At 39.5% G+C, this 136,655-nt stretch overlaps 2 protein-coding genes across 3 annotated transcripts; one reads left to right on the top strand and one right to left on the bottom strand.

Moving 5' to 3' along the window:
* The first annotated feature begins 16,474 nt into the window (after positions 1-16,474).
* On the top strand, positions 16,475-59,390 carry GTF2A1L (general transcription factor IIA subunit 1 like). The gene is made up of 9 exons (XM_025932131.2): positions 16,475-16,600; positions 18,891-18,992; positions 19,384-19,507; positions 27,789-27,844; positions 30,105-30,189; positions 32,020-32,606; positions 51,008-51,268; positions 51,984-52,073; positions 59,136-59,390. Exons 1-9 carry the CDS (start codon positions 16,580-16,582, stop codon positions 59,241-59,243), a joined length of 1,434 nt encoding a protein of 477 aa, XP_025787916.1. The 5' UTR covers positions 16,475-16,579; the 3' UTR covers positions 59,244-59,390.
* Positions 59,391-66,835: 7,445 nt separating this feature from the next.
* On the bottom strand, positions 66,836-122,649 carry LHCGR (luteinizing hormone/choriogonadotropin receptor). Of its 2 annotated transcripts, XM_025931980.2 has the most exons (11): positions 122,477-122,649; positions 103,572-103,643; positions 101,565-101,639; positions 98,563-98,637; positions 96,392-96,466; positions 96,226-96,303; positions 86,700-86,768; positions 81,601-81,675; positions 77,604-77,789; positions 74,242-74,322; positions 66,836-69,031 (listed from the first exon to the last, which is right to left on the bottom strand). In XM_025931980.2, exons 1-11 carry the CDS (start codon positions 122,638-122,640, stop codon positions 67,879-67,881), a joined length of 2,103 nt encoding a protein of 700 aa, XP_025787765.1. In that variant the 5' UTR covers positions 122,641-122,649; the 3' UTR covers positions 66,836-67,878. The 2 variants fall into 2 exon arrangements, with proteins under 2 accessions (XP_025787765.1, XP_086557269.1); XM_086701143.1 differs by lacking the exon at positions 81,601-81,675.
* Between the last annotated feature and the right edge of the window lie 14,006 nt (positions 122,650-136,655).

Genomic DNA, 136,655 nt, shown 5'->3' with positions numbered 1-136,655 from the left:
GCTGGAACTCCTGGACCACGAGATCATGACCTGTGCTGAAGTAGGACACTTAACTGACTGAGCCACCCAGGTGCCCCTAATTTGCATTTGTATGGACAAGGATCATGGACATTAATACCAGTTTTCTAAAATTTACAGAGTTGGACAATAACTCAAAGAAAATGAAAGATGTTGATAACCTGGATAAATGAGCTAATAGGCACCTGCTGATGAAAGAAAGCTTTTCCTAGTGGCTCCTGGGTGGTTAAGTCCATTAGGTGTCTGACTTCAGCTCAGGTTGTGATCTTGGGGTCAGTGAGTTCAAGCCCAGGTCATTATCTGTGGTGACAGCTCGGAGCCTGAAGCCTGTTCAGATTCCGTGTCTTATTCTCTCTCTGCCCCTCCCCCACTCACACTCTGTCTCTCAAAAATGAGTAAGTCTTAAAAAAAAAAAAAAATCTCTCCTAATTTTTCCTGACACCAATACAAACTTTGTCCACAGGAGAATTTTAAGGAATTTTCAAACTTTGGCAACTACTATTATAGAAATGATACTCATTTAAAGCAATCTATTTTCAGTTTCATAAATGATTTTTATGCAACTGTACAGAATATATTTCAGATAAGGTGTGTGTTGGGTGGGAGGCCATAAAAGATATGAAGATACATCAGTTCTAATAAAAACCAACCTAACGACCTCTCTGCTTGCCCTTTTTATAAGAAAGCTGCCATGTGTTGAAATTCAATTTTTATCTAGCTATAGAAGTTAAATTTCAAAACTGCATCAGGAAATAAACCTCATAGTGGCCAGATCATTAAGCACTGTTTTAGCCACTACTGGAATGAGCGGGGTTTGGCTCGTTCTGCAGGAACAACAAAAGAATCAAATAGCATAAGCTGATTATATTTCTAATAAAATCCCTCAAATTCACATCAATCAGTTCTTTCCTGTTTTATATCAACTCCACCTAGACTACCCAGCCCTCTTTGTGTGTAGACACACCATGATTCCACTAGATTTTGCCATGTCTCTCTCAGCCCCTCTTAGTGCTCTTATCCAGGGTCCTAAAGCACAGGACTGGGTGTATTTGATTGAACCATATGAAATGGGCAATATTTACCCATTCTTAATGGCAATTTCATAAGGTTCAACCTCATTCCCTGCATATTTTCCCAGTTTATATGGAAAAAAAGGTTTACTGATTATAATTGCATTAGTACGTTCCTGCTTAGAACTAGCATCTAAATATGAATTTGTACATTAATTTTTAAAGCAAGACAGGATTGCAAGTCAGAAAGCAAATCGCTGAGTTACAGAGAATACCTTAGATAAAAGCTGCAGGTAATATTTTGCCTTTAAAATCGGGTTCTGTCTGTAAGGAAAAGGAAAACAGATTAGTTGCTTCATGTTTTAGATTAAAGTTCATTTCTCAGAGATTTCCCGGGGATGAAATGCAAATCACCATTAACTTCTGGGGTTGCAACTTTCCCCTCATCTTCCCCTCCTCTATCTGCTCCAGAACAGCCTGACAAACCTCATGTGGGAGGACAGTATATTTAAATAATATGATTGTGTTTGTCGACATTTCCCTGAAAAGCCCATTTTGTGCTGCCCAGAATTGTGAATTCCACGTAATGAAATTTGCCATATACTTTTGAAACAGAAGAGGGCGCTCGCAGGCAAGCTGCTGCTACCCAGAGTTCGAGCTTTTGAGTTTGGTGGTGCTTGTATTATGATTAATAAAAGATCTTGGGGGCATTTTGTAAAGCATTTCAAACCATTGTGAGTCCAGTGGAGTATAATTAAAATTAATGCAGTAGACAAACACTTTAAGTATTCTTAATGCCCTGTCTAAAAATGCTGTTGAATACAATTTTACACATCCCAGAGATTTAAATACCATGCTTATATCTAAATATTTTTGAGTACTACAGAGACAAAAAAAAAAAAAAAAAAAAAAATAGCGCCTTGCTTCTCAACAGATTTCAAACAATTTTTGTTTAACTTAATAAACTCTAAATCTTTTTGCTTTAAAATATTTTAAAAATATTACAGCAGGTCCATCCTGTTTGACTTCTGAGCTTTCAGTTGCCATGTATCAAGATGGGTGTGGTCTGTAAAAAGCTCTAGTGCAGGATTGTACTTTTAGGTTCTTAGGTAAGCAAATGTATGCTTTCAGGAGGCTATACCATACTGTCTTGACTCAAGGATAAGCCTTCACCCCGTGTAGTCCTCAGAGACTACTAACGAGCATTGTCTCTTTAAGACAGGCACAGTCTTCCAGAAATCTTTCTGGGTGGATGTTGTCATTTTCTTATAAAGCCTGTTAGAACATTATTTTTCCACAAGTAAGTGTATGAATGTGGCTAAACACATCAGGCATTCCCAAAGGTGTCTTCCACACTCTGAAGGCTTGCTTGACATCGGCTGCTTTAAGTGTTCACTTTGAATCACCTCAAAATGCTATGAGACCATTGTTCTAATTAGTTGTCTTGCTGACTCTAATGTTTATTGTGTGCTTACTGTGTGCTTGCATTTTTCTAGGCACTGGGGATACGCAATCATCAAACAGCAAATTCCTCTTCTTGTGGAAGGTATTTAATAGTGGGGAAGTTGGACAATACACGGATACCGTGTTGTGATTATTGCTGTGCAGGGGGTGGAAAAAAGCAACAGAATGGCAGAAAATTGAAACCCATTTTAGATAGGTTGGCCCCAGAAGTCCTCGCTGATGAGATGACATTCTAGCAGAGACCTGAAAGAAGTGAGGAAGCAAGTGACCAAGATCTCCCAGAGGAGGGTGTGTCCAGCAGAAGGAAATGCTTTTGCAGAGGCACTGAAGTCTGAGTGTGCTTAGCCTATTGGAGAAACACCAAGGAGGGCAGATGGCTGCTGGGTGGTGGGAGCAGATGAACGGGAGGATGGCTGGGGGAGAGATCAGAGAGGTTGTGGGTGGGTGAGGGAAGCAGATCATGTAGGGCGTAGTCTTTGGGAAGGACTTGGATTTTATTCTGAGTGAGACGGGAGCCATTAGAAGGTTTGTGCAGATGAGTGACATGAACTGAATTACATGTTATGATGAGTCTGTGGACATAAAAGTGGGTAATGGCAGAAGCAGTGCGTGGTTAGGAGGCTATTGCAATAATCCAGGTGAGAGGCTGGGAGTGGTAATGGGGGGTGAAATATGGTTGGACTCAGGGCATGTCTGAAATACAGAGCCAATAGTGTGTGCTGATGGATTGGATTGGGCTCCCAGTGTGGTGGAAAGAAGGAAACAAAACTGACTCCCAGACTTTTGGCCTGAGCAACTAAAAACGGGAGCTGTCTTTTATGGAGAAGAGAAAGAGTTATAGGAGAAAGTTTGGGGAGAAAGATCAGAAATGCAGGTTGAATGTGTTGACCTTGAGAGGCCTATCAGACATCCAGGTAGATACACCAGGCAGGAAAGAGGGTTGAGCCAGAGATGGGATGTTTAGAGACCCTGGCACTAAAAGCTGTAAGACTGGATGAGATTGCCTACGAGTGAGTGTAAAAAGTAGAAGCGGTCTAGGTACTGAGTCTTTGGACTGTAACATTAGGGGTCAGGAAAACGAGGATGATCCAGTAAAGGAGATGGAGGAAGAGTACCTCACTGGAATAAGTGTAATCAGCTACCTGAAATGCTGCTGACCGTATAAGCCGAGGACTAAGAATTGGTCTTTGAATTTAGCAACGTGGAAATCATCGGTGACGTTGACAGACAACTCAAGTAGGAGTAGAGACCGTGAGTAGATGGCTTTTTTGAGGAGCTTTGCTGTAAATAAGAACATTGGGACAGTAGCTGGTGAGGATGAGATCTGTTTAACACCCTTTCGCCTTGAGACCAAAGTCCATCCTCTTTGTCCTGTTTTCGTAAATCTGATTGATGTTGACTCTTACTAAAATTTCACTTCTCTTCCTCATTGTCAATACTTCCAGGAAGTGATTCCTTGTCATCTTTCAGTCCATGTCGTCTGAATCTTGCATTGTTTCTATCAGGTGGTTTGGATGTGCCCGCTTGCATTCTTCAGAGTTTCCATTAACTGTACTTGTGGTGTTGGAAGCATCACAGGTTTTGAAATAATTCCAGCCATTGCTTCAATCACCTCTTATTTTGCTTTAAAATTTTTCTTGGTTAGTCTCCACCAGCCAGTGTTATTTCATGTTGGTATGGAGATCTCACTTCAGGTTTTGTTACGAAATTCAGAATGTTTATGAACTAGTTGCTAGTTTCACAGTCTTGTGAACACCCACAAATTCCTCTAGGTTCCTGCAGGATGAAAACAATACAACTATTTGGTAGTTTTTATATTTACCCAACAGTCTGTACTTTGGTTCTGTGTTACAGTCTGGTATAATAACATTCTATGTAAATAGTTGTCCAGTAACTAATACATGAATTTTAATAACACAAAAATAGCTGCAATAGGTACAATCTAGGCAATGCTAATTAAATGTTTTGTTTTCTTAATGCCTTCTTCAGTTTTAAAATAATTAATAATTAAAATAGAAGAACAGACTTCAATTTTAAAGGTATTATTACTCAAATACAATAAATATTTCATGTATAGAGCAACCAAACAAAACTTCTCAAGCAAAAATTATTACATCTTGCCATTCACACTGTATCTCTCTATTTATTTATTTGTATTTATTTTCTAAGTTTATTTATTTATTTTTAAGTAATCTCTGTACCTAATGTGGGGCTTGAATTCACAACCCTGAGTTTAAGCATTGCATTCTCTTCCTACTGCACCAGTCAGGCATCCTACTGTTTCCTTCTTTTAAATTTAAAGATACAAATGGCACACAGGAGAGTCACACAGAATGACAAAAATGAAGTAACTCAAGTTTTACTTTTTCATCTTTCTGGTCATTGTTTATTGTGAATTGATAGTTTCCACCTAGGAATATGTAGTTCCAAAGGGAATGGAGACAGGAACTGAAGCAAATTTGGATGACTCTGGACCATTAGGATTTCCCCAAATGAATATGGATATCTGAGTCCCTGTATGTCCTGGGTTTAACTGTATAACTGGGGATTTTTCAGATTAACTTCTATGTTCATGAAATGGTAAGAAGTTAACATGTGCTGATTTGAAGCTTATGTGTGTGTTATTAAAACTCAACAGTGATTCCAGCTGTTGTTTAGAACACTGTACCAACGAAAAGTTGCCGGGAGCAGGGTGGGGGAATGTTGTATCTCAGATATTGCTTAGAATTGCCAGCACGTGGCAAAAGAAAAAAGCAACCGGATTAAAAGTCATTTTCATTCTTGTATGTAAATTTTCTATGGACAATGCACACGCTATTACCTGCACCCGGGACTGACCACCCTCTCTTTAACCTTTGGTATACTCCTAGACAGTGGATGTCTGCATGTTGGCAGTGATCCGGTGGCAAAAGAAAAATGGATGATGCCAAAGACAGAGAAAATTGCTAGGGTCATATCTCTGAGTAGACAGTGGGGATAGACTCTGAGGTGCTAGTGGGGGGCTGATTTAGATAAGGGGATGAAAAATTCACCCATTGCAAATAGGAGGGAAGGCAGAGTTTATGGGTACAGATGCAAGCAGGCATATGTATCCAAGGTATCATTTTTTAGTTTTTTTTTTTTTTTTCCAGAAATGGAATTGAATTCAGAAGCTTTTCACCCTCCCACAGAGAAGGGGTATCTGTGACTCCCCTTTAAGATTGACTTTAGGGACACCTGGGTGGCTCAGTCGGTTAAGTGTCTGACTTCAGCTCTGGTCATGATCTCGCGGTCCGTGAGTTCGAGCCCCGTGTCGGGCTCTGTGCTGACAGCTCAGAGCCTAGAGCCTGTTTCAGATTCTGTGTCTCCCTCTCTCTCTGACCCTCCCCCTGTTCATGCTCTGTCTCTCTCTGTCCCAAAAATAAATAAACGTTAACAAAAAAAAATTTTTTTAAAAGACTGACTTTAATTTTATTTTCTTGAATAGTTCGGTCATGTACTTCTCAACTTCTGTTCTTCGGTGGTAGCAATGCTTAAATATCAACTATACTGATCCAAATGGGGAAATTCTTCGGATTTTGGAATTGAAGATTATTAATCCCGCTAACAAAGAATGCATGTTCAGATTGGGGAAACCCAGTGGTGGCTGGTGTAGAATTTACTCTTTTTCTGCTTCTCATCTCTGAGAGAGATGCTGTAGATCTGTGAGTGGCTGTGTGGGGGTGGGCGATGGTGCCAGTAGAAGTGCTTGTCCTTTTCTGTAGGGCTTTATTTTGATATTTTCACACTGTTCAGAGAGAATTCCACCCCAAGGTCCTCAAGTGCCATGAAAAGGACAAGGAAAGAGCATCTTTAAACAGTGGCATTGTTAAATGCCAAGAGCCTGCCTCTCCAGTGGATAATTTTGAGATCTTCTGAAACACTTTTCAAAGGCTTTGCTGAGTACTCATTGTGGAAAAGGACAAATTCTGTATTAAACTCACACTGGGACCAGAAGTGGCCTGAGGTAAAACTGTGAACTAGATGATGTTTGTCACCCTTTTTTTTATTGCCTTTTCCCTGTTGGTGGATCTCCACCCCACACCCCGGCCACCCAAACTTGCTCAAGTCTCTTGAGGTCTTACCCCTTTCTTCCTCTTTGCCTTACATGACTGAGCACCAGGAAAGGATACACAACAGCAACGTCGGTCTCTTGTTCTTCCTCTGCGCCTGCTGCAGGCTTTTCAAACAGAGCTGCTGATTCTTCCTTACCCCACAGACTTGTAATTGCTCCTCTGCTTCCAGTGTGCCTGTCGTCCAATCCACACTCCCTGCTGCAGTCAGTGGGGAGCACACGATCTGACACTGACCAGCCAGCCTTAACTTTGCCAACTTATGTTGCTCTCTATCCCCTGGCCAAACTGACCTGCTCTCATTTTCTCAAACCCACCATGTCTTCCCTTGTCTGGCCAAGCTTTGGCTTGTACAGCGCCCTCTTCCTGGGACACTCTTCCCTGCCCCCTTCCTTTATCCCTTGCTCATTCCACAGTCTAACTTGAGGGGTCCTACTCCAGGAAGCCGCCTTGATTCTCCCTGTTCAAGTTAGGTGCTCCTCATAAGTAATTTTGACTACTAACCCATTACATTGTAATTGCTTGTGTAGTTTTCTTTCCTCTCTCCCATCTGGGATTTTGATTGGGGTGACTCTGCCTACAGTAATTTCCCATTTTCTGGGAAGAAGCCCACAGACAGGGGTGGTGGTAGGCAATGGTTGTATCAATGTCAATGCTATGGTGCTGATCCCTTAGCAAGCGTTTGTGATCTATATGTTGAATAAAAAATATCGAATGAATGAATGAATGAATGAAGATCAATGCACTACTTCTCCTATTGGTAATTTTATTTTGGTCCCTATTTTTTTCCCCACAAATAGGCTAGAAATTCCATTTTATGGCAGTTAAAATTTTTTTTTAAGTTTATTTATTTTGAGAGAGAGAGAATGAGCAGAGGAAGGGTAGAGAGAGAGGGAAAGAGAGAGAATCCCAAGCAGGCTCCTCACTGCCAGCATGGAGCCCAATGCAGGGCTCAAACCCATGAACTGTGAGATCATGACCTGAGCCAAAACCAAGAGTTGGAGGCTTACCCGAATGAGCCACCCAAGCGCCCTCATTTTAGAGCAGTTTAACTAAAAATTCAAATCAGTAACATTCAATGAATGATTTCTGTAGTGGAGATACTACGGAGACATATAAAGATAATACACAGCCCCAGTTTTCAAAGAAATTTAAAATCTATCACACATATAAATATACTTTTTCTTACTAAACACATATATCTTCAAGAGGATGAAAAAAAATAAAGTGTTTGTTTTAAAATTTGATTCCATCTTATTTTTAAAAGCTGCTGAAAATGAAGAAGGAAGCCTTCTTCATAGGCTTTTAGCACCTCCTATGGGCCAGGAGTCATGGTTTCTCATTGAATACCCAACACCCAATGGAGTGGTGTTTTTGGTTGTGAAATGAAAGTATCTGTCTTTTGTTAAACATATTTTGGAACCATTCTGTAGCTTCAGAAAGTTTTTTTCCTGCATTTGAAACAATACCAGTTGCTTAATTTCCTAGACCTGTCCACACAAGGATAAAACACAGCTCCAAGTTGAAATGGAGAGTTACTACTGTTCAGTGGGCACGGAGTTTCAGTTTTGCAAAATGAAAAGACTTACAGAGATGGGTGGTGGTGATAGTTGCACAACAATGCAGATGTACTTAATGCCACTGAACTGTGCACTTAAAAATGGTTAAGATGGCAAATTTTGTCATGTTTATTTTACCGTAATTAAAAAAAAAATTAGGTCCACCCTAACTCCCCTGAAACCTTGATACCTTTTGACAACTTTCTTGATGACTGTATCTCACAAAGTTCACCTGTTTTAAGTGTACAATTCAAAGATTTTTAGTACATCCACAGAATTGTACAACCATCACATCACTACAATCAATTTTAGAACATTCCCATCTCTGCCCAAAATTCCTGGAGCCCATTTTCAGTTGCTTCTCTTTTTCATCGCAGCCCCAGGCAACCACTAATCTAATTTCTGTCTTTATAGATTTGCCTCTTCTGGACATTTTATATAAATAGAATTAAACAATAGAAGTTTTTTGTCTCTGGCTTCCTTAACTTACTATAATATTTTTTTTTTTAATTTTTTTTCAACGTTTATTTATTTTTGGGATAGAGAGAGACAGAGCATGAACGGGGGAGGGGCAGAGAGAGAGAGGGAGACACAGAATCGGAAACAGGCTCCAGGCTCTGAGCCATCAGCCCAGAGCCTGACGCGGGGCTCGAACTCACGGACCGCAAGATTGTGACCTGGCTGAAGTCGGACGCTTAACCGACTGCGCCACCCAGGCGCCCCAATTAACTTACTATAATATTAAAAAAAAATTTTTTTTAAATGTTTATTCATTTTTGAGGGACAGACACAGAACATAAGCAGGGGAGGGGCAGAGAGAGAGGGATACACAGAATCCAAAGGAAGCTCCAGGCTCTGAGCTGTCAGCATAGAGCCCCATGTAGGGCTTGAACCCATGAAGTGTGAGTTCATGACCTGAGCCGAAGTTGGATGCTCAACCAACTGAGCCACCTAGGTGCTCCACTGTAATGTTTCTGAAGCTCATTCATATTGTGTATCTGTGTTCATCCAGGTTCATGCATGTATCAGTACTTCATTCCTTTTTATTGTCTAATAGTATTCCATTGTATGGCTATACCCCATTTTATTTGACAATTTATCACTTGATGGAAATTTGGGTTTTCCTCACTTTTTTGCTATTATCAACAGTGCTGCTATGAATATTCATGTACCAATCTTTGTGTGGACATGTTTTCATTTCTCTTGGGTATGAGTGGAATTGCTGGGTCATATGGGAAATATATTTTTAATTTTTCAAGAAACTGCCAAACTGTTTTCCAAACTAGCTGCACTGTTTACACTTTCTTCACATTCTTGCCAACACAGGTTTGTGCCTATATTTTTCTGTTTGTTCCCTCTGTTCTTTATTTTTTTTTTCTTTTTCCTGCTCTCCTGTTGGTTACTTGTACATTTTTTTAGAATTCCATTTTGATTTATCTAGAGTATGTTTTAATGTATTTCTCTTTGTAGCTTTTGCTACATTCAAAAAGCCAAGAGAAGGAAAGTCTGTTACATTTACACATTTTGTATTTTTCATTCCCCTTCCTTCCTCCCTCCCTATCTCCCTCTTTCTCCCTTTCTTTCTTTTCTTTCTTCCTTCCTTCCTTCCTTCCTTTCTTTCTCTTTCTTTCTTTCTTTCTTTCTTTCTTTCTTTCTCTAGTTCTTTCTTTCTTTCTCTTTCTTTCTTTCTTTCTTTCTTTCTTTCTTTCTTTCTTTCTCTAGTTCTTTCTTTCTTTCTTTCTTTCTTTCTTTCTTTCTTTCTCTAGGTCTTTCTTTCTTTCTTTCTTTCTTTCTTTCTTTCTTTCTTTCCTCCTTTTATCATTTCCTTTCTATTTCAAGAACTACCTTTAGCCATACTTTTAGGGTAGCTTTGCTGATAGATAATCTTAGTTTTCTTTCATTTGAGAATATTTTGATTTTCCCTTTTTTCTTTGAAGGATATTTTCACTGCATTTGGGATAATGAGTTGACAGTTCTTTTTTTTTTTAATTTTTTTTTCAACGTTTATTTATTTTTGGGACAGAGAGAGACAGAGCATGAATGGGGGAGGGGCAGAGAGAGAGGGAGACACAGAATCAGAAACAGGCTCCAGGCTCTGAGCCATCAGCCCAGAGCCCGACGCGGGGCTCGAACTCACGGATCGCGAGATCGTGACCTGGCTGAAGTCGGACACTTAACCGACTGCGCCACCCAGGCACCCCATGAGTTGACAGTTCTTTTCAGCCCGCCTCCTCCTGGTCTTTATGGTTCCTGACAAGAAAGACACTTATATTTCCATTGTCTATTTTTCTGTTCATTGTTCAAATTGGGCTATTTCTATTGTTCTGTTTTCAAGTTCACGGATTCTTTGCTTTGTGGTCTCCATTCTGCTGCTGAGCCTTGTATAGTTTCCTAGGGCTGCTGTAAGAGACTACCATGCACTGAGTAACTTAAAATAACAGAAACTTATTATCTCGATTTGAAGTTGGGCTAGAAGTTTGAAATTGGGGTATTGACCCAGCCATACTCCCTCTGAAACCTGTAAGGGAGAATTTCTTCCTTGCTTTTTCTAGATTCTGATGTTTGCTGGTATCTTTGGTATTCCTAGTTTGTAGATGCATCCCTCCAATTTCTGCCTCTTTGTCACATGACTGTTTTCTTTCTGTGTGTCTTTGTCCTTCTCTGAAAAAGACATCAGTCATATTGCGTTAGTGGCCCACCCTACTCCAGTATGACCTCATATTAGCTAATTGTATCTGCAATGACTGTATTTCCAAATAAGGTCACAGTCTGAGGTACTGCAGGTTTGGACTTCACTCTACCTTTTTTGGGAGATATAATCCAACACATAGAAAGCCCATCCGTAGAATTTTTACTTTGGTTATTCTATTTTTCAGTCATAAAACTTCCATTTGGTTCTTCTCTGTATCTTCTATTTCCTTGTAGAGACTTTTTATTCATTTGTTTAAAGTGCTAATTTAATTGCTTGCTTGAATGCTCATCAAAGAAGTTTTAGTAAGACTGCTTTAAAATCCTTGTCAGGTAATTCCCACATCTTAGCTCTGTGTTGGTATCTACTGATTGTCTTTTCTCTTTCAAGTTGAGATTTTCCTGGTTCTTGGACGACAGGTGATTTTCAGTTGCATGCTGCACATTTTGGTTATTATGAGACTGGATCTTATTTAAAACTGTTTTAGCAGGTCTTCTGTGACAGTGGGTCAGTGGGGGAAGTTGAGAATGCCATCTTGGTATTTCCAGGTGGAGGTGAAGGGCCGGTTCTCCTTTTAGCCTCTGTTGACACCCCAGGGGAGGGGGGTGCTTTCATTAGTATTGGGTAGGGGAGAAGTTCATGCTTCACAACAGGCTTCCACTGACATCACCCCGGCTGAGACAGGAAATGGTGCCTTGTTGCTCCTTTTCACATGACCTCTGCTACACTGCAAGGGACAGGTCTCACTATCACCAGCAGGAATTAAAATCTTGGCCTTCTCTGACAACCCCAGTGGGTGGTAGGGATGTTTCTCTACAGCTGGGTGAAGTGCAAATCCAGGCATCATGTGTGGTACCCAATGACATCATGGGAATGGCTGCACCTTGTTTTTTGTGGACAAGAGTGGAAGTCTACTTTGCCTTGGCTGACAGGTTTAGGATGTGGCCATTTTTTTTTTCTAGTAGAGCAGTTGTTTAAGAGTTTTCTGTTTTGGGACACCTGGGTGGCTCAGTCAGTTAAGCATCTGACTCTTGACTTCAGCGTTGGTCTCCGAGCTGACAGCTCAGAGCCAGCTTGGGATCCTCTCTCTCTCCCTCTCTCTCTGCCCTACCCCACTTGTGTGCATGCTCTCTCTCTCTCAAAATAAATAAATAAACTTAAAAAAAAAGAGTTTTCTGTCTTGCTGCCTCTTGGTTCTTTGGCTAGAAAGAGAGGCTTTTGTTCTTTTTTGTCCGTGACTGTTGGTGTTCTGGGCTGCCAGCTTCATCAGCACCTGGTTCGGGATACATGAGACAAAAAGAAAAACCAGAGAATTCACTGCTGTGTCATTCTTTGGGTTGCAAATTCCCTAACTGGTCTATGCTCTTCTCTCTACCTTTCATGATGTTCTTGTGTTTGTTTTATATCCATTACCTAGAGTTTTTAGCTATATTTAGTGGAAGGAATAGGAAGAAGTGTGTCTACTCCATATTTTCCCTGCCTCCCCTGATATTTGAAGCCTCTAAGATAACAATATAGAATACTCAAGATGCTGCCATTTACTTCATAAAATGAGACAAATTAGATAAGAAGAAAAGTACAGTACTGTTGGAACAAAGCTAGTTTTATTGGTCTTTACCTCCCTCGTTTCTAAGTAGAAATGTAGTTTGGAAAATTAACTGAAGACAATGGACATTATCCTTGGTAATAATTCATGTTCATATATGATTATACACATTGTGATTTAAAGAACGAAAATGGAATCATTCGTTAGCTAGAAAGTCACTGAATTCTGATCAGCCCCTGATGAGAATGTTGAAAAAGTAGCCATGGGGAACATTGTGTTGGAAGTCATCCTCCATACTTTTGGTGAGGTAATTATAATCACTAATTTTCATACGTGCACCATGCATACATCTCTTTAATGTGAAAACATTTTGAGATAGGCAGTACTGTGATCATTAACAGCATTACACTGTGTGATAACGTCACCAGCTGGCCATAGCATTGTGACACAGTCATTTTAACTGAAATCCTTTTGAGGTGGGGAGAGGGAATTCATCATGGTGAAGCAATATCTGATGTTCAAATAATGTAAGTTGATTTTGGATTAGAAAATGGAAAATGTTACAGAAGTACAGAATATACATAAATCAGAACTACCTGTAACAATTTCAAAGTTACAAGGTGGGGCAGAGATTATCTGGATTTTCATTTCCTGGAAGATGTGAAGGATCAAACAGATAGAGAAACGAAATACTGCTGGGTTTAGTGCAGTGGTTGCAAAATGTTCAGAAACTAATTATGAATAGTTGCTGCCTTAAGCCATGTGCTCAGAGACTAACTTGTATTTTTCATTACTGATTATATATAATTTAGAGCCTGTACAGTTACTGAAATGCTCTGCATTTGACTGTAAAATTTAATATGTAAAAGATAATGGGCTGTCTCTAAAATACATTTTTTAAAAAACATTCTCATTCAGAGAAAGGACTTCATAGATCTGGCCTTTTCTCACAATAAGCAAAGTGAAATTATTTCTTTACTTTTGTAATTGTAGCACTGAAACCTCTGGGCAAAAATAACTAGAGTATATGGAATACAAAGAAATTAATCCAATTATTAGATTTGCTTAAATGTTGCAAAACAGGCATCGATCATAAATGAAATATTATGTTTATAGTCTCTAAATAAAGCAGGAGAAAATGAAAACCTGGTGTTCCAAATTGTGATGGGCAGCTAGGGAAGAGCTTCATGCTTTGCCACAGGTATAATTTCAAAGAACCGAATACTCAAAGAAGGCCCAAAGCTCAGCATTCCTTTTTTATTCTCATTTTAGGTTATTTACTAACATAAAAAATAGTCACTGAAACTTGCCTCACTGAAGTTTTGGGATCTTGAAATTTCAATTTTAGCATCAAAAGTGTTTTGTGTATGCAACACACTTCCCCAGTGGGTTTGAAAAATTGACAAAAGAAATATGATCATTACATGACTATAAGAGTTTGCTTGCTTGATGATAACCTGGGGTCAACACCACCAGATATCAGTCTATAAAGATTCCTTTACATACTTTTCAAATGCTCTTGTGATTGATGAGGGTATTAAAAAAACTTTTAAGTGCTGAGATTACAAGGAGGGAGAACTAAGCCTTCACTAGTCACAATCCAATCAGACAATGGGCCCTGCATCTCATGCTGTGTAACAAATTATCCCCAGGGGAGCCTGGATGGCTCAGTTGGTTGAACATCTGACTCTTGATTTCTGCTCAGGTCGTGATCGCAGGGTTGTGGGATCAACCCCTCTCTCCCACCCCACCCCCGATGGGCATGGAGCCTGCCTAAGATTCTCACTCTCCCTCTGCCCCTCTCCCCTGCTGTCTGCTCTCTCTTTCTCTAGAATTAAAAAAAAAAAATCATCCCCACATTTAACTGCTTAAAATGACGTGTGTTTATTATCTCACACAATTTCTCAGGACTAGGAATCACAAGATGCCTAGAGGGGGGTTCTGTTTCAAGATCTCTCAAAGGAATGCAGTCAAACTGTCACCTTGGACCACCTAAAGGGGGAAGGATCAATTTCCAAGCTTACTCATGTGATTGTCTACAGGCTTCTGATCTTTGTTAGCTATGGGCTGGACTCTCAGTTCTTTGCCACACAAACCTCTCCACAGGCTGAGTGTCCCCACAACATGATAGCTACTGTCTCCCAAAGTGAATGATCTGAAGGAATCTCAAGGAAGGAAGCCACAGTCATTTTTAACTTAATCTCAGAAGTGATACAACATTATTTCTGCTTTATCCTATTTGCTACCCAGATAAACCATGGTACAGTGTCGGAGGGACAACACAAAGTTGTGAATGCCAGGAGGTGAGGATCATTGGGGCCATCATGAATGGTGGCTACCACAGATCCAGAGCAGATTTTACAACATGGATTCACCTAGAACATGGGTTAAAGTATACCTCCTCTAAAAGCTATTATTTATTATTGGGAACAAATTATATCTGAACCTACTAGTGATCATCCAGAAAGACCACAAGAGGCGAATGGAAAGTTGCTGACATTTCTCTGCCAAAGATACATAATGCCTCTCTGACCTGAGTCTACTAAGTATACTAAGCAATAACAATTCAACTCTTAGTGACACTTCTTACGGGTATTAAGGTTCAAATTTAATTTCAGAAGTATGTATGATCTACAATATAGCCTTGAGAAGGGTAAAATATACAAGGAAGTAATATAAAACAATATGCTGTTAGGTGATTACCAATCATAGGCATTTAAGAAGAAGGTTTTAAAACTTGGCTATGAAAGGTTGGAAAACAAGAGATCTTTCAGCTTTCTTATTTCTCAGCTTGAATAATTTAATTGGATTTATCCAATGACTGCTTTTAGCTTTTGTATTTTGGGTGACAGATAAATCATTTTGCATACTTCTGGTAGTAAATTGCCAGGTAGAGATACAATCATTAAAAATTACTCTTTAAAATTCTTGGCTTTTTGTAAAAGAAATTTCAGATAGTTTTTAATTTCAGAAAGCCTTCTAAAGGGCTCCATATAAATCAGCTGCTTGAAGCTCACAAATCATAAGGTACCTGGCCCAGGCAAAGTGAATACAGAGTGTAGGGCATAAATAACTCTACTGAACTTATACAAATAAATAAACAGCCAATTTAAAACCTGATATGATTTTTAATAATTAAATAACTTAGCCATCTGGTTAAGTCAGGACCTATCTGCAGACCAAAAAGGCTATTTAAAAGGCAGAGTAGTGGCAATAGATGACTTTCTCTCTTAAGACTCCACGTTATCTATGCTTAGATGTATCCTCAGCCCTAGTCAAGGTGTGCTCCTAGATGCTCTGCCTTTCAGGGGAGGGAGGGAATTATTGCAGGTCAAGAGATGGTGATTTCTACCTGAGAAGGAAAAGAGCCTGGGTAGTAGTGGGGTGCTGACTTTAACACTCCTTCTCTACCTAAGCTGCATAGTGGAATCAGAGTCTCTGGGGTGAGCCTCAGGTGCCAAATGGTTATTAAACTCTCCAGGTGATTTCAATGTGCAGCCAAAGCTGAGAATCTTTGTCTTGGGACAGTGAATCTCATTTCAGCACCCATCAGAATCGTCTGGAGAGCCTGTTAAAGTTACAGAATGCTGGGCCCCATCCTTAGAGTTTCTGATTCACTAGGTCTAGGGTGGGACCCAATAATTTGCATTTTTAACAGGTTCCCAGATGATGCTAATGTTGCTCTTCTACACTTTGACAATCAATTTTAGAATTATTTAGCTCTTTTATACTTTTACTGGAGTTCAGCTGTGAGTGGGGCGTAGAAGGAAGGGTGAAAATTGGTAAAAGGTGAGGGCAGATGCCACTAGTCTCCCCACTTTCCTAGCCCAACCCCCTTCCCAGCTGAAGGTGAACTGGAATCTACCACTGCATCGTGTCTCCCCTATTTTCTTAGCCTTTATTTTACAGATTGAGAAAATAAAGTTTCTTCAGGGGTCAGCTGAATGGCCGAAAGCTGGTTAGATCACACTTAATCGGACCATTTTAGCTGGCTTCTTGGCTCATTCAAGCCTGCCAACCTCTTCCCCTCTATTCGGTGTACCCTGCTCAGCCCACATTCTCTCCTCCCCTGCCCCGCCCCCAGCGTCCCTGCGTAGCAACGTGCAAGCCGCTGGCCACCGTTCAAAGCGTGCGGGGAGTGGGCCTCGGCAGAGTACCGCGTGCTGCGCAGGCGCGAGGGGGGAGGCACCGGAGCCGCTATCATGGCCTGCGTCAACCCCGTGGTAAGGAGGACCGGCCTGGCCCCTTGGCCTGTGCTGTGTGTAGAGGGAGGGCCGGGCCAGGGATCACGGTGGCCCGGCTCCACACACTCTTTTTTGCCTCCTGGCCCTTTACAGATTTTCAGAAACCCTTTCCCTTAGCGGCCCCGGCTGTGAGGGTCAGTGTTGGAGGAGGTCGATGAGGATCAGTAACTCAGCCGGAAGTTGGGACTGGCCCCCGCAAGAGGAACGGGGGCCTCTCCTCCCTCCCTTTTCACCCACACTGAGACTATCTGGAAGAAGTGGTTAGACCTGGAACTCAGATTAACCCTCTTAGTTTCCTCTGTGTTTAGAAAATTCTCAAGTTCAGTTGTGCTCTAACTGCAGTTCTTAATTTTGGTATGGCCATTGTTGATTCTAAGCTATATTATTTACCTGAAATAACAAGTAATGGGATCTAACGTGTTACTGCATATTTTTCGAGTTCTTGCCTACATCCTCCCCCCGCCCCCCCGCCTTTTCCCCATCCTTCATCTTAATACTTAAGTATACAATTGGAATTAAACACCAACATTGTTCTCCTACCCTTAAGAGGTACGTAAACCTCTCAATGAGAATTGACAGGCTAAATGGCACTTGTGAAACGCTCTGTCACTTTTAAAAACCTGAATTGTAAAAAAACAAGGATTCACCTTTATTTTCAGTTCACCTGAACAACTTCACATTTGGTGAAAGGCAGTGTGCTTGTCCAGCTCTGTTGCTGTTATTTTATGGGTTTCATGTATACATATGCAGCATAAAAAGGTCCATTTTTAGAGACATTATTTCAATGTGTGTCTATTTTTTTATGTTAATTATTTTAAGATATGTCAGGCTTGAATATAAGCTTACCGTGTATACCATTTTATCTGATGATGAACCCCAAGGAAGGTGTGAGTGTTTTCTTTTAAATTGACAAGAGGTTAAGATGAATTTCCTGGACTATACATAGTTTTAATAAAGGTAGCAGGGAAAGAGTATAAAGTCTAACTGTAGTTCCAGAAGAGAAAGTATGTTCAATACCTCTTTTGCTTTTGAAAAATTGTGTTCTAATGGGTTATTTTTGATGCCCTCTTATACTCTGAGGGTGGATCTTAAAAGAAATTTTTAGCCCCCAAGAGTTTTTTTTCTTGCTTTAAATGTGATCACACTAGCTGGAACTAACATTGAAGCATCAATTTAGTATGCCTTTATCAGGGTAAACTGTTTTAAAAGAAGCAACTAATCTAGGGCACTTAATCTTAATGGATATGCCTGTGAATAACGTATTATTTAAATGTTACTGATTGGCCTATTCATAAGCTTATCCTAGATGTTTAAAATGATTAAAGACCTAGCTACTCTTGGTGTGAGTAGGAGTATTTAGAGTATTCACTGGGTAGTATGAAAGAGCAGTCCTAGAATGTCAGAGTTTTTATTGCCACAGTCTTGTGGAAGGCTATAATTCATTCATGTCCTCCTTAGTTTCTGTTATGACTCCATTTTGGTGCAGTTGCACTTTTCCTTGGCAGTGGTTCAGAATATTTTTTTGGACTACATATATTTTGGAAGTGGGATAGGCTTTGGTTACTCTATTGTAAGTGCTCATTTCAATCTTTTATTTTTGTTATTTTAGTTTTTTTTAATGTTTATTTTTGAGAGACAGAGAGCGAGTGGGGGAGGGCAGAGAGCGAGAGAGAGGGACACAGATTTCGAAGCAGGCTCCAGGCTCTGAGCGGTCAGCACAGAGCCGGATGCGGGGCTCGAACCCACGAACCGTGAGATCATGACCTGAGCCGAAGTTGAACGCTTAACTGACTGAGCCACCCAGGTGCCCCAAGTGCTCATTTCAATCTTATGACTTGCAATTTACATTTGTGGAAGTAATCTAGTGAACTTTAAAAAAAGCTACTTTGGCCTCTGAGAAAAAAGTAAATTGAAGACAGAAGGTTGATTTCCATCTGCTTTAAATTAACTTCCCTTTTTAAAAGGCGGAGTGGGGGTTAAATTCTGACAGAAAAATCAAGTAACCCAACTGTAACCTAACATCTTGATAAGATTATTATCTCATATTTGATTGTAGTCCTGTAAGTCAGCCTCGTAGATAGAATGAGGCTATGGGTCAGAAGCTGACAATTAATGGACAGCTGAGGCTATATTGGGAGTAGATTGCACCAGTAAATATCCTTATGGTGGTTTTTCTTTAAACCATAAGAAAATGTACACTGCGTGTCTTTTTAAGGCTGAATACATTCAAACTTGGGAGTTTAAAACTTTAACAATTGCTTTTATTTAGCCTAAACTCTATAGATCTGTAATTGAAGATGTAATTGAAGGAGTGCGGGATCTATTTGCTGAAGAAGGTATAGAGGAGCAAGTTTTAAAAGTCTTGAAGCAGGTTTGTAGACAAGTTTCCTTTTTTGTTGTTTTTTCATCTTAAGAAACTGATAAATTATAGTTTTAACCCCTTAATTGTTTAACCCCTTAATTGCCATCAGCTGACATTGTGTGTTTTTAAATGTTTATTTTTAAGAGTACAAGAAAGGGAGAGGCAAAGAGAAGGGGGACAGAGGATCTGAAGTGGGCTCTGTGCTGACAGCAGCCAGCCCGATGTAGGGCTCGAACTCACAGACTGTGAGATCATGACCTGAGCTGAAGTCGGAGCCACCCATGCGCCCCTGAGCTAACAATTTTTTTTTTTTGAGCTAACAATTTTTTAAAAAATTAAAAAGAAAAAATTTCTTAATGTTTTATTTATTTTTAAAAAGCAAACATTTTTGTCTCTGCAGCTCTGGGAAACAAAGGTTTTGCAGTCTAAAGCAACAGAAGACTTCTTCAGAAATAGTACACATTCACCTGTGTTCACCCTTCAGTTGCCAAACAGCTTGCACCAAACGTTACAGTCATCAACAGGTTGGATACAGCTAGTAAATTAGTACTGTTTGGATTTTTCAGAACAAATTCTCATTTGGTGGTGGTTTTGAATTAGGGTAATTTTCTTAAGGTGAGAGGGCTTGGACCTCAAAATCATTACTATTAAATAAACAATAAATCGTCACTGCATGTAATTATTGGCAACAAAAATTAGGTTATTCAAACTAGTTTTTTTTTTTTTTTTTAATATTAAAGTCTGCAGAGGTGACCAAGTGTTACTTTGGAGGAACAAGTTACATAGTTGATGGGCTATTGTGAGTATCAATTGGTTATTTCAGAGAATTTGATTGGGTTGAGTCACGGAACAACCCAGCCACCATTGCTAAAAAAGCAGAGGGAAAGATGGGTTGTTCCATGGTTGTGAATTCTTTCTCTCTTGCTTGTATAAATTATAAATCTGCTATTGTTTTGGAAGCAAAATGGAGAGTTAAGAAGAATATAGAGGTTATTCAGACTACCTCACTGTTTTGGATATTATATAATGGCTAGAAATGCACCTTGCGCACTTTGTCTTTATTCTTGGACTTCATCTAAACCTCTGCTTTTAAGGGAAATAATTTTCCATATTATATATATATCCATTTAAACTGGAAAAAAGTACCTAAGAAAAGATAAACAATGCTGTGATATCTTTCTATCCTTTATTCTTTTCTGATTCTTCCAATTTTTATGCTATCCTAATGTGTGTATATGTATATGTCTGCATGCAGACACACACAGACATGGGTTTTACTGTGTTTAGCTGAAATTAAATAGATCAGTGTCTGCAAGAAGCAAGGGTAGATTTTGGATTAGATTGTCAGTAATAACTAGGTTGTTTATTGCATCCTTGGGAAAATTCCAAAGAAAATCAAATGGACCAAGGTGAAGAGAAAATAGTAGGGAGGCTAGTACCTTCTTTATGACAAAACAAGAGAATTTAAGTGTGGCAGCAATTATAACTTAAAAAGTAAGTTAATAATATTGAATTACCAAACATGATTTTATCTAATGCTATGCTTATAAAGTATAACTTTGCTTTATAAGAATTAACCATGGCAGTTTTAATTACCAAGTTGAAGCACTGAAACATTTTACATCAGTTACTAGGTTTTGGTTATGCTTCTGTTTTTAACTTAACTATTTTATTAGGTCATCCCTTTTATTTCTCTATTGAAATAACATTCTTTATTCTTTACTGAAGAACTTTAAAGATTTTTTACCCAGGAGCGACTTGGAGAGTGGCCAGCGTGGAGGAGTAAAAGACTTGACTGTCTTTTATCAAAAGCAGTTAACACTTTACAGGTTCTTTGTCATTCAAAATTGCAATACTTGATTTTGCCGCAAGATGGTAATATTACCAGTGATTTAAATCACAAAATAGTCTTGCAACTAATATGTCTGTCTGGCTTTCACTCAGCACTTGATTCTTATTCTGTCTTGAGAGTTAGAATAATAGAAATAATTACATTTAAACAAGACAGTTTTTATTCTCTTCTACATCATTTTGTAATGAAAAGGTTTAGGAGGAAGTACATGGATCCTTTAAAAATGCATTACAGGCCTTGTTTTTATCCCCCTTCATTTCTAGGTTTCCTACAATAAAATTCTTGAAGTAAATAGCCTTGTAAAATTGAAGTACTTCTTAATTATACCTTCTCATTGTGTGCTTTTAAAGGCCCGATTAAAATAACCTAAACTAACTTACTTCTGCAACCTTTTTGTCTCTTGATAACAAGTTCAAATTAAATCTACAATGGAGTAAGTCATTTGCCTTTGTTCCATCTTTAGAGCTTTTTGCCCTGTCATATTTTCTTTGACTGTATTATCCATTTGCTTAATAATTTCCTTTATCTTCAATTATCAACCTTTTTTTGGGTCTCAGGACCCCTTTGTACTTTTAAAATTGAGGGCCTCAAAGAACTTTTTTTTTTTTAACGGAAGTTGTAAATATATCTTTACCATATCAGAAATTAAAGCTGAGAAATTTAGGGGTACCTGAGTGGCTCACTTGGTTGTGTCTGACTCTTGATCTCAGCTCAGGTCTTGATCTCAGGGTCGTAAGTTCAGTATGGAGCCTACTTAAAAAAATAAAGCTGAGAAATTTTTAAAAAATGTTGGTTTATAATAAAAAAATTGATCATATGTTAACATAACATATATTTGTTAGCAGTAAGCATTTTCCAGAATAAAAAATGTTTAATGACAGGAGTGGTGTTACTTTACTTTTCTGCAAATGTCTTTAATATGTCATATCTATATCTGAATTCAATCTGTTGTGATATATGGTTTTGGCTAAAGTGTATGAAGAAAACCTAGCTTCCCACAGATGTATAATTGGAAAAAGAGGAGTATTTTAATAGCATTTTCAGATAACTTGATAGTACACTAAAACTCCACAAGTGGTATTTTCTGAGAGCTTAGCTGCAGGGTGGAATCTGAAACTGGACCAAAAGACTTTTTTGTAATGTTAAAGTTCACTGGTGTGTCTTACACTTTGAATGGCTCTTGAACCTCTGTGTAATTTTGTAACATACATTGGTTATTTGGAAAAAATTGGTTCACTGAGTTACGCATTTGAAATATTGTTCCTTATGCAAGGTAAAAAAATGATATTAATATGTCCACATTTCATCAGAAAAGTGTTTAAATATTGGGAAGCTATCAAGCTCACTGTGGTGGCTGTAAGGTTTTCAGAATTGAGATTTGGGGATGAAACTTTGAATTTTATCATTGTCAAATACTGTCCGTTTCGTCAAGGTGATGGACACACTTAGTTCATTTTCAAAAAATGTCTGCCAGATATCCATGTCTGAATAACTGTAGTTTGTGTCAGTTATTCTTTCAAGCAAAACAGTGTTTAACACAAAGAGGCTAGATTACAGCTCCCAGCTTAAATAAAAGCACCAGTGCTTTTCCGTGTACTTCCGTGTACTGGTGGATACTGCAGAAATGCTTTATGTGTTCTTCCCCTTTCATCCCACAGAATATTAAAGGGATGTATACTTGGGTGTTGAAATTTCATAAAAATAATTGCTTATGGTTGCATTAAGGAACTTCTTTAGTTGAACAGTTTTATTGTTATTATTTTTGTCTTTTTTACTGTGAGAGAATGGCAGTGGAGAATAAATACAGTGGCCAGGTCAGGTTTGGTGCTGCTGCCTTAATTCATGCTAATGTGCCTTCACTTTTACTCATAAGTGCTTTGCTATGTAAGTGCAAGTGGCAACAAAAAACAAAATTTAGTGAGAAATGAATAAAAATGAAATTTTTATTGTTTTGGTATTATACAAATAATTTTGACTTTGTGGACACCGTAAAAGGGTCTCATGGACCCCCAAGGGTTTGCACAGTCTAATTTGTGAACTGCTGTTCTATTTTTAGGGTGATTATATACAGTTTAAAATCCACTTTTTAAAAAAGACATAATTTTTTTCAGAACTTTACATTGGCGACAAATTTAGGAGAAGGGATAGAGATTTCTCCTACACCTTTTAGCCCCATTCATGCATAGTTTCTTCAGTTATCAACATTCCCCCACCAGAGTGGCACATTTGTTACAATTGATGAACCCACACTGACACATCATAAACACCCAAAGTCCATAGTTTATATTATCACTCTTGGTTTTTCATGTCTTATGTGTTTATGCAAATTTATAATGACCTGTATCCATCATTATAGTATCACACAGAGTATTTTCATTTTCCGGGAAATCTGTGCTCCCCCTGTTCATCCTTTCCTGCCACACCGGCTCAGGGCAACCATTGATATTTTTACTATTTCCATAGTTTTGCCTTTTTCAGAATGTCCTATTGTTGGAATCATGTAGTATGTAGCCTTTCCAGATTGGCTTATTTCACTTAGTAATATGACTTTAGGATTCCCTCACGTCTTTTCAAGCTTGATAGCTCATTTCTTTTCAGCACTGGATAATATTCCATTGTCTGGATATGTCACTGTTTAATTGTTCACCTACTGAAGCACATCTTGGTTGCTTGCTGCCAAGTTTTGGCAGTTAGGAATAAAGCTGCTGTAAGCATCTGTGTGGAGGTTTCTGTGTGGATGTAAGTTTTCAACTCCAGAAGAGAGTGATTGCTAGGTTGTATGCTTAGTTTTATAAGCAACCACCAAATTGTCTTCCAAAGTGACTGTACCATTTTACATTCCCACCAGCAATAGTGAGAGTTCTTATTGATCTAGATTCCTGCCAATGTCTGGTGTTATCAGTGTTCTTGACTTTGTCCATGCTAATAGGGATGTAGTGGTATCTCATTGTTTTAATTTGCATTTCCTTGATGACATAAGATATGGAGCACCTTCTTATTTGCCATTTGTATATTATTTGGTGAAGTGTCTGTTTAGGTCTTTGGCCCATTTTTTAATTTGTTTGTTGTAGTTGAGTTTTAAGAGTTCTTTGTGTATTTTGGATAACAGCCCATTATCAGATAAGTATATTGCATTTTTTCCAACCTTTGGCTTTTCAGATTATCCTGACGTTGTCTTTTGCAAAGGAGCTTAAAAATTTTTTTTAAGTGTATTTATTTATTTTGAGAGAGAGAGAGAATATGAATCCCAAGCAGACTCCACACTGTCAGCATGGAGCCCAGCGCTGGGCTCCCAACTCACGAACTGTGAGATCATGACCTGAGCTGAAAGCAATCAAGAGTTGGCCGCTTGACTGACTGAGCCACCCAGGTGTCACAGAGTTTTAAATTTTTTTTTTTTTAATTTTTTTTTTCAACGTTTATTTATTTGTGGGATAGAGAGAGACAGAGCATGAACGGGGGAGGGGCAGAGAGAGAGGGAGACACAGAATCGGAAACAGGCTCCAGGCTCTGAGCCATCAGCCCAGAGCCTGACGCGGGGCTCGAACTCACGGACCGCGAGATCGTGTCCTGGCTGAAGTCGGACGCCTAACCGACTGCGCCACCCAGGCGCCCCACAGAGTTTTAAATTTTAATGAAGCCCTGCTTATCAGTTATTTCTTTCATGGATTGTGCCTTCAATGTTGCATCTAAAAAGTCTTTGCCATGTGGTCATCTAAATTTTCTTCCATCTTGTAGGAATTTTGTAGTTTTGCATTTTACATTTATGTCTGATCTATTTTCAGTTAATTTTTGTGAAGGGTATAAAGTCTGTGTCTAGTTTCAATTTTTTGCATTGGATAGCCACTTGTTACAGCACCATTTGTTGAAGAGATTATCTTTTTGCCACTGTATTGCCTTGGCTCCTTTGTTAAAGACCAGTTGACCATATTTAGGTGGATCAGTTTCTTGGCTCTCTGTTCTGTTCCATTGATCTATTTGTTCTTTTTCCAGTGCCAACACTGTCTTGATTGTTGCAGCTCTCTAGTAAGTCATGAAGTGGGGTATTATCAGTCCTCCAACTTTGTTTTCCTCTTTGAATGTCATATTGGCTATTCTGAGTCTTTGCCTGTAATCCATTTTTGAGAGAGAAATGGGATTCCATTAATAATAACCTCAGAATAATAGGTATGTACTAGGACTATCCTGGGTAAACTGGGACATGGAGTCACTTGGTCTATGCCCTATTTCTAGGGCAGTTCAAATCAGTTTGTGCTATTTGGTATTCATGTTACACAGTCTTTTTGCTGAAACTCATTAGTCATTTGGGGGAACAAGAAAAGGAAAAATAGGAATTTTGAGAAGTTTGTCATGGCTTTCATCTTTGAGCATCAAAACTCCCAAACTTCAGGTACAAACTATATTTCCAGTTGTTCCTGAACTTAAATCTGGTGAAAATTTCAGCAGTGCTGTTGGTTCTTGATGTGATTTGCGTTAGAATATTCAGTTTGGTTATCAGGAGACATGCATATGGTAATGAGTAGTGACAAAGAAGAAGATAGACCAGTCTTTGCACTTCCTGAGTCATGTGACTTGGATATTAAGATTAGGAATGGTTCAAAGCAGGACCAAGAATTATGAAATTACTAACTGCCTTAAAGTATCAAAAACTTCTTAGTGTATAGGAAAAAATACACTAGTAATGTTATTATGTAATATTATCTTTTTACAGAATTTCTTAAATTACATTTGTGGGATTGAATTATTTCTATGTTGTAAAGCCTATTGTTTGGGAAATCTAATATCTCTAGAATATATACATGAAGACCAAAATTCTGACATTTAGTTTTAATTAAGAACACATATTCACTTAAAACTTAATTGGTTATTGAAAACATCTTGAGTATTTTAAAAAGCATGTTTCAGGCACATATAATAGTATATATAATTTGTGCAAGTATGTAAACGGTGCATTTAGTATCAAAATTAAGTAGGAGCAGTACGAAACTTCTCTATAAAACTGTTCAATGCTTTTATTCTGAAAGCTATAAAGAAACTCTTAAAACTCTCTTTTGGCTCTGTTTGATTTATGTAAGTATAGAAAAGTATCCTTTAGGATTTATTGCAAGGTATTTAAAAGAGGGGGATTGTTGCTATTTTTCCTCAAGAAATTCATTTAATTGCTTCAGACAGTGTATTAACAGATTTTTGTTTCCTCTCAGGCTGTGGCTTCAGCTGTACCAGCTTAAGCTTCGCTTACTTCAGCTAATTAAGACTAATACCATTGTGTTCCTGCCCCACCACTTCTTTCTAATTTAGCCTTTCTAAAAGAATGCCTGTTAATAAGCAAAGCCATAGATGAACGGAGGATAAAAATAATTTTCTACCTCATTAATCATCAATCTCTGTAGCTTCACTTCTGTTGTCTCAATGTGGGAAGGATGGTTAGTTTAAAAAATATTTGCTCTTCTGAACTCCTTTGTTTATTATGGAGCCGTTCTAGTGTCAGAAGCAGATCTTTGGGACAATTTAATATGGTTTGTGAAAAAAGAACCTAATAAACATTACATTTAATACATATGTGCTGCATAAACATGCTAAGGTGTTGTTATTTTTATTAAAGAAAAGGCAGAGTGATATTCTAAGAGTCACGTTCAGCTAAAATGACCCTTGAGGCAAAGTTTAAGGTTACTTTGGTCAATCGAGGTCTTTCTGTTGGAGTTACTATTTGTTCTTTACACTTACTTTTTTAATGCTTACATTCACAATCATTAGGCCAGCCTTTTAGCTGGATTATAAATAAAGGGATAGCCAAGAAAATTGGTAGATAATAAAGATATATGAGATGGCAACTTTAATGCAGGTTAGGTTGGTGTTCTCCTAAGAATTTGTCCTCTTGTAATTTTCTTAGTAGCCATACTTGTTTCATGCAAAGACTTCTGGAAACATGTTCTTAATCATTTTTCTTAAAACTGTGTAGCTGTGCTGGCTTTATTTGGCCAAAGAATTGTAAATCGCTTTTGATGAAATAAATGAATTGGAAATCCTTTTTTTTTTTATGTTTGTTTATTTTTTTTATTATTTATTTTTTTTAATGTTTATTTATTTTGAGACACAGAGAGACAGAGCATGAACGGGGGAGGGTCAGAGAGAGAGGGAGACACAGAATCTGAAGCAGGCTCCAGGCTCTGAGCTGTCAGCACAGAGCCCGACGCGGGGCTCAAACTCACGGATTGTGAGATCATGACCTGAGCCGAAGTCGGATGCTTAACCAACTGAGCCACCCAGGCGCCCCTGTTTATTTATTTTGAGAGAAAGAGTGAGTGAGTAAGCATGAGTGCATACATGAGTGGGGGAGGGGCAGAGAGAGAGGGAGAGAGAGAGAATCCTCAGCAGGCTCCACACTGTTAGCATAGAGCCCATCGCAGGGCTCCATCTCCTGAACCGTGAGATCATGACCTGAGCTGAAATCGAGAGTCAGCTGCTTAACTGACTGAGCCACTTAGGCACCTCTGGAAATTCTTTTGAATCTGTAAAATTTGTAATGGTTTATGTTGGGGTACACAATTTTGCTCAATAGTGTAGTCTTTGGAAATGTGCTACTTGAATGAATAGTACTTTTCCTTCCCAATGAAAAATTATAGAGATTTAGAGTTATACTGACTTAATAAAAACAGCCTAAGTATTTTCTTATGGGGTTCTATACTACGGTATACTTGATTACAATGAGATATTTTCTTTTGGTACTTAAAATAGGTTAGTTATAAAGTCTTTATCTGAAGCTGTTGGAGAAAAATATAATTAAATTAAATATAATTCTTTTACCTCCCTTGGAATTAGGAAGTTTGGATTCACCATGGTCAAACATGTTAGTGATGGAAAACATTTTTAAAAATAAGCTAGACTTAGCAATTTTATTAAATTGGTAAATTGTAATGGATGTATAATGTTTTTTTTTTTTTTTTTCTATGCAGCATCATTAGTTATTCCTGCTGGTAGACCTCTTGCCAGTTTTACTACAGCAGAACTGGTATGTAGCTTATGAAGGATATATTTTTAAATGTATGCTTCATTTTTAGCGAATGGTAGCAGAATGCTGGGCATGGATATAATTCATATTCCCTCAGGTGAATGAGAAAGGGTGTAGTAAGGGATGGGGAGACAGGACTTCTGTAACATGGATGTTGCAAAAACTCTGTAGTTCCAGAATTGACGTTTTCTTTATCAACTCTTCCTGTCTTCCAGAGTAGTTGTTTGCATCTGCCAAGGTTAGGAAATTTCTGAAGTTAAATTCTATGGAGTTTTAACACACCATTAATGTTCTATACCAGGTAGATCCTAAATGGATGATCTTTATGTTTTATTTTCTGATTTTTTTTTTTTTTTACCCAAGTTGAGCCACATAATAATTCTTTTTATTTGAGTGGAATATTTTGGTCATTTTTTACCTTTCTGTTGTAGAGGTTTAGAGTATAGGATCCCCCCCCCCCCAAGATTTGGGGCAGAAAATTAAATTACAACTTGTATCTAGAAAATTGAGTAGTTTTCAGGTGGAGAAAAATAGCACTTTTTCTCTTCCATGGTTCTGATGGTATATAATCTACTGTTTTTCATTTTCTTTCAGCCCACTTTCTGAGGCAAAAGGTTTGGTGGGCCATTAATTTCCATTTCTTCATTAAAAACAAAGCCATAGGCCTTACTAGGATTTTTGGGAAGAATGGTGCTGCTTTTGATAAGAGACCAATGAAAAATATCTCTGCCTTTGAAATTTTTGGAACTACTTTTTCTCCTGATTAAAGAAACAATATACTGTAAACAGTAAAAACAGATTTATAAAGTAAAAAGTAAAAGAGCCCTGCAGTATTGTACCCCAAAGACAACTGTTTTAACTGTTTAATGTATATCCATCTAGCTACTCAATTTTCTACATACAGGTTGTCATTTAATTTTCTGCCCCAAATCTTATACTCTAAACCTCTACAACAGAAAGGTAAAAAATGGCCAAAATATTCCACTCAAATAAAAAGAATTATTATGTGGCTCAACTCGGGTAAAAAAAAAAAAAAATAAAACATCAAGATCATCCATTTAGGATCTACTTGGTATAGAACATCTAACCTTCTTTGATGAAAGTTAAATTAATTTTCAGGGTAAAAGTAGGCTCTGTACTGTTTCTGTAATTTTTAAAAAAAAGTTTATATTCAAGAAGAGAGAGAGCGCGAGAGAGCATGAGCAGGGGAGGGGCAGAGAAATAGGGACAGAATCTGAAGCAGACTCCAAGCTGCAAGCTGTCAGCACAGAGCCTGATGCAAGGCTTGAACCCACTAGCAGTGAAATCATGACCTGATCCTAAGTCAGAGGCTCAACCCACTGAGCCACCCAGGTGCCCCTGTAATTTTTTTTTTTTTTTTTTTTTTTTTTTTTAGTAATATAGATGGATCTTTATTCACTGCCAGTTAAATATTGATTAACCATAGTGGATATATCACAGTTTCATTAAGCTTTTGTTAATGGACATTTAAATTATTTCGTTTTTTTCTAGTATAACATTCCATTGATTATACTTTTAGATCTGTTTTTGTGAATTTGCATGACAATCAGGTAATCAGGGTATATTCCTAGAAGTGGAATTTTTGGGTCAAAGATTATGCGTGTTTTAACTTTGTTATGTATTGTAAAATTGCCCTCCAAAAGGCTGGCACACACACACTCATGTAAGCAGTGGTCTGAGAAAAGTGCTTTTTATCACGTACTTACCAACATTGAATGTTGTACATCAGTCTTTTTAAATATTTGCATGTCTGGTAGGCAAAAACTTTTTTGTCTTTTGATTTAGTATTAAAAAAATGGAAAACCGAGGTTTAATTATTCTAAAATAAAAATTCTACACTATTGTATTATCTAATTTAAAATATCATTAGTGATCAATTTACTGACCAGAGGAGTCTGTGAACAGCTGTGGTTCTTGCACCTGACATTTTGATAATCACTGACTCAGGGAAAGCTGTGTAGTGGGCAAGTTGTATGAGTCCGTGTTGATGCTGTTTACTAAGACTTACTGACTTCATTGCTAATAGCTATAGAACAGAATTCCTTTTATCCTTGCTGAGATAATCTAAATCAAATATTGAAAAGCTGTTTTATTCAAAGAACTCAGCACTAATGTTAAGTGTGGTCCAACCATTGTCCTTTTATCCTGAATCAGATTATTTTTTACCCTCATGATATCAGGAAAAAAAGGTAGAAGTAAAGCCCTTTTCTAACTTTCTAATTAAATTTCTCATATCTAGGGCGCCTCAAACTCTAGTGCAGGCTTCACTCTTCCTGGTTATCCTATTCATGTACCAGCAGGTGTGACACTACAGACTGCATCTGGTAAGAGTATAGCCCCGAATAATTTATTTTAGCACTTGTACTGACTACTGGATGTTAATTTTCATGATTTTTAATAAACTGTATGCTGGAAGTTATTGAAGTTATAGGAAGTTTTAATACAACTTATTTTAAGAGGAATACTAAATGGTGGTTATTGCTGTTCTGGAGGCATTCTCCCATAAATGACACTGTACTAGGCCTGTCCTCTTACTTATTCCCAGTTATCTTCCCTAATGTTGTAAAAGATGCTTTATATGTATTTCTCTAATTCAAATCAATTATCTAAATTTTGACATGGGGCCCCTGGGTGGCTCAGTCAGTTAAGTGACTTTGGCTCAGGTCATGATCTCACAGTTCGTGGGTTTGAGCCTCGCATTGCGCTCTGTGCTGACAGTTCAGAACCTGGAGTCTGCTTTGGATCCTGTGTCTCCCCCTCTCTCTGTCCCTTCTCTGCTCACGCTCTCTTTCTCAAAAATAAATATTAAAAAATTTTTTGACAAATACAAAATAACATTCTGTGTCTCTGCTAGCTCTAATCAGGAAAAACTAAACATTACCTTGATCAACTTTTGCCTCCTTTCTTACTGGAGATTGTATAATATAATAGAATATACAAGAAGTTCAGAGATGAACCATCCTTTGCTTTTCAGAATACTGTTTTTTTCTTTTTTCTTTAAAGTTTATTTATTTTGAGAGAGCGAGAGCTCACACATGCGGGGGAGGGCAGAGAGAGAGGGAGGGGCAGAGACAGAGGGAGAGAGAGAGAATCCCAAGCCCAACAAGGGACTCTAACTCATGAGCTGTGAGATTACAACCTGAAGTGAAATCAAGAGTTGGCCACTTAACTGAGCCACCCAGGTACCCCAGAGTACCATTTCTTGATTTGAAAGAGAATCATACCTATTATTGAGGTTGTCACAAAGTTTAAAGCACCTGACTGAGTGATTAAAAAAATTTCTTCCTTCTCCTTTTAAGTGTTACTTTACTTTATTAATTTTTTTTTTAATGTTCATTTTTTGAGAGAGAGAGACAGACCGACAGAGGCAGAACCCAAGGCGGGGAGGAGCAGAAAGAGAGGAGGACACCAAATCTGAAGCAGGCTCCAGGTTCTGAGCTGTCAGTACAGAGCCTGATGCAGGTCTCTAACTCACAAACCACGAGATTGTGTCCTGAGCTGAAGTCAGATGCTTAACCCAGACACCCCTTTTTTAGTGTTATTTTAAAGAGGAAAAAAAGGTGAAAATGTGGGGGGCGGGGGGGAGTTTGAAATTATTAAACTCCTTTTGGATAGCCTTGTCTTAGAGTCATTACATGGTATATCTTAAATATCTGAAATACATTCTCCATGATTATGTTTGTTAAAATCCCAATTTGGGTTGGTAACATTGTAATTTATCAAACAATGCAATACTTCTGTGGAGTAAATACTGGTGGCCTGTATGTATTGCAAAATATGCCATATGAGTAATAGTGAGAAAAGACTAGAGTTAAAGTGAGACCTCTTTAATTTTTAACGATAGAGTAATGGATATTTATTGTAGAAAATACAGAAAATCTGAAGAATAAACTAAAAACTCCTAGAGATAACCATTATTAACATATTGATGTATTGCCTGACAGTCTGTTATGCCTGAGGGTTTCTTTTAAGTTTTTAAAATTTTTATTTTTATTTATTTTTTTCATTGTAAAAAAGTTCTGTTAAAGCACAGGGACAGGACTCAAGGGCAGAAAGGGCTGCCAGGGTTCCTATTTTTTTTTCTTTCTTTCTTTCTTTCTTTCAACGAAATTAGGTTTCTATCCTACTTATGGTTTTGTTTTCTCCCTTTTAAGGTCACCTTTATAAAGTCAGTGTACCAATTATGGTGACACAGACTTCTGGAAGAGCAAGTATTCTTCATCCAGTTCAGCAAGTATTTCAGCAGCTGGGACAGCCTTCCATGATACAGACCTGTGTTCCACGATTGAACCCATGTTCTCTCCAAGCAACTACTGAAAAATCTCAGAGACTAGAAACTGTGCCCCAGCAACCTCCAATTCTTCATTCTGGGGTAGTGCATAGGAAACATTTTGAAAATGCCACCAGTGATATACTTGTACCTTCTGGAAATGAGCGTGAAATCATGTCTGAAGCTCTGTTGAGTCAGCTGGAAAGCTCTCAGTATATCAGTGTTCCAGGTGTTATGTTTCCTCCACAGGTCTCTCAGACAGGTTCTCCTGTGGAGCCAGTGCTCCGTGTTTCAGCCAGCGTGACTCAAAATCTGAATGGTGGGCCCCTCTCCACGGGCCGACCAGGCGCCCAGCACCAGCACATGACTGATACTCAGCTTCATGTTCTTAAAAATAGGATGTTTGGATGTGATTCTTTAAAGCAGCCAAGAAATACAGAGGAGCCCAGCAGCCTGCCTGTCTCAGAAAAGGTAGTTCTATGTTCAGTGTAATGGTATTAGGGGATAGACAGTGGCTGGTGATTTGACATCCTGAGTATTTTTAAGCTGTAAGGTACTCACAAGTACATGTGTCTTGTTTTTTCCTCTAGAAGGTTGTTTATTATTCTTTTTAATATAGCTATCAGTTCTTGAAAGTATTCATGCCCAGCATTTCACACTTTGAATGTCAGTTAATGAACTAGAATATTCTTTATTTTTTTAATTTTTTTTTTTTTTAACGTTTACTTATTTTTGAGAGACAGAGACAGAGTGCAAGCGGGGGAGGGGCAGAGTGAGAGGGAGACACAGAATCCGAAGCAGGCTCCAGGCTCTGAGCTTTCAGCACAGTGCCTGATGCAGGGCTCAAACTCAAAAACTATGAGATCATGACCTGAGCCTAAGTCAGATGCTTAACTGACTGAGCCACCCAGGTGCCCCTAGAATATTCTTTAAAGGAAAGTGTATTTGTTTTAAAGTAATCCATTTTACCTCTTCCTTACATTGTGAGAATGTTTGTTTGCATATAAATTTAAAAGACCCAGAAATTCATCCTAGTAATTAAATGAATATTTTGAGGTAATTCATTGTAGTACTTAATACATAAGAGAGCCAAAGTATTTTTTTCAATTGCTCTACAAAATTTTCTGCAACTCCCATATGAAAATTTTCCCTTATCTTGCTAATATTTTATTTCTCTCTGCTTGCTGAAATACCAGTTAATATCTTTGGAAATTCAGACTACTAAAAAATAGCTTCTAATTAACTTTGCATGTGAAAAATAGGTTTGAATTATTAATTTCCAAGGAATTCATAGTGAAGGAAGACCAATTCATGGAGAATTTTGGATGGCAAAATTAAAAAAAAATCTTGCCTGGGCACCTGGGTGGCTCAGTTGGTTGACCGTCTGACTTTGGCTCAGGTCATGAAGTCACAGATCATGGGTTCAAGCCCCATGTCAGGCTCTGTGCTGACAGCTCAGAGCCTGGAGCCTGCTTTGTATTCTGTATCTCCCTCTCTCTTTGTTCCTCCCCCACTCATGCTCTGTCTCTCTGTCTCTCTCTCTCAAAAATCTTAAAAATTAAAAATCTTACTTTCTTTTTACAAATGTAAAATAGGTAATAAAGCTGACTCTGTTTATACAGTTTAGTGACCTATGACAACTAATTAAATGTTTGTGTCTCTAGCTAATAGTTCAGTGGTCTCTAGAACTGCTGTACAGATCTGTAGCAATGCATAGTTAAGTGCTACTTTAACATTTTCCTAGGGGCGCCTGGGTGGCTCAGTTGGTTAAGCAGCCGACTTCAGCTCAGGTCATGATTTCGCGGTCCATGAGTTCGAGCCCCGCGTCGGGCTCTGTGCTGACAGCTCAGAGCCTGGAGCCTGTTTCAGATTCTGTGTCTCCCTCTCTCTCACCCTCCCCCGTACATGCTCTGTCTCTCTCTGTCTCAAAAATAAATAAACGTTAAAAAATAAAAATAAAACATTTTCCTAGGTAGAAGGGAAGGATAAAGGGTGCAGTGAAGGGCAGTGGATGAACACAGGGACTATCAGAAACTGACCTGTTTGAGAATGTTTCAGATGTTTGATGAAGCCTGTTCAAAAGCTGTTAGCAAGTCTCTTTTAGCAAGTTGAGTTTGGGTTTAGAGTATAAAGATTAAAATGTTGTTTTCAGTATTTTTTTCATTCTATTTCCACATTATTTATAAAATTTAAGAAGTGTAGGCTAACCTCATAATTATGAAACATTTGTTTTTGAGGAAAAAAAATAACTGTGTATTTAAAATAAGTGTTTGTTTTTATCACTTAAAACTTTTGGAGGCACTTTTTGCCTGAACTCTGTATGAACTTTGCAGATATTTGGTGTGATGATTCAAGGACATACTCTACTGTTACGTATTAGATGTCACCTTGTACTTCTGATATGGGGAAATAGATTAGTTAAGGGAAATTATCAAGAATTGTTTAGGGGATAGTGGTCGAGAGCTTAAGTTGGAAGCCACAATAGGTTCAAATTCCAGAGTCACCATTTACAAACAAGCTATGTAATGTAAGTCTCTGAAATTGTTACAGTCCGTAAAGTAGGCAGGAAACCAGTCTCATAATTTTTAGAACTATCAGAGATGATTTGTATAGTTTTTAATAGCTCCTGGCACCACAGTAAGCTTTAGATTAGTGCTGTTGTGGTTTATGGGCATGTGATAAATTGGGTAACTTTCCGTATTAACTCTTTGGTTAGTTTTAAAAGAGAGCTATATTAAAACACAAAAATCCAGATAGTCAAAAGTATTTATTTTATAAGGTGTTTTTTTTTATTAATACTTAGTAAGGGACCTTTAAAAATAGTTATTAGTAATCTGGTAAAGTTAATGCTGATAAAATTTTCAGAATTATACATAGATTTTCTTTTTTTAAGTAGCTTTTCAGAAATTCTTATTGCTTAAAGCAAGTTACACATGTACAACTAAGTACACATATTTACTTGTCCTGTGTAGACTACCAAAGATGTAAAGTTTCCATGTAGGTTTATAGGTTTACATTCTTACTGTTGTATAAAATATATTCCTCACAATTTTCGATGTGCTCCTATTTTAAAGTGTGTATTACTATGTTAGGTTATTCTTCAGTGTGGGAATTTAGTTTTATAATCTCAGAATGCCATAGAGAACTAGAAAATGAGGTCTTTTTGGGAACTTCAAAAAGTAGGAGCAGAAGGAGAAATGGTAGGGTAATGTATCTTCTTTAATTCTTTTTTATGTCTTACCTGCCTTAGCATCATGCTTATGGTACCACTTCCAAATATCGTTACTTCTGCTGCCTTATCTTTTATTTATTTACCTGTCTGACTGCATCCTCTTACCTTCCTGGTGAGATCCTCTTTATGTCTTCCTCCTGTTTCCTAAGGTTCTGTCCTCAGACCATTTCTCCTCTTACCTACTTCATGTTTTCCTTGGGCAATCTCATGGATTATTATGGTTTTAACTACCACCTATTTGTTGATGACTGTGATTCTAACCCTGTTACTCCCTTGAGCTTCATTCTCATGTCTCTTTGCCTTCTAGACAGTGCTACCGGAGTGTTATTCATTGTCCCTCATCAGAGACACTGCATAGTACCACTGCCTAGCTGGTCTCCCACGCTAAGGATTACAATGACCTTTGCGCTCTTTGTTTCCCCCTATTCTCTTTATATCATGTGCTTTTTAAAAATTTTCTTTTAAATTGCTGCAAAATATATACAACATACAGTTTACCATTTTAACCATTTTTAGGTATACAGTTTAGTGGCATTAAGTACATTCATTGTTGAGCAACCATCACTACTGTCCATCTCTAGAACTTTTTCATTGTCTGACACCAAATCTCTGTACCCATTATACAGTAGCTTCCCATTAACCCCTCCATTTACCCCCTGATAACTTCCATTCTACTATCAATCTTTATGAATTTGACACCTCATAACTGGAATCATAAAATATTTACCCTTTTGTGATTGGCTTATTTTACTTAGCAGAAGATTTTCAAGGTTTATCCATGTCATAGCATGTGTCAAAATTTCATTCCTTTTTAAGACTGAATCATGTCATTTTGATAACTTATTTATTTATAACTTTAATACTAAATATTTCTGGAATCTTTTCCCTCTTCTCCATCTCTTGCTGTTGTCCTAATTGTCTCTCATTTGAGATAATGTAATAGTCTCCTAACTAAATTTTTAGTCTACAGTCTTTGCTTTTTTTTCACTCTAGTCTTCCCAGTCGATCCATTTTAGAGGTTAAAGGCCTAGGCTTCAGGGGTCCAAATTGTTGATCCCTTCTGTTTCCCTTAATAACTATGTGACTTGGCAAGCTATTGTTTCCTCACTTATAATAAAGGTAGTGGTGTCTACCATGGAGTCACTGTGGGAGGATTGCAGAAGATGATCAGGGGGAAGTGTTCAGCAGCACACTACCTAGCACATGGTTGTGTTCAGAGCATGTTAGCTATTATCTTATAGCTTCTTATGGCTGCCAGAGCTTTGCCCAGAATGCAGCCTGCTATACATGTCACTGATGGCTTATCGCCTACAAGGTAAAGTTCAAGCTCCTTAATGTGGTATGCAGGGACTTCCATGTTCTCTCTCTGCCAGAGTTTCTTAGTTACTTTTCCTTCATTTCATGGCTACTACTTTGGTAGGAACACCAAACTGTAATTCTCTGCTAACCTTGTAGCCTACCTCTCTCTCTTGCTTTTGTTATCCCCTCTGCCGAGTGCCCGAATCCCCCTCTTTCCCCATCCTTCTCTCTGGTTAATGACTGCTTATCCACTTAATACTTCAGAAATTTTACTTCAGTGCCTCTAGACCTACTCCCTCCCCCTTCATTTTTGGATTGGTTATATCTCTTCTGTGTTCTCACTGCACCTTAAGCATGTGTGTGTCATAATGTAGTTAAAAGATACTTTAAAGTGTCCTGTTTGTACTGAGAGGTACATTTTATTAATCTCTGTATACATAACACCTAAGAATATATACACATTCATGTATACTAGAATATAAGCTTTTATTTTTTTTGTTTTATTTATTTTTAAAGATAAAAATGCACATATGTTTATTTTTTGCAACTATAGCCTTTCACATTTTGATGCCTTGTAGAGTATGTATTCTTCAGTTTGTTTTCTTTCTTTTTTCTTTCTTTCTTTCTCTCTTTCTCTCTCTTTCCTTCCTTCCTTCCTTCCTTCCTTCCTTCCTTCCTTCCTTCCTTCCTTCCTTCCTTCCTTCTTTCTAATTTATTGTCAAGTTAGCTAACATACAGTGTATATACAGTGTGCTCTTTGGGAATAGATTCCCGCGATTCATCACTTACGTACAACACCCAGTGCTCATCCCAACAAGTACCCTCCTCAGTTCCCATCACCCATTGTCCCTGCCCCCCTGTCCCTCACCCCTATCAACCCTCAGTTCTCTGTATTTAAGAGTCTTTTATTGTTTGCCTCCCTGTTTGTAACTATTTTTCTCCCTCCCTTCCCTCATGGTCCTCTGTTAAGTTTCTCAAATTCCACATATGATTGAAAACATAAGATATCTGTCTTTCTCTGACTGACTTGTTTCACTTAGCATAATACCCTCCAGTTCCATCCATTTTATTTATTTATTTATTTATTTATTTATTTATTTATTTATTTTTTAAATTTGTTTTTCAACGTTTTTACTTATTTTTGGGACAGAGAGAGACAGAGCATGAACGGGGGAGGGGCAGAGAGAGAGGGAGACACAGAATCGGAAACAGGCTCCAGGCTCCGAGCCATCAGCCCAGAGCCTGATGCGGGGCTCGAACTCACAGACCGCGAGATCGTGACCTGGCTGAAGTCGGACGCCCAACCGACTGGGCCACCCAGGCGCCCCTATTTTTTAAAATAAGCTCTGTGCCCAATGTGAGGCTTGAACTCACGATTCTGAGATGAAGAGTTGCATGCTCTACCAGCTGAGCCAGCCAGGCACCCCTAGAATTAAGCTTTTGAAGAGAAAGATCTATGATTACTTGATTTGGCTTAGTAGTTTTCAACCCTGGCTAAATATTAGAATCACTAGAGCATTAAAAAAATAATGTTCAGGCCTACCTCAAGGGATTTGGATATAATTTGTACTGGAATGGAGTCCGCTCATTAGTGTTAAAGAGCTTTCTGAGGTGTTTGTAATAATGTAGTTAAGATTAAGAACCACTGATTTAGCTCACAGTCAACATATGAATGAAAAATGGATGGAGTGAGGGAGTTAAAAGAATATATAACTTTAAGAGCTTTATTTTTTCTTTCAAATCCATTCTGATACTCCTCTGAAAGGTAAAAAGTCATCGTTATTTGAATTCAGAATTCAGTTAACTGAGCAAATATTTTTTGAGTCACTATGTGTCACTCCTAAATTAATATCTCTAAATCAAAGATTTTTCAACAAGATATGTGATATTTTTCTTTATAGAAAAACCAGTTTAACAAAATAATTTTGTGTATTTGTCAAAAGATGTTAAGGTATATTTCATGCCAAGTAAGAGTGGAGTGGCATGGGCTGTCACTGTACATGGTCAGGTAATACATAATCATTATTGCCACCACATTATGGTAAATACCTGGATTAAATTTCTGTTAAGAATTAAAGAGGATGTGCCCTGCCATTATGATTATAGGCAATTCAATTTCACAGAGTTTAGTTTGAAAATGTGAAAAGAAAGTGTGTTGGATCTTAGGTTTCTCTTGTTCTATATTTATCATCTCAATAGGTATGAAGTTCTATCAGTCCTTACTAGCCATTGGAAAAATACTGTTCTTTAGAAGAAAACTTGAAAGTGTTGGAAGCAGGATTGGGCAAACAGAACTTGATCTTGAAGCATCTCATGCATTTGTTTATTGTGTACTACCCAGGCACAGAAGCCATATACAATTGAAGAGACCTTGGTGAAACTGAGAATCTTAGAAATTATTGAGCTGGTTTGTTTTATAGAGAGAAAGAAAATGGAAGCTGTGCCTCTGTCAGATGACGTCATGTGAACTAGAATGGTTGACACTTCTTCTCATTCAGCTGGAATTCATAGAAGAATCAGCAGTAATTTGCCTTTAACATTCAACAGGATAAAAATATGAATGCTTCTCAGGGCAGCTAGCATTTGATTTTAATCATCATTTGCACATTGGCACCATCAAAAGAGTTGCTATCTTATGAAACATTATTATTATAATATTTTTCTTAGCACAGTTTGGTACTGTCTAAACTGATGGAGCTTCTGAGGTGGTTGGCAACAAATGGTTTTGCTGCTTCAGTAAAGAGAGCACTGCTATCTATTTCAGCACATGGCATACATTAATGCTAAGACACAGCCAATAATTCTAAGAGAAGTCTCATAGGCTGCCATGAAACTCAAATACATTAGAGCGAAAGTATTGAATTATTGCCTTTTCCAAGACCTTTGTCAAAAAATGTGGGCAAAATGTTAAGTTCTTCACACAGAATTTTTCTGGCTTTTCAAAGGACAGTGCTTGAAATTGTTAAGTGATCCCAGGAGAGACCTTGATTATTTTTGAGAGAGAATGAAAACCCCCTCGTAACAGTTTGACAGGGAGAAGTCCATTGATGATCTGTGTGGTGGATGTTTGGCTATATGAAAGGCTTACATCTTTCTATTCATGATCCTGCAGTATCAGTTTTGGATGTTGCTACGAAACTGCTGGCTGTTTGGTCAAATCACCACCTTAGGAGATTAGAGTCAGATAAGCACACGAACTTTGCTTGGTGGAAGTGCTTCTGTGAAGAAGTTGAGAATGACAAAACCCTTTTGCAGTTACTGATATTAAATTTGGATTTGTAATCTTACTCCTCTCCCAAAGTAAAGAGGACCTTACTGACTTAAGTAAAGTTTCATGATGCTACATTAATTCAATCAGAAGAGTCCTGGAATCTTTAATATTTCTCAATAAGCCTTAATATTCATGAAAAGTACTCTGGGAGCTCTGATTGCAACAGAAAGATGTTGTGGTTTGAGGTTCCCAGTACTTGTCACTATTAAAACAAAAGAGCCAATTCCACTATGTGGTTTGGGCCTAGTCCTAATCATAATTTACTTAAAAAAATCAGATTTTTTGAGGTGGAATTAACATACAATAAAATTCACACGTTTTAGGTACACAGTTTATAGTGTACGCTATGAATTTTGAACAAACCTGGGAAGTTACATAACCAGTACCAAGCTGAGATACAGAACATTTCCATCACCCTAAAGAGGTTCCTCATGCCCGTTCATAGTCCGTATCTTCCCTACCTCCAGTCCCTCTCAGCCACTCACTGATCTGCTTTTTTTTTTTGGTATAGGCTTGCGTTTTCCAGAATGTCAAGCAAATGGAATCCAACAACATATAACTTCAGTATAATACATTTGTGATTCATCTATGTTGTTTATATATCAGTTGTACCACAGTTTGTTTAGTCCTTCACCATTTGGACATGTGGATTCTTTCCAGTTTTGGGCTTTTGTGAATAAAGCTTGTCAAAACATTTATGTGCAGGGTTTTTTTTTTTTTGTTTTTTTGTTTTTTTTTTTTTTGGGTGTGGATGTAGATTTTCTTTTCTTTTGTGTAAATACCTAGGAATGGGATTTCTAGGTAATAATGATACATATATGCTTGTAAGAAACTGCCACAACTCGTTTTCAAAGCCATTATATTTTCACTAGCAATGTATGGTAGAATTTTGCATTTCTCCTAGCAATTTATAGGATTTGTAGTTATTTCACATCTTTGCTATTCTATCCTGTTTTCTGGAAAGGAAAAGTTTGTGATTTTGATGAAGTATGCTTATTTTTTCCTTTTAATTTCTGCTTATGTATCTTACCTAACCAAAGATTGCAAGGATCTCACATGTTTAAAAAATTTTATAGGTTTTACATTTAGGACTGTGATCCATGTTGGGTTAATTTTTGTATATAGTACAAGGTTAGGTTCTTTTGTCTTTCGCATATGAATATTGTTTTAGCATCACTGTCTGAAGCTCACTGAGTGTCTAAAGCATTTCACCTTTAATGAGAAGCAGTAACCATATGTGTTGGTTTATTTCTGGACTTGGTTTCATGAATTCATGTGTCTTTTTCACTCATACCACACTGTCTTAACTATCATAGCTTTATAGTGTGTCTGGATGTCAGAGAGTACAAGTCTCTTTGTTCTTTTTCAAAGTTGTCTGGTTATTCTAATTCTTTTACATATAAATGTGTGAATGAGCTTGTCAATTAAAAAAACTGTTAGGACTTTGATTTGTGTTGTGATTTGTGTTGGATCAAGGGAGGAATTGACATCACCACAGCGAGTCTTCCAGTTCATAGATACGACACATTTTCTATTTATTTAGGTCTTGACTTTTGTCATTAATGTCTTGTAATTCTCAACATGTGTGTATCATATGTATTATTTTTTATTTAAGTATTTTATGGTTTTAAGTGCAATTATAAATAGTACTAAAAGACACTATCAAGGACAACTTTATTCATATTTTATGCTTTATTTGCATTGCTTTTAAAAATATGTTTTTAAAGGTAGTGTTATTGACAAACTGAAAATTCCATGGTTTTTTATGTATATTGCCAGAGGTTGTGCCAGTTTTCCTGTTACCAGCACTCTGTACCACTCTGTTTTGTATTTTATTTTATTTATTTTGAAGTTTATGTAATTGATTTTGAGAGAGAGCATGTGTGCAAGTGCACAGGGGAGGGGGAGAGAGAGAGAGATACTCCCAAGTAGGCTCCATGCTGTCAGCAGCGCTCGATGTCACAAACCATGAGATCATGACCTGAGCTGAAATCAAGAGTCAGATGCTTAACTGACTGAGCCACCCAGGTGCCCTGTGTATCTCATTGTTTTATTACCTACTTGACAGTTCATTATCACCATTGATTTTTTTTTTCCTCGTAAAAATTTACCATTTTAACCATTTTTACCTGTGTACTTGAGTGGCAGTAAGTGCATTCACATTGCTGTGCAACTATCATCACCATCCATCTTCAGAACATATTTGCTTTCCCAAATTGAAACTCTATGCCTATTGAATAATAACTCCCCATTCTTCTCTCACCCCATCTCTGGCAGCCACCATTCTATTTTCAATCTCTGAATTTGACTACTTTGGATACCTCATAAGAGTAGAATCAGACAGTATTTGTCCTTTTGTTTCCCTTGTCACTTAGTATAATGTCTTCAGTGTTTATCCATGTTGAATCGTGTCAGAATTTCCTTCCTTTTTATGGTTTAATCCTCTGTTATATATCTCTATCTATCTATCTATATATTTTTTGTTTATCCATTCATCTATCCATGGACACTTGGGTTGCTTATACCCTTTGGCAGTTTTGACTAATGTTAATGTAAACTTGGGTGTACAAATATTTTGAGTCTCTGCTTTCAATTATTTGGGGCATATAGCCAAGTGTGGAATTGATGGATCCATATGGCAATTCTATTAAAAACAATTTAAGGAACTGCCATACTATTTTCCATAGCAGCTGTATCATTTTACATTCCTACCAGCAGTGCACAATGGGTTCATTTCTCCACATCCTCACCAGCGCTATTTTTTCACCAGCATTTTTTTCCCTTTGATTATTGCCATCCTAATGGGTGTGAGGTGATATCTTATTGTGGTTTTGATTTGCGTTCCTCTAATTATTAGTGATATTGGACATCTTTTAATGTGCTTTTTGGCCATTTGTATATTTTCTTTGGAGAAAATTCTATTCAAGTCCTATGTGCATTGTTAAGTCAAGTTGTTTGTTGTTGTAGGGTTTATTTATATATTCTGTATATTAACTCTTTATATATGTGGTTTGCCAACATTTTCTTCCATTTTGTGGGTTGCCTTTTTACTCTGTTGATAATGTTCTTTAATGCACAAAGGTAAATATTGTTGAAGTCTATTTTATGTATTTCCCCCTGCCCCACCCCTTTTTTACCTGTGCTTTTGGTATCATATCTAAGGAATATGATTCCCAGGTCCAATGTCATGAAGATTTTCCTCTATGATTTTTTTAAAGAGTTTGATAGTTTTAGTTCTTATGTTTAAGTCTTTAATCCATTTTGAGTTAATTTTTGTACGTAGTGTAAGGTAAGGGTCCAACTTCCATTTCTTTGCATGTGTTCCCAGCACCATTTGTTGAAAAGATGCCTTTTCCTCTTGAATGGGCTTGTCACTGTTGTCAAAAATTATTTGACCATATATGTGAGAATTTGTTTCTGGGCTCTTTATGCTATTCCATTAGTTTGTTGTTTTTCTTTATGCCAACACCACCCTATTTTGACTACTATAGTTTTGGAGTAAGTTTTAAAATCAGGATGTGTTAGACCTCCAACTTATATCTTCTCTTTCAGGGTCTCTTGAGATTCCATAGGAATTTTAATATGGATATTCTATTTGTACAAAAGATGTTATCTGGATTTTGTTAAGGTTTGCAATGAATATGTAGATGGCTTTGGGTGGTATTAGCAATATTAACTCTTTTAAATACATGAACACAGAATATCTTCCCATTTATTTCTGGCTTCTTTAATTTCTTCCAGGAATGTTTGTAGTTTTCAGTGACCAAGTCTTTTGACTCCTTGGTTATGTTTACTCCTAAGTATTTTATTCTATTTGATGGTATTGTAAATGGAATTGTTTTCTGCATTTCTTTTTCAGGTTTTTATTTGTTAGCGTATACAAATGCAGCTGATTTTTGTGTGTTGATTTTTGTCTTTTGTGACTTTGCTGAATGCATTCATTAGTTCTATTATATTTATGTGTCTGGAATCTTTAGGGTTTTGTACATAAATGAAGTAGTACATAAATGAGATTATCTGCAAACAGATAATATTACTTTTTCCTTTCCAGTTTGGATGCCTGTTATTTATTTATTTTTCTTGCCTAATTGCCCTAGCTAGGACTTATAGTACATTGTTGAATGGAAGTGGCAAGCATGGGCATCCTTGCTTTGATCCTGATCTTAAAGGAAAAGCTTTTAGTTTTTCACCATGGAGTATGCTGTTAGCTGAGGATTTCTCATAGATGGCCTTTATTATGTTAAGGCAATTTCCTTCTATTCCTAGTGGTTTTTTTAAATCATAAAATAGTGTTGAATTTTGTCAAATGCTTTTTCTGCATCAATTGAGGTGATTGTGTGTCCCCCTCCCCCATCCCCATTATGTGAATATATTCTATTACATTGATTGATTTTTCATATGTTGAGTCATCACTGCATTACAGGAGTAAATCCCACTTGGTCATGGTGTATGGTATTTTTAATGTGCTGTTGAATTCTGTTTGTGTTAGTATTTTGTTTAGGATTTTTGAGGATTGGTGTTAATTCTTCTTTAAACGTTTGGTAGAATTCTCCAGTGGGGCCATCTCATTCTGGGAATTTCTTTGTTGAGAGATTTTTGATTACTAATTCTATCTTCTTATAGATCTATTCAGATTTTCTATTCATGATTCATTCTTGGTAAATTGTGTGTTTGTGGGAATTTGTTTCATCTTGGTTATCCAATTTGTTGGTATACAGTTCATAATAGTCTCCCATGAATATTTTTATAGTATTATCTCATAATTGTTTTTATTTTGGTAAAATCAGTAGTAAAGTTTGTTCATTTCTGATTTTAGTTATTTGGGTTTATTTTTTTCTTCATCAGTGTAACAAAAAGCTTATCAATTTTGTTGATTGTTTTTAAAGAACCAACTCTTAGTTTTGTTGATTTTCTCTATTGTTTTTCTGTTCTTTATTTATCTTTGCCTTAATTATTATTTTTTCCTTCCTTGAAGTAGTTTTGGGCTTTGTTCTTCTTTTTCTAGTTCCTTCCAGTGGAGATTTAGGTTGTTAATTTGAGACTTTTCTTCTTTTTTAGTGTGAACATTCATAGCTATAAATTTTGCTCTTAGCACTGCTTTTGCTGCATCCCATAAATTTTGCTATGTTACATTTTCATTTTTATTTGTCTTAAGATATTTTATATCTTAAAAGACTGATTTTTTGTTTTGTATTTTTTCAAGTTTTTATTTAAATTCAAGTTAACATATAGTATAATATTAGTTTTATGTGTAGAACTTAAGTAATTTATCACTTACATACAACACCCAGTGCTCATCACCACAAGTGTACTCCTTAATACCCTTCACCATTTAACCCATCCCCTCACCCACCTCTTCTCCAGCAATGCTCGGTGTGTTCTCTGCAGTTAAGAGTGTTTTCTGGTTTGCCTCTCTTCCCCGCACCCTCACTATGTTCATAAAGTTTTGCTTCTTAAATTCCACATGAGTGAAGTCATATGGTATTTGTCTTTCTTTGACTGACTTACTTCACTTAGCATAATACTGTGTAGCTCCAACCACATGGTTGCAAATGGCAAGATTTCATTCTTTTTTATGGCTGAGGAATAATCCATTGTATGTATATATATCACATCTTTCTTCATCAGTGGATGGACATGTGGGCTTTTACCATAATTTGGCTGTTGACAATGCTGCTATATATGCGAGGGTGCTTGTATACCTGCAAATTAGCATTTTTGTATCCTTTAGGTAAATACTTAGTAATGCAATTGCTGGATTGTAGGGTAGGTCCATTCTTAATTTTCTGAGGAATCTCTATATTGTTTTCCAGAGTGGCTGCACCAGTTTGCAATCCCACCAACAGTGGGTTCCCCTTTCTCTCTGTCTTTGCCAATACCTTTTGTTTCCTGTGTTGTTAATTTTAGCTATTCTGACTGGTATGGAGTGATACATCATTGTAGTTTTGATTTGTATTTCCCTCATGTTGAGTGATGTTGAGCATTTTTTCATGTGTCTGGTAGCCATCTGGATGTCTTCTTTGGAAAAATGTCTGTATCTTCTGCCCATTTTTTAACTGGATTATTTTTTAGGTGTTGAGTTTTATAAGTTCTTTATAGATTTTAGCTATTAACCCTTTTTCAGATATGTCGTTTGCAGATATCCTTTCCTGTTCCAAAGGTTGCCTTTTAGTTTTGTTGATTGTTTCCTTCACTGTGCAGAATCATTTTCTTTTGATGAAGTCCCAATAATTTATTTTTGCTTTTGTTTCCCTTGCCTCAGGAGACATACCTAGTAAGAACTTGCCTTGGCCAATGTGTTCTCTTCTAGATTTTTAAAAAAAAAATTTATTTATTTATTTTTAAATTTACATCCAAATTAGTTAGCATATAGTGCAACAACGATTTCAGGAGTAGATTCCTTAGTGCCCCTTACCCATTTAGCCTATCCCTCGTCCTACAACCCCTCCTGTAACCCTCAGTTTGTTCTTCATATTTATGAGTCTCTTATGTTCCCCCCTCCCTGTTTTTATATTATTTTTGTTTCCCTTCCCTTATATTCATCTGTTTTGTCTCTTGAAGTCCTTGTATGAGTGAAGTCATATGATATTTGTCTTCTCTGACTGACTAATTTCACTTAGCATAATACCCTGCAGTTACATCCATGTAGTTGCAAATGGCATATCTTCTAGGATTTTGATGGTTTCCTGTCTCACACTTCGGTATTTAATCCATTTTGAATTTATTTTTGTGTATAATGTCAGAAAGTGTTTGTTTCATTCTTTTGCATGTTGCTGTCCAGTTTTCCCAACACCATTTGTTTAAGAGACTTTTTTCCATTGTATATTCTTTCCTGCTTTGTTGAAGATTAGTTGACCACCACATTAATAAAAGAAAGAATATGAAACCTGTGGTTCTCTCAATAGGTGCAGAGCAAGCATTTGACAAAGTACAACATCCGTTCATGATAAAAACTGTCAACTAAGTAGGGATAGAGGGAACACACCTCACCATAACAAAGGCCATATGTGAAATAACCCACAGCTAATATCCTTATTGGGGGAAAAATTGAGAGCTTGGTCAGAAACAAGACTAGGATGTCTATTCTCACCATGGTTATTTAACATAGTTTTGGAAGTCCTAGTCTTGGCAAGCAGCCAAAAAAAAAAAAAAAAAAAGAAATAAAAGGAATCAAAATTCACAAGGAAGAAGTAAAGCTTTAACTATTTGCAGATAACATGATAGTCTGTATAGAAAATGCAAAAGGTTCCACCAAAAAATTGAGAACTGATATACGAATTCAGTAAAGTTGTGGATACAAAGTCAACATACAGAAATCTGTTGCATTTCTATACACCAATAATGAAGCAGCAGATAGAAATGAAGGAATTGATCTCATTTACAATTGCACCAAAAACCATTGGATACCTAGGAATAAACTTAACCAAAAAGGTAAAAGATCTGTACTCTGAAAACTGTAAAACACTTATGCAAGAAACTGAAGATGACACAAAGAAATGGAAAAATATTCCATGCTCATGGGTTGGAAGAACAAATACTGTTAAAATGTCTATACTACCCAAAGCAATCTAGACATTTAAAGCTATCCCTATCAAAATATCACCAGCATTTTTCACAGAGCCAGAACAATCTTAAACTTTGTATGAAACCACAAAAGACCCTGAATAGCCAAGGCAATCTTGAAAAATAAAAGCAAAGATGGAAGCATTACAATTCTGTACTTCAAGCTATATTATAAAACTGTAGTGATTAAGACAGTATGGTACTGTTACAAAAACAGACACACAGATGAATGAAACAATAGAAAACCCAGAAATGAACCCACAACTATATGGTCAAGATTGATTATTTGTTTATTTCTTGTTTTTGAACCATTGACTTTTGTTTAATTTCCACATCTTGTATTTTCCGGTTTTCCTTCTTTCCATTGTGATCAGAAAAGATACTTTGCATGATTTCAGTCTTTTTAAATATTGAGATTTGTTTTGTGGCCTAACATATGGTCTTTCTTAGAGAATGTTCTGTGTGCAGTTGAGAAAAATGTGTATCCTGCTATTGTTGGGTGGCATGTTGTGTATATGTCTGTTAGGTCCAACTATACTTATGCCTATATTATATGTCCATAATATTCAAGTTCTTTATTTCCTTATTGGTATTCTGTCTGGTGGTTCTATTCATTTTTGAAAGTGGGGTATTGAAGTCTCCTACTATTATCTTAGAGCTATCTATTTTTCCCTTGTATTCTGTCAGTGCTTGTTAGATACATTTAGGAGCTATGATATTTGGTGCAGATATGTATATAATTGTTACATCTTGGTGAATTGATTATTTTTTTGATTGTATGCTGTTTTTTTTTTTTTTTTCTAATTGTGTTTCACTTAAAGTCTATTTTGTCTGATAATAGCATAACTATCCCAATTCTCTTTTGGTTAATATTTACATAGAGTATCTTTTTCCATTCTTCTACTTTCAACCTATGTGCATCCTTAGATCTAAAGTGAGTCTCATAGACAACACAGTAAGTATCTATTCTGCCAATTTGTGTCTTTTGATTGGGGTGTTTGGTCCATTTACCTTTAAAGTAATTACTGATAGTGAAGGGCTTTTGCCATTTTGCTACTTGTTTTCTGTGTGTCTTTTAGCTTTTTTGCCCCACATTTTCTTTCTTACTGTCTTCCTTTGTATATAGTTGATTTTGGAGTGACAAATTTTGATTCCCTTTTCATATCTTTTTGTGTGTACTCTATAGGTATTTTCTTTGTGGTTACCATGGGGATTATTTATGGCATCTTAAAGTTATTAGAATCTATTTTGAACTGATACCAACTCAACTTTTATCCCATAAAAAAACTCTGTTCCTCTTTAGCTCTGCCCTCCCTCACTTTGTTATTGATATCCCAAATTATATCTTTATGTATTGTGTTCCCCTTAATATAGATTTATAATTATAAATACGTTTTTATCTTTTAAATCTTATATGGGAATAAGAAGTAGGATTATAAATAAAATTATAATACTGGTTTTTATATTTGTCTATGTATTTATCTTTACCAGAAAATTTTATATTTTTGTATGGCTTTGAGTTACTGTCTAGTTCCCTTTCATTTCAATTTAAAGGATTCCCTTTAGCATTTCTTGTAAGGCAGGTCCAATGGTAACAAACTCCTTCAGCCTTTATCTTAGAATGCTTTAATTTTTCACTGATTTTTGCAGGACAGTTTGGCCAGATATAGAATTCCCAGTTGACAGTCTTTTCTTTTAGCCCTTTAAATACATATCATCCTACTGCCTTCTGGCCTTCAAAGTTTCTGCTGAGAAATCTGTTTGTTACCTTATTGAGGATCTCTTGTATATGATGAGTTTCTTTTTATTGCTGTTTTAATTAGTACTGTTTTAAAATTTCAATTTCTATTCATTTATTGCTACTATATAGATATACAATTAATTTTTGTAAACTGACTTATATTAGTCTGAATGTTTGTGTCCCTGAAAGGTGATGGTAATTAGGAGTGGAGCCCTTATGAATGGGACTAGTTGCCATATAAAAGAGACTCCACAGAATTCTGTAGTCTCTCTACCATGTGCGGACACAGTGAGTAGGCACTGCCTGTGAACCAGGAAGTGGGCTCTCACCAGATACTGAATCTGCTGATGCCTTGATCTTGGGCTTTCTAGCCTCTAGAACTGGAAGAAAAAAAAAAAATCTCCATTGTTTATAAGCTACCTAGTCTATGGTATTTTGTTATAGAAGCTCAAATGGCTGAAGACAATTTCCTTATCCTTTTAATGTCTTCAGAATCTATGGCAACACTCCTTTAATCCCTAGTATTATTTGTTTCTTTTCTCTCTCTCTCCTTTTTATTCTTTGTCAGTCTGGCTAGAGGGTTATCAATTTTATTGATCTTTTTAAAGAATGAACTTTGTCTGACTTAATTTTTTTCTGTGCTCAATTTCATTTATTTCTCTTTTTATCTTTATTATTTTCTCTTTTGCCAAGAGCTTAATTCAGTCTTCTCTTTTTAGTTTCTTAGGGTAGAATTTTAGGCCATTGATTGAAACTTAATTCTTTTTTAATATGATCATGTAATGCTGTAAATTTCCCTCGAGGCATTGCTTTAGCTACATTTCATAAGTTATGAAATGTTATGTTTTTGTTTGCATTCAGTTAAAATTATGTGCTGCTTTCTCTCATGCCTTACTCTTTGATCCATGGGTATTTAGAAATGTAATTATTAAATATCAGGGGATTTTTCCAGATCTTTCTGTTACTGATTTCTGGTTTAACTCCTTTATGCTTAGAGAAAATACTTTGTGTGTCTTAGTTTTTTCAGGGTTTGTTTTTTAGAACCTAGAATATGGTCCATCTTGGTGAACATTCTGTGTGCTCTTTAAAAGTGTGTATTTTGCTATTTTGGGGTGGAGTATTCTATGTCAATTAGGTTAAATTGTTTGATTGTATTTTTCAGGTCTTTTACATCCTTACTGAATTTAAGTCTACTTTTCTGTTGATCACGGAAAGAGGAATGTTGAATTCTCTATAATTAGATTTGTCCATTTTTCTTTTCAGTTCTATCCATTTTGATTCGTATTTGTCCTTTTGTGCTTAGCTTATTTCAGCTAGTTCAATCCTTTATGCTTTTTAATTTATATAGTGAGCATGATGTTACTTGTCCTTTCTACTCCAAATTATTGTTTAAAATAAAATGAAATCGTTAAAACCTAATAAGTACTGTGTAAAGTTAAGGTGGTATGTATAAAAATTGGCAATTATTACCTGAAACTAGTGAGCTTGGGATTCTCCCTTTCTCTCTGCCCCTCCCCTGCTTGCACTTTCTCTCCCAAAATCAATAAATAAACTTAAAAAAAATTAAAAAAAATTATTCCCATGTTGCATAGACATTCTGGGATTGTTCTAGAATTCAAAATTCAAGAACATAGATAGGAAAGGAAGGAAATATAGAACAGAAATCTATTTTAAGATCACTTGTGAAATAATTTTATATTTCATGTGATTCAGTGTTACATACTTTTTGACTTGAAAAACTTTATTACATTTCATTCTCTTTCTAGGAGTCTAATTCTCAGATGGATTTAAGCAATCAGGTAACTGATGATGATATTAATGAGATAATTCAAATAGATGGAACCGGTGATACATCTTCCAATGATGAAATAGGAAGTACAAGAGATGTCGATGAGAACGAATTTCTGGGGATTGTTGAGGCCAGAGACCTGAAGGTACTTGAAGAAGAAGCTGACAGTATATCAAATGAAGATTCAACTGCCAATAGTAGTGATAATGAAGACCCTCAAATAGACGTTGTAGAAGAGGTGAGGATCACTTTTGAGATGAAATTTTTAAAATTATAGCATTTGTATTTTAATATGCTTTGCACTTTAATATAAAGTATATTAAAGTATACTTTAATCAAGAGGAATAACAATTAAGGTTAACTCTGTGTTTAGTCTTTTAAAATGAGACTTATTTGCACCCTAATATTTAAACTTGTAAACTCTAATTCAAACTAGTATTAAGTATTTGGGAATTGGCCACTCTATTTGTTGGTCTTAACTAGAGATAGTGGGAGTTTAAAAGATGGGAGTAGAGGTACAGAAGGCCGCCAGGTTAGAAGCATGCAATGTCTGCTTTGATTCTGATAGATGAAGTAAAATTTTTGTGTAATGTGGTAATTAGGAAGCATGTAAGTAGTACTGTCATTTATGGTGGCCTTAAGGATGTGCCAGGTACCATACTTAAGTCTTACCTATCTTAGGTTATTTAACATTCCCACCACCCTATCTATGGGCCTTATTACCAACCTCATTTAACATATGACAAAACTGAGATATGAGGAGTTTTAGTAAATTGACAAAGGTCAGTCTTAGAGTTATTAGGTGACCAAGCTGGGATTCAAACTCAGGCTATTTTACTTTTTCAGTATGATACTATTCTCTCCCCAAGTTCCTTTATTTCTATGTGTATCTCTGTCTTTAAAAAATTCAGAGCATCATTAAATTCCTTAATGTAACCATCTTTCATCTTTAGGACCCTTTAAATTCTGGAGATGATGTTAGTGAGCAGGATGTGCCAGACCTGTTTGACACGGATAATGTAATTGTCTGCCAGTATGACAAGGTACCATATTCACCTTTTAGACTTTGGGTTTATTAATTGCATTTATGGTAGAAAGCTATGTAAAATGATGGAAAATAAGATGATGAGTTACAGTTCACACTTAATCTTGAAAAAGCTAATTAATTATATATATTTTGTGTCTAACACTGCGCTGTGTGGTCTCAGAGATAGCAAAAAAGTGATAGTTCTTGTCTTGAGAATTATCTTATTGAAACAAGATGTTTCTGATTGAAACAGGATATTTCTATATGTAATTAAAGAATGGTGTACAATAAGATGGTAGGTAAATCAGAAGCTAAAATATGTGACAGGCAAATCAAATGCTAAAATATGTGACATATGAATCAGATGCTAAGATGAGTGGCAGGTAAATCAAATGCTAAGATATGTGGCACAGACAGTAAGTCCAAAAAGTAGCTAGGAAATGTAAGAAATTGTTCATAGTTGGAGTTCTCCACAAATCCTTCATGGGTGATATGGAACTCTGAAATAGGTCTTAAATGATTTGTAAGATATAGATAAGTGTGGAGAGTAGACATTCTGAGTAGAACAGCTTGATAAAAGAAATGAATGCATGTAGAATGTACAAGGGACAGTGAAGAGGCAGCTCTGCTTTGAATAAAGTGTTCTTTTGGATGTATTAGGAAATGAGGCTGGGTTGGGGACAGAGTTCACAGCAGATGGGAAAACCTAGAATCCTGGTAGGAGAAATTGAAACGATTTGGTGGACATTAGCATTCTGAGAATGTTACTGAAAAAATTATAATTGGGTTTAAAACTGGCCATATTTGCTTATTAAGCAGAGGCAAATGGTAAGAACAGGGATAGCGCAGAAATGAAGTAACGAGAGCCCAGGCTAAGGATGGCAGTGTAGAACGTAGAAGAGTCAGAGATGGTGATGGAAGAATCAAGGGGACTTGATGATTAGTTGGACATTAGAAAATGATCAACAAAGAGAGTTGAAGGTGTGTCAGTTTTCAAACATAGAAATTAATTTAGAAGAAATTCAACTTTAGCAACTAAAATATAATACTGCTTTTTCTTCTTCTTAAATACTCTGTGATTATGTAGTAGAATGGCCAGCTTTTGTCTTTAATTCATGCATATTTACATCTTTTTTTTTTTAGCAGCTTTGAGATATAATGCACATACTGTACAACTCACATATTTAAAGTGTACAGTTTAGTGGTTTTGTATATTCATGAATATGTGCAGCTGTTAACATAGTTAGTTTTAGAACATTTAATCACCTCAGAAAGAAGCCCTATTCCCTTTAGTTCTCACCCCCATATTTCCCTGTTTCCTCCGATCCCCACCCCTGGCCTAAGAAATCACTAATCTACTTTCTGTCTCTTTAGATTTCCCTATTCTGGAGTTTCATATGAAAAGAATCCTATAATATGTGGTCTTTTGTGACTGGCTGCTTTTACTCCATACAGTGTTTCAAGATTCATCCATGTCATAGCATGTGACAGTTCTTCATTCTTTTTTATTGCTGAATACTAGTCCATTGAATACATATACCACATTTTGTTTATCCACTCATCTGTTGATGGACATTTGGATTGTTGCCATTTTTGGCTATTATGAAGAATGCTGCTTTAAACATTCACATAGAAGTTTTTGTGTGAACATATATTTTTATTTCTCTTGGAAATTTCTGGGTTATGTGGTAATAGTTTGAGGGGCTACCAGACTGTTTTCCAAAGTGGCTCTACCATTTTCCATTCCCACCAGCAGTATATGAGGGTTTAGATTCCTCCACATTCTCACTAATGCTTGTTATCTGACTCTTTGATTCTAGCCATCCTAGTTGGTGTGAAGTGGTATCCCATTGTGGTTTTGATTCGCATTTCCCTGATGACTAATGCATATTTACATCTTTGCCTTTTTTTCAGTAACAATTCCAATATACTCAAGAGAAATAGGGGATGGTGTTTTGAATTGTTATAAAAATAAATCCTTTTCTTTAAAGATAAGATTGTTTTCTCCTTTATAACATTTCATATAGATAGAAAATGGCAATTTAGATGCTGGTAAACATAAGCATATGAAGAAATAGGTAATATAAAAGAGAGCGTTTCTTAGTTTGAAACTTATTTTTGTTTCTTATAAGCAGTGTATTGCCTTCCATGAAGAAAACACTAAGGCACTAAGTTATGTATGCATTCCATAGAGTCACAGAGAATTTTCTAGACTGTTATGGATATAGTATCCTTTGTTATACTGCATTGTGGGAAATAGCTTGTAATTAATTGCATAGTGCTTTGTACTTTTCAAAGTGTTTTCTCCCACATTGTCTTTTACCTCTTAACCACTTTTGGGGTACACAGGAGTGATATTAGGTGTATAGTGCTAACAAATCTAGTTGTTTGAGAGTCCTAACTGAGAGTTATTTTAAAAACAGTACTAAATGTTTTAAACCATGGCACTGGGGAGCCCTTGAATTGGTCTTAAAAGGGACTGATGAAGTCAGAAGATAGCTAGCAGAGAAAATGTATCTATAAGGTCAAAGTGGGATGGCAGGGACCACTGCCAACAGTGGATTTTTATGAAAGAGTATCTTCCCAGTTCTTGTTCAAGTAGTATTTAACATAACCAAACTCAAGTAAATTGAAAGACTTTTCAGTAGTCTTTTAAGAGCTTTTACTAGTCAGCATGTTTTGAAGGCCAATAGTATCACTTTGTCTGGGAGAGTTCCAAATGCAGGATTTTGAGTCTTATCCCAGGGTACTGGATCAGAATGTGCATTTTAACAAGACCCTGAGGTGATTTGCATGCTTATTAAACTTTGGGAAGTGCTGTTTTTGTTTTTGTTTTTAGTATATTTTATCTGGCTTTGACTACCATATGGAATTTACCTTTGAAATTTATAAGTTAACAATTGGGGAAAGCTTTGAAAGTATTAAGATGTGCTATGAAAAAGGGTTAAATGAAGGTCATTGGTCACCATGCTGAGTGAGAATTAAAGGATACAGTTATGTTATTTCAGAGGCTTACAGAATGACCAAGATTAGTATAAAGGTTAAAGTAATAATGATATATAGGGAAGATTAATGGTGAAATGAAACCTTTTACTATAGATGAGAGTGTTCTATGCCATAAATAGGACACTATAGTGCATTGTAAAACCATTTGAATATGTTGTATCTTCATGTAACAGTTTAGCAAACTTTAGTTTATAGTTGTCCTTGTCTATTAGATGCTGGTACAATGAGTAATTGCTACGTATGTAACACAGTATGTTTCTCTTTAAATATATATGCTTTGTTTTCTGAATAGATACTGTATACACATATGTTAATCAAAACACTATAAAAGGTATACCATGAAGTCTGGTTCTTACTCCTTCACTACTTACGCTGCCTACCAATAGCTTCTTGTCCCTTCTTTGAGCGTAAAAAAAAAGTAACCAGATACACTAGTTTCTTAATATATTTACAGGGTATTTTTATTCAAATACAAACCTGAAAGATAGCCTAGACAACACTCTACTCTACACCTTGTCTTTTAAGACATCAACAATATACCTTGGAGATCTTCGTGCTAATATTTTTATAGCTATTATATAATATTCTACTGCAGAATTATTAAAATTTATTTTACCAATCCCCAACTGATGAATATTTGAGTTCTTTTTCAGTCATTTGCTATTGAATGATCACATCTATAATACATCTCCTATGTGTGCAGTTATATCTATTAAAAAAAATCCCCAGTGGGGTACCTGGCAGGCTCAGTCAGTAAAGCATGCAACTCAGTCTTGGGGTTGTAAGTTCAAGTCCCACATTAGGTGTGGAGATTACTTAAAAATAAAATCTTAAAAAAAAAAATCCCCAGAAATGGTATTACTGGGTCAAAGGGCAAGTGTATTTGGTCAGATATTGCTAAATTGCTCTCCTAGACTGTCTTCCGGTATATATTCCTATTACAATATTTGAGAGTGCTGCTTTTCTTAGAGCTTTGCCGATAGAGTGTAATAAAATATTTGGATCTTTGCTGTTATAAAAAGTAAAAATGATATCTTGGTGAAAATTTTAACTTCTCATGTTTTTAAGGGCCATTCATATTTACTTTTATGTGAACTGCTTGTTCATAACGTTTATCTATTTTTTTAAAACAATTGGATTATCGGTCTATTTATTGATTTCTAATAGCTCTGTATTGTTTTGGGGAAGATTGGCTCTTGGTATATGCAGAAATGCTTTTCCTCAGATGTTTGCTTTCAGTGCTTTTTCTTTCTTTGATACAGATGTTGTATTTGTCAACCTTAATTTTTATGGCTTCTGATTTTGAGTCATAATACAAAGTTCTTTCTTAAAATTTTAAATGGATTCACTTATGTTTTCTTCTAGTATTTCTTTGGTTTCTTTTTCAAAATATAAGTTGTTTGATTTGGTATTTATCTTGGAGTATAATGTAACATATGATTCTGACATTTTTTTTCCAGGTGGCTATTCAGTTTTCCTAATTACTGAAAAGTCTATTTTGTCCACACTTATAAGAAAATGATTCCTTGATCATCTACTAAATTTCTCTCTATATTTGGGTCTACTACTTGATTTTCCATTTTGTCTCATTGGTTTGTCCGTTGGCTTATACTACCTTGATTTAATTATTAAGATTTGTAATATCTGGTAAAGTTAGTACTTCTTCATGAAGCCAAGTGAGGAGAATATTTCAAAGAGGAGAGAGTGTTGAATGGTGTAGATCAGTATTTTAAAAATTTATTCTTAGCTATTTTATCTCTTTTGTTGTTATGGTAAAAAGGCTCTTTCTTTGTATCTTCTGACCAGTGCTTGTATGCATGAAGGTTATGAGTTAATGTGTATTAATTTTGTATGAATAGTGAATTCTTATTTAGTAATTTTTAATTGGTTATTTTAGGTTTTTCAGACATGCAATCATTGCATCTGTAAGTCTTTTTTATCTTTTCCAATTTTTATATTTCTGCTTCTTTTTTCTCGTCTACTTGCATTGGCTAGTGTCAGTTGTACTTTCTTTCCTCTTACCTAATTGTATTAGGTAGGACCTCTGGAGTAAAAACTCGGATGACCTTTGTCTGTGGGATTTTAGTGGGATTACTTTTAGGGTTCCCCACTAACCACGAAGACAGTTTTATGCTGAGGTGGAGGTGTATGTGTGTGTGTGTGTGTGTGCGTGTGCGCGCGCACACGTGTGTGTGTAGGATGCAATATTTGATTCTTACTGAGTTAAAAAAAAATCTAAAATGCATTAATTTATCAAATACTTTGTCAGCATCATTGGAGTTTATTATATGATTTATCTCCTTAGGTCTAGTAATATAGGTGTTATATTAATAAATTCCAAATATTGAACCATTGTTGCATTTCTAAATAAATGTCAGTGTCATTGGAGTTTATTATATGATTTATCTCCTTAGGTCTAGTAGTACAGGTGTTATGTTAATAAATTCCAAATATTGAACCATTGTTGCATTTCTAGAATAAATAAACTATTTATGCACTATTTCTAGAATTAAGTTACTAGAATGAGCTGTTGCTGCTGCTACTCTTCTCCTGATTCTGGGCAGATACTATTACCTGTGCTGAGTTCAGGATTCTGTGTCATTGTTGTGTTCCCAGGGACTTTTAAAGATATGTTCTAGTGTAAATTTGGGAGTCAAACTCAGAGAAGAGATTTTCCATTAATAGGATTTCTTTCTCCACACAAATAGGAGTTTAGCATTTATATTTTCTTATGTTTCACAAAATAAAGCTGAATACTGGTCACAGACTTTTCTTCTTTGATTTGACTATTTGCAGTAAATAAGTGGGTTTAATTTTTACCTTTGATTTCAGATCCTACATTTATAAGGTTTTTAAATAGTCACTTGTGGTTTACCCAGAGGTAACAATGATTTTATGGTTTCTTACCTCTTGAGGTAGTAGGATTTTCTAGTTTTTATTTTGTCCGTAAATAGACTGATTTATTAGATCCAAGGAACTGCCAGTGGAATCTAATAGATTATAAGCTGTATCTTCTGGTCTTGCTCAGCGCTTTACTGTGAATTTCTCCTTCAAAATGAAAGTCCTCTTTTTTTCATTCCTGATAATATTAACTACATCCTCTCTATTTATTCCTTTGTAGACATACTGAACTCTTTGCTGTTCTTGATCAGTCCAGGTATCTCCCTCCTCAGGGCTTTTGTGCTTCTGTTCCCTTTGCCTGGAATTCTCTCTAGTCAATATCTTCTTGGCTTTAACCTTTACCTTCTTTAAGTCTTTGCTCAAATGTTAGCTCAGAAGTCTGGCCCACCCTAATGTCTTACTTGCAATTGTAACCCACCTCTGTATTTGCGGTCTTCCTTTTCCTGCTCTATTTTTCATAGCACTTAGTGTCTTTTAATATTCTTCATAATTTAGGTATCTATTAGGTTTCTGTTTCCCCCATACTTACTAAAATGTACACTACTCAAAGGTAGTTTGTAAAATTTCCAGTTTGCACAAAGTAATATATAAAAAATATGAATTTTTATGACTATACATATGTTTTTTTTTTTTAATGTTTATTTATTTTTGAGACAGAGAGACAGAGCATGAACGGGGGAGGGTCAGAGAGAGAGGGAGACACAGAATCCGAAACAGGCTCCAGGCTCTGAGCTGTCAGCACAGAGCCCGACGCGGGGCTCGAACTCATAAACTGCGAGATCATGACCTGAGCCGAAGTCGGCCACTTAACCAACTGAGCCACCCAGGCGCCCCTGTTTTTGTTTTTTAAACTGATATATCTGTGGTGCCTAAAACAATGTCTGACAGACACATAGGAATCCAAATATTTGCTGAATGAATCAATACTATCTTGAGGTGGTTTTATTTATTTATTTTTATTATATGAAATTTATTGTCAAATTAGTTTCCATACAGCACCCAGTGCTCATCCCAGAAGATGCCCTCTTCAATGCCCATCACCTACCGAGGAGGTTTTATTTTTAAAGAACTCCCATTTAGGGTCAGAACAATCCCATGTTATGTGCAAAGTATTGTAAATTATCCTTTAATTTGTAAAATTAATTAATTTAGACTATTTTTCTCCCTCCAGATTCATCGAAGCAAGAACAAATGGAAATTCTATTTGAAAGATGGTGTTATGTGTTTTGGAGGGAGAGACTATGTATTTGCAAAAGCCATTGGTGATGCAGAGTGGTAAAACTTATGAGCTCTATACATCATAAACATCAGTAGGACTATATTATGTATTGTCAAACTTATTTTTATTTTAAATATAGTCCAGTTCAGAGCTGCTCAAATTTTTAGTTCACTGTATGGAATTTAATAAAATTATAATTCAGATGGAGATACAAATATACAATTTTATATTTCTTTCCTTTTTTTAAAGCCTTCATTATCTGTGCCATTATGAATCATAGATGAATCAGACATGATGGAGCATGAAGAAATATCACATTCCTTTAATGTTAAAGTAAAATTTAAATCATATTCCAATTCTCCTTCATGGTAAAGTCAGCATCAGTTATTAGATTGGGGCTAGTGTCCTACCATTTCTCCCTAAACCATGTTACAACAGATCCTGGAGAATCTTGTAAGTAGAGGGATAGTCAAGAAGCTTCTCTAGGTCTTTGGTCTACACTCATCACTAGTGATGTATTGATTGTATAAGCCCAAATGGTCCCTTGGAAGCAGATGTCTCTGTTGAGCCTATATTATACTTGAACATGGAAATCTTTGCTGAGGCCAGGATCCCTGGAGTTAAGGATCTGCCTCTCTAGGCTTATCATGTGGCTAGGCCATTCTTCATCATATGTTGCTATCTCCCTGAGAGTTGTGAGGAAGTGGTTAGTTCCCATTCTACTTCTTGAAACTTCAGACTTCTGTCTTCTTAGTCATGGTGGGTTTTTCTCTATCCCTGTTTTTTTTTTTTTTTTTTTCCTCTTTTTCGTAACAGTGGAAGACCGCTTTGCATTCTCTTTCCCCCTGAAAGACACTATCTCTCTTCCTTTGCTCTCCCAGGGAATCCCCTCATCCAGTTTAGGTTTTCCAAAGTAAAAGTCAAGAAGAGATGCATTCTTCAGGAACCTTCTGTTTTGGTCAGGCAATCTCATTTGACACAGAAAGACCTGGATAACTATCTTAAAATCAGGGAGAGAAAATGCAATGCACAGTAGGTCTCATTTTCCTGCAGCAGTAAAAACAAAGCAAACTGATATCTTAGTAAGCTGTTCGGTAATATTCTTTTCCTTAGTAGATTCAAATTCCTCAAAGGAACATTTCCCCATCATTCTGCTTCTCTTAACAGGTAGAGTATACATGGTCTCTAAGATCCTGGTTTTGGCCCTAATTGGTGTTCTCCAGGATCGTAACTCTCATACACAAACCGGTAGTGAAATGAGTAGGTAATGGTCTCTGAAACCTCCCCAAGGATTAGATACTTGGGTTTGGGTGGTCACAGGGCGAACTCCTCATTTCTTTTTCAGAGGCAATCCCACTTGAAGAGTTTAATTTATTCCAGTACTTGTCCTGTCCTACCCAAGGGACTCAGCTACTGGTAGATCTTTTCAAAATCTGCATTCATCTCTTCTGGTTCTTGAACAACATTTGTGGGGTGCTGTCTTTGGCCTAAAGTTGGCAGCTGCAGGAGGATTCAGTTAGTACTAGTGTTGCACTTCTAACCAGATTTGCCAGCTATGCCCTCTTCATCCTCAGAGTGATTATCCCTTTCCCTATGACCACTGCTATCCCAGATCCTTGCCTGGTTCTTGAGAACTTTGGGAGCTATGGGTTCTTTATGAATGTTGTCTACCATGAAATGTCTGTCTCTTCTACATGGAAGGCAAAAAGAGGGAACTCATTTGTTGTGTTTATTCCTGAAATGTACCCATCCAGGACTGAAGAGTATACTTTCTAGTGTTCTTCTTGCTTTCTTCCTCCCAGCATCATCCAATCATTCTGTACTTGTCCTAGACAAACTTTATTGCAAATTAAGGGTGGAATTTATTGACAGGGTCCATTCACTTGGGAATTGGGGTTTAATGTGTTGGTTTAAGTGTTTGGGAGAGGCAATAACAGGTGTTTTTAAAATTTCCTTCCTCTTTTCCACTGTGGATCTTAAAATCTCACTTTGCCTCAGCAATTTTTTAAAAATGGTGTATCACAAATACTATTATTATATTGATTCTCTTTATTTATTTATGTGGTCCTCTTTATTTTTTATCATTAGAGAAAAAAGTCACACTTGCCCCATTTGTGTCTCTGCATGCCCTCAGGCCCCTGATCCTTTAAAATGCAAAAAATCAATTTAAAAGTAAGCTTACCACAAAACAAAACAAAGCTAACAATCTTGGCATACTAATATAAATGATGATAGTTTTAGTGGTGGCTGCTAAGAGATTCTCTATTTTCGACCTGGTGCCCTTTTATTAGTCTCAAATAATCCTAGGAAAAAAATCCTACTTCTTGAGAAGTTGTCTAAATCAGTGATTTTCATTTCTTTTTTAGCCAGGATCTACACTAAGAAATTAACCAGTATATGTTTGCATGGATATAGACACACATAATACAAATTAAAGTTTCAGAAAATTATGCTTATCTTTAGCATGTAATGGCCTATATTTTCTGTTTGATTCTGTTCTATTGCATTAAAAATTGATGGTCTTGACCCACTAAATTGATTTAACTACGTACTGATGAGTCATGACTCATAGTTAAAAAAAAATATTACAGGGTGCCCGGGTGGCTCAGTTGGTTAAGCATCTGACTTAGGCTCATGTCATGATTTCGTGGTTTGTGAGTTCAAGCCCTGCATCGGACTCTCTACTGTGAGTGCAGAGCCTGCTTCTGATCCTCTGTCTGCCTTCCTCTCTACCCCTCCCTGACCTCACACATGTTCTCTCTCTCTCTTAAAAAAACAAACAAAAAATGGGGCACCTGTGTGGCTCAGTGGGTTAAGCATCTGACTTCGGTTCAGGTCACAATCTCACGGTTTGAGTTCAAGCCCTGCGTCAGGCTCTGAGTGGACAGCTCAGAGCCTGGAGCCTGCTTTGGATGCTGTGTCTCCTTCTCTCTCTGCCCTTCCCCCACTTGTGCTCTGTCTCTATCAAAAATAAATAAATCTAAAAAAATAAATAAACAAAAAAAACCCCTGTTAAATATTGTCAATTCATATGCTAAATAGAGCAAGACAAATCCTATTTAGTACATTTTAAAGAAAAAATTATTCTATAAATCCTACAGGTGGTATTTATCTGAGGTTTGGCTTTGATATGGTAGTTAGTACTTTTACTCATTATGTCCAAGCTTGAGCATTTCTTGCTGTATATTATAACAAAATTCCATAAGGTAGGTTCTAAGTTCTTGTAAATACAGTACCTTGGCAAATGTCATCCTGTACTCTTTTATAAGTGGAGAAAGTATCTCTATTATAGAGGTTACAGTTTTCTGTGTTAAATGAAATTTGTGAAAGTATCATGTGTCCTAATTCCGATTTCAAACTTTTTCTCATGCTCACATCCTACAGTGCTTTCTTACATACTTTCCACCTTTCCCTGCAGGCTACGAAGATCTTGCTGAATTTGTACAGTTAGTCTCTTAGGGACTGACCAACTGACCTTGCCTGGAATACCTTCTTTACCTATTTTACTCAATGTGCTATAATTTGTGCACATAATCATCTGCACAGCTCACACTCCACAGGGCAAAGAGGTTACAGTTCTGGCCGAAGCACTCAGTTTCAGTAATTTTAGTTGTGTAGGAAAATACATAACTTTAGAATGAATAGCAACATTTAATTGGAGTAGTGAGCTGGGGAATTTAGTGGGGATTTTCTTTTGACTCCTGTTATTAGGTTAATATTATGCTGTTTTCATGTAAATACACTCTAATATGCCATGTGGGAACTTTGTGATTTATAACTAGAAAGCTAAATTATAAATAGGAAGGCTATGGTAATAACTCTTAGGAAGAAACTCAATATTAATAAAATATTGGACATTTTGAAGAAGAGATTATTTCCAGTTAGGAACACATTTATTGAAATCTTTGTGACATAAAGATTCTTAATTTACATGTGGACTTAATACATTTTTAAAAACTATTTTTAAAAATATTTATTTTTGAGAGAGAGAGACAGAGTGTGAGTGGGGGAGGGGCAGAGAGAGAGGGAGACACAGAATCCAAAGCAGGCTCCAGGCTCTGAGCTGTCCACACAGAGCCCAATGCGGGGCTCAAACTCACGAACCATGAGATCATATCCTGAGCCGAAGTCAGTTGCCCAACTGACTGAGCCACCTAGGTGCCCCTGGACTTAATACATTTCTGAGGAAACTAAAACCAGGCCCTTTACAGCAAATGTTAGGAATGGAGGACAAAGTAACTTTTAAAAATATGCTGTAAATTTAGATGAGTTATTCTTGATTAAATAATGCTTCTTAGTCATTTGACAATCTGCCAATGATAATCTCTAGCATGGTATAAAACCCCCCACAATATAGAAAAAAATTTCTGGAGCGTTTGATATTTTTATAATTTATGTATGAAGGATTACACAGATTAAGAATACAAATGCTTTCTATAAGACCATCTCATAAGGAAATGCTTCTTCATAAGGATTTGTTTTATTTTTTAGTTGTAAAAGTGAATCAGCTGAAAAAAATGATTAATCACCTAATATGTGTAAGATTCTAGGATAGATTTAGTGGGAGAAACAAGTGAAAGAGATGAGTGTATCACTAAGGAAATTTATAAGATAGGTGAAATAAGAGATAGATGTGTAAAGGTAGTAACACCCAGCCGTGTAGAATAAAAAATGAGTGAGAGGGACGACAAGTGCAAAAGAAGTCCAAAGAGAGACATCACTTTGGGTCACTTATTTATTGTCTACGCCCTGCTGTATTTCAGGTGAAGGAGGTGTCTTAAATTCCATGGATTAGGGAGAGGGTGAATTAAGAAGAGCTTGGTAGCAAAGATAAACCTGTGGCTGGGTCTTAAAGGTGCCCAAGGAGGGCAGGTAAGGAAGAGGGTATTCCAGATGGTCCTAGTGGTATGGGTGCCAGAATGCAGAAGCATGGGGCACAGCTAAGGAAAGGCAAGTAGGACAGTGTGTTGCCTGCAGAAGAAGAGCAGCAGATCAAGTGAGCAGGTTTTTGAGAATGAGTTCTGGAGCTCTTTGAATGTTAGGATAGGAGCTAAAACTTAAATTTTTTTTTTTTTTCAACGTTTATTTATTTTTGGGACAGAGAGAGACAGAGCATGAACGGGGGAGGGGCAGAGAGAGAGGGAGACACAGAATCGGAAACAGGCTCCAGGCTCTGAGCCATCAGCCCAGAGCCCGACGCGGGGCTCGAACTCACGGACCGCGAGATCGTGACCTGGCTGAAGTCGGACGCTTAACCGACTGCGCCACCCAGGCGCCCCTAAAACTTAAATTTATACATACTGATGAGCTGCTCAGGACTTTGGCATGTAAGTAATAGGATGAAATAGGATTTTAGGAAGATTAATCAGTGGTGGATATGAGAGTATGGACATGGCAAAGATAGGATATGAACAAAAATGAAGGAGATTTGATAGCACTTCTGAGGTAAGGGGGAATGGCCTGAAGTGTCTGTGTGACAGCAAGAATGCAAAATAAAGAATTGATGTGGAAGACAATTGAAAGGAACAGCTGGCGGGTCTTAGTGAGTGAAAAGATAAGAGGATGAGGGAGATAGTAAACTGTAGGTCTATGTTGTAACTTAAATTATAATGTAGAGAATAATAAGAGGATGAGGGAGATAGTAAACTGTAGGTCTATGCTGTAACTTAAATTATAATGTAGAGAATAAAAATATTTGTGGAAAAGGCCATAAAAGTTATTTTCAGAGTATGTGTCCAAGTACCTTGGCTCAAAGAGTATTTAAGAAGACATAATTTAAGTAGTTTCTCCACAAGGATATATTTTATTTTTTTTGTTTTACCTTCTTCTTTTTTGCTTACTTAGTTCTTTTGGTTCTGGGATTTATGAATTAATCAAAAAGTTTATTGTGTATGTATGTAGCACACAACTAATTAGTATTCTCTCATATCACTGAGACAAATTCTAGAACACTAGCTTACCAGAGAGGATTGCATCTGTAAATGTAAAGAGTAAAGAGAAGTAACTAGTTATATAGTAGAAAAGTCAGAAATGTGAAAAACATACAGAGAAGAGATACTTTGTAAATTTTATGAAATCTTTTATCTATTTGGATCACTTTGCACAATGACATAAAGGTTGAAGGTGGATTAAATACATAGTCTAGTTATGACTATACATTTATATAATAAAATGTCAAAGGAGAGCTAAAAACTGGAAATAACCCAGATATCCATCAGTGGAAGAGTGGAAAACAGTGTTATATTCATATAACTTGGCAATGAAATGGAATGGACTATTCAACAATGAAAAGAAAATTCAAACAACAGCCTGGATGAATAGCAGAAACATTGTGTTGAGTCAGAGAAGTCTTACACAGGAGTATATACTGTATGATTCCATTTATATGAAGTTCTAGAACAGGCAAAACTTATCTATGGGGAAAAAATCAGAACCATTGTTACCACTGGGGTGGTGGTGGGAGTGAGGGATTAACAAAGAAGGGGCATGAGGAAACTTTCTGAAGGTGATAGTGTTCTATGTCTTCATAGAGGTTTGGGATCACATGGATGTATGCTCTTCTCAAAACTAAGTGGTATGCTTGGTATTTGTCCATTTTACTATGTGTAAGTCTCACCTAAAATGTAAATAAATATTGAGCCTTGGTTAGTGATAACCATGCTGAAGTGTATAGATAGGCTGATGAGTACTGATGTGTGCAACTTATTTTATTTTTTAATTTTTAATTTTTTTGCTTTCAAAAATTTTAATTGTAGTAAAATGTATTTTTTAGAGTAGTTTTAGGTTCACAGCAAGATTGGGTGGAAGGTACATAGATTTCCCATATACCCACTCCCCCTGCCACACAACACATGGCCTCCCCCCTCACCAATATTCTCTACAAGGGTGGCACATACCCTACAATTGGTGAACCTCTTTTGACTCATCGGAGTCCATAATTTACATAAGAGTTCACTCCTGGCATTCATTCTATGGATTTGGATAAATGTATAATGACCTGTATACACCATTATAGTATCACACAAAGTTTTTAAACATTTTTTAAAAATTTTTAATTGAAGTAAAGTTGACCCTATAACATTATATTAGTTTCAGGTGTAAATCGTGATTTCACAGTTATATAAATTACAAAATGCTTACCAGGTAAGTGTAGTTACCATCTATCATCATACAAAGTTATTACAATATTATTGACTCTATTCTCTACGCTGTACTTTTCTATGCTTGTGACCTATTTATTTTATAACTGGAAATATGTACCATTTTATCCTCTTTACCTATTTTGCTTATTTTGCCACCCTTCTCCCCTCTGGCAACAACCAATTTGTTCTTTGTATTTATGAGGAAGTTTCTTCAGTTTGTTTTGATATTTAGAGTCCACACGTAAGTGAAGTCATATAGTATTTCTTTTCTCTGTCTGACTCATTTCACTTAGCATAGTACCTTTTTGGTCCATGTCTAGGTCCATCCATTCATGGATGACAAAACTTCATTCTTTTTTACGGTTGAGTAGTATTTCACTGTGTGTGTGTATTTTCCAAATCTTTTTTATCCATTCATCTGTCTGTGGATGCTTGGGTTGGTTCTATAGCTTGGTTATTGTAAATAATGCTTCAATAAACAAAGGGGTCATATATCTTTTCAAATTAGTGTTGTTTTTTTTTTTTTGATAAATACCTAGAAGTTGAATTATTGGGTTGGATGGGATTTCTATTTTGAATTTTTTGAGGAGCCCCATACTGTTTTACACAGTGGTTGCACCAATTTACCTTCCTACCAACAGTGGACAAGGTTTCCCTTTTCTCCACATCCTCGCCAACACTTGTTATGTCTTGTCTTTTTGAATGTAGCCATTCTCACATGTGTAAGGTGGTATCCCACTGTGGTTTAATTTGCATTTCCCTTACGATTCGTGATGTTGAACATTTATTCACGTGTCTGTTGGCCATCTGTTTTATCTTCTTTGGAAAAATGTGTATTCAGGTTCTCTGCCCATTTTAAAATCAGATTATTTGATTTTTTTGATGTTGACTTCTTTATATATATATATATTTGGATATTGATGCCTTATCAGATATATCATTTGCATATATTTTTACTTTTGCTCTCCTTGCCCGAAGATACTATCTAGAAAAGTATTGCTAAGGCCGATGTCAAAGAAATTACAACCTATAGTTTCTTCTAGAAATTCTATGGGAGAAATTACATTTTAATTTTAATTTAGCTGCATATGGCTAGTGGCTACCAGATTGGACAGTGCATCTCTGCAGTGTGCTTTTCAAACTATCTGAGGAAAAGAACCAGTTATTTTAAATTTCAAATCTGTAATGGACTATAAATTGCAGTAAAAATTACTACAAAGGTGAAATGAGAAAGAAGCAAAGATATGTAAAATACCACCTCATTCAAAAGCACTAGATTCAACAGACATTAAATTACTCTGTCAAAATTGCTAGAAATGTTTCTACACACTTTCAGTTTTTGTATTTTGTGTCATCATGTACCAATGACAAGTAGTTTTTAGATTGGCAATGGTCATGGACAACACTTTGAGCTAGGTAGATATCTTGTTTTTGCTCAATGTGCTTGAGAATAAATAGTTTCCTAACACCAACTGTTTATGTTAAAATTAATGGTACAGATTATTTTTTACATGTTTAAGTACTACTCAATAATGTGGTTACTGATAAAACAGTTAACATTCTTTATAGCAAGTCTTGTCTGGGATAGCTGTATATTGACAGTGCAATGTAGACAACTTCAGGGTGGACTGAGAAGGCTTATTTGATCCAGTGAAGCCATTTTTGCAGTTAGAGGTATAAGCCAAAAAATCCTTCCTTCTATAAAGTTCAGCCCGATGTTTACAGCAGCCAAATTTGCTCAGCAACAGAAAGAAATCCCTTTGGAATGCCTTTGTGAAAATCGCATACAGAAATGGATTGGCGCAAGAATTGACAGGATAAAAAAGAACCAGTAAAACTTTAGAATTGGTTACTGTGATAAGGGGCACTTTGAAGGCAGCTGAGATGGCAAAAAAAGAGATAGGTGCCATGCAGGTGAAATCAGTGAAGATGAGGACCGCCATTTTCTTAGCAATTTTTTTATCTTTGTTGGTAGCCATCAGCTCTGGATTTTGAACTGCAAAATAAATTTTAATGTAGCAAGCACAAATGATGATGAAGGCCACCACATTGAGTATCAGGATGGTTAATATGTAGACTTGTGAGAGAGTGGTTTCCACATCCATGGGGAGACAAATGCTGACCTTCATATAATTGCTGACACCCACAAGGGGCAACATGGCAACTAGAGTAGAAAAGAGCCATCCTACAAGCATAATAGGAATGGCATGTCTTAAACGCAGCTTTTGGTCCAGCTGAATAGCATAGGTTATAGTGTGCCATCTTTCTAGTGTGATAACTGTGAGTGTGTAGACAGAAAGCTCACTTGAAAATACAGTGAAAAAGCCAGCTGCACTACACCCATTCCCTGTCTGCCAATCTATGGCATGGTTATAATATTGTCCTTTGGTTTGGGAATCAACTGAGGCAATGAGCAGCAGATAGAGCCCCATGCAAAAGTCTGCAAAGGAGAGATTGCACATGAGAAAACGGGGCACTGTTAGTTTATAACGACTAGTCAGGAGAACAACGAGGACAGTCACATTTCCCATGATGGCTAGGATATTAATAAGCCAAATCAGAACCCTGAGGAAGTCATAGCCCATAATATCTTCACAGGGATTAAAAGCATCTGGTTCGGGAGCACATCGGAGTGTCTTGGGTGAGCAGAAACCATAGTCATAATCCCAGGCACTCAGTTCACTCTCAGCAAAGATGGCAGAATAACTGTAAGAAGAATATTTTGTCTCAATGTAAACTTGAGATTTTCTATGATTCTTTGTATTTAAAAAAATGAATCATCCTTAGTGTTTTTTTTTTTTTTTAAGCCTATGAAACAAAAGGGAACAAAGCCACAACAGCCTCAGTCTTAGGTTTGTTAAATTATTAACAAATAATGTTTATTTGTTAAATTATTAACAAATAATGTTTATTTGTTAAATTATTGTTAAACAATTTGTTAAATTATCTTAGAATTCTGAATGGAAATAGGAATTTCTTTAGGGAATGAAAAGCTATATATATATACATATATATATGTATATGTATATGTATATGTATATGTATATGTATATGTATATGTATATATGTATAGGTATCTCCTGTTGATGCACAGACTTATGAAGCTGTTTACAACGGATGAGTTTTCTTTGGAAAACAAATTTAGAGACACAGTATATGCTTGCTATGTCTACAAGAACCCTTTCTTGGCATTTTCCTAGGTATTCATCTCATTTAGTTGCCAAACTGCTGTCAAGCCATGTGTCTTTGGTAGAACACTAATGGGACTGAAGGGCTCACACTGCCGAAAATTATCAGCTGTGGGTAGACTAGCTTCAACATTGGTCCCTGGCTAATCAAATAGCCCAGGTAAGAAGTGGAAACCAAGGATGGACAATCAGAAACCCAGGAGCTGAAGCCAAATACAGATATGGACAATAGGGAGAAATGGTGAAAATAGATACTCCTTAGGGGTATGAGTCAAATTCAGAGAGTAGTTTGAAGAGGGGTTCCAACTCTAGTGAAGGAACAATCCCTGCTAACCTCTTCCTCCCAAACCCACTGCTAATAATTATGTTAAGATTTTCATCCTCTCTTGTAGGACAATTACATTAGTTTCCCCCCAGCATCTTTCCTCTAATTTTGGCCCTCTCTTGCTCCATCTGTACCTTCCTCCTATGATGGCTTTTCTTTACTTTTTTTTTTAATGTTTATTTTTGAGGGAGAGAGTGCAAGTGGAGGGGAGGTAGAGAGAGAGGGAGACACAGAATCCAAAGCAGGCTCCAGGCTCTGAACTGTCAGCACAGAGCCGGATGCAGGGCTCGAACTCACAGACCATAGGATCATGACCTGAGCTGAAGTCGGATGCTTAACTTGACTGAGCCACCCAGGCGCCCCATAGAATGACCCTTCTTAAGTACAGATCTATTAATTCAAACTTTTGCTAGGTTCTTGTTGTCTGTGGGATAAAATCCAGACTCCTTGTGATAACCTCGAATGATTTGGGTTATGCCTCGTCCTCCAGTCTCATTTATAAGAAGCAATAGTGCTGCACAATTTGAAACCTGGGCTCTGGAGCAAGACTGACTTTACAGGCTGTGTAAACCTGGGTGGGAGGTTTACTTACCATCTCTGTGCCACAAGGTCTTCATTTGCCAAATAGAGATACTAATCATACTTCCCTCAGGAAGGTTGTGCTAAGGATTAACTATATTACTACCTACAGAATGTTTAGAATAATACTTGGCACATATTAAGTGCTCACTAAAAGTTAGGGATTCTTATAATTATCTCTTGCAGATTGCTTGTGCAATCTTCCCTTTGGTTACATGAAATGACTGTGGCTCTCAGAATCTACTCTTTCATCCTTCTGTCTTTGTATGTGCTATTTCTTCTTCTTGCCTTCTCCTCATCTCTGGTGAATTCCTTCTTACTCTTAAAGGTAAGCCCCTCTGTGAAGCCTTTCTTGATTTCACACCCCTAAGGAGTTTATCACCCCTTCTCTCTGCCATGGCTGCACTTAAGTTCTATTGTAATTATCAAACCGTACTGCCGTTGTGTGATGATGGGTGGCTTCTTTAATAGTCTGTGAAGCTATTCTTTGATAGCTTGGGAGGCAGGGTACTAGATCTTATTTATTTCTGAACTCTCAGTGCCTCACACAGTTTTGGCTCAGACTATCCAATAAATGTTTGTGGAGTGAATAAACCAGGGTGATCCTGGCCCTGAGGAATTGAAAAGATACAGGGACAATGAGTGTGTACAGTGTGATGCATGTAGGCTCAACAAATTTTCTCTTTGCTCACAGTCTGCTAATATAATCTTGCTAGCTAGAGAAATGGGCATAATTTTTCTGTCAGGGCCATTACAAATAGTATTTTACCTTAGGGTCCCTCATACATTAAAAGAGTATTTTTGTCTACTCTCAAAACTTAGCTACTCCTGTTCTGAACAGGAAAGTGTGAACCTAGTTCAGTGAGTGGATGAAATAACATATTTGAGCAGTACAATTACTGAAGGGAAATAACATAGATTAAAAAAAGAATAAAAAGAAATCCATGATCTGGGACTCCAAGATGATGCTAGAAATTCTTAGAAACCACTTTGGAACTAGCGAAGGATTGTTGCTATGTACAGAACATTGCACAGGAAACTCACCTGCTTTATTACTAAATATGGGTACATTTGTCCTCATCTCATGCCCATTAAAAGAATATCTGTTTTTTTTAATATTTAAAACGATGTAGTGGTTATAAAGAATGATGTAAGGAAATAGGTTATTTCTTAGCATTAGAAAAGTTCTTTTTAAGAAAATTTTAATTATTTTTGAGAGACACAGAGCACAAGCGAAGAGGGGAAGACTGAGAGGGAGACACAGAATCCGAAGCAGGCTCCAGGCTCTAGGCTCCAAACTGTCAGCACAGAGTCCAATGCGGGGCTCGAACCCATGAACCGTGAGATCATGCCCTAAGCCAAAATCGGACACTTAACTGACTAAGCCACCCAGGCACCCCAGTATTAGAATTGTTCTTAAAGACATCTCACCGAACCCCTCATTTTATTGGTAAGGAAACTAAGATTAAAGAAGGCAAGTGATTAGCTCAAGGTCCCTCAGCACTAGGCTCTAGTGGCATCAGTAGGTCTTCATGTCCGTAGTGTATGGCCTTTCCTATACGTCACTGTCTCTGTCAGTGCTTTTCAAAGTGTGGTCCTTGGACCACTTCCATCAGAATCACCAGGCTGTTTGTTAAAGTGCAGATTCCTGGCTTGACTACAAACCCTGGATCAAATTCTCTAGGGACAGAGCCCAGGAACTTGTGTTTTAAGCAAGTTCCCTGGAGGATTCCTCCAAAATAATAGCCTTTATTAAATCAGGTGGAAACTTTCCAACTATTTCTGCCTTATTTCCTTTGCTGCTTTCCCCTTATCAAAACTACTTTAGCTGCTACCAGTAAAACTACTTCAGAAGCACTAATTCAAAGCTTCGAAAAATTCTGCCATGATTTCTGAATAAATTTCTATCAGTAAGAGGTCAAACATGTTCCTTGTCTCACTCCTCTGGTCCTTTGTCCTTTCTTTTTTTCTTTTTCTTTTCTTTTCTTTTCTTTTTTTTTTTTTTTTTGCCCTACTGAGCATATGTCTAGCAATTTTTCTCCTTGGTGATTTGCCTTCAGACCAAATACCTACCTGCTACTTAGGTTTGTGTCCTGGGACAGCTCCTGAGGGGAGCCTCATGCTTATTGACAAAACCCGGCAGGGAGCTGTCTTCAGTACTGAAGGGTCTGAATGGACTCGAATAGGCCTACAACATTGAGTCAGAGGAAGGAGGGGCCACTCCAGTTCCAATGAACAAAGACAGGAGGAAAGACGGGGACTGTAGGAGAACAAAGGGACCAGCCATAAATAACAGCAAGGACACTGATACCTTGGGGAGAGTAGGTAGGGCTTAGTGACTGGCTCTAGAATTTCTCACCTCCAGGGGCTTAGGAATAGCATTGTGGTGGGAAAGGGGGCAAGGGGATTTCACAGGGAGCACACTCTTTTTACCTAGAGTTTATGTACTAATTTCACATAGTTTTGGGGATGCTGGACATTAGGGGATTTGTTTTACAGCAGTGTTAGCATAGGAAACTCGAGACTGTAGACTTCTTTGGGAAGGCTTGGGGTGGGGCTGATGAGGATGATTGAGAGTGGGCTAACGTCTCTTGTCCCCAAAACTACCCCTTGAGGCTACCAATGACTCCAGCCAGAAGCGTTTCCTGTTGATGAGGAAAAAGCCACAGGTTGCAAAAGAGTTAATGGAAGGTGACCGACAGACCATCCAGACAAGAGCAGGGAGGGTGAGGAAAAAGAACACTGGAGGACAGTTGGTGTTGGACCTAAATGAAAGAAAAAAGGATACAGAGTATGGTATTTCTAATGTACCCCAGATGCTGTTGCATTTTGTAACAACTCTCTTCACTTTTATGGCTCTGAAAGCCAAATGATATTTCTGCTGTCCCTTGCAGATGAGGGAAAATGTCTCAAAAAAGGTAATTATTGTCCAGGGATACCCAGTGTTACAGGAACATTACTGCCAAGGATTCACATCCAACTTTGAGAAGCCCCAAAGCCCAAGGTCCTTCCAACATACCACCCTGCTGCCTCTACATAACTTGCAGATTGATAGGGAAAAAAAAACAAGAGAAAAGAAAAAAGATGTAGAAGAGGGAATGGAGAATGGCAAGGTGTTTTAGAAGGGTATCAGGTTTTGTAGCCTGAAGGACACATGGGGGGAATAATAAAACTTCTAAATCACAGTAAATGTGGCCTAGGGACGCTGGGAGTATCTTTTGAGGCATGATCTTTTACATTTGAAGGTAGGTGAAATGCCAAGGCAGCCAGGAAAAATGTTAAAAAAGTCAGTCAGTAGAATAGAAACGGATCTCCCATCCAGTGTATGTTAGTGATAGCATTGAGGTTGAATAATTTTAAGCTCCAGAGCATAGTAGTCAAGGTGGCCTGAATCTCTTTGAAGGGAAGTGACTGCTTCTAGAAGCCGTGTTTGCAATCAGTTAATCTTTGTGGAATGCTGACCACTGACTAGTGAAAATTCCTAAAAATGAAGTCATTTTTTTTTAAATGAAGTCATTTTAACAAGCCCTAAGTGACCTCAAAATACCTGCAAATAAAAATTTTAATTTCTTTGGAGAATTTAATTATAGAATGAATGTGTAGATACATTTTTTTAAAGAGTTTTTTTTTAAACAGTTAAATGTCTGTTCAACTGGATGCCACTTGTAAAGAAAAAATTCCCATTTTAAATCTATTAAAAAGTGCTTTGCAAACATCCCTCCAATGAAGACTTTTATCAAAAGAAAAGCATTGGCACTGATAATAATAAGGTGCACACAGAACGAGACATGGTTTCCTGAGTTTCTTTGCATGCAAATACTTACAGTGTTTCATTATTTGGTCTCCTTGCTGTGCTTTCACATTGTTTGGAAAAGTTTTCAAAAATGGAAAATGAAAAATTCTGCCTGAAAGAAAAGAGGTTTAAAAAAAAAGCAGTTGAGCCTTTGGTCTTTAAACTAAACATGATCATGTCTATTTATGCTTTGTTCATCCAAATTCTTTGCCCATTACGCCAGTCGTGTTCTGCACCATTGTCCTGACTGAAACATTTTCCCGGGAAAGAGGGAAGGCTTTGGCATTGTCATTAGAGGGCTTCCAGCTTAGATAAAATGCTTCTGAATGCTAAGTGTTTTGTGTGGGCTCCAGAGATGAAAAAACTTAAATTGGTCATATTGAATCACAGATTTTTCGATGCTTATTAAAAACTACCCTTATGGTATATGAGGGTTTGCCCCTCCCCACTCTCCTTACCACATTGCTCGTGATGAACAAATAGCCATTCAGAATTCATGGCTTTGAATTGTAACTAGGAAATATTTTCTGTGAGGATTTGAAGATACTGGACCTGACATGATGATGTGAATTTTCTGCTTTGTTTCCTTATGTGCAGAAATATATGTGGGTGTTCTCTACTCCTCCATCATTGCAAGAAGCTTAGCCTAATGGAAAGGGAAAAAGTATCAATAAATTAAAAGGGGCCTATACTTATTATATTCCTAAGGTGAAACCAAAGGGAGGCACACAGGAAAACTGGATGAAGAAATAGAGGGAAGGAGAGAAGGTGGTGAGAAACCCAACCTTTCCTAAGGAGGAAGGAGAAATGAGGCAGTTGAAATTAGAAATTTCTATGTTATTCTTCTCCAGCATTAACAAGATAATTCCTTATACAAACAACTTTGTATGCAACGCAGGAAGGTGGATAATATAGCAGAACTATTTGACCTACTGGACTCACTTTCAAAAATTAATCAGCTTGTTATTTTGAGTCAGCCTTATAAATCCTCAAATTTGGACAAAGTGTGTGTGTGTGTGTGTGTGTGTGTGTGTGTGTGTGTGTGTGTGTGTGTTTTGATGCTGGCTCTGTATCTGATACCTAGAGATACTGTGTGTGAACCAATCTATAGTTAACAGGAAATGTGTTTGTTCTTAGCCTTCAGTTCATAGCACTGAGTTCCATCTACTCTTTTTAAAAATTTTAATCATAGATACCAAGGAGGTCTTTGGGACCACCTGCCCAGGCAGCTGTGTGTGTTATCCAGGCTCAGCAGCTGCAGGGCAGGGGGGTGACTTAGAGTTTACATAAACATTCCACTGGCCCAGCTTCAGGCTGTCCCATCTCCCTAGCATCCAAGGTTTCGAGCTTTAGGGATATAGAGGGAGTCACTTAAAGCTTGTAATCCCAATCAAGACAACCTCTGTGTGGCTGTATTCCTATCTCACTTTGATACTGGCCTACAACTGAATAATCCTCTCCCCACCTTTTTTACCCAGAGGTAGTCTCTTTCATGTACTAGAATAAAAAGCCCCTGAACTAGCTTTTTTATATGCCAGTAATTTCAGAAGGGATGTGCCCTCTTTGCCACAAAATTTGAGGTGTCCAGAATCAGCCTTATCATAAACCAGGGTCTGTATTGTTCTCCTAATCGGTCTCTCACCAGCTTTGCTCACCTCCAAGCCATCCTCTAGAGCTGCTGGAGTGTTATTTGACAAAAGCAAATCTGAGTAATTTTGCTTTGAATTCGTCAGTGGTTCCCCATCCTCTGAACAACCTGGCCCAGCACTCAGAGCCCATCACAACTGTCTCTCTCTGTGTCCTCCATGTACCCATAAGTCATCTTGTTCCAGTTTTTCTGAGGGATTTCCATCCTTTGTCTCTTGCCTTTGTGCTTTCACATGAGCTATCTTGTCTTCTCAGCATGGTTTTACCCACACCTGCCTAGCCACCTTTTAGCCCTTCTCCAAAACTCAGTGGAAGTCATTTCCTCAGGAAGTCTTCTGTAAGTTCTGTTGCTGTTTAGAAACTCTTCCTTTGTGCTCCCAGAGTATTCTGTTATGTTCTCAGCTCTACCATTACATTTGCTATATTGTACTTAAACATCGGCTCTCTTGTGTGTTACCACCACATAGCTGTTTGTGATTTTCCAGGGTGGAATGAGCTCTTAGTTATTTTTGTATCTTCAGACTTTTGCACAATGTCTGGAACTCGATAAGTGCTCAATTAATATTTTTTTGAAGCTCAGTTAATGATGCATGGCCCTCCGAGTACTTTGTCTTCTTGGTTACATCAAAAGCTTCAGATCTAGCTTCACATACCTCTGCAAGGCACAAAGTAGATGTACAGTAATATGTTGTTGGTTGATTCATTATAAATAGGTTGATTCCACACAAAAACAGCAGCATCCTAGTGTCACTCTTCCAGTGCCTCATCTAATTAATTGAGAATATCTTCTTAGGCTGTGTAATAACACTTTAGGGCAGATGTTTTCCCAACAGTGAGTTGTGACCCATTGGTGGGTCGTATAAACAATAAAGTGCACAAGACTAGCATTAAAAACACAAACAAACATGAAATAAAGTAGAGTAAAATAGATAAGAAAAATCTGTGTGTATCACACATGTAAAAAAGTTAAGTATTGTTTTATTTGTTACCTATGTGACGTGTACTGGTTTGCAGCGTAAAAAGAGGTATTTCTTTTTATGCATCTTAGTAAAAAAAAAAAAAAATTCTGGAAAACAATCTTTAAGAAAAGAATGAAATCCTGCACACCCTGTCATTCCATTCTGGATTGAAATGTATCAGTGGAATCAGTAAGATGCCCCCCACTGGACTCAAATCAGCCAGGAGCTTGTGCCCTTTTTGTTCAGGCACTGAGCTAATCCTTAGAGAGCAAGAATTCTGTTCTGAAATGAAAGATGGTCTTCTTGCTGGGAGAGAAATAGCTTTAAAAAAAGCCTCTGTAGAGTTTTGTGTCCATTTTTTTTATTATTAAGCATTTAGACATTAGGTAAAATTTACTCTCTTGAGCCTACTTCCCTCCTTCTTTAAAAATGATGCTCTCTGATAAGGATTAGAGCTAATTGATCTTTAAGATGTCAGTTTCATACTCCATTTTGCAACTGCAATTATAGCCTAATTTAAGGTTATTATAATTCAGTTATCCTGGAATAGGCTACAAAGGTCTTGTAGCTGCAGGGTGAATTGACTGGAATCAGTTTTCGGGAAGAAACAGGATGGCTCATTTTCTTCTTGTGTCTCTGAAAGTGACCCCGTGGCTTTGGAGCTGATCTAGAGCAGGGAGTGAAGGGGCAGGAAGCTGTCGACCAGTTGACTGTTTTGAAATTTGTTTCTGCCACAGGTTGGCAGGCACTACCTTTTTTTTTTTTTTTTTTTTCTTTTTTTACTTACTCTTTTGTTGGCAAGTTTCTAAAAGCACAGCAGTGGCTGGGGTAAGTCAGTGTGGCATCCAGGAGGTTGGTGAATTTTTCCCTTGATGGCAATTTTTTTAGAGAATAGGATGATGTGGCAATGAGTGTATGGATGGACTCCAGGCCATAGCTAGGCAGGGCTTGCAATTTGGTGGATGAAATATCCCTGAAAAATAGAAAGGAGCAAGCCTTTTTGTTTACTGTATAGGATGAAACCTCCTCTCAGCAATAGTACTGTTCTAGGTTCTGAGGACTCTTTTCTCCATCTTGCCTTCCCCCTAATTCTCCTTTCAGTTACTCTCATTAAGATAAAAATTCAAAATCTATGCTGTGTTTTTTTCCTCATATGCACTCCATTATTCCTTTCAAGGTTGAGTGTAACTCCTTACACCTGTCATACATTCATTAGCATTTCTCCCCCACCCCCCTTCCTTCCTCCCTCTCTCCACTTAGCAGGCATGAAATAACTACTTGCTTTGTGAGACAGTAGACACATGCAGTGACATCAGCTTTTGTGCTGTATCCCAGGGGGAAATACTCAGGGCTTCAGATGCCTCCGTCTTTGTTCAAGCCCCACAGGGTAGGTTTTCATGAAGCACAGATTGCTTATACTGCTAGGAGCTGCTTATGGCCTTAGCTGTCATCTGCCTGGGATGCAGACTGCACCTTCTCTAAAGGCAAACTGGATTCACCAGTCCAAAGCAAGCAAGCAAGCAAGCAAGCACTTGGCCGGGCAAGCAGAACTGTGTGGAAAGCTTAGGTTTTGTAAACAAGGTCCCAAACTTTTTGGCTTTTCTAGACTTGAGAGAATGTCTGAGAACAAGGTAAATGTGAAGAGGAAGAAGAGTCCTTGGAAATTTTGAAATCCTGCCCATCTCCTAAGTGGTTGCTGTTGATGCCCCCATGAAACTTTTCCAGCAGCACAGTCCCCCTCAGAAAATTGTCCCAATGCTTAGTGCCCAGCACATGGGAGGGGATCAATAGATGACTGATAGATGAACTTGACAACATGGAGCGATGGCTAGTGTGGGCCTTTGGTGGAACAGTTAAGACAGCAGAATTTACCTCAGGGGCTTCAGATTACTGCTGCTTTTGTGTACTCGTTGATTTAGGTAACCAGTGTTCTCATCCTGCTTTATAGAGTTATCCTGAATGTGTTAGGGATACAGCACACAACTTGTACGTGTCTGATGGTTTTTTATTTTTTTTGAGGGGGATATATATTTTAAATTAGGATTGTAGAAAAGGCAAGGTCTTATCATGGAGGAGTAAAATTTCTGATAATATATTTTCAGTCTCAGTAGAAGACCAGTGGGGAAGTATTTTTGGGTTGTGGGTGGAAGGAACTCTCCTAGACACCACTTACATTCTAAGGGTGTAATGAGAACAGCTGCTTAATGAAATAAGACTAGGTCTGGTCCAACTGTTCTGGCCAAGACAGGGCCGGTGTCTCCAGTACTCGCAGTTATTTCTAAGCAGGTGGACGAAGCAGCTCTTCAGGCAAAGACTAGCAGGCAGGGTGTCTTATGACCACACTAACTTCATCATATACTGTGTCTGACCCAGAGGCAACTCTCTTTGGCTATCTAGTGGCTGGGTTGGTAGCCAGCTTGCTCTAAGAGCTCTGCCTACAGGGTGTGCTAGACTGCAAAGTCTTCAACCAACCTGTACGATTATGCGTCTGGTGTACTTTGAACATGAGACATACAGGACCTGTGCGGTAGGGTGGCAGAAGCTGAGACACAGCAGAGAAAACACTTGGCATGAGCCATGAGGTAGTGGAAGCAAAAATATGAGGTTGAGTAGAGAGAGAGTGAGGATTGAGAGTGATGGAAGTTAGGAAATTGAGAAGGTCTGGAGTTTTTGTGGCAGGAATTAGGAAGTAAACAGAGTCAAGGGTTGATGGTTGCAGGAATTAAGAAGTAGAGTCAGAATGGATACTGGCAGGAGCTGGGGATTAGGTGAAGTCAGGGGTTGACAGTGCTGTGGGCTAGGAACTGGATGCTGTCTGGGGTTGACAGTAGTGGGGGTTAGGAAGTAGCACAGAGGTTGACAGTGGCAGGGTAGGAAGCAGAGTCAAGAGTTAGTAGCAAATAAGGGTTAAGAAGTATTTAGGAGTTGATGGGGGCAAGAACCTAGAAATAGAGTTGGGATTAATAATGGTGGGAGTTGGAAAGTAGACAAAATCATGAGTTGATATTGGTAGGAGCTCCAGGATTAAGAATTACTGGGTTGGGTCATTCCTTCCCCTGATCAAAACTGTAAAGCCTCACTCATGTCATCTCAGAACACAGGTGAAGTCCTTATAATGGTCACAAGGCCCTTCACGACCCAGCTGTCTGCCACCTCTCTGTCCTTATGTTCTAGAACTCTCCTCTTTGCTTGCTCTGCCACACTGGCCCCCTTTCTTTTCTTCCATTACACAAGGCAAGTTCCTGCCTCTGGGCCTTTGCTTTGCCCTTCCCTCTACCTAGAATGCCCCTCCTGTCAGTACCTACATAATTTGCTCCCTCACTTATTTCAGGTGTTTGCTTAAATGACACTTTTCAGGTTAGTCTTCCCTGACCATCCTTTTTAAAATGGTAACTCTCTCTCCCTAGAACTCCTCCTTCAGCCAACTGAATTTTTCTCCCTCACAACCAGCACCTACATCTGCATACTACATATTTTATTTACTTATTTGATCCTCGTCTGTCTTCCCCCATTCTGTGAAGGAAGGCAGACATCTTTTTCTTATGCTCTGTTTCTCTCTCTCTGCCTAATCCAGTACCTAGCACACAGTAGGGACTTACAAAATCGTTATGGGGTTAATGAATGGATGAATGACTGAATGAATAAGCAAGCAAATGAACTGGATTACACTGTTCACTCTCCTTCTAGCACTTTCCTAATTTCAAAATCACCCGCTTGTTTGCCTATTTATTGCTGTCTCCCCTCGGTGACTCTAATCTCTTTAAAGGCAGGGACCAGAGCTATTATGCTCACAGTCTCTCTGGCATGCTGCCTGGTAAACGGGATGTGTTCAATCAGTGTTTGTTGAGTGAATGAGTAACAGCATACTAGAGTAGGCAGTAAAGGGCCTGGCACCTCTGTGGAGGAAAGATGAGGTCACCCCAGGTTAGAGCTGCAGAGCCTCTGGAACCCTGTTGTCTTTTTCCTCGAAGTCTGACTACAGCTACAGTCATTTCCTATGGGATATTCAGGATTTCCAAGGCTTTGTCAGGAGACTCTTGATTCAGTTTCCTGTTCCTTTACACTTTCTCGCATGTCCTTACACAAAACTACCAAGAGTTGAGGAAACTTGGTTCTGTTGTTTGCCTCCTCAGGGAGGCTGATGCACAGTAGCTCAGCTCTGTTTGGACAAGTGCCACGGGAAAGTCTGATCTCTGGCCTTGGATGCCCACGAGTGGATGCCAGGTGGGCAGCCTTCCCTGTGCTAGCACATGAGGTGGACCTCCATACTTGGTATTACACACTGAATTGTGTCTCCCCCAAATTCACGTGGAAGTCATAATGCCCCAGTATTTCAGAATGTGACCTTATTTGGAAATGAAATCTTCACGGAGGTAATCGTGTTAAAATGAGGTCATTGGGATGGGCCCTGATCCAGGATGACTGGTGTCCTTATAATAGGAGGGAAATTCAGAGACAGGCAGGTAGATACACACAGAGAATGCCTCGTTAAGGCTGGAGTTACGTTGTCACAACCAGAAGGAAGGACCAGCAGCAAGGAGAGAGGCCTGGAATAGATCCTGTCTTCACAGCCCTCAGAAGGAACGAGCCTGCTGACACCCTGATTTCAGACTCTGAGCCTCTAGAACAGAGACCATCGATTTCTGTCATTTCAGTGACCCCAGTTAGTGTTATTGGTTAACGGCAGCCCTTTCCCATGCAGAGGCTGACTGTCCACAAACTGGGCTGGGGACAGTGTGGCTGGACCCCTGGGTGGGGAGGGGAGGCAGCACCACTATACTCACAAGATGCTAGGCCCCGTGGCCCCCCAGAAGGCTCCATTGTGCATCTTCTCCAGGTGTGTGTTTTCCTTGAGCTCCCTGTGGGGAAGGACAGTGTTCTTAGTGGGGTTGGCACTTCGTGGGTTAACAGTCACCGCTGCGTGTGCACACGTTTGGAGCAGCCTGCCTGTGTGGTGCTCAGCCGTAGAGGGAAAAGGGGGATTGTAGAAGAAGGGGAAAAGACATGCTGGTGCCAGGCTTATTGTAAAACTGCCCGCGTGTGTGTCTGGGCCCACCTTTCCCCTGCAGATTCCCCCTCACTCAGTAGAACGCTTTGTCCTGCAGCTTCAAGTCCTCACCCTTTCCTGTTCTGGAGTCAAGAAGGTTTGCTACCGCACAGCTGGGCGGGGATGGAAGTGCTGCTCCAGTGTTCAAGGCTGAAGGGTGGAGGCGCAGCCTGCTCTGTATCAGGTGCTCAGCTGCCCTGACCTTGGAGGCCTCAGAGCTGGTTAATAGCAATATGCTGAAGTTTGCAAATACTTACTTGAAAAGAAAAAGTAGGGTCCAAAGTTACCCTTTTCAGATATGCATTCTCACTGGGTAGGAAAGGGGAGGAAGGACAGCCTGTGCAGAAAATTGCCCTACACCCAGCATGCCCCACTCGGGGTTCCGTGTTGGGTACATGATAGTCCTCAGGTGTGTGTGTTGAGGACCACTGCTGTTAAGGCTGTGGCATGACCAGACGCTGCTACGCAGTAGCTACCCGAGGCTTCTGTTCCTTGAGCTCCAAGCAGCTCAGGGTGAACTGTTCAGGAATAGCTCAGCTTGGTGCTGCTGAGCAGCCTGCTCTGGGCCCTCATGCTGGTGTCTCCAAGCCCAGGCCCCTCTCTGGGTGGACGAGGGAGCTGGGAGCGGGGTCCCTGGGCTCAGGCTTGCCAGCCTTCTTTTGAGCACTTTCTTTCTACAACAGAAGAGTGGTGACTCAGGGCATTCTGGAAAATGCATCCATTGTCGATGTGATGATTTGAAGCATAGCAGGATTCTCCTGCATCACTGTTACAGTGTTACATGGCAAAACAAATAGACCAACACTCACTCTCCCCTCCCTTGCAGGAGGCATAGGCAATTACCTGGTTCATCTCCTAGCTCTCCATCTTCTTCATTGTCTTCCTGCATGTCTCCACATCACGCCTGCCATTTAAAAACTGCAACCCCCCCTGCATCTCACTCCCTGGGTGGCTGTTTTCCACATGCTTCTACTAAGCGTTCTCCTCAGAAATCCTCAGCCCTTCCATCAGAATGCACCCGTCAGTCTCACACAGTCCTATCCCCTGGGTGTATTTCTACTTTCAAAGAGATGAGGTTGTCAGAGTCAATTGCTGTTTAAGATCTAAATCAAAAGAAAATTTCCTTCCCAAACCTCCATGGCTCTTTTCCCTGATTTGGTTTGTTTTAATTATGTTCTGTTATGGTCATAAATCATCGAAATGGGGCTCTGTGAGCAAATAATCGTCATGTCAGCCAGGTCAAATTAATTGCTCAAATTTCATGACAGAACTTTTCACGTGTTTTATTAAAAGATCTTTCTGTGTACTGATAACTCCGCAGTATGTAACTCGGTTAAAAACAAATCAGATTCGTCTACCACGTTTTCCTAGGGGTCACTTTCAGGTTCTCAAGTGACACAGCCTTCCAGGTATGAGAAGCACACACAGGATAACCTCTTGAAGCCCAGTGGGAGAACCCCCGAGCCCCACCCAAAATTTTCACAAGTGGGGTGCTCTGAGAATGACAAGGGGTGACTCTCAGAACCCTGGAGGTGTCTGAGGGCAACCCTCTGGTGCTGTGTCTCTCCACCCTGTCCTAACTTAGTTAGGTAGAAAATTCAAGAACTTTGTAGGGCTTTGGTGTCATCATTCTGAACAACTTTGGACAGGCCCATTTGTGAGGAAGGTGTAGAAACTGGGTTGAAGGTACACTTTGAAAATTTTGCTTGACAGTTTTGAAACCTACTCCCCCCTTCAATCCTTCAGGGGACCTCCTTGCCCTTAGAAGAGAATTTAGAATCTTTTCCATTGCCCCTGAGTTCTGCATGGTTTGCTCGCTCTCTATCTCTAGGTTTGTCTCATACTGGTTTCCCATTGTTGATGACCCTCCAGCCACACTGGCCTCCTCTTAATTCCTGGAGCTTACAACTACTTTTCTTTGCCACTTCAGGACCTTTGCACATCCTGTTCCCCCTTCCCATGACACGCTTCCCCTCACTATTGCCATAGTGCACTCTTTGTCATCTTCTGGGTTCAGCCTACGTTTCATGGCCCAGGGATAGCCTACATCCATGGCCAGGCTATCCCTGGACACCTAACCTAAAGCCAGACAGCCCCTGTACTCTCATAGATCTCAGTAATGGGTTATTTCCTTCATAGTATATATTCCTATCTGCAGTAAGTTCATTTATTTACTTGCCTTTTTGTCTGTCTCTTCTGCTAGAACAGAAGCTTCATGAGGACAAGGACTCTTTCCACTCTGCCATTGCAGACCCAGCTCCCTAACATGGTGCCTAATATATACTGGCGATGCTTAATGTTTGTTGAATGAATAAATGAATGAAATTGATTTGTTTTCTTGGCAAACTGATTTGTGTTCTTGGTTTCCTCTTTCTTGCAACAGTAAGATGTGGGGGATACAGAATCTTGACTAATTGAACTTTTTGAGGTACACATCCCATTTTGGCATCCCTGATGCAGCTGGGACACTGCTGATGAAGGCCCTCTTGACTGACACCCTGTTTTCTCTGACCTCCCAAGGATGTTTTCTGCTGGTTTTCTTCCCACTCTGTTTGCTTTTGCTCTGCTTCTCTTCCTTCTCTCTTGGTGTCCCCCAATTTTATATTCAGTTCTCTTACTCTGCCCCCTCATCCAGGTGACCTCAGCCACAAAGGCCTTCAGTTACCCCCTCTATTCAGATAGCCGATATCTGTCTCTAGCCTGTACAACCCCCACCCCAACCACTGTCCTTTCTGCCAACAGATGAACCTTCTTTAAGCACCCTCATACTTCATTCCCATCCCAGAACTTTCAACGGCCTCTCATTTTCTATAAAAGAGAGTCCTAATCCTTTACTGTGGCATCTAAGGCCCTTCCTGCTTTGTCCCTAACCCACATCTAGTTCTTTCTAAAAGGTACTGTTTGCTGTTCTGTGAACACATGCTTCCCCCTCTGGGCCATTCTCTGTTGTCCTCTGCTTGGGATGCATTTTCCTTCTGTCTTTACCTGTCCAACTGAGGCCCAGCTCAGAGTCTACATCTCTCAGGAGGCTTTCTCTAATTTCCTTCTTTTCTGCCTTTGAAATCCCAGAAGACTTTACTTCTCTCAGGGGAGGCATCACACTTTGCCTTCTGTTTTAGTTACTACTTAGTATACAGTTTATATACCATCTGGCAATGCTTCTTCCTAGGCCGTAAGCTCCTGTGGGGCAAACACCAGGCCTTACTCATTTTCATTTCCACCCCAAATGTAGCATATTCCTTCAAACATAGCTGATGCTTGGCAAACCCTTGTTGAGTGAATAACTGCATGAGGCATCTGAAAGTACTGTGCCAGGAGAGGATATGCCTCTGATTTAAATTTGGCAGAAACAGATTCAATTGGCTAGAGTGAACTCTTCATTAGATTCAAGTCAACAAGAAAATGAAGGAAATTTTTCTCCATGATAGGAAGCTATCATTTCTTGAGCACTTGGTACGTGCCAGACTCAGGCTAAGACCATAAAAATATAATTATTTTTCCTTCATTCATTCATTTGTAATTAATTAGCTGTGCAATGTAATAAATGATAAATGAGCACCCACTCTGTGCTAGGCACTGTGTTAAGTACTGAGGATACAAAACAGACCTTTTCATTTTGGTGGGGATATCCTCAAAATAAGCCTATTAATAGCTCTATTTCATGGATGAGAACACTGTGGCTGGGATAGGTTAAGTAACTTGCTCGTGATCAAGCTGATAAATACTGGCATTGGAGTTTAAGACCCAGTTAGTGACTCTTAGATATGTTCTCATAACCACCAAGCTCTGTAGCATGGTACCAATATACTAGAGCATTTAATTAATATGTATAGTTAAAATAAATAGTATGTTGTAAAGACTTATGTTACCCAACTTGGCAGCCTCAGCATCTCCTGGAAGCTTGCTCAAATTACAAATTCTCAAGCTCTACCCTAGCGGCAATGAAGCAAAGTCTCTGGAGGTGGGGCCTAGGAATCTGTGTTTTAACAATCTGCACCTTATTCTTGTGTGTGTTAAAGTATGAGAAGCACTGGTATAGACTACGGTTGATACAATGTATCATAAAAGTCTTTTCATTTGTTTTCCTTAATTTTGGCTTCAGTTGAGCTTTTCAGGCTCAAGTTTTCAATAGTTTGCTTAGTTTTTATTATATCCAACTGTAGGGTGATTGTTACCTTACTCCTACCTGTTAGGGTTCAAATGGCCCCAGCCCCAGTAGGCTTTGTAAATGAGCCACTCTTTTAGTAAAGAAGCCATAGAAGGAAAGAGAGGTGGGAAACAATGAAGGATAGTTAGTAGGGATGTTCTCCTTGAGTTAAATGCTGTTAACGCTGGGGACTGGGTGCAATGTGGTGTAGCACAAGGGCCCCTCACCCTGTGGAAAATGCTCCCCATACCCGCCCCACCCCAGCAGTAGGGGGATGGGACTGTGAGGGTGCTTGTTGTGGCTGATTAGGTGGGTAAATGGGATTGCCAGTTTTCTCTGCGGGGGGCTGGGGGAAGAATTTCTTCACTGAAATCGCGCTGACTCTAACATGCCATCAACCTGAGCGAAGGGGCTAGAGAGGGAGGCTGTGAGATGAAACTAAAAGTAGGGTGTTGAATATTTTAGCAAACTGTCAACTTGAATGTCTCTGGGCTGCATCTGTCTTTGAAATCAGGGTGCTCTGGGGTTTCTAGCCAGCCAGTTGCCTAGTAACATGCATGAAACACTGAGGACTAGCCACTTGAAAGTTTATTTTTGTCCTGAGTTAGTTGCTGAAGATTGAATGTGATCTGGTAGCCAGAGTAATATTTCATTTTTATTCATGAGCTGGGGAAATAGCACATACTTACAGGGAAATCAGCGTCGTCCCGTTGAAGGCATGACTTTGTATTTCTTCAAACCCATTTCCATATAGTTTGCTGAAGGGAGAGGAGAGAGGATTGATTTAGCAGTGAAAGCAGCACATTTTGGAATCACACATTCTTCCTTCTGTGACATTTACTACTAAGATAATTACTGGCGTATGCAACATTCACCTCTGTCTAACGTTTTAGATTCTGAGGACCTGGTGAGAGGGAGCTGGGTTTTTCTCTTTTTTTCTTCTTGCTCTAGTTTGGCTTCACCTCCACCACTCTAGTTTGGCAGCAGCAACACCAATTTATTACGTGTTTATTAAGTGCCAGGTACTTGACCAGCTATTCGACATCGATTTTATGACTTAATCCTCATTGCCATTTCCATTTTACTGATGAGAAAGCGATGTCTCACTGTCGTCGTGCTGTCTGCTCAAGCTTAAAGAAAGCAGCGGCGGAAGCAGAAATAGTGGCCAGAACCGTCCAATGCTCAAGTCTTGCCTCTGCCTCCTCAGGCCTGTGTGGGCATGTGTGCTTTCTGGGAGGCTGAAAGCGGACGGCAGAGGAAGGCTCTGGCATGGAGTTAGCTTTTCCTTTTCTTGGATGAGTATGTGTTTTGGTTGCTGCCATATTTGGCTCCATAACCAAGAAGATTTCCGTGCCTGTAAACAGTTCTTTAAGACGAATTAGTGGATAGCGAAATCAATTTAGTCGGGTGCAATCGGCATTTCGCAAAATGAGATAGAACAGAATGGGACAAAATGAAAGATACTGGAGTGTGTTGCATGTAATTAGGGTAGTACTACTTATGGAATTTTGTTCCACCATTTTTGTATGTTACATACTTAAAAGTATACGTACACATATACATAGAAACATCTACATCTGTTCAGAGTAAGACACAAGAAGCTCCTCAGAAGACAGATGTCAGGAAATGTTGGAGCCTGCAACAAACTTGGAGAGGATCAAGTGGCACGCTTTTATTTTATAAAGAAGGGAAGAGTCTCGGAAAGGAAAATGGCTTGTCTAAAGCCCACAAGAGGCAGAAATGGGACCAGAGCACACGGTGTCTGGGGCTACATCCAGCATGTCAGTTTCACTGCTTGCTACTACTTTTCTACCCTGAGATATCCAAACGGCCCCTCTTCCTCTTCCTGGGGGGCTATGCTTAAATACCATGTTCGTGTGTGGCCCTTCCTGGCTGCCCATTTAAACTACCATCCTCCCTTCTCCCAGCATTCCTGCATTCCCATCCCCCTTTGTTGAGTTGTTTTTCCTCTGTGGCTTTATCAGCATCTGACCCTGGATTATAACATACTTGTTTATCATCTACCTTCCCCAGCAGTTAGCTTCATGAGCACAAGGATTTGAAACTGTTCTGTTCCTTGCAGAATCCCCTGTATCTAGAGTAGTGCCTGGCACTTGGGAGGATTACAATAAGTATATGTTAAATGAACTGGATGAACAAATGGGTGTATGTAAGGTGATTTTCTAATCATAGCCAACCGGGCAAGTTTGAAAGGCACAGTCTTAGAAATATTTATGTAAGTCCTTCATGCACAATGATGTAATACTCAAGTGAGAAAGAGCTATATAGTATAACATCAAAGTAAACTCCAGCATCTGGCAAGACCCTAGTTTCCCTTTAAGGGGTTGCTGGTAGTTGCATGGCCATGTCATGGGTGGGCTGGTGGGTGACTTGAGAAACCCTGTTCCACATGGCTGTTGACTGCAAGGTTTCTCTAGCCTTTGTTAAAGAAAACAAACATGGAATTCTGTCTTGTGGTGTGTGTGTATGTGGTGTATATTTGGGGGTGGGGGTCTCTTTCCATCAATCCACAGCACATCTGAGACAAACCAGCATATAAATAAGCAGGACTCAGGGTTGAAGCATGATGTTTGAACACTGGAATTCAGAAAATACAGAGATTACAGAATAATTCATAAGGTCTCCTTATTAATTTTAGTTCAGATCGAACAGGGGAAGTGTATTTAATTCATTTTGTAAAACCCCCGGGTGTCTCATAATGCTTGCTCCCTAGCAGAAGCTTAGTCAAAAGGCTGGGTGGAGCAGTGGCCTCACCCTTCCATGTGAGGAAGAGCCTTCTCTGGCTTCTCCTGCTCTCATGTGCTTTCTTCTAGAATTCTGAATTTACAACTTCACATATGAGCTCTCAGCCAGGATTACTGGCTGCCATTTTTTTTCAGTAGTTTTCTTTCCTCATGTATATGATAGAATTGGAGGGGCTAGGTACTTTCTTGGTTTATGCCTGTTGCCTTGTGCAGTTACAGACAATCTTCTTGCCTCCTTAGCAGCTCAATCCCACTGGAATTCTTTTTTTTTTTTATTTTACATTTAGAATATTATTCTTTGGCAGTCCTTTATCATTTGGGAGTTTGAATTCCTTTATAGCAATCTCTTGTAGATAAAGGAATCATATTGTTCTTTTCTCAGAACTTCTTTGAAATTGGATTTCTTGGAGTCCAAGCCAATGTTTGCCAAAGCATTTCCCTTCATCTCCTGACTCAGAATCAACCGGAGCTGCTTGCCAGAAATGCAGACTCAGACCTACTGACCAGGTGCACTGCAGATCTGTGGAATCAGAATCTGGTGGTGGTATCCAGGAATTTGCACTTTTATAACAAGCTCTCCCAGTGAGCCTTGGGCATCCCACTTTGGGGCCTTTGCCCTAGGTTACAGCATTGGATGATATAGCTCTCACCATTTCCATATACAGATCAGATGGTCTGCTGGACAGAACTGAGTCCAGAGTCTGGTCCCCTTACCACTGTCTCTACCTTCTAAGTGATGGAGTTACATGTATAGTGAATTTAAAAAAAAGTAGCCCCTACTCTGTTTTGAGAAAAGCAAAGCTGCCAGCAGTTGTCTGGATACCCATTCTCTGTCATTTTTATGTGCTGTTCTTATCCTAGTTTTGATATATATTAGAATTTTGTACTTTTTTTTTTTTTTTTTTTTTTTTGTGGGGCTTACAATGCCATTGTTCTAAGTGAAGCTTCATGGTTAAGGTTGCAAGTATTCAACCCAACTGCCTGGGCTTGAATCCCAGCTCCACTACTTATTAGCTGAGTTACTTTATTCAGTCATCCCACCTCTCTGTGTCTTAATTTCCAAATCTGAAAATAGGGATGATAATAATAGTATTGACCCCAAAAGACTGTTGTGTGGATTAAAATGCGTAACATATGTTAAACACTTTGAAAGAAGTCCTGGAACACAGTAAATGCTTAATGTGTTGCCATTATTATTATTATTAATTATTATTATTATATCTTGTAGTAGCCTCCGTCTCTCTGACCAGAATAGAGGGCAGGGGTTTCCCTTGTCCTGCTCTGGACAGGATTTCTGTGAAATGCAGCAGTCTGTTTAATTGAACTGTTCAATGGGGTAGAGGTGTTCCTGCTCCTGGTGGAGGAGGTCATTTTAGTGGCCGGGGCTGCCCCACATGTACTCACTCTCCAAAGGTCCGCCGACACCTTTGGTCTGTGTTGGCATCATTGACATTTTTGTATTGGGACATTTTTTCATGTCTTTTTTAATAGCTTGGGTCCTACTTGTCCCGACTTCCCAGAGAATGGAGCTCACCGTTTCCTTTTTAGTTGTTGCTCTTCAGCTTTGTTCTTAGCAGTCGCGCACAATAGAATGTGTTGCCTTGTTTTGATTAAAAGAGTGGCTTCCTTACTTTGGAGAAGTTACAAATGTGAGTGGGAGGCCTCATGCTGTCAGGCCTGCACAATGCTTTAAAATGCCCCTTAAAACAGCTGGAGAGTCACTTCAGATAACTTTTTTCCCAAGACTTCATGGTGTCAGAATTAAATGAGGACAGCTTCCCTTGCCTTGGGGATGCAGTCACAGGCTCGGAAATGGTTTCTCCCCCTCTCCTGTATTACAATAGCTGCACCTTACTTTAAAGCATTGTCTGTGTTCTCTATTCAAATGTCAGTAATTGTGACTCAAAAAGAGAGAATGTCACCTTTTTATTCAAAATAAGATTCAGGCTTTAGAACTTAATCACAGATGATACTCTAATTGTGAATGCTGCCTTAAAACAAACTCCTAATATTCCTGGGGCTCTAAAAGCATTTTCTGGCGTTTTAACAGTATTAGACGGTCTTCCATTGTTCCCTTTTAGATCATATAACCACCTAGTTTTTGGATGATTTTAAATCATTTATGTTTTAATTTATGTTTGCAGATCTGCAGGGTCTCAAAACGTGGCCTCAGGGTTTCTATTTTAGAAAATATGCCCTATGGTGGTATATCTATAAGCAAATTTTTATCAAATGACTATACAAATACCTACCTAAAGAACAGGGATCCTAAATTCACCTCTTTCTGCTCCCTGTGGTATTTTTCTGCAGTCCTTTTATGTATGAATAATTCTTGTGTATGAAGTATATGGAGACACTTCTTTAGTGGATGTCCTGGCAGTGGTTGTATGGATAACTGTCACCAGTCACTGTCATCAGGCCAATCTCTATATGCTGCCATGACCCTGGTTTTGAATGTTCATCAGAATTCCCCCACTTCTGTGGGTCTCACATTCCCAATGGCAAGGGAACCCTCTCTCTGAAGCGGGCATACCTCCTGTATTTTGGCAGCATGGAGTTGTTATGTTCCCCCTCAAGTTGCCCTCAGCCAAGTTCATGTGGATTATTATTATAATGGATTATAATATATTGAATAAAATTTTTGAAAAATCTACTTCTACAGTGATATTTAAAAAGAGCGAGATTGAGAGAGAGAGGATTCTTCTTTTATGGAAGAGCATTGGTAATAAATGTGGAAGAATGATGAGATTTAAAACTTCCATTTTGTAATACCCTACATAACTGAATAATCAGCAGATGCTGAAACCATCAGATGAAGGGTTATTGGCCAACAGGCTAGCGGCATCAACTCAAAGTCTCCCACCATGCTTTATTATTAATGACAAAGGGAAACATGTGCTCTTACAATGAAGATGTCTGGCAGTCACCACTTTAACCAAATGGCCAAGGAGCATGGCATGACATGCTTTCTGGTTTGATGCACTGGGAGAGATACAGCATGCCCTTTGCAATGTTCTTGCAGAAAAGTTGACCTGAATCTAATCCTGACAATACAGTCAAATGAATCCAGATAACTAGCCTGGGCTCCTTCAAGGAATTGGTGTCATACAGAACAGAGGAAGGCAGGGGAGCGGATCTTGGGGTGGAGGTGAGGTGGGGAGGACTAAAGAGACATAATAGTGAAAATGCAATGCATAAACTTTGATTGGAGTCTGAGTTTAAAAACAATCTATAAAGGACTTTTTCATTGGAATGTGGAGTATGGGTTGGAGGATGCCATTAAATTCAAGTTCATTTTTTTAGGTATAATGGTGTAGTTATGTAGAATGTCCCTGTTTTGGGGAGATACATGCTGAAATGTTTAAGGTATGAAGCATCATAATATCTATAAACTTCTTTTGGATGGTTTGGCCAAAAGGAAATGTGTTGTGTATACTTAAGATACATAGAGATGGGGTGGGCGTGGCAAGCTGTTAATTGGTGGTAAATCTAGGTAAGATGTAAAGGGGTATCACTGGAAAGACAAATGGAAAGTGACTCCGTTTTTCCATTAAAAATTTTCAAATAAATAATATTAAAAAAAAAGATGAAACAGGATGGTCTAAAACAAGTGGCTTGCTGAATATTAGCTTTTAATCATGGCGATGCTGTGTAGTTGACACGACACGATTGGATTTGCACCAAAGGTATTAATAATCCCACTGGATACACAGAGACAGAGGCATGTCTGGGTGGTATAATTGACTAAGGTTCATAGACACAGAGCCGGGACTAGAATCCAGGCTTTCTGTCTTAACGCCCAGCAGCCTCTTGAGTGTGACTTATGACAGGTGCAACCTGGAATCTTGTCATCCTTTGCCATGCATTCTTTCTCTGAAGGGCCTTAGGGAATTAGTTGCCATGACCTTTCCTTCTCTTTGTAGAGTTCAGACATGAATCAAAGTTGTCTCTTTTTTGAGACTGGTATGACCAGTCACCTAGAATATTTTAAAGGTGGTGCAATGCAGCCAAATCCTGCTCACTCGGGGGGTGGGGGGGTACATTTCAAGGTGGCCTCTTGAGGAGATTTAATGAAAAGCCAAAGTGGCTATAAAGTGACGTAAGAGTATAATGCATAGTTTTAGCATTAGCCCCACTGAGCTTCTCTAGCATCAAGTGAAGTGTTCTGTTTTCATTAAATGAGCTCACAGTTGGTAAAGATTTAGGTGGGGGGAGGGCAGGAAAGGTTCCACAAAAAGCAAAATTTCAAATACTACTAATAATGAAGAGATAAGGCCTGCTTTCATTATTTTCTAATTAGGGAGTTGAACTTTATAGCTGAGAAAATAAGGCTTTCCTCTTTAAGTGTAATACCCTTTTTCCAGCAGGGTGCTCCACGGGATCCTTCACTTACAGAAGGGCCCATTCAGCTGAGAACAAGTGCCAAGCAAATGACTAATTGCTCCCCTTCCAGATGAAGGGCTGAGAGTGAGGAAGGAATGGAAGCACAATGCCCCCTCCCCCTGGGGCCACCTAGGAGAGGTGGATCTGCAATCCTCATTAACTTCAGAGGTGGGGCAATTATGCCCTGCTGGTAGGCACTATTCTTCTTAAAATCATAACTAACATAAGTTAATGGCCCCATAATAAAAATACTGTGCAGCTCTCATGTGCACATGCTGAAATGTGATGTGTGAAAGGAATCTTTGGTTGTTCCTTGAGTTTGGTAGGGTGGTACCATCCTAGGAGCTCACAGAATCCTGTGGATCATCCTAACACTTGTTTCTGTGTTGATCATTCTCCACATCTTCTGTCCTTTCATTCCATTTCCACTTCATTCCAATGGCTGCATGTTTACTTGGAAGGAGTGCCAATTGGTTCCTGATTATTTTTAGATTTAGGTCAAACTCAAAGGGAGTCTTGAACATTTGTGATGTTTGAATAAAGGCTACTCTGTTGGGTGGTTTCTTCTTCTTACTGCTTTTATCAGAGTTACTTCTTAGCTTTTAATCCTGTATCCCAGCTTTCAAGACTCAGTAATCCAATTTCCCTTCCACCCCTGCCATTTATCTAAACCTACTTCCTGTTTCTTTAGCTGGACGTTTATTCCCAATAAGTAAGACTCATCTTGTTTTCCTTTTTTCCACAGCCGTGCTTTTGCTCCTGCTATCCCCTCACTGGGACCACTCGCTCCCCTTTTCTTGGTATGTGGGACCACATAATGGTTAAGATTGTGATTCTGAAGACAGACTGGGTCTAAGTCTTGACCTTGGGCAAATCACTTAACCTCATAGTGCCTTGGTTTCCACACCTAAAAGCCCTACCTCATAGGGTTGTTGTGAGATGTAAATGAGTTTTTTTTTTAATTTTTTTTAATGTTTATTTATTTTTGAGACAGAGAGAGACAGAGCATGAACAGGGGAGGGGCAGAGAGAGAGGGAGACACAGAATCTGAAACAGGCTCCAGGCTCTGAGCTGTCAGCACAGAGCCTGACACGGGGCTCGAACTCACCGACCGTGAGATCATGACCTGAGCCGAAGTCGGACACCTAACCGACCGAGCCACCCAGGCGCCCCAAATGAGTTTTTAAAAAGTAGTTAAAAACAGTGCAGGCATTTACTAAGTGCTGTATAAATATTAGCTGCTATTGTCACATTTACCCATATAATTGTTACTGATACTATGAGGTCTAACTCAAGTCTCATCTCCACCATGCAGCTGTCTCTGATTTCTCCAGCCCAAGAGGACTTCTCCAAGACTTCTCATTTCTGTGTAATACAAACTCTCACAGTGAATATCTACTAGTTTGTATTATTTTTTCCTTATTTCATGTTTGCCCCATATTTTCTCCTTTTCCTCATAGTTGAGATTCTGAGCTTCTTGGGGACATGGATCTTACATCTTTTGTGTTCTAAATAAAGACATAGGAAGACCCTAAATCCTGAGACATGTAGTAACTCCCCACTCAGTTTTTGGTTGGTCTCTCACAGGGGACATGATAAATGAATACTTCTTGATACATTCAGCAGTGAGTTGGAAATACTTTATAAAGAGCTGTAAGAGCTGTAGTATGTGAGGAAAGTGGAGGAGCAGAAAGACTATAGAGAAGATTTTCTAGGATTTCTTATCTCCTGTCTCTTCCCTGGCATTCAAGGGCTGCACATAAAGAATTTATCTTGAAAAAAAAATTTTTTTTTGGTTTTTGCTCTGTATTCTTTGATTGCAGTACTCTGAATACTCTGAGTGGGAGCTGCATTGGCTACAGCTTTGTAATATGACAATTATATGTGTGGAATTATATCTACACAAAGTAAAAAGTTCTATACAAATGCAATGTACATTGATACCAATATTTAGAATCCATGATATAAAAGAGACTCCTTTGAGATGTTTTTTCTCTTGCTTCACAACTACCTCCTCATTTTGGGGTCATCCAATGCATGCTCTTTCTTTAAGGGCAAGCTCATTTATTGACTCAGTATAGCCCTGCTTTGGGCTGTAACCAAAACAGAAAAAGTGAGAGGGATATGGATGTGGGGAGAAGAATTGAATATGGGTCACTGGGCTTTGGATATAAGGGAGATGTGGTGCCCAGATTTCTTCTTCTGAATGGGGGGGCAAAGGTGAGTGCCCTAGGAGAAGATGGCAGGGATCCCAGAGGGAAGGAAGTCAGGCAGATGAACAGTGGAAGATAATAAGTTGGGTTATCTTAGTGCAGTGCCGTTTAAACTTTATGTGCATGCATATCACTTGGGAACTTGCAGATTCCAAGTCTGTAGTTCTGAGTCATGAGAGTCTGCATGTCTAATTGGCTCTTAGAAGATGCAGTGGCTGCTGGTCCATGAATCATACTTTGAATAACAATGCCTTAGGAAAGAGCATCAAAAGAATAGGGCCTGTGAGCCTGGTAACCTGATGCGTGATTGTCAAATAAAAAGACATTATTTTCAAGTATGAAGGGATGTAGGGAATGGGTATAGATGGTGCTCCTCAGAAGCAAAGTAAAACATTGGAGAGAGAGAAAGAGAGAGAGAGTGAGTGAGTGAATGCAGGCTCTCTCGATCAACTATTCTACCTACTTGGAGAATGTCTTTCCAAACTCTTCTCATTTGAAACTTGAAATTTCTGTGCTCTTTGCATGAGGGCAGCCATTTCCCTCCAGGCTGTCTCTTCCCAGCTTTAGAGCATTCCAATGATGCAATAAACAATTTCATCAGTTGGAAATTTGGTCACTGTAAGTCCTCAGGGTCCATCTCATTAACTTTAAACTGAATGGGTCAGTTGGTTGTTGTGTGAACACATGACCCAGCTGTAATCCCATGCAACTACTCTCACCCTTAGCATTTTAGGTCATAAAGACTTACCAGTGAATGAGGAATGTGGTAAAAGATGAGAAAGAGCTTACCTCAAGCTAGAAGTGAGAATAGCAGGAGCCTGTATGGCAGAACGTGAATCTGGGAGTTTACTCACAGTGTTATGGATTCGTTATTCATCCCTTGAAAAGCATTTCCTGGTATGGTGGTTATGTGTAAGTTATCACAAATTTCCCTTGAGGAATAAAATGAGAAATATTTACTTTCCAAATTTTAGCTTCAAATAGGAAACTGCTATGCATAGCAATCAGCCTGGTACTTACAGAATGAAATTAAATTCGGAGGAGAAGATCTTCGTAACATCTGGAAGCTCTTGGATGCCTGTGTTACAGATGCTCCTGTGATTGGGGGCAGGGTGGGGATGTGGGCAGAGAATGAATAAAAGTGATTGTTATTAAGGCATAAAGGTAAAAGCAGTAGAAAGGCACTTTGCAAAGACTATTTTTAAATTAAAAAAATATTGAGTTTGACTTTATTGGTAGCACTTTTAGCTGTTGAAGGTTGTCAGAATTTTAAAGCCCCTAACACTATGGGAGAAGTTGCTGTAAGGCTCCTATTTAAAGATCTAGGGGCTGGGACTATACTTTTACATTTATGTTTTTCATTTACATTTTCTTTTCCATTTACATTTATGTTTCCAGCCTGTCTTTTCCTATTGTATCAGTTGCATTTTTCTATTGTATTCCATTCCATTCCTTTTCGGTAATTTGCTCTTGATAGTTCTGGAAAGCATCCCTCTACTTTTGAATAGGTTTCAACTCAAAGATTTTAGGAATATTAATCTCCATGTGAGCGATCCATATCCCTCATTATTAAAAATCTTTGTTTTTTATTTAGCTACCTACTGGTTCATGGAGTTTTTTCTTATAACTTATTGAAATCATTGAACATTCTTTTGGTTATTGGAGCTACTCAAGACTCTTCTTCCTCCTACCTTTTGTTTAAACTTCAAAGAAGAGAGAGGGTTCAGTGATAGGTTAAATTGAAGGATATTTTACTACACAAGAGTGGGACTTCTTTAGAGGAATCCAGGAATCTGGATTGCCCCTGAGTTTTTTTTTTGGGCTGCGGGGCTCAAACTTGGATGCTTAATTGACTGAGCCACCCAGGCACCCCTCCCCTAAACAAGTTTTAAATTCACCCATCATAGACTGAAGAAACTGATATGAACTGCCTGGCACTCTGGTAGCAATGGAAGAAAGGGAGCCAGGTTTCTCTTTGGTTCTTTCTGATTCTCCTTCTTATCTGTAATTCCAGACTGCACTGAATCCTTGCCCTGTTTACGGCTAGTGATGGCAGTGCAGCTTAGACAGCAATGTGTACTGGGGTTGGGGGAATATCACTCTTTAGGGGGGTAAAAAAGGGACTATAGTGGGCAAATTTGGTTCTGGGATTTTCTTATGTTTTTCCCAACGTGGTTGATACTGCAGATGCTTATGTCTCCTGCAGACCATCAGAGGCCTGGAAAAGCAGAACACCTGGGCTGGGAATCATCCAGTGTTTGAACTGCCAAAGGAGCCATGCTAGTGCCTGCAGCAGCCCCTGGAGGAGGCCCCAGGGCGAGACTGTACAGATGGCATGGAACACAGACCCAGAGAGATGTCCTTCCTCCCTCTCCAATTTTTTTTTTTTTTTTTGAGGTGGTGGGGGTTGTGAACTTCCATCTTCTGAAGATTTTATGAAATTTAACTTATCAGGAAAAAGAGTGAGAGAACATCTATGTTAGGGGGCTTTAAATTTTTCTGTGTGAACAAGTGATTGGTTGGCATGTGAGAAGATCCATAGTGATCAATTTATAGATTGTATCAAGTTTCAGGAATTTTGATTTTGCTGGCAAGGCAGTGAGTCTGCTGGGTTATAGTGGTACTCAATTTATAATTGTAACTAGTAGACTTAATAAGATTTAAAGGGAAATAGAAATAGAACATAATGATTTCATTTACATGGCACAACGCCTACTTCAAGGCAATACTTAAAAAGTTTTTACTTATTGAATAAATGAACAAATGAGGTGAAGGAATCAATAATTCTTCACTAGGGATGGGTGTCAAATTAGAATTGCCTTTTCCACTTTCATCTGAGCTCTGTCTCCATCATCACCTCACCTTAGAGTTTCTGATTTATCCTTTTCTCTAAAGTGTCATGACCCCCCAACCCCACTGTTAGTTTTGAAAACCATTGCAAAGGGGGTGATATTCTTCTCATGTGTTTTTTGGAGAGTGAAAAGGTCAGGAGCCGGTTAAATGGATTTGGAAGCACCCAGCCTGGTGGCTGACAAGAAATGCTGATTAAATCTTAATCAGAAGGCTGAAAGCAGACATGCAAATACTGCTAAGTATATAGTTAAAAAAATTCTTTCCAATCTTTTAATTGTTTTGATTTTCATCAGATGCCCAACTTCCCTCCCAGTTTCTCAAAAAGGAGAAATCCTCACAGGTATTTTAACCGGGGCAGATTTCTAAATGCTCCAGGCTCGATGTACACCAGGTTTTTGGTGTTCTGGATCAGTCTGTAAAGAGAGAGGCAGCAGTTTAACAGATGTGTATTGTTTGGAATGCACAAGACCATGGTCACCAGAGGATGCTGGCTGAAAACGGCACCAACAAAAATCAAGTGACTTTCATAGGTTTGAGAGGAGCTCCTAAGAGCCTGTGGATGGAAACTGCATGGTGGGACCCAAATGGTTCTTGCCAGGAAGCTCTGCTCTCATCCTCTTGCTGGGGCAGGTGTAAATACCATAGCTGGCAGTCTGTTCTACCCCACTCTATGAAGCAGCACCAACTTCCAGGACTCCTGGCCAAGTAGGTCCTGCCCTACAGTGGAGCCCACGCACTAGGGGGTGATGGGAGATTCCACTCCCAGGCTCTCCCTTACAGGCAGACTGGTCCTCTTCGTGTTGGGCTGTCAGGTGCACTGCCAGTTATCCAGATGGGCATTCAGTCTTTGGATCAATCCAGGGGCTTGGATTTGGGGATTTTATACCCCTTCTATAAATAATTTGTTGTGTGGTGATACCCAGCCTCCTAACTTTCCTGAGCTAGTGTGCCCTTCCATAAAACTAGAATAATAATATGCGTTCTTCCTACCTCAGAAGTTGCTACGTAGTGAGTAATAGAATAGGTAGAGATAATGTATGAGGCTAGGCCTTGTACAGTATGTAAGTACAGCCATAACTCCACGGTGGTGTGGTTGCCCTTCTCCCTACTTCTCCAGTGACTTTGACCCTTTGAGAAGTAGCCACAGTTGCCTGTCTACTTTGGATTAAATAAAAGGCTAGTCAATGCCTTTGATTCTCTTTCCCCATGCAATGACCACTCAAAGAAATGATAATTGCTCTAGTTCTATAGAGAAAATATAGTGTATTGGTTAGGTAGATGGGCTCTGGAGTCAGCCTGGTTTTATCTTGGTTTTACTGATTATATGACCTTGGTTACATCATTTAAAGCTCGGTTTCCTCATAGGGTAGTTTTTGAGGAGTAAATGTGTGTGTGTCTGGTTCACAATTACTGGTTAACAGTAATTGTTAACCAGTGTTAACAGTTATTATTATAGTTGGTGAAATCAGGGTGTTGAATGATTTGTATCTAGTCACACAGTTGAGAAGTAGTACAACTTGGAAGTGAACTCAGTTTTACTGACTCTGAGACTAGTGTTCATTACCCCTTACTATAGTTACCCACCATTGGTGCCTGTTTCCAACTTTTATGTCTATTCAATTTCTTTAGAGGTGAGTAATGTTTTGTTGTAATTATTTTTACAACAACTTAGTCAAGCAGTCATGGGCCATGTGGGTAGGATGGAAGGAACTTTTATCTCTTAAAGATTTTTGGTGGTCTGACCTTAAACCACTCATTCAACAAACATTTACTAAGCACCTACATGTGTCAGGCATTGTTTTAGGTACTGGGGATACAGCTGTGAACAAAAAGAGCCTGTATGGAGCTAACATCTTAGTCTCAGGGCCTTCCCTGGGAAAAGTCCATAAATTTTCCGTTAGAGCATTTTATTTTTCTTTCTGTTGCATCACAAGCAATTTATTTATCTTAACTGTTCTGGTGGTTCACAGTATAAGCTGTGCTTCTGTATCACTTGGGAAGTCTGTTAAAACTACAGATTTTGAGGTCTGGGATAGGACTGTCATCTATAATGGTAATGACCTCCTCTCTCCTCCCCCAACCCCCAATTCTACTTCATAGCCAAGCCCAGACTATAAATCTACATTTGAATACCCACTATTTTAGATTTCCCCATAATTGGTTGGTGAGTTAGGCTCACCTCCCTGACTATAATGTCATCTCCTGGGGAAGATTTGTATTTTACCTCCTCTGTATTCCAGCAGCATGTGACCCTTGGTTGGACATGTGGCGGGTACTCACATACTTATCAATCAATTATTCTCTTCAGATAATTGCTAATTGGACCATTCATAGGGAGGCCTTGTAGTGTAGTGGAAAATACATAAGCTTTGGAGAAAGAGAGGCTGGGGTGGAATCTCATCTCTGCCATTGTCTACAGTGCCACACTGGTCAAATTACTGACCCTCTGAACCTCCATTCCTCCCCCTGAACAAAAGGGATAATTACCCTACTTTGCAGGGTAGCTGTGAGGATTCATACAACCTTGAGGAAATAAATGCCAGGCACAAGTGTGCAGAAAATGTTTGTTGCTAACATCCTTCCCCTTCCCTTAACTTTCAAAACTCCTGTGCAGGTGAAGTTTGTACAAGCTCAGGTTTGAGCCAAACAAGGCAGCAGTAAGAAGCCTGGCTTAGGAGTTACACGAACCAATTTCTAGCCCTAGCTCTAGCACTAACTTGCTGTGTGACATCAGACAAGTCAGTTAAACTCTTTGGGTTGTAGGTTCATCACCTGAAAACTGAATTGAGCCAGTCTTCACCCATCTTTTTTTGTAAATTGGAGGAAAATGATAATTTGGAAAGAACTTTTTTTAAGAATCAATTCTAACACATCACAGTAAGAATAACAAACACATACACATGTCCCACACAGGGCTTTTACATGGTTGGTTTCCAAGAATCATTTACTGATTAAATGAAGATGTCCAAACAGTCCCCAATGTACTAATTCATGATCTCTAAGCTCCCTTTCAGATTTTCCCACTACCCCAAGTACTTCGTACCCTCCCTTCCATAAGGTAAGAGCTACTTGGCAGGACTCCACAATGTCAATTTTAATTTCCAACTTTGTGTTCTGATGTTTCAGAGTTTATACAGCTCCCAGGGAGAAGCAGTTGTCACCATGGCAACCTTCAGGCCACTGCAGTGAGAGAAATTAGTGCCTGCCCAGACCTAGTAATTGCTGCAGTCTTTTCCTCTTGGATTCCTAGCAGTGGATGCTTGAATACAAATACCGAGTAGGCTCCAGCCAGCGAGGGTAATAGTGTACAGCAATAAACTATGTGTTAGCTGATGCTTACATTTCAGACAAATTGAGGAGGTTGTCAAAGGCATTAGCTTCTATCTTTTCCAGAGAATCACTCTGAGAGATTTCACTAGGGGAGAGAAAAAAAGGGAAGAAACATGAAAGAAATGACCATGTCTGCATAATAATAAGCTATGGGTGTGACCCAACAACTGGGGGCTCCAGTGGGATGCCTTAAGTTGTCCTCCTATCATCAAGTGCTGCCATCTCCCTTTAGAAGCACTGATGGGCATCTGTAACCCAGGTGCTGTTGAAATGCGGGTTTCAGTAACCCCTGTTTATGTGACAGGTTTTTTTTTCTTGTTTATCTTATGACTCAAAAGTCACAGTTTGTTAGAAGTGGACAGGTCTTTTGAGGAAATCTAGTCAGATTCCCTTGTGTTACAGCTTTGAAAATTGAGACTCAGAGGAGAGGCAAATAGTGCTTATGGGAAGGCTCAGGACCGGGATCTGGATGTCTGGATTCCCAATTCCATCATCCTAGTGAGGTTTTAATTTGGGTTACATTCATTGTTTCATAACTCTTTACGCTTTTCCCAAAATCCTGCTCTGAGGTAATTGCAAGGTGGTCAACTTCCGCACGTAGTGTCCTTTTTAGGTTGTGTCTATTTCTTTGGCTGTTCTTCTCATTCTTTTAGCAAATTGAGGACAAGGAGTATGTCTTGTTCACTTCTGAATCTGTGGCAACTTGACATTGCCTGGTACGTAGAGTATCAATGAATGAATGGATTAATGGGTGGCTTTTTTTTTTTTTTAAAGACATGAACATAAAGGGCCCAGCTTTGCCATATACCATCTCAAGCATGCAGGTAATATCAATGTTACCCTAAAATTCCACCATAAGCTACCATTTGCTACCAGCTGAGAAAAAAGTCTCAAATTCACAAATTGTACATTTGAGTGTTTCTAAGGTTAACATTCACTGAAGCCTTCAGACTTGAGAGCTTTAGCCCATAGAAAGGCTGAGCCTAAGGCAGTTAATGTCTTTTATGAGCAACACAGTAATGGATTGTTGCTGGACGGATTCATTTCATTCCTACCTAATGGTTTGTTTATTTAGCTGTGGCTACTTTTCTCATGAGGAGGTCTTAATGCATTAAGTTATCAAAGCTCAACATTTAAACTTGGGAGCAGAAGAATAAGGGTTAGGCTCAAGGAGACTGACATCTATGTGTTGAGGAATTATTTTTAATATCCCCATTGCGTATTGGTACCCTAAAGAGCAGTCCAAGTTTCCCCAAAGAGCTAGGATTGATGATGCCGTATCTTCATCTGCTTTACAGATGTAAATCTGCTTCAAAAGCCCAGTGAATTGTTAAGATCAGAGATGCTCTTTAGGAACTAAATGGCCTTTGAGGTCCTTTCACTCAGACTAACGTTAAGGAGGATGCTGGAATACTGGATTCCTGAGAAAGTTCCCTCTCATGCATGGTGTCTTATGCCCTGGCAGCTGAGAGCCAGGGAGAATGGGTTGAATTGACATCTGACAGAAATATGCGATCACACTGTATTATCAGGTTGCTTTATACTTTTGATAAAGGCCTTTTATCAATACAGCTCTAAATACTGTGTGTCTGTCATACACATCTTCTATTTTAGGTATAAAGATTGTCTTCTGATGCACAATAAACCTCCAACACATTTTCTTCTGTGTGGGTGTTATCTAAAAATGTGACACAAGGGAATAACTGCTGTAGCAGAAGGAGGATTTTTATGATTGGAATCTATTTTCTTTTCTATGTGAGAAATTTATCATCACTTATCAAAATGCATTCAGTTCATTGAAGCAAGGTTAATTATCTGGAACTTAATGACTCTTGGAAATCGTACTTTTCTTCAAAGGTCCCTAGATATTATTTGTATTATAAAGATAAAAATACTGGGGTTTCTTGAACACAATTTCTCTTCTAGAAGAATTATCCCCTTTCAACTATGTTTTCTCTTACAAAAGTTTTAATTATTCCAATTATGAATGTCTTTTGGTATGTAGTATCTTACTTACATTTTTACCACCTCATTAAGTCCTCTGAAAGCTTGAGATGGGATTAGTTTGATAGGGAGATAGGTGAGTGATCTAGAAAAGAAAAAAGGAAAGCCAAGAGTTTAATATTTAAGACTGGGTACCTTTCAAGTTCATGAATGTGTGTGTGTGTGTCTACAGAGTTCCAGACACTGGTTTCAGGTGGAGAATTCTAACTTACATCAATAAAGAGATGTGCCATAACTCACTCTTGGTCTTTATCAAAGATATTTATTTTGTATTAAGATGCTCAACTTTGGGATCAGATACACCGGAGTTCATATCTCCACAGGTGATCCTGAGGATGTTATTTAAGCCCTCTATTTCAGTTTCTTCATCTATAAAATTGGAATAATAATTCCAGCTTCACAAGGTTGTTACAATTAATCAAGATAAGCCATGTAAAGAACAGGGCTTGACACCAAGTAAATAGTTGATAAATAGTTCTAGGGTGGCCCCACTGGCCTGGTTGGGAAGATGGAAAAGAAACTGCCTTGGGTAAAGTAAAGAAATTACTGGTGAAAATACAATTGGACACCAGGCAGGCAGGAGAAGGAAAGATTCACTAGGAACATGTTCCTATTTTGATCCATACCATCTTCCCCAGGTAGCCAATTTCAGTTTCCTCCCAACCAGAGCAGTTGGCTGCTATGGTTCAATCACATGGGCATCTCATGCCATTTTGGGAGAACATCTATAGAGCATTTCCTTCAGGCACTTGCCTATATCCAGAGGAACAATCTAAGCATTCTGGAATAGAGATAAAAGTTATATGTTACCTAAAAGTTGAGAAAAGAGCAATTATTCAGCAATAGCAAAAGCAGAACAGGATGATGTATGTGCACTAAAGGAACCCCATGTTCAGATAGCTCAGAAGAAAGTGTCTGCAGAGCAGGAATGAATGTTCAACTGATATTTATCAAGCATTTACAATGGTTGAGTGTTTTGGCCCAAGCATTGGCAGAGAGGAGGTGAAGGGACCAGGACATTTCAGGTGGGAAGTCAATGTCAGGAGTATGAGAGTGGAGGTGGGAGATGCTGCCTTGCTTTTCACGTGTCTATGAAGCACACTGTCTTAGTTACCAGGAAAGAACATCTTCTGCATCATGAGTGCATTTAATCAGTGAGCTGTCTTGCAGTCTTGGAAGGGACTTGCTATGGTATAAGGTGCTATATGAGCTGTGCACACCTGCCTATAACCTTACAGGCACACAATGGTATGAGTTGCGTATTTCCCTTCGATAGCAGAAGAACTAGATCACAAAGAGATTCAGTAGCCCAAACAAAGTAACACGAGCAAGTAGACTGAGCCCAAAATGTTCTTTCTATGGTGAGATATTGGGCCAAAGTATGTGATTCCTAACCCAGTCCCTTTCTACCTCCCAACTTTACTGAGGAATAACTGACAAATATAATTGTATATATTGAAAGTGTACAATGTGATGATTTGATATACAGATGCATTGTGGAATCATTACAGAGATCAAAATAATTAACGTATCTGTCACCTCACGTAGTTAACTCTTCTTTTTTGGGGGGCAGGAGGTGAAAAAACTTAAAATCTACTGTCAGCAGCTTTCATATATATAAAACCATATTGTTAACTATAGTTACCATGCTGTACATTAGATAATCAGATCATAGTCTTATAACTCAAAGTTTGTGTCCTTTTAGAAAAACATTTTTTTAATGTTTATTTATTTTTGAGGAGAGATTGAGAGAGTATAAGCGGGTGAGTGCAGAGACAGAGAGAGTGAGACCTAGAATCTGAAGCAGGCTCCAGGCTCTGAGCTGTCAGCACAGAACCCAATGCGGGGCTCGATCCTACAGACTGAGAGATCGTGACCTGAGCCGTAGTCAGATGCTTAACCAACTGAGCCACCCTGGTGCCCCAAAGTTTGTGCCCTTTGATTTATATTTCATTTCCCCCGCCCTAGCCCCTGGCAACCATGATTCTCTTGTTTCTAGGAAATTGACTTTTTTTGGTTTGTTTGTTTGTTTTGTTTTAGATTTCATATAAATGATATCATACAGTATTTGTCTTTGTCTGGCTTATTTCACTTGGCATAATGCCCTCCAAGTTGGTCTATGCTGTCACAAATGGCAGGATTTCCTTCTTTTTTATGGCTGAAAAATATTCCTCTGTGTGTGTGTGTGTGTGTGTATTTACCATTCATCCATTGAAGGACCCTCAGGTTGTTTCCGTATCTTGGCTATTATGAATACTGAACATGGGATACAGAGATCTCGTAGAGTTCATGATTTTATTTCCTTCTGATATATACCCAGGTAATCTATTCTCTCTCAGTGAGCAAGGTGGAGGGACAGGCATTGTGACCTTGTTTCTCTTGAGAGGAGAAATGCCACACTCTCACAATTTCTCCTGCAAAACAGCTTACCAACAGTTCCTCTCCAGGGGCTAATGCAAAGAAATTTCATTTCAGAAAAATACTTTTGCTCAACAGTCTCTTAGAGATGGTGCAACATAGAGGAAGTAATCCAAACTGGGTTCTCTGATTTTATTCTTGAAGACAGTCCCACCAAGCACATTGTTCAATACCCAAACTTATTTAACAGGGCATCCAAGAAGAACAGGGACAGTGGGGGGAGAAATCTTCTTACGATGGCATGTTTGCTTCCCATATTTCTTCTGGAATCATGTCCGCTTGGCTTACTGATTAAAAACACAGTTTTATTGCTCTCTGCCCTGCCAAGTCAATAAATTTCCAGAAGAGAAAGCTGTATTCTACTGTACCCCATGCAACATCAATAAAACTGACAGCCAAATTCTGATTCCAGAATCTTTATTGCTAGGGATAATGCAGTGCAGAACATATTTTGGAGAGTGTTTACATAAAAGCTTAAAACGAACCCTTCAGAGCTGTTTATTCATGCAAATGGAAGCCAGAAGCTGGAGCCTCTCAGCAGGCAGCCTCCCCATCCAAAAGGGAGTATGGTGGGTTCCCAGGAGAGCACTTGGCTCAGATTTGACCAGGGAGGTTGCCTGAGCTTTTGATTGATGTAGGGATGAGGGATGAGGAGCAAAGGCTGGACAGAAGTGAGAGAAGCTGTAGCTCATGCACTGACCGTCCCCAGTGACTACAGAACAGCCCTGGTGCAAGATGAAATTTTGCAGTTGACGTTGATGCTGCAGCTCAGGAAAGGCAGTAGTGATGAGAGTAAAAATAAAGTTCCTACCAGAAAGGAGCCACTGAGCAAACAGTGGGTAGCTGTGTGGATGTGACTGGGGGGAGGAAGGGGCCTGGGGGCCAGGGAATGGGGAGACAGGTGAGGTGACGCAGGTGTACTGAGCTTTTGACGCTAGATGTGTTCTCATGAAGTGAGATGCAGAATGTGGTTCCATGAATCCAAAGCTGTTTTTCCCACTGACTTATATTTTTATTTTGTAGATGTCATGTCTTTATTCCTGATTCATCTTCAGTTGGCAGCAGTTTCTAAGCATTCAAAGGCCTGTCTCCTGCATTTAAACGTTTGTTCATGTGGCCTGTGGTTGCCAATAACCATTTGAATGTACTCCCTTTGAAGGTGCTTCTTTCTCTGATGGGTGCTTTTATGAGGCCAGAAACTTTTAGCAATGTGAACAACTGCCTCCATAACCCTGCAGTTCTATTCCTGTATACACCCCAGAGAAATTCTGACACTGATACTTACGGTAACCTATGTAGGGATTTTCTTCATGGCACTGTGGCATGGTGGGGGGGGGGGGGCGGGGTGTGGATGCAAACCGAGTGTCCGTTACTGAGTGTGAGAATGGTAGTGGGGACAGTGCATACCTAACTAACAGGTCAGCAGTTAGAAGCAGGAGTCTAAAGGCACAGAGAACAGCCTGTGTGGACCTTAGAATCATGGTGCTGAGAAGAATAAGAAAGTAATGATACGAAATCCTACTTGCAGAATTAAAATACATGCACACTAAACATTAGACATTTTAAGGGAAAACACCTAAGCACATATTAGGATGGTTGCCTATGGCGAGTTGAAAGGAAATGAGAGAAGGGGGTAAAATAAATAACTGAAAACAGTGACTTTGAATGGACTGGTGATAATGTTGCTTGAAGGAAGAAGTGTGATTGACTTAACCGTCTGCATCTGAGAGACAAAAAAAGAAAAGTTTTTTGTTTTGATGTATCGAGTTCCCTTTTTTTCCCTTCCCTCCCCACTTCCTTCTTTTTTTCTGTGTTTGAAATTAGGCCTATATGTATTCCAAGAATTGTGTGAACTTCAGGAACTCTTGTGGAAAGGCCTAGTCAATATGATTTGATATAGAGCAGCAGCCAGAGAGAACTGGGAAAAAAAAGACCAAAGGCAAGGACAATTCAGCGGCTCTGCTGTCCAGGGTCAAAAAAGGGCATGAAAGCTATTCAAAAAGCAAAGACATATAAAAGAGGGGCAGAGCCTTTTCTGTCTCAGACAAAGAGTGTGACACTTCCAAATGATGCAGCTCAGATGGTGGTAAAGAGCCAGGCTTCTTGTGCAAATGTGAGGTTGAACTTGCGGGATAGAAAGTTTTCTCTGCCTCCTAAATAGTGAATGAGAAGGAAGTTCATGTATGTGTGGACCAATCCAGATACTTGTATTTTTTACATGTCACAGCTTGCTTTCTTGCTTTCTCTCTCTCCCTTTCCTCCCTTCCCTCCCTCCCTTCCTTCCTTCCTTCCTTCCTTCCTTCCTTCCTTCCTTCCTTCCTGTCTTTCTTTTTACCATTTAAAATTTTGATTTTTAAATGAATGGATGATACAACACGGTGACACCTGGATTATGGCCAGATCCCATTTTGCTCAAGCACCTGTGCCACAGATGTTGAAACAAATACTTAGACAAGATGGCAAAGTGTGCCTTAGTTTCATCCATTATGAAAACTCCATTTATTCATGAATCCTGTCTGCAAGCCCCCAACCCTTCTGGTTATAGGTTAAAGTTAACATAGAAGGGGCGCCTGGGTGGCGCAGTCGGTTGAGCGTCCGACTTCAGCCAGGTCATGATCTCGCGGTCCGTGAGTTCGAGCCCCGCGTCAGGCTCTGGGCTGATGGCTCGGAGCCTGGAGCCTGTTTCCGATTCTGTGCCTCCCTCTCTCTCTGCCCCTCCCCCATTCATGCTCTGTCTCTCTCTGTCCCAAAAATAAATAAAAACGTTGGAAAAAAAATTAAAAAAAAATAAAGTTAACATAGAAGCATTCTTTACAACCCTTTAGCATTGGAACTAAGCACTCACTCTAGTTCTGGGATCCTGTGATTGATCATGACTCTGGTGAAGTCCTGTGTCTTTCTGCATTGTCTACACTAAACCTAACAATATTTAGAGGGCAGGAGTACACCTGCAGTATCTTGAGTTACATTTGTTCCCCCTGACCTCATGTTGGTCCTTATTTTTTCCTTGATTCCTTATCCTGCAGCCTGTCTGGTCTCCTCAGAGTCCATCTAGAAGCGGAGCCCCTGACCACCCTTCTCCTTAGTCATCAGATCCTGATTCCTACATTCCTGACTCTTAGAAGACACTGCTAACCCAGAACAGTTCCTAGTTGCTATCTGGTTAGGTTCAACCTGGTATCTCTCACTGCTAGGTTCTGAATTTCAAACTGGGCCCCTGGCACAGATGGAGACTCTGTGCTGAGGCTGCCAGTACATTTGGGTTAGTTCTCATAGAGGATGCTGTGGTGGGCTGCCAAAATCACCCTTCAGGACTGAGGCACTTATTCCCCCAGAGGCTGGGAGAGGGGGCAGCTTGAAGTTACTGGCTGAGTTGCTCCCCTGGAATTACCCTCAGCCAAAGATTGCCATGTCACCCAAGATCACATTTTCTCTCCTGGGCAGCATGCATCCAGTGACTGGCCAATGCAGGGTCCAGACTTGGCCTCTTTGCCTCAAGGTGGGACTGGTCAGAAGGGCCATCCCACTTTCAGAGCTCCTTCCCATCCACTCTTTCAGACTCACTCCCCTTCCCAGCCAACCCCAATTGCCAAGTCACCAATGCACTCTGTGTCAGAAATCAGCACCAGGGGACAGTTTACAGATAAGCAAATAGCACTCACATAAACTCAGTCACCTTGAAGAGGGATAATGCCACATTATCAGGTCCTCCTTAATTGTTCCTAGGGCCTCTGGAATACTCAAGGGTGGGGCTTGACACCCTCTGACTTTTTTCTTCTGAGTTTAATAACACAGATGACCTTGGCAGGAGCCCGTTTGTCTACTCACTGGCTTGTTAATGAACCCTCAAATAAAGTTAGCTGGAGAATTTCAGTCTGGAGGGTTGTGTCCTCCTTCAGTGAAACACAAGATTTAGAAATCCTTGCTTATAAAAACCTATCAATTGGGATACATTTGCATTTTCAAAAGATTCTTTGTTCTACAAAATAATTCCATGGAAGGTACCTTTAAATAGCAAACTCCCTAGGTGAAGGGAAAATAGAGTTCAATTGACATACTCTCTCCTTTTAAAGATAGGTATTGCATGAAGCCAATTACGACTGTAGGTTCCCCACCTCCCCTTGGTTTTTAAGAGCTTGGATTGCATAAGGGTTTCCAGGGCAGGACCACTTTCTGAAGCACACAGGCTGAGCAGGGCCAGAGGAAGATGAGAGCCAGGGAAAATGTCCTGCAGCAGTCTGGACTCCCCAAAGACTGGGTGGAGTTCTAGGTCATCTTGTCAGACAGAGCCTTTACCTATCCTTCTGCCCAGCACAGCAGAAGTGAAATATTTTTATTCACTTCCCCCTAATTGTTTAGAAAAGCCATCTATATTATCGATTTAAGAAAGCTACAAACATCCATCCGTCTTTCACAGACAATTAGTTTATTGCTAGAGCTATACACCCTGAATTTTAAAATGCTATAAAATCAGAAGGAGGGAAAAAAGACAGAAATTAGAGACACTCAAAGCCTTTTTGCCTAATGAACTCATTGAAATGGGAGAGGGAAGCATTGCTTTATTTAAAAAGAATATTAATGTTTTTATATTTTTTACATAAGAACTTGTTCTAAATAGAATAGAGACTTCAGAATTTCTGTGTTGTTTTCAAAGCTGCTCAATAATTATAATAACCCTGCTTTCATCTTGGAATGAAATAAAAATGGCTTTCCCCATTCCAAATGATTTTAAATCATTGCATTTTCAAATGCATTGATCTACTTGGTAACTTCATTACTGGGTATGTCTTCATTTATTGGCCTCTTGTCTTCAGCATTTACCTAGAGGGAGCTGAGATGTCAATGTTACCTGAAATACTAAGTCAGCATAGATGGACATGCAATTTGTTCAGTTTTACATCAGAAAATTTGAAATGTTTCTTAAAAGTACATCCAGGGGCACCTGGGTGTCTCAGTGGGTTAAGCATTGGACTTTGGCTCAGGTCATGATCTCACAGTTGGTGAGTTTGAGCCCCAAGTCAGGCTCTGCGATGACAGCTCAGAGCCCACTTCAGATTCTCTGTCTCCCTCTCTCTCTGCCCCTCCCCTGCTTGTGTGCACTCTCTCTTTCTCTCTCTCTTTCTGTCTTAAAAATAAATAAACATTAAAAAAAAAGCCATCCAGGTGGTTTTCATTGTTTGGCTACTCCTTTAAACACTGTTTTAGACTCAAGTACTCAGGGTGAAAAGGCTCCTCACTTGACAGATGAAGAATCTTAAGAAAACTGAATTGATTTCCCTGAAACCACGTGGCAATTCAGTGGCAAATCTGGACTAGAACATAGGTCGCTTCGTTCCTGTGCTGTGTCCTTCACCAAACAAAGCACATCAGTGCTGTTTCTTTGGGGTTTGTTGATACACTCTGCTACACAATCCTCTGGTTCTCTGGTGAAAACCTAACCTTCTGATAGAACCATCAGTTTCTTGAGGGATGTGCTCACAGTCTTAAACTTCAAAGATGCTGCTCAAATTCTTGTTCCTCCATGGGACTACCTGAGTGGGTTTTCTTTCTTTCCCCTGTCCTCCTCAGCAAGAATGACTACTCAGTTTTTTTTTTTTTTTCTTGTACTGTTATTTGAGAGTTTACCAGGTACCCTGTATGAATGTTTCCTCTGTTCCACCATTGAACACCCAGTCTCTGGTGGACTCTACCTTCATACTGTCTCTTGCTTCCAGCCTTTATTTCTTTCTCACTGCCACTTTTCTCGGGCATTCTTTTCTCCACCAGACTGTTCCATAGTGCTTGAGTTGGTTTCCTCTGAGCCTATCCTGGCTTTCCCCTAACTGGGCCAGATTAATCTTCCTGATAACTCCCACCATGTTACTCTTCTTTCACTTAATCTTCTATGCCTCCCCTTTGCCTGTCCATTATCTACAAATGTCTCAGCCCTGCATTCAGGCCCTGCAAATAAAGCCTCAAACTTCATTTGCCACCCACTATTCCTCTCACATAACCCATACACTAAACTTGTGCAGTTCAATCAGGCAGCCACCAGCCACAAGTGGCCATTGAGTGCTTGAAATACAGTTCGAATCAAGATGCACTGTACATGTACCATATACACCAGATGTTGAAGACTTGGCAAGAAGAAGGAATATAAAGTATCTCCTTAATAGCTTTTATGCTGATTAAATATTGAAATGATAATATTTTGTACACTTGCATTAAATGAAACATTTTGTTAAAATTGTGCCATTTAAAAACTTTTTAAGTGTGGCTATTAGAAAATGAAACTACACATGTGACTGGCATTATATTTTTACTGGACAGTGCCATCTGGATAAATCAGACTACTGTACTTCCTGAACTTGCCCCACCCTTTTCTGTCTTCATTCACACTTTCACATTCAGACACCATCTGGCACATATACCCTTCTCTGCAGGTCAAATTCTACCCTTGGTTAAAGTTCTCTTTCAGGTGCTATATACTTTATAGAACATGCCTTCATCACCAATTGCATATGCCTTCTCTTTAGAAGCAGCACAGTGGGACAGTGAAGAGTACAGACTCTGGAGCCAGAATGCCTGGGTTCAAATCATAGCTTCATTCCACATCTATAAAATAATGACACTAACTACCCCAGAGATTTTTGAGACTGAATATGGTAGTGTTTATACAATTATAATACAGCATCTAGCACAAGATAAGAGCACAGTAAGTACTTATAATTCACTTAATGTGAAAGATTCAAGCTACCCGTGTTGCTTCTAGTGACAACTTTAACTTCCTTGTCAAGGGTAGAGGATTAGTGGGGGTGGGGTAGGGTGGGTTCAGTACTTTGAAATGGACTCTTCTATTTGTCATGGGTCACACTTTATAAAATATCTGTGACTTGTCCCTGACTCTTGACTCTCTGCTGATTATAGATAAGACACCTGAGAGGGATGGTAGGTATTCCTACATGGTACCTTTCTTTTGGGCTCAGGTATCTCTTACAGGTGTCACCTGATAGCCCTTTAAAAAAATGATAAAGAACAACCTTCCATTAAATATTGCAACTCTAGGGGTCCCTGAATGGCTCAGTCGGTTGAGGGTCCAACTTCGGCTTAGGTCATGATCTCACAGTTCATGGGTTCGAGCCCTGCATTGGGCTCTGTGCTGACAGCTTGTTCTGAGCCTGGAGCCTGCTTTGGATTCTGTGTCTCCTTCTCTCTTTGCCCCTCCCCCGCTCACACTCTGTCTCTCTCTGTCTCTCACAAATAAATGTTTAAATATATATATATATATATATATATATATATATATATATATATATATAGCAACTCTAGAGAGCCACCCTGCAGAGTTCTCATTTGCTCATTCAGTTGGAACCCTCCCATTGGAAAGTGCAACTTGAGAGACTCTCCTCCAAGACAGACTTTCCAGAGCACCTAAGAAGCTGTGAGGAATTTATGAATTATACTGTGAACCAAGATTTTCAAGAAGATTCCCTAGATAATGGATTTTCCAAGTCATTTGTGCAACAACTAAATTAAAAATATAAAGCCTCAGAGGAAAATGGTAAACACATCTAAGCCTTTACTCAAAACCCATTTAAAGTTTTCTAAAGACACAAGCAAAATAACCCAATCTTTACACCCTAAACTGAATTCTTCTAGCAATAACATAACATGACAAGACTAACTCTGATAAATAAAACTACATGTTGAATTCTCCCCAGGGAATGTCTGCACTATCTGTAATGATTTCTCAAAAGTATTTTTTAGAAGCAGAGAATATTATGTTGTCAGGACAGTGACAATGCAGATATGCTTCAGGAAACTCTTCCATTACAAGCTCCTGTTCTAGACACTTAAAAACCTTTTTTTAAATGTTTATAATTTATTTTTGAGAGAGAGTGTGAGAGAGAGCATGCCCGAGCATGCACGAGTGGGGGAGAGGCAGAGAGAGACAGGGGCACACAGAATCGGAAGCAGGCTCCAGGCGCTGAGCTGTCAGCACAGAACCTGATGTGGGGCTTGAACCCCCAAACTGTGAGATCATGACCTGAGCCAAAGTCGGCCCTTAGCTGACTGAGCCACCCAGGCACCCCCAAAACTCTTTTTTTTAAATGAGCCCATAAAAGCTGGTTGCAACTAAAATACTACATACTTCTAATTAATCTAAGGATGGATTTGAAGTGCCTGAAATTACTGGCATGTGTGCCTTCAATTTTCGCTAACTCCTCAGCTCTCTGGTGGACACCAATTTGTGTGGTTGCCTGGCTCAAAACTGCCCCCCCCCCCCTTTTTGAAATGTTTATTTATTTTTGAGAGAGAGCTCAAGCAGGGGAGGGGCAGAGAGAGAGGGGGACAGAGGAGCTGAAGTGGGCTCTGCACTGACAGCAGCGAACTCATGAATTGTGAGATCATGACCTGAGCCGAAGTTGGATGCTCAACTGACGGAACCACTCAGGTGTCCCCACAGTGTCCCTTCTTTAGAGTCACCTCCTGGCTGGTTGCCTCTGGGTGGAGTGTCTCATTGACTGTGTCCCTATGCTCTTGCCTTAGGGGTGGGGCCTGAGGCAATCAGATTCTCTTTCTTAGGAATTTAACACTTGTCATAGGCAGGACTCCATGGAGCTGATTCACTGTAAAGGTGGAATCTTGGGAAAAGGGAACTGACCTCTTGCTGCTAAAATGCCACATTCTCTCTGGATCTTGCCCACATCCTTCTACCTCCTTGTTCTTCTATCATGATTAAATATGTCAGAGTTGATTTCTGGTGCTTACAAATGAGAAAAACCTTAATCAGAGTCCCACCTAAGATTTCCTGGGGGAAGTAATCCTGTTCCATTGGGGATCCATAACATAGGGTGTGTGCTGATGGTCAGTGAGAGAGCTGAAGGCTCTTAATCGTGAGTCCCCAGTGGCCTAAGTTGGTGTCAAAGACCAGGACTGAGCTTTTGGAATGACCACGTTGGCCTGGCTGCCACTGTAGAGGTGGTCTTGCAGGTGGTACACTGCAAGGTGTAAAGATCTACAGCTCAAGTGATGCCTCCACTGAGGTTTCTTCATTACTCAGACTAGAAGGGATGGCTCCTTCTTCTGAACTCCTACAAGACTTTATCACCTTCTGCATTTCCCTGCAGTCATCCAAGAATTAGACCTCTCTCTCCCATGGCTGAAGACTGGGAGCTCTTGGAGGGCAGGGGCGGTGTCTACGGATTCTATAAGTTGTCCTGTACATTTCAGTATGGAGTTCCTCAATGGCAAACAGGTTTGACCTGAGTGTTTTCTGTGTGTCAGCCTGAGGCTGAGGATGGGGAATGGGGAACAGAAAAGACCCAGAATAGGCTCAGACGCTTTAGCTGGAGAGACACGACTAATCCAGTGGAATGATAGAAAACAGCCTATAATCAGGTGTTAGGTGGCATGTTTGAAAGGCAGTTCAGCCTGGCCTGACACGACTAGCCTATCAGACTCCAGGCAATAATGAGCTCTGCTATTTTGGGATTCTGACTTATTCACCTTCCAAGTTGAGAAGAGCTAGTGGGTCATTTTCTCTAATTAACACCTCCCAGGAAGAAAACTATTCCATCAGGCCTGCCCCTTGGATGATAGGTAGTTTCTGTTCAACCTCATGCACCAGCTTTGGGTTTGTAGTCTTCTCTGTAGCATCAGATTGTTACAATCATACTTTGTAGTTATGTGGAACCTTTATTTCCCAGTACTTTTGGCTCTGCCATCTTGTGTATCTTCACCACAGTCAGCCCCACTCAGTCATGTCCCTTTTATAGACAGCACAGATATTTTATCACTAGCATAAACCCACAGTGCAAATTAGGGAAAGGGGACCTTGTGCTAGAACTCAGGTCTGCCCAGTCTTTGTCCTGTTGATCAATTCACATAGTTTGAGGGCTGTGTTGGACCCTACCTTGTCATACCAGAGCAGCCACTACCCCTATGGGCTCAGGAATGCTGTCTGCTGTTGCTCATGAGGTAGAATTAGGAACCCAAGAGTCACCTGATTTCATCAGACTCAAGGAGAAATGTAACGGCAGCAGGGGAAAACAAAACAAACCCTTCATTCCAAAAGTTGAGTTTTACTTATAAATTGGACTTTTCTGAGTTTGGCTCAAGTGGCATTAAAGAGCTGTGGTTCATGACCACACAGAGGGCAGCTGTGTGTGGTTTGCTGGCTGGGAGGGGGTGTCATCTCCCTGTGCGGCAGAAGGTAGGAGTAAATGAGGACCATGTAGAGAAGCTGCTAGAAGCTACCCACTAAGTCAGAAAGCCCACCTGTCTGGTGGGTGGGATTATTTTAATTCCCCTCTTAAAAAATAGCTGGTGAGAAATTTGCTAAAATCTGCATTAAATATGATTTTTTGCACACCAAAGGGGAGCTTCCAGAACAGAATACATATGTTCCCATGGAGCCAGCCCCTTTGGGTCTGGAAGTGAGCAGCAGGGTCCCTCTCTATCACCATGACTCACGGGGCTTTAAAATCCCATCTGTAAGATCACAGTTATACATGGCCAAGACACCGTCTGCTGCAGCTACAATGAGAGATTACATTTTGGAAAAAAAAGCTTTTGTACCTCAGTTCAAGACATGGAAAATAAGCCAAACTGAGAGGCTTGGGAAGAAGATAGAGGGGGTGAAGGAGAAGACATGGAGCCCTAAATTAATCGGACTTACTGCTTTTGAAATTAAAAAAAAAAAAATAAGGCAGAAAAAAAACTCAAGGAATTATTGCTTTCCAAGGGGGGAGCTGGGTCTGATGCCAGAGGAATTGGTGTGTGAACCTTTTTGGCTCTACATTTCCACTGAGATTTTGGGAACTCTGTTGCTTGCTTTTTTCGTGTCTTGCTAGGGGCCATAATTCACTGTCCCCAGAAGGATGATTTTTAAACTAATAAAATCTGGTCCTTGCAAATCTTCCCCCAAGGAGTCTGTTTACAGGAACAGCCAGGTTTAAGAATTGCTTGCAGGTATAGCTGGGAATGCTGAGTCAGAACTGAGGTTCAAGATCAACCTCTATCTTGGGCCTTTGCTTTGGTTGGATGTGTGGGAGAAGTGGAGTTGGGAGGTAGGACAAGAGCTTTATGAATTCTGAGACTGATTGATTGATTGATTGATTGATTGGTTTATTGTCATCTGGCCCATCTGCAGGGAAGCTGAGGGCAGGGCCAAGCTGTTGTACCTTCAAGAACTTGGTAGGTTTCTCTATGTCCTGTGAACTCTTACCTTGTGCCCTGGACTGGGAACCCATGGGTCTCACTCCAGGCTCTCTGGGTGGTGGTCTCTCTCTTTGGTTTGTTTTAATGGATCCTGGGCTAAGGATGGATTTTTCTCTAATGAGTGAGTTAAAACAAACAAATAACAAAAACTAAAACAATTTGGATGGGACATACCAATATGGGTAAGCTTCCATTCTGGCTTCTCTGAAGCTGATATGTGTACTATGCCCGTTCAAAGGATAGACTGGGGGTCTGCAAAATCTGTAGCATAGATGCCGATTTAATACAACTCCCTCCGCTACCCATAGCACCTCCTCACCTCCCCATCCTCTAGGATGGAGATTTTTCAAATGACATTTAGATGCGGTACATCCCAACTAATACACATTTTTTTTTTTTTTTTTGCATTGGTTCATTGTTCCTATTCAGCTGTCTGCTCAGTTTGATATCATAGTAGTTCAAGAAACACTTTGACCATAATACCCATGAAATTTGGGGATTCCCCAGTTGAATAAGACCTCTTCAAGTGGTTCTCACTTTAGCACAGTGATTCAAAACCAAGGGTGGGGGGTGGATTTTGCTCCCATAGGAGCATTTGGCAAATGTCTAGAGTCATTTTTGGTGGTCATAATTTGGGAGGGCAGTGCTACTGGCATCTAGTGGGTGGAGGCCAGGGCTGCTGCTAAGCATCCCGTAGGGTACACGACAGCCCTCCACAACATGTAATTATTTCGCCCCAGATGTCAAGTGTGCTGTGGTTGAGATATCTGCTCTGGCCGAAGAGGTTTATTTTGAATAAATGGTTACCTTATGGCAGGGTGTATGCAAAAATATAGGTCAGTACAGCGTATCAAATGATGTGTGTATGGGAGTGGGAGACGCTGGGGAGAGCTTCATGGGGAAGTGACTCCAAGTCATGATTTTTATTGAATGCCTTTGTAATCAGCTGTCCAAGAATGATTCTGGTGGGAAATCTATCAGTCAAGAATTATACACTGGGATTTTTTTTTTCTTTTTGCACAACCCTCTAGGTAATGTAAGTATTTCTGATGACTTGTATGTGTTCCCTTAAAAAAAAAAATTTCCCCTAAAGCCTGGGAGCAGCTTCAACAAGGAAGGATCCATTCAACTTTATTCTTTTCTACCCAGCCAGGAATCTGAATCTATTCTAATCTGTGTTTCTTCCACCAAGACTCTTCTTCTTATCTTTCCTTAAAGGTTCAGCCCCATAACCATTTGCCCATGGTACCTTCCCTTACACATTTCAGTCCTTAGTAATTGCTCTGCGTCCTGAATTCCTAGACCCTTGTTGCCTCTTTCCCTGCCCACAGTGGTCTCTTGCATGTGTTTCTACCTAGATTGTGGGTTTCTCAAGGACTGGGGCCATGCCCTCCTCCTGTTAATTCCTCTGCATCATTGAACACTGTCCTGGACCCTGATTTTCACTGAAGGTGGGAGAGGGAGAAGGACATTCAGGAACAATGTCAGGAGACTAATATCTTCCTGTAACACTGGATTGATAGATACAGCACATTTTATCTTTTCAAAGTCTCTGGCCTGTGTCTTATAATAAAGCTTAAAGTTTAATCTCTGTTCAGTAGGCACAACATGCAAAAAATAAATTCCCATTATTATTATTAGCATTTTCTTACTAACAGATTTTTTAGAAGCTGTTTCCATATCAAGAAGATCAACCTTTCTGTTGTCATAGAGACAAAGATCTTTATATAACCATGGGCAAGGTGAGAATTTTTTTCCCCCTCTTCTTCCACTTGTCTGGAACTAATAAGACAAGGAAAAGGAAATGTTTTAAATCAATTTTTTTCTTTTACCTTTTTCCCCTCAATTAAAATGAGTGAGCATGTGGGAGGCTATTTTTTGTATCACATTTTAGTTTTTAAATACCTCAGTTTTTAAAAAAACATGGAAAGTATAGAAAGATATGAATGATGGAACTGTGCCATTTTCAAAATGTGCAAACAGTGGGCTTGTCAATGACAAACAATTACACTCCATGTTCCTTTTTTTCCCCCTTGTTGAAACCAAATAGTGGACTTTACATGAAATCTTACAAGGCAGGACTACCAAGGCCTGGAATGATTAAAATGTAAATTAGCATCTACTGAGGGGCCAATGATGAAGTCTAAAATGCTGTGCTGTACTTGTCTCCTCCAACCCCCAGAAACATGAGTGCTCCCCTTCTTTCTTCAGAGTCAGACCCTGTGCATGACTTCATGCAAGACCACATCTCTCTGGGTGCCTTATTTCATAATTTCAGCTCTCTCCTCTTTATGAACTCCTGATAATTTGTTATCCATAGCATTTTTTTTCTATCTTGTGATTAGTGTTTACCATTTCATTCATTCATCATCAAGAGGATTTCAGTATGATGCTGTTCACTTTTCCTGTCTTCTGCCTCAATGTTAAGTTACACCTTTATCCATTTGTCTTCTTCCCTAGGACTCAGAAGTATCCCTCTCCCTAGGATTAACCCTTCTTCTATGATCTGAGACTGACACTGTCCTCCCACCCTCACTGAGACCTTACTTCACCAAATATCATTCTTCCCCCTCCCTTATGTCTTCAGTCTGTCCTTCTCCATGGATTCCTTCCCTTATTCCTCTTTGAAGACAAAAACAAAACTTTTTCTCAATCCTGTATATTTTCCATATGTAGCAGAGTTTGGGGCTTTAATTTGATCATAGGTGCCTTTTGCAATAAATAGGTATTTTGTGTATGTATGTGTGTGAGGAGGCATATGGAGAGGGGAAGTATATGGCACAGGAAGTTTAAAACACACTTTTGCTTTCTACAAGATTATATCCTTCATGGAGAGCAATATCTTGGTTCTCAAATGTTTGCATGCACCAGACCACTTGGGGATCTTGTTAAAACACCAGCTGTTGCACTACATCCTCACAGCTTCTGATGCAGTAGATTGGGGATGGGGCCCAAGAGTATGCATGTCTAATATCCCAGGTGATGCTAACGCTGCTGGCCTAGGACCACACTTTGAGTAACACTGCCTTAAAGTGACTATCTTCCTATCCCTTCTTATGTATTTCTCTTGGCACATGGATGTTGAGGTCACCTTATTGTGCCCATAGGGTTCTCACCTAAAGGAGGAGGTCATCTCTCAATTAACTGATTCTCAGGAAGCCTTACCTTGTGAGGGTCAGCATGCTTGCCAACCTTACATGTCTAAATGTCTAGAAGATGCTCTTGGTGTGGATGCCAAGATAGTGCATGTGAAGGGAGGAAGTTGAGGATTCTCCAGAATCCCTCAGGGATGGCCAAAGGTGTCAGAGCCTGGACGACTAGCTCCTTTTTGGGAGTGGGACTAGCCAGCTTCAGCATGCTAGCATTTCTTCTATTGTGCTTGCCTCCCACCTCTACCCCCAAACCCCTAAAATCTTTTTGAGGGGTTCTAGGCTTCTCTAAACTGTGCTATGGGGCAGTGGGAGAATTTGTTTTGTTTTGTACTTTCCACTTCAGCTTTCTCCAGGGAAGAGGTAGTCTCCTGAGGCCAACATGATTTGGCAGCAGGAATTGTTGAGAGAGCTCAGTGAAGAGCTGAATCTGAGAGGACCTGGGAATGTATATATGTATATATGTATGTATGTGTATGTGTGTACATTTACATGTATGTGTGTGTGTGTGTGTGTGTATTTAGGAAAAGGTAATTTCCTAAATACAAAGACAAGCAAATATAAAAACACAATTAACAGATGAAGTCCTGTCTTTGCTACTCAATAGCAAAAGGGGACCATGGCCAAGTTATTCCATGTCTTTGGATCTCAGTTTCTTGAAATCTCTATGATAAGTACTGAGCGAGTGAGAAAGGCTGTTAGTGGCACCATCATTCATAAGAGCAAGAAGGGAGGTTTGTCAGGGAAGGACAAGGGCTGGGACTAGGAAGGCAGCTTCCATGAATCTGTTGATTGATTGAAACAAATTCTTTCAGCATGGTCCTCACCTTCAGGGAATTGAGCTGACAAGATAATTAATGGAAACTAATTAATATAAACCCCTCAGCCTTTAAACTGTATCTCTCAGCTGCAAACATTCCCTGTAGGCCACTAACTCTTTCAGGGGAGAGGCTCAGCCCCTCAGAAGGGAGGGAGGGATCCCTGACAGACTGTTTCAGCCCATGGAAGTGGGGAGGGGGGGTTGCCTCTTTCTTCCCCAAGAATGAGATTCCATCACTGCCAATGGTTAGGACATAACCAAAACCTACTTTTATAGTACTCTTCTTTCCTTTTTTTCTTTTAACAACTTTATTGAGATATAATTTATATACTATAATATTCACCCATTTAAAGTATACAGTGCAATGGTTTTTAGTATGTCTAGGGAGGAGTTGTGCAATTATCACCACAATCTAATTTTAAATAATTTTTGTTACCCCCAGAAGCCACAGCCATTAGCAGTCACTGGGCCTTCACCCCTACCTGGCAGCTGTTAATCTGCTTTCTGTTGGTCTGGACATTTCATATAATAGAATCATATAATGTGTGGTACTTTTTCTAAATCGAAGAAAGGAGACAGGGGACACTCTGATACACTAGTACAGAAGGCCCCTCCTCTCTTCACCCCATCACTTCAGCGAACCTCTTCCTGCCCCTACTTGCTGATGTATGCAGTTCTTTTAACCTGCTTTGTAACCCGCTCTGTAAACGTGGAGGGCCGGGTGGCGTGTGGGAGGCGTGACGTAAGGCACACCTTGATCAGACCAGCAGATTGAAATGCAAGTACGTCTGAGAAAGGGTAGGGCCGTGACTCGTATGCCTACTAAGCGGTACACTAGGGAGGCGGCGGGCGAACCAGCAATCCCAGTCGAGTGACCAGGTCACCCCTTGCCGTAGGGCCTGACCACCCCATTCCTAGTGGAGCACAGGGTGTCAGAGGTCACAGTAACCTTCATCGACCTGGCTAGCACAAAGGTCAAGGCCACTTTCGACTTCCAAGCAGTGGCAGGGAGCAGGCCTTCCCTTGTGGCTTCTGGGCAATTCCACGCCCCTTGCCGCAGACCCAGTGGGGGAAATCACGGCCCTGGGGCCGCCAGGGGCTGCAGGGGGTGCCAGCAGGAGGGGCCCTAACCCAAGGCGCGGCTTGGCACGGGATGGCAGAGACAGTCCCCAAGCTTTGCATTCTCATCACTCTAAAAGGTGGTGGAGTTTGACAGGGGGCAGCCTTTTTTTCCAAGCTTCCAGGTTAAAGGAGCCAAAGAGTAGGGAAGCAGAGTGGCCCGGAGCGAGGAGCGAGCGAGGGTCCCGTAGCGGGGCGCCGCGTACTCACAGTAGGGTGAGGCCGGCCCGTGGGCCGGGGCAGCGCAGGGCGCCGTCTGGCGGGCAGCTGCAGGGCTCGGGGCAGTGCGCCCGGGGAAGCGCCCGCGGCGGCAGCAGCAGCGGCAGCAACAGCGGCGCCAGCAGCGGCCGCAGCGCGTGGAACCGCCGCCCCATGGCCGGCGGAGCCTGAGCGCGGGCTGTTGCGGCTGGGCGGGTGCCCTGACCAGCCCCGGAGTGCCGCCCGCGCCCCTCTCCCCGCCCCTTGGCCTGCCCTCCCCCTTCTCCCGTGCCCGCCCGCCCTCCACTGCTGAGACTGTGCTCTGCCTCAACCTGGGGGTAGTGGCCTGCGACCCCATCCCCTCCTTTCCCTGCTGCTTTCCCTGCTCGGCCTTGTCCTCTACATCTGCGAATGGCCCAATTATAGGAAGTAGTGTGGTAATGGTGACTGCTTTGGACGAGGGGTAGGGAGCTCTGAGTCCTCACCCTGACTCTGCTGTAACGGAGTGTGAAGTTGGGTGAATGTTGTCACTTCCAGGAACCTCTCTTATTTCATCTGTGAAAGGGGCAGATGGATACTTTGCTCTGCCCAGATGCTTCTTCCTTCTCAGCCCCAAATTGTTTTCCCTTCTCCCCCACCAGCTCTCTCCACACAAGTAATTTCTGACCTCTCAACTTACCAAGCAATTTCTTTGTATTTTTCTTGGTAGTAAGCACTTTCTTCCTTATAGTTATTTGAGCCCGTTCTATATCTATATATCCACTATAGATTGTGACATCCTAGAGAACAAAATCCAGTTCAGATTTATTTGTCTGTTCCTGGCTTCTACATGTTAAGTCTCTAATGAAGATTTGTTGAATGAATGAAAATGCTATGATAATGTGCAGTGACTGCCCCACGGAAAGGCCCCTTACAGGGTAGACCCTGTGACAGGTGCCCTCCCTCAAGTCATGTCTAAGCTTCACAACAAACTAGCAGGATGTTTGCAACCAGAAAAATGATGTTATGCGACTTCCCCAAAGTCACACAGTTATTAAGTAGTGGCAATTTGTTTGAACTTAGGTCTATCACCCACTTTCTTTTACCAGTGCAAAAAATTACTGTATGATCTGCATACCAAGGATTTAGAAAGGAGACAATTTTACGGTTAACTATGGGAATGCATAATTTCCCTTATTTAATTTCATCATTAAAACACTCCCCCCTCCCCTGTCTCCCCCCCCTCCTCCCGTGCCCTGCCTTACAATGACTCTGTTTAGACTCTGGAAATCCTGGAAGTCTTTCTGGAAGAGGTGGACTTTGAGAGCCTGGAAAGTGTCTAAGACTCTAGAGACAGGAAAAGAAAGAACAGATATCCTTCTTTCTTGTTTGAAACCAGCTCTCAAGGTCAGATGTCTCAGTCACCAGTATGCAGTCTCTTGTGAGTTTTTGGCCCAAGGAAGGTAGATTTTTAAAAATTATTATTTAAAAAAAATTGGCTTTTTCCATGTTGTGCTAGATGGCACAAAAAACAAAGCTAATGTCTATAATACTTTCTTTTTTGGACCCCTCTCTCCAACTGCTTACTTGTTCTCTTCATACCTCTCTTTCATACTTCTGCATATGCTACCCATTTGCCTGGAATGATTTTCTCTTCCTTTTGCATATTCCATTAATGAAACCCCTGTTTGTCCTTTAAGACTTAGCTCAATGTCATTTTCACTGTAACACCTTCTTTGACACAACCTGAGTCTGTGCCCATGACACCTGATTCTATAGTCTGTAATATAACACATTGTAATGATATAGCTTTAGTTGTCCTTCCCCCTGTCTGTTCATCTTAGTATTGCTAGAACATGTCATAGATTCTAGCACCTAGTAGGTAGGTACTCAGTCAATATCTATTGAATAATAGAATGAAAAAATGAATCCCAAGTACAGACCTATAGCCTATGTTTAGTAAATCATCCGAGAAGTGCTTAAACAGCCTTGCTTGACTTATTCTCAACCACACTGGATCAGTCTGGATAGGTATCAGGTGATTACTCATGACTACTTTGGGGTCACATCTTCTCTCCTCTTTTAATTTATCAGATTTTGGTAGGGAAGTTGGAATAGCACCAGGTTTTTTCAAGCCTTTCTACCATGTAGCTTGAATTACAGGAGAGAAGGAATGAATAACTCAAGGTGCCTCAGTGGTATTTATTTTAAATCTTACATCTTATGTGGCTTTTTTTTTTTTTTTACTTCAAAGCATATCTGCTATGTAAAAAGAATGGTTGCTTCCACTCACCCCTGAAGAACCATTTGATTTTGTGCTTGGGTATCGTTGGGGGCTGGGCCATCAGGACATCTGGATTTTTTTTTTTTTTCTATTCTGTCATTGACAGTGTGATTTGGTCTTCAGTTTCTTCATCTGAGAGGGGGTTGGAGTGCACAATCCCCAAGGCTCTTCTAGCTTTATTTATTACAAAAAAATTTTTTTAATGTTTACTTATTTTTGGGAGAGAGACAGCATGAGCGGGGGAGGGACAGGGAAAGGGAGACCCAGAATCCGAAATAGTCTCCAGGCTCTGAGCTGTCAGCACAGAGCCTGACGCGGGGCTTGAACTCCCAAACCACAAGATCATGACCTGAGCTGAAGCCGGACGCTTAACCAAATGAGCCACCCAGGCACCCCAAGTCTCTTCTAGCTTTAAAATGCCAAGGACTTTGTGGACAGCTCCTACTGTATTAGTGGTGGATGGAGTCAGATTGTGTATATTGACTTCTTATTGCTTGTCTTGGATTGGAGATAAAGGCCTATTTATGAACAGGGGAAGTTGTTCATTTCAAAAAAAACTCACAACCTTAATGAGTTTTCATAAAATTTTTCTGTAATTAATTTCAGTTGGATTTTAATTATGTCAGTTCTTGTAATGTACCTATTTTAACAAAATTACATTGAATTGTTCATCGTAATCACAAAAGTTTGTTACAATGGAATTGGCCTATCCTACTCATTAATATGTGACTTATTTAGAGTAGATGTGTTAAGTTTATTTATTCTGAGAGAGAGAGAGAAAGAGAGAGAATATCCCAAGCATGGAGCCTGCTGTTAGCATGGAGCCTGTGAGATCATGAACTGAGCCAAAATCAAGAGTTGGACACTTAACTGACCAAGCCACCCAGGCACCCCAGAGTAGATATTTCTAAATCTGAAGGAATTCTGTGTACTATAACTATGCTTATAGTTAATTCTGTTATAGAACTTCAAAAAAGCATGGCCCATGAGGATTGCTATTATATTTTACTGACAAACTAGAGTTCATGGAATTCATAAGAAGTTTATCCTTAGAGCTACAGAAGTATCTGACAGCACAACTAGGAATCCTAAAAATAACTCTCCAAAATTCTGGAACAGGGCTTCTTACATTTTAGGGTGCAGAAGTATCATTTGGGAAATTTTAAAAACAAAGACTCTTGGAACATCCTCCCTAGAGAGATTCTGATTTGGTTGGAATGGAGAGGGGCCCACAGGAGTCTGTCTGCATTTTAACAAGATTCCCGCCGTGTAATTCTGATTCATAAGGTACCCAGAGCATAATTGGTGAAACGCTAAAGTAGCAATTTTAGAATTAAATTTGCCTTAGGAAGACAAAGCTCCAGAATCCTTACTGAGGACTCTGAGAGAAGCCTAAGAATTTGGTGCATTGCTAAAGAAACCTGGTGTATGTAAGCAGATGCATACAAATAGTGGTAGTAGTAGAGTGTGTGTGTGTGTGTGTGTGTGTGTGTGTGTGTGTGTGAACGAGTGTGTGTAACATTGCTCAACTGGTTGTAATGCTGAGGCGCTTTTTTTTTAAGTTTATTTATTTTGAGAGCGAGAGCGAGAGCGAGAGAGAGCGCAAGCAGGGAAGGGGGCAGAGAAAGAGGGAGAGAGAGAGAATACCAAGCAAGCTCTGAGATCAACACTGAGCCTGATGTGGGGCTTGGTCCCATGACTGTGAGATCATGAACCGAACAGAAATCAAGAGTTGGATGTGTAACTGACTGAGCCCCCCAGGCATCCCCAGATGTGTTTTTTTTAAGTAGCTATCAGTTTATTTTAATTTTTAAATTTAAATTTATTTTAATTTTGGGGGGAGGGGGTGAGCAATTTCACAAGATTATGGATCCTGTTTTTATGCCTGACTAGATCAGAACTCAGTAACACTTGATGTCATACTAAGACATTGGAGTTGGAGGAAGTGGACAAAATAATAAAAAAAAAACCTCAAGTGGAATAGGCAAGATTTTCTGGTTCTTGAACATATGTCCTGTTAGTAAGTACCATAACAGATACTTGTTCCTCTTAAAAGCAGTAGTTTTACCTTTCCCTCAGAAGAAAAGGTGAATGTAGGGCAGAGGGAAAAAAAATGTGTAAGAAAAGAAAAATACAGTTACGCCTGTGAGCTTCTCACCTTACCACCTGGAACACAACAAAACAGAACAGAACAAAAAAGGTGATCCCTGAAAGTTACACTCAGAACTTTTGTGCAACCCGCCTTGTAGTTTGCTTGGAAATTTCGTCTTCCATTTCACTGCCTACATGGTGTGGAATCAGAGATGTGATTGGATGTGCCACCACCAGTGTGGCCTTAGGGGGAACTAACTAGAAGCTGCAGGCTGATGGGGGCCCTGGCCCTGGCCCTGGGGTAGGTCTGGGAGTGGTAGGTGAGACGTTCCTTGGGCATGAGACTCCTCTAAGGCTGACCCACAGAGAAGGGGCTTGGCCCTTTTGGTCATCATGTGACCGGAAGTGATGTGAATGAATTGGGGGCTGCTGTCTTCCTTGTCTCATGAAAAAAATGCCTCTCTGACAGTGGCTAAAGCTACAGTGAGAAGAATGGAGATGAGAGACCTATGTGGGCAAATAGTCTTAGGCCAGCTCCTCCCCTGGACTTACCAAGTAATGAGCCCACACTTCCCTCTTTTGCTGAATCAAGTTCATTGGAGTTGAGCCTCTTACCTGCAACCCAAACTTCTAATCTCTACTCTCTTTACTATCTCTGACCTTTCTTTGACTCGCTACTTCCCCCACCCACTCTCAGGAAAGAAATGGGGCTTTTCTGTTCTTACCTCCGTCATAGGACTCGTCACAAGCAAAGTGAATTTTTCTCCTTTGCATTGACAGTATCTATCACTGTGCTTCTGGGAATGGGCTGGAGGCAGGAGTGAATGAACAAATGAATGAATACTGAATGAGTGCACAAAGAGGTAGTGGCATGGAGCCACGTTATTCTTCTTTTTAGAGAAGCCGCACTTCACTAAATAATTCACCAAGCATTTTCTTTCCATTTTAGAGAAGGCCTCCTAGTAAACTTGTGACCTTGGTATAGAAATCAAATTTTAAGCTAAAATATTAGGTAGAGCCAACAGAAGGAAGGACAGAAAACTTTCTGAAATGATGCAATAAATCAACAAGGAAACAGGATTTGAATTTTAAAAAATGGATGTAGAATTTATCAAAATGTATACACCACAGGATACTGGTTGCCTGCCATGCTCATTGGCAGTATTTAGGGAAAAGGTATCCAAACTGAAGAAATTTGGGAAAAATTGGGTTAAAAAAGTTAAAGTTTTTTACTAGACAGTTTCTGAGAACTTTTAACATGTATTCTGAAGCTCTAAGAGTCTGTAGTATAGACGGGGACAGATGTTTCTTCAGGACACACTTTGAGAATACTGACTTGGGAATCCATGTTGAGAAAAAGGATTTATTCACAAATTTTCAGGTGTCTGACTTTATGGCAAAGAACCGCCTCACTGAACTGGAAGGATATAATGTGTGGATTTAGTAGTGAGAGGAGAGATTGCCTGGATCCATCTTCTTCTCCCTCCATCTTTTTTTTTTTTTTTTTTTTTAATGCTTATCTAGTTTTGGGAGAGAGAGACAGACAGAGTGTGTGTGTGTGTGTGTGTGTATGTGTGTGTGAGAGAGAGAGAGAGAGAGAGAGCGCAGGAGGGGCAGAGAGGGAGAGAGGGAGAGAGAGAGAAAGAGAAGGAGACACAGAATCTGAAGCAGGCTCCAGGCTCTGAGCTGTCAGCACAGAGCCCCATGCGAAGCTCAAACCCATGAACTCATGAGATCATGACCTGAGTGGAAGTCAGACACTTAACCGACTGAGCCACCCAGGTGCCCCTCTCCCTCCATTTTTCAATGTGGATATTCAGGGTTTATAAATCCCAATGTTATCAGTATATCTCTGTAGGTTAAATATTACCCTGTCTGTTTTTAAAAATGAAAATAAAGCACAGGGTGGGAGCACATTGATTCGATTATATCTTCATCTGATTCATTATATCTTCATTCGATTATATACTTGCAGAATACTTTCTGAAGGCCTGAGGTGGTGTGAAGACGCTGGGTGTGTAGAGCTTAGGTGCACCTCACTGAGAGCAGGGAGTGTCTGCAGGAAGCTTCCTCCCATCAGACCTATGCCAGGATCAGGACCTTGGATTTGCTCTCAGATTCATCCAGAACAGAGCCTGGAAGCTGGGGAGTGAAGGAAACCTCCAGGCTTCTTTGTGTGGAGGCAGCAGCCCTCTTCTCTTCCCTTCCTGCATTCATCCTGCCCTAGGGGGCTCGGTGTGGGGCTCGGGCAGCTGAGACTTGGTAGGACTCCATTAGAGATGCCCGCCTGTCAACCTGAAGCTGCTAATATCTGTCTGATAATTTCTGTCACATTGAATTATGCTTTATGGACATCATGTGGCATGTGGACAAACAGAGAGGTCAGTTATTACCCTAGGGTCTGCAAGGCCTGTATCAAAAGGGGATTCTCCTTCAGAGACTAGTTTGGAAGTAGCCATCCGTACTGAATTGTGCATGCGGGGCTGACATACTGGAAGGACAGATTTCAGCAAAAGGGGATCAGCAGGCTCGGAGGGTGCCCATGAGGGGTGGGCAGCGCTGGAGATGATATCTAGAGCCTGACGGGCATCTGACTGGAGGGATCCAGGAGGCAGCTGACTTGCCCTGGTGCCAGGCAAGGGAAACTGAAATGGCGGAATCACTCTGGGGATCTTACATCAGCGATTCTCAAACTTTAGAGAATTTGCTTGAGAAGGAGACTTAGGGGGGTGTATTTTGGGAGAGTCTGCTTCTGTACCTTTGGCATCATGACAGGAAATATGCATTTTCAAAGTGTCTCAAGTGACTTTTTTTTTTTTTTTTTTTTTTTTGGAGAAGGGACCCCAGTCCCCTCTCTGAGAAACTCTGCTCCAGAATAGCAGATGAACTCCAGGGAGAGAGTGGTGGATGAGAAGTGGGGCAGCCTGGCATATCTACCAGAGGGAGGAAGAATCAGGGGAGCCATCAGATGGGTTCAAGGACAGCCAGGCAGAAGGTAGACTAGAGGGAATAGACCATCCATGCAAGCAGTAAGACAAATGATAGGCCAACACAAAAGAAAAGTTTATTCTACCTTGAAATTAAAGATACAAAACTTAAAACCCTATGGATGACCTTACACTAAATTAGCCAAGAGAAGGGCCACTTAAAGGAAGCACCAAGTGAGTAATAATTGTAAAACAAATACACTCACTCGTTTGAAATGATTTAAGCCTTTTGGGAAGCAATATGGTAATTCTCATCTAGATCCAGGCATATGTATATGCCCCTCAACCCTGGGATTCTAAACTTGAGACTTTTCCAAAGTGAATGATTGAACAGAATAAAAAATGCCATGAGAATGAAGATGTTCGTATGGGAGTATTTATATGAGATGACCTGAATATTTTTTTTTAATTTTTTTTCAACGTTTATTTATTTTTGGGACAGAGAGAGACAGAGCATGAACGGGGGGGGGGGGGGGCAGAGAGAGAGGGAGACACAGAATCGGAAACAGGCTCCAGGCTCTGAGCCAACAGCCCAGAGCCTGATGCGGGACTCAAACTCACAGACCGCGAGATAGTGACCTGGCTGAAGTCGGACGCTTAACCGACTGCGCCACCCAGGCGCCCCTGAGATGACCTGAATATTAACCAGTATTATAGTGATTTAAAAAAAATTATGATTCACTTAATCAAAGAAACAATCACTGAGATATTAAAAAGTAATTTGTAATAATTTGACTTATTTAGAAACATAGGAGAGTTGGACATGTCAAATAAGAAAGGATCTAAACCAATATTTACATTGTATGTCCAATAATGTAGACATGTTCCTTTGAGGAGAGAAGAATGGAGTCATTTTCTGTCTTAGTCCCACATGTCTAAATTAGCACCATGCTCTGTGTGCCTGGTGATGTATAAGGCAAGTCGCAGATACCAGTTGGTGTTTTGAGCAGTTATGTGAATCTCAGGTGGCCAGGGTAGCTCTGTAAACATCCTAACTGCCCTCCTTGCTGGTTTGATTAACAAGTCTTCCTTCTACCCCTTGCCTCTTTATGGAGCTTAGGAGACCACCTCTGACCCTTTGCACTTTATATCCGCGTCTGGTCTTTCCTGCTCTGGGCTTCCACCTTCCCCTCAGACTCTGCTGGGACTGACTTTTGCAGTTTTAGGCAATCTCAGGTAGTAGCACCCACCTTAACAGTCACTTAATAGTATGTTTAAGATTTTACTTAAACAATTTTTTTTTTTTTTTTTTGCATTGGGGCACCTGAGTGGCTCAGGTGGTTGAGCGTCCAACTTCGGCTCAGGTCATGATCTCGGGTTGTGGGTTTGAGCCCCATGTGGAGCCTGCTTTGGATCCTCTGTCCCACTCTCTCTCTGCCCCTTCCCCCCAATACCCTCTTTCTCTCAAAAATAAACAATTTTTTCCCATCAAAGTAATATCCCTGCTAGAACTATCCAAATATAAAGCCATACCTAATATTGAAAAGTAGAATACTTTCTCATCATCTTTCCTTCACCTAAAACCCTGGCATTGGCTTCATTTCTAAATAATACATGTTTTTTTGCTATCTGTTTTAATTTTCTACTGATGTATAATAAATTACCACAAATTAAGCAGCCTAAAAACAACACATAGTTGTTATTATAAGTTTCTATGGGTCAGGAGTTTGGGCATGGGTTAACCGGTAGAGGGTGGGCAAGGTTGGGGAGAGGATCTAATGGCCTAATCTCTCTGGATATAGATTTTCTACGAATAGAGCTGGTTTTAGCCCCACTTCCCCCCCCCACCCCCCTGCCACAGCCACCCCTCAGCTTCTGCAATAAGTTACATTTTCAAGTCCTGAGACTCTGTGGATCTACAAGTGGAATTAGCTTAATGCTTATCAGCATTCCTTCCCGCTGGGCTTTTGGGTCACACTGCTTACATCAGCTACTGCTCTTCCGTCTGCTTGTTATCTTCCAAATATTTGTTGAAATCTTTCACCTGCAGTTATGAATTAGTATGGGTCTTCCAAGAGGCAGATTCCAAGATGATCCCTGATGATCAGGGATTTTGTTAGGAAATCATCTGAGTGAGAAAGTGAGGAGGGAGCCAGAAAAGGCTGAGAGAGCATCGCAGAGAGATGGCAATGAGGGAGAGAAGGAAAGGAGGCTGGGTGGAAGCACCCTAGACCATAGTGTAGTGTAAGGCTGGTCAGCTAGACTGGCAGAAACACGTGAGCCGAAGGTGACTGTTGTAGAGGTCCTATGTCTCCTGGGAATGCCATGCTCATTTGTAAGTTGACAGCCGCCTTGGGGAAGCACGACCTGGGCAACTCAGCTGTGGAGGTGGGTTTCAAAACCCAGCAGGGGGCCCTTGGTCAATTACACTCCTATAGATGGAGGCCTGAGCTGTCTCATGGCTACCAGAAACTATTTCCTCTCTCATTGCCTTTATCCTTTGGATGATTCCTTTTTTTGGAGGAAGGTGGAGAGAGTGTATTTAAAAAAAGACCTTGCTACATTGTAGTGGCTTCTAGGAAAGGAAAGGAAATAGATGGGTGCAGTTCTGTGTTCATTTTTTTTCAATCATTTAAAATAACTCTCTTCAAAATCTACATAATGTATTTATACTTTCAAAGAAAGTTTAAAGAAGACGGAAAAGGTGATCTGAAGGGCCATATGCAGAAAGCTGGAGAGGATAGAGACTGAAAAGGCTGTGGGACTTGCTAACTAGAAAGTCATTGGTGAACTTATTGCTGGTTCCACAGTTTTGGGGGTGACAGCATGGAAGAGACTATGAGGATGGGTGTGCACAGACAAGTTGGTCAAGAAGTTAGGTGGCAAAAGGAAGAAGAGGAAGAGAGCATTACTTTAGGAGTGAGCTGGGTAAAGGGAAGGGAGATCCTAACAGGTTCCTTAGTAGACATAAAAAGGAGCCAGAGTGGAGGGAGAGATAGAGGATGCAAATAAGAAAGAACATCATGAACATGGTCTAAGTGGAGGCAGGGGAGGGGATGGGGACCAAGAATGCACATAGAGGGCTAGTTCCAATAGCAAGAGCAGTGCCTCCCCCTCAGAGACTTGAGCAAAGGAAGGAGGGAGGGGTGGACATAAAGAAATGGTTAAGGGATATATCAGTTAGGATTGCTTTTAGTTGCAACTAAAAACTTCATTACTGTGGCTTCAAGAAGTAGGGATTTAGGTGGTAGGCAGCCCAGAGCCAGTATGACAGCAATAAGATGCTGCCAAAGACTCAAGGTTTTTCCATCTTTCTGTGCCATCTTGCTCCATGAATGAATGAATGGTCAAAGTATTGGGAGATAGCGATAATATTCTCATTAGGACTTTTCTTTCTTTTATGGAAAACAACGTGAATGACCAAACCATGGCACTTTGTTTAAATGATCTGGTGTATTAACAAACTGAATACCACATGGCTTTTAAAATACGTAAATGAGGTAGGGAGGCAAAAAAAAAAAAAAAATCTAGATTCTGTAATGTTAACTAAAATAAAATCTTTTTTTTGTTGTTTGTCTTTTTTTGTTTTTCACCCTCATGTTGAGGGCTGACTTTCAATAGATCACAGTGAGGGAATGGCTTTGCTATGTACGAACCCTGTAAAATCTTAAAATAATATGGGTGCATTGACTGCAATTGCACAAAATTATATCTGTACAGTTTTAAAGGAAGGAGAGACCATTGTATCTTGACATTCGTTTAGGTTTTACGGTGAAAAGGGCTGGGATTTTTCTTTTTTGATGATTCTGCTTATATTTCACCATAAAGTTGTTACTATGTAATTAAAATATTAAAAAGCCCACATGGAACATTCCTTGAACTATTTGAGAAGAAAAGCACTCCAAAGATGAAAGCATGGTCATCAACATATTCGCCCATCATAAACACACCCAAGGAGCATCATTAAATTCTGATAACTAGGTTCCAGCCAGGATGTTGGTGTGGTGAAGTGAATCCTCTTGCTGTGATCAGCACTGTACTGCTTGCAATGGTCAGCCTGCGATGAGGATGAACAGGGTTTTTGGAGCTGTGGGAGGCGTGGAATATGTGGTATCACCTGGGTGGTTCATGAAGGCCTCTTCCCCAAATCTCTCTCTACCTCCTGCACAGGTCTGCAGTTCTTCTGGGGAGCAATACTTTCTTCTGTTCAAGGGGGGGCACTGTGACCTTCCACTACATATAAATGATTCTGTTTTTCAAAGGAAAGGTTTCAATATCTGTGAAGAAAGAGTGCAGAAAACAGGGGTGGTTCTGGATGCACTGAAATCTAACGTCTTCCTAAACATGCTGAGGATGAATCTAGCATCTCAATTCAAACGACCTCCAGTCCCTCACTCCTGAATTCTCTCCCCTCCTCTTACATTGTACAAAGATGCGCAGAGCTGGAAGGGCTGGGCAGGGCCCTCTGATTTATCGTTCTGCCTCTGTCAGTAACTTTAAGTCATCCCAGTGAAGTAAGTTCCTCCTATTTTTAAGAACCAGAAGAGGATGTTCTTCAACATCTTTCAATCATACATTCCTTGTCTGGTAAGACTCACCCCAGAAATGCTTCCTTAAGCTAAACTTTCTAAACTAAATTCCTCACCTGCAATTTCACAGCCTTTTACTTGTTGGATTGCCATCAGAGATTAAGAATCCTTAATCATAGCCCTTCAGAATTTTTATCTGGCAACTCTAACTAGGTGAGGGGTCATCTAATCCTCCTTTGCTAACACTGTGCTCAGCGACCTAGTTGCTCAGAGACTGATGGACACTCTTTCTAGGTCTGGAAAATGAGGAGAGTAATATTCGCCTCTCTTCTCCTTGCATGCACCTTGTAAAGACCCATAAGATAATATGAATAAAATAACTCGGGGAAATATGAACAAGCTCAAGTTAATATTAACATCCTTCTCACTTTTCCATTGAGTCTTTGCTATCATCCAAGGCTTCTCTGCTCCTCTAGCACTGGCTTTGGCATCTCATAGCATTGCCAGTAGGAGCCTCACGGTCTTCCAGCCACCCCTGCTCTGCCCTCTGACTTGCAGCTCTGTGCAACCCACAGCACCGATGGATGGCTCGGTCTGAATGGATTCCCTGGGGTTGGTCTCTTCCTTTACCTCCTTTGTAAACTGCTGAATCCTTACAGACATGTGGTTCTCAACCGGGGGTGTTTCTCCCCCTTCCTCCCTTCCCAGCAGAGGACACTGGGCAATTTCTGGAGTAATTTTTGGTTATCATAGTAGTGGGTAGAGGCCAAGGATGCTGCCAAATACCAATGATATAAGACAGCCCCCCACCCCCAAGAATTGTCTGGCCCCAAATAGTTGAGGCTGAGAAATTCTGTTATATATTAAAGCTCACATATTCTTTTTTTTAAAAGAGCCTTATCAAGGTCTAATTGATATACAGGAACATAGATATATTTAAAGTGTACAGTTTGATGTGTTTGACATCACTACATGTGAAACCATCGCCACAATGAAGAAAACAAACATATCCATCACCACCAAAAGTTTTCCCTGTAGTTTTGTAAGTTAGCCCTCTGCTTTCCACCCACCCCACCCTCTTCTACCCAGTGAACCACTGGCTTGCCTTCTGTCACTCTTAATTAGTTTGCATATTCTAGAATTTTATTTAAAAAAATTTTTTTTCAACGTTTATTTATTTTTGGGATAGAGAGAGACAGAGCATGAACGGGGGAAGAGCAGAGAGAAAGGGAGACACAGAATCGGAAACAGGCTCCAGGCTCTGAGCCATCAGCCCAGAGCCTGATGCGGGGCTCGAACTCACGGACCGCGAGATCGTGACCTGGCTGAAGTCGGACGTTTAACCGACAGCGCCACCCAGGCGCCCCTCTAGAATTTTATTTAAATGGAATCACATACTTGTTTTTGTCTGGCTTCTTTCACTCAGCGTAGTTATTCTGAGATTTATCCGTATCATTGCTGAATGAGTTACTCTTGAAAAGGAAAGATAAGCTTATGGTTGAACAAAGGGGTATGACCTGTTCACTACTAGGCCCTAGGTCACTACTACCCGCTCCTTTGATGATTTGCTTCCTATATGGGATACCTCACTCAGCTGTTGTATAGCTTTTTGTTTCTGTTTTGTTTTCAGCCACTTTTCTTATCATGGTCCTCAAGACCTGGCCAGTGAGCTATCTCAGTGGTCTTCTAATGGGAGACTTCTGATTTCTAGGCTCTGTTTCCTTTAATTCATAAAACCCCATTCTTTCCCCTTCCCTCAAGAAAATCCCAGAGAGCTAATATGTAGGATACTAGTTTGAGAAATACTGCCCTGACATAGCTTTTTTTTGTTTTTAAATTTCTACATTTCAGTTTTTATGCACATGCAGTGCACATACAGAGAAATAAGTCTTGACACACCATCTCTAAGTGTCCGTGCTTAGCTGGTTTCCCCATGTTGGTGCTCGGAATCTTCCCTGGAATGATATCCAGTCAAGGTATCAATATTTAGTAATAGCAGGATGGATTCTTTAACTGGGGACATTGTGAAGACCATAAAGAAATTAGTTGACAATAGATGAACTCACATATAATTGAGAATTATGTGTATTTTTCTACATGGGTAGCCTAGACATACTTTTATATAGCAATGACATATGTTTTTGGAGTGATATTCTTGAATAAATTTCAAGTTGCTTCTTTCAAGATAAATGATAAAATATTTATTCTTAAGAAAATAGTACTCTTTTTGGTCTGTTCTGTAATTTTCTTTTCCAACTGTTTCCAAATAGCCTGATCCTACAGGATGTGGCCTATTCTTATCTCTTCCCACACAGTATGGTGTGGGGTGATTATTTCCTCATATTAATATTTGTACTATTTTTCTTCATCCAGCTCTTGGT

The sequence above is a fragment of the Puma concolor genome, chromosome A3, assembly GCF_028749965.1.
Source record: "Puma concolor isolate L17-30 chromosome A3, mPumCon1.1.hap2, whole genome shotgun sequence".
NCBI lineage: Eukaryota > Metazoa > Chordata > Mammalia > Carnivora > Felidae > Puma > Puma concolor.
This window is presented reverse-complemented; position numbering and strand designations above follow the sequence as displayed.

Excerpts from the sequence above, each read along its gene's own strand:
- GTF2A1L (XM_025932131.2), top strand. The coding sequence starts at position 16,580 with ATGGCCTGCGTCAACCCCGTG. Across the intron at positions 27,845-30,104 it reads GTTTTACTACAGCAGAACTG|GGCGCCTCAAACTCTAGTGC; the intron begins GTATGTAGCTTA and ends TCTCATATCTAG. Across the intron at positions 30,190-32,019 it reads GACACTACAGACTGCATCTG|GTCACCTTTATAAAGTCAGT; the intron begins GTAAGAGTATAG and ends CTCCCTTTTAAG.
- LHCGR (XM_025931980.2), bottom strand. The coding sequence starts at position 122,640 with ATGGGGCGGCGGTTCCACGCGCTGCGGCCGCTGCTGGCGCCGCTGTTG. Across the intron at positions 103,644-122,476 it reads CGGGCCGGCCTCACCCTACT|ATCACTCACCTATCTCCCTA; the intron begins GTGAGTACGCGG and ends TTTCTTTTCTAG. Across the intron at positions 86,769-96,225 it reads AATAACGAATCCATAACACT|CAAACTATATGGAAATGGGT; the intron begins GTGAGTAAACTC and ends CTCTCCCTTCAG.